The sequence below is a fragment of the Sus scrofa genome, chromosome 1 (assembly GCF_000003025.6).
Source record: "Sus scrofa isolate TJ Tabasco breed Duroc chromosome 1, Sscrofa11.1, whole genome shotgun sequence".
NCBI lineage: Eukaryota > Metazoa > Chordata > Mammalia > Artiodactyla > Suidae > Sus > Sus scrofa.
This window is the reverse complement of record NC_010443.5, coordinates 55,597,648-55,741,826: the sequence shown is the minus strand read 5'-3', so window position 1 is coordinate 55,741,826 and position 144,179 is coordinate 55,597,648. Positions and strand designations below refer to the sequence as shown.

The window sequence follows — 144,179 nt, the reverse complement described above, 5'->3', positions numbered from 1 at the left end:
CTGAGGCAGGCTGCTCTCTGTGGTTGTTTTCTCATCTCTAAAATGAAGGAATTCGATCTCTTGAAATCTAATCTCATCTCCAACTGTAAAACTCTGTTTCTAAGCTATTTTTATTCCAAGAGAGAAAAGATTTCATTTTTACTTCTCCATAACTTTAATTTTAGCTGAACTCATGCCTAGAAATGCTCCATAGAAAGAAAAACACTTTCTTTTTCTCTCACATCTGTTTGCTATCTATATAGAGAATTCTGTTATCTATATTTCCTGGGTTTAGAAAAGTGATTTTTACTATGACTTTTACTTTCTGTATTCCTAAGATTAGGACCCATGAAATGAAGTTAAAATAAGCTCATTAAAGATGGATTGACTTAGGGAGTTCCTGTCGTGGGTCAGTGTTAACGAATCCTACTAGTATCCATGAGGATGCGAGTTGGATCCCTGGCCTCGCTCAGTGGGTTAAGGATCCAGCATTGCCGTGAGCTGTGGTGTAGGTTGAAGATGCGGCTTGGATCTGGCATTGCTGTGCTGTGGTAGGCTAACAGCTGTAGCTCCCATTCAACCCCCAGCTTGGGAACTTCCATATGCCGTGGGTGGGGCCCTAAAAAGACAAAAAAAAAAAAAAAATGGATTGACTTAAACTGTTCTTAGTCTATTGGTTCCCCCCACCTCCCATAGATAGCTTTTGACAAATAACCTTGGGAAATCATTTAAAGAGATGAAACACTCTCTCATTGTCCCAGCTTCTTTGTGTGGATGATGACAAGGTTTTGGAAAAACCTTGTGTGTACTTGAGTGGCTTTGAATTCGCTTTTCCAGTTTCAGTTCTCTTTTAACGTATACTGTAAACAGCACAGACACAAGAATTCTCATCAAAGTTATGAGCCAAAACAAATGATCAGGTTACACCTGTTTGGCTTCCACTACCCTGGAAACCGATGGACTCCATTTTCCTCAGCTTAAATCGCCTGTTCTGCTCAGGGAAATTACCTGATCAACTGGTGATTTTTTTAATTGACTGAGCAGCAGACTGGATTTTCTTCCTAATCTCCACATCTGTGTCAAGAGGTAAGTTAAGCTTATTTCTCTTATGGGAGGATTTGTTTATATTTCAAGAGAAGATGTCATTTCCTCTGACTGGGGAGCCACTACCACTTACCAAAAAAGTTTCAGTCAGAGAAGGGATCCTAATTATTATAAACCTAGACACACTGCTATTCAGTTTTGTGCTGCATCACAGATGCCTTTCCTGGATGAGCTGCTGCGAAGTAAAGTGGCCCATTTGTAATGTGAGGGTGATGGGAGGCTGTGGCCAGGTTAGGAGTCTGGCCTGAGCAGAGGGTGTGGGTGGATATAAGTCAGGGGGGTGATGGGGACATTGAGGCCCAGTGTAGGACCTCTCAGTGGCTCTTTCTGTGTGGCCCGAGGACAATCTTTGCATTGTTCCTAAGAGGAGATCCTCCAACAATGGCAACACCTTTATTCACACAGGAAATTGAAATACCAGGAAAGTGGTGTGTATGTGACGGGTTGGCCTGGGTGGGTACTGTTCTGCTTGCCATTGCTCATGGACCCTCAGTTTTGACAATTCATGTTTTCAGTATACTGTTCTTGAATGAGTATGAAACATAAAATTAGGCATAAAATAATTTTATATCTACAGGCTGATCTCTAGACTTAATGGCTTTTGTGCAACTATATTTACAAAAGAAAAACCAAACATCACAAAACCAATCAATTAAATTTAAATTAATTAAAATTTAGTGGACAAAAGATGTTGTTTTGCCAACATGAAATTGCTACTCATTGAGAGAATGAGATTTTGACTCCAGAGCCTTTGTGATGGGCCTGCCTGATGGGTCAGTCATGGCTGTTTCTTCCACCACTGGTCCCCGGTCCAGCCACCAGCATCTAGGTTCCTGCTGCACTTCCCCAGGGCTTCGCATGGCTTTCTCTTGAGCACAGCCTATCATGTGCTGTTGCTCATAGGCCTACATATTAAAGCTCTGCAACTTTGTCTCAAGATGTTTTTAAACATAATATAAATATCAGAGGTCAACAAACGTTTTCTGCAAAAAGCCTAAAAGGAAATATTTCAGGCTTTAAGAGCCATTCTACCTCTGTTGGAACTATTCAACTCTGCTGCTTTGGGCGTGAAAGCAGCCATAGGCAATAGGAAATAAATGGGCATGGCTGTGTCCCAGAAAACTTTATTTACAAAACAGGTGGTGGACTGGGTTTGGCCTGAAGGCTGTGTAGTTTGCCAAACACTGGTAAATATGAAAGCTGACATCCTCAGGCACCCCTTGCTATAAGCTGGCCATCCAGCATTGCTTTTGTTTGTATATTTAAAGATCCCAGACCAAAAGCATAACACACAGATGCTTCTCATAGACCTTTGAGAATCTAACAACTGGCCTTCAAGGGCCACAGGTCCTATGTTGAGAAACTCTCTGCTTTGGGGATTTTTTCCAAGCAGGCCATCTCTGAAAATGCCTTATATCTGAACATGGGCTTAGAGAGTTTACTCATGTCAGCAGGTTCTGGGGCCCTCAAAGGTGGAAAGAGCCCTTGAGAGCAAAGTGTTTTCTTTAGGGGCTAAATGATTTGTGTGCAAGACAGGACAGAAATCAACCCCTCAGGGAGCTGGAGACCAGTCTTGCAGAACCTGGCTTCTGCTGCTGGATTTTCTGCTGATTACTAGGAGTCATGGACAAGCTACTTCCCTCTCTGAGTTTTGGTGTCTTCGTCACTGCGTGGAGGGTCCTACCACAGACCTTGCCGACTACAGAGGAAGGGGTGGGGGTCAGGCGAGATGCTATGCAATGTTTCAGAGATGGTCAAGCATGATCTGAGGACAGGTAAATATTATTACTGAAAAGTGAAAGAAGCTGGGTATGGACTGATGGCTTTTTCAGGGCTTGTCACTGGTGGTCTATGGGGCTGTGGAAATCAGGCACCCCTGGAACACAAGTTTCAAAACAGCACTCCTTAGTAAGGACATAGCAGGTTGCCAGCTCCTGGCAGTACTAGACCTTCTTGGACAGGGTTTGTGCAGATCTGAGCCCAAGAGGGCACTTGCTGCTGGTACCTGAACCACACAAGACATGAAGCCTCCTGAGTGGGGAGAAGTTGCTGGTGTGGCAAAAGCTCATCCTGCTGTAAGAGAAGGACAGCAGGCTGGTGCTCAACCCAGAGATTCAGAAGCTCAGGTGTACAGTTAGCTCATCTGAGTGGAGTCATCTCTGAGGTACTCATTCACATTAACCAAGCCTGGGAGCCTGACTGATAAAGCACCGCTCCAGAGACTGGAACACTTGTCTTTGATCTCAGGAGAACTTTTTTGCACAGCTTAAGGAATCTTGGCAAGGGAAATGATTACTCAGAGGGTTCCTGGGTAACTTGGAGTAGTCAATTGATTGTAACAGACATTTAATCCAGGATGTAGAGACGCCAGAGGCATAGCGATCCTTGCCCTCCCACAGAGTTACTAGGACTCATTTTTTGAACCTGAGACTTGTACACATTCTCACTAGCTGACAATAGCTTAGCATGTTTGCAATAGGGGTTGGCCCAGAAAATCCAGACTCTGGTTGCAGAAAAGAGAGTGGTGTCAGCACGTATGTAGTAGAGAACTACGTGGATTCTGAGCAAGTCTGTGTCATTTCTGCTCATCTATCTTTCACGCAGAGCTCTACTCTTCTGTTAACCTTTGCTGCCATGTCATGATGCCAGTCACAGGACCACATGGTTGATTATCTTCTGTTTCTTCATTTACTACTCTCTTTGCTCAGGTATCCTCTGGTTGCTTTGATTGGAAAAAAAGTTTTCAATTGTCACTTTCACTTTGATGTTCAAAGTCTTGCATAATCTTACACTTTTATATCTACCAACGTTCTAGTATTTTTCAGGTTATTCCAGGAATACAGGACAGATGACCTCTTGGGGGTGGGTTTCTTCTACAAATAATTAATTCTCTCCCACAATGATTTTTTACTCATTTCACACTCAAAGGAGGCATTTGTCTCCAAATTCTGAGTTATTTGATTCAGCCTGACTGTGCTCTCATTCATGTTTTATGGAGGGCTGTGATTCCATTCTTAATTTCTCGATCAGTTAGTAGAACCCTCGAATAGCTGGTGGGAGGACTTGGGGTTGACTTTTTGAGGGTCTTTAAAATTATACTGGTTTGATGATGATGATATTTAATGATGTTTGTTAGGCCCCAGGTGCCATCCTGAGTGCTTCAAATGAACTTTACTCTTTACTCACAGCTGTCCTAAGGCAAGTGTCTTGTAAGAGAGTAGATCTGGACACATTTATTTCCTCCAGGTACTCATTTGGCTGTGATGCCTGGATATGTAGCACACAGGAATAGATTTTACATTTACACAATTCTTCTCCTCCAAAGTCCAAATCTGGAGGATTGGATAGGTATCTGCAGTGAATTTATTTATTTATTTATTTATTTATTTATTTATTTATTTATTTTAGGGCCACACATACAACATAGGAACATTCCCAGGCTAGGGGTCAAATTGGAGCTGCAGCTGCTGCCCATGCTATAGCCACAGCAATGCGGGATCTAAGCCATATCTGTGACATACACCACAGCTCATGGCAACACGGGATCCTTAACCCACTGAGCAAGGCCAGGGATCAAACCTGCCTCCTCATGGATGCTAGTTGGGTTCTTAATCCTCTGAGCCACACCAGGAACTCCTGGTATCTGGTGTGAAGAGGAGAGTTCCAATAATTAGTCCTTGTTACTAGAGGCTCTAACTTTCCACTTCCACAGTGCATTTCATACAGGCACCCTCACATACTCCGTTGCAAGAGGGAGAGGAGGATAGGGAGGAGGAGAGGAAGAAAGAGAAGAAGAAGGTATTGCAGTACACCAGGCAGGTGATGAGGGTGGTTTGGATTGGGGTGGTGGCAGGACAGATGAAGAGAATGCCAAGTTTGGGGGTATATTTCAAAGGTGGAAACTTTGGACTTGAATGTAGATTGGATGTGGGTTTGGAGGCAGAAAGAAGGTAGAGAATGACTTCCCAGCTTCTGGCTTCATCACTTCCGTGAATGGTGGTGTGAGAACACTAGAGGAAGAGCTGTGCTTTGAGGAGCAGTGGGCATGGAGGAAGCAGCAGCAGAAGTTGACTTTGGGACCTTGTAAGCTGATGAGATGACATCCTACTGGAAATGACAAGGATGCAGCTGGAGCTCAGAGTGAGAGGTCTGGACTGGAGATAATTTGGGAAGTCTCTGACCTGTATGTAGAGGCAAGAAAGACTAAAATAATTCACCACATGATTTTCCTACAAGGTAATCTTTCAGATGTGTATGGATAGGTGTTTTGTTTTGTTTTGTTTTTAGGGCCACACCTGTGGCATATGAAAGTTCCTGGGCTAGGGATAGAATCAGAGCTGCAGCTGCAGGCCTATGTCACAACTATAGCAATGCCAGATCCTAGCCACATCTGTGACCTACCACAGCTTGAGCTTGCAGCAATGCCAGATCTTATTTTTTCCATTTGTTGTTCATGCTTTTAATGTCAAATCTAAGAATACATTACCAAATCCAAGTTCATGAAGATTTGCCCCATGTGTTTTTCTAAGAGTTTTATGGTTTTAGCTCTTACATTTAGATCATCAATTCATTTTGAGTTAATTTTTTTTAATGATGTGAGTTTGCATAGCAAAGGAAACCATAAACAAAATGAAAAAAGACAAACCACGGAATGGGAGAAAATATTTGCAAACAAAGTGACCAACGAGAGAGTAATCTCCAAAATACACAAACAACTCATGCAGCTCCATATCAAAAAAATACCCAATCAAAAAATGGGAAGAATATCTAAACACACATTTTCCCAAAGAAGACATAAAGCAGACAAAAAATATTCAACATCACTAATTATTAGAGAAATGCAAATCTACAATGTCACCTCGCACTGGTTAGAATGGTCATCATTAACAATTCTACAAACAATCAGTTCTGAAGAGGGTGTGGGAGGAATGTAAACTGGTACAACCACTATAGAGAACAGTATGGAGGTTCCTTAAAAAATGAAAAATCTCTATATGATTGAGCAATCCCACTCCTGAGCATATATCCAAATAAAACTATGTTCAAAAAGATACATGTCGAGTTCCCGTCGTGGCTCAGTGGTTAATGAATCAGACTAGGAACCATGAGGTTGTGGGTTTCATCCCTGGCCTTGCTCAGTGGGTTGGGGATCCGGCATTGACATGAGCCATGGTGTAGGTTGCAGATGCGGTTCAGATCCGCGCTGCTGTGGCTCTGGTGAAGGCCAGCGGCTACAGCTCTGATTCAGCCTCTAGCCTGGGAACTTCCATATGCCACAGGAGCAGCCCAAGAAATGGCAAAAAAAAAAACCAAAAAGATACATGCACCCCAATGTTCACTGCAGCACTATTTATAGTAGCCAAGACATGGAAGCAATCTAAATGTCCATTGACAGAGGAATGGATAAAAATGTGGTACATATATACACAATGGAATATTGCTCAGCCATAAAAAAGGAAAACCAATGCCATTTGCAGCAACATGAATGGACACAGAGATTATCATACTGACTGAAGTCAGAGAAAAAATTATCATATGATATCGCTTCTATGTGGAATCTAAAAAAAATGATACAAATGAATTTTTTTTTACCAAACTGAAACAGACTCACAGATTTTGAAAACAAATCTATGGTTACCAAAGGGGGAAGATGGGGGTTAGGGATAAATTAGGAGTGTGTGATTAACATATTCTCACTACTATATATAAAATAGATAACTAACAAGGACCTACTCCATAGCACAGAGAATTCTACTCAGTATTCTGTAATAACCTATGTGGGAAAAGAATCTCAAAAAGAATGGATATGTGTATATGTTTAACTGAATCACTTTGCTCTACACCTGAAACTAACACAACATTGTCAATTAACTATACTCCAATATAAAAAGAAAACTAGATTTTAAAAAATGGTGTGAGAAAAGAATCCAACTTCATTCTTTTCCATGTGGAAGTCCAACTGTTCTGAGCACCTTCTTCTCACCCCCCTCTTCTGATTTCGATCAAATATTTGGGGGAAATTTTCAATTTCTAAAACTATTCCTGGAATTGGGAATACTGAATATTTCACTTCCTGAAAATATCTGAGGTTTCCAAACTAAATTCTAGTTCTAACTCCTGCTTCTTAAGAGAAGGAAAAAGTCACAGGATAATTTGTACATTAGAATTGGTAAGTGGAAATGCTTTAAAAATTGGGGGTAATCCTTGGTGATTTAAGCAAAGGGATAAATTAAAGACCCTTTTTAAAAGTAAAGAGACAATCTACATTATTAAGAGACAAAAATGTTAAGCTGATAACTTCCTAACTATTATCCAACTTCACAGGGACAGAGCTAGAGAAAATACACATATCTATCTTGCAAGTGGAAACTTCGACACCAAGAAAAGATTTTAACTGGAAAATTAAAAATTATAATGCTTACTGAGAACCTACCATGTTTTAGTCTCTGTTTTGAGCCCCATGAGATAGGGACGATTATCACCACAGATGAACTTGGACTTGAACCCAAGTGGTCCAACACTGTGCCCATTTATCCACTCTGCTAAAACACCTTTGTTAAAAGTGAACCCATCTTTGAACACTCCTCCATCCTGGGAAAATCCATTGCCTTTCCATCAGCAGAGAATTTCAAAATAGAATGGACATTTATCAGTCGAATGAAATTCATAGTCCTGGCACATTCAATGGCATCAATCTGATTCTATTCAAACACCAGTCACTTTCTTACCACTTTTCTTTTCAAAAAACAGAAAGATAATCTCTTACCCTCATCCTTTCTCCAAAATATCCAGCAGGGTACTTTTAAATGTTTCGTAACTACATAAACCTCCTCCTGGGTAATATGGACAAATGCCCAGTGACACATGTCATGGGGAAACATAATACCCTCTTTCCCCCTTTTAAATCTTTGGGGCTTTGTTTTAATAAGTCATGGAGATGTTAACCTTTCAGGTGGATTTGCAAATCCTTTTTACTTAATACAATTTTGTTTGTGTTCTGAAAACCAAGGACATTGAAGTACTTATTCCCTGCTGAATAAGGCATTGTGTACATGTGTCCTTGTTTTCTCTGAAAACACCTCTTAACCTTCATACATCTCCTCGGGGCTCTAGCATGTGAGCTTGTTACATATTGTTCCCTTTGTAAGAGATAATGTGATGTGCTAGGACAGGAATGCTCTTATAACAACATCCCCATTTTCTTAACCCCCTGGTTCCCCTCATCATCATTTCCATTATTCTCCTTCAGCTGAATCTATGGAGAAAGCAAGAAGTAATTCATCTATGTAACAAGGAAACAGGGCCTGAAATGGCAAGGTTTTCACCTGCATAATCACAGAGTATATTAGTGGCAGACTTGGAGCTCCAGCACACATCTTCGGAGTATAGTAGAGTGTGAAGAGCAATGGTTTTCAACTGGAGAGATTTTGCATCATCACCTCCATAGTGTACACTGGGAAATGTCTGGAGACATTTTTTTTTGGTTGTCACAAATGGGGTGGGAAATGGTGCTGAAGACAGCAGAAGCAAGAGGATCCAAATTACAGAAAGAGGAGGTAGAGTGGTATGGAAGACAAGGCTGAAAGAGTTTCAAAAACATGAGTGCAGGCAACAGTATCAAATGCCACAGCAAAATAAAAGATCTGAAGTGTCCAAAAGACCTGGTAGTTGGGAGGTAGTGTTAACTTTAGCATGAAATAAGCGCCATGCTGGGAGGAAAAAGTAGACTCAGATGATGGTTGCACAACTATAAATAAAATTTATTGAGTTAAAAAATTAGACTCAGTAAGTTGATGAGTAAATAATTGTAGAAATGAGGGATAAAGAAAGATTGAGGTTGTTAGAAGGATAAGCTATGAAGATTTCCCCTCCTAAAAAGGGACAGCACCTACAGCTTATATTCATATGCTGAGAGTGATGGGACAGTGGAGGGTGAAGATACAGAGCAGAGAACAGGGGAAGTGGATAGATCAAGAATGGGATGTAGAGCTGGAGTGATTGTTTTGAGGCAAGAGGAGACCTAGTCATTCCTCCATTCTGCATAAAGGAGGTTAAGTGGACAAGGGTGTGAGTAGATCTGGAGGATGAGGGAGCATGAGTTTGAGGAATTTCGTAGTGGAGAGCTTCATATTTCACTCTCAAATTGTAGGCAAGTTGCTGGGATGAGATACAGGATGTGAGTGGAGGTGGGGGTGGGGAATAACCTTTAAGGAGGGGAGAGGGGCAATGGCAAATTATGTGGAATCTAAAAAATAATACAACTGAGTTTATTTACAAAGCAGAAACAGACTCACAGACAGAGTAAACAAATTTGTGGTTACCAAAGGGGAAGAGGTGGGGGAGGAGGGATAAATTGTTTGGGATTACCAGATACGCACCACCATATACAAAATAGATAATCAGCAAGGACCTACCATATAGCACAGGGAACTCTACTCATTATCTTGTAATAACCTATAATGGGAAAGAATCTGATATATATAAAGCTGAATCACTTTGCTGAAACACACAATATATTTTTTTTTCAGTAAATCCACCAGTTACTTGGTTTATTTCATGTCATTTTGGCTGGTGATGAAACACCCAATATTGTAAATCAACTATACTTCAAATAAAAAAAGAACATTAAAAAAAAAGCTGGCATGTGAGGGATATCTCAAGGTACCAAGGTCACCTTGGGATTTATATCTAATTCTTTCTAGATCAGCCACAGAGCACAACCATCCTTAGCGAGAAGCAATAAATTAGAAGGATTTGTTTGAAAGCAGAGTAGTGTGTGTGGGATGACCAACCAAATTCCAAATTAAACTGGAAATGGGATCATTTATGTTCTGTGGGCCAGTTGTCTCATTTCTTTGTGTGGAAGTGAGACTACCTCATGGGATTCTTACAGTGCCCTCAACATCCAGGGTAGTAATGATGCAGAAAGTCATCTTCTATAATTCCATAATCTACAATGAAGACAGTAGAAAAGATCAGTGGAATGGAAGTAAACAAATCATGATGGAATTGTTTTCTTTTGCAGAATCTTGCCTTCTTTTGAACCTGAGTCATGAGCTGGATGTTCCTCAGAGACCTTCTCAGTGGAGTAAATAAATACTCCACTGGGATTGGGCGGATCTGGCTGGCGGTTGTGTTCATCTTCCGTTTGCTGGTCTACATGGTGGCAGCAGAGCACGTGTGGAAAGATGAGCAGAAAGAGTTTGAGTGCAACATTAGACAGCCTGGTTGTGAAAATGTGTGTTTTGACTACTTCTTCCCCATCTCCCAGGTCAGACTTTGGGCCTTACAACTGATCATGGTCTCCACGCCTTCACTTCTGGTGGTGCTACACGTAGCCTATCGCCAGGGCCGAGAGAAAAGGCACAGGAAGAAACTCTATGTCAGCCCAGGTACCATGGATGGGGGCCTGTGGTACACTTACCTTATCAGCCTTGTTGTTAAAACTGGTTTTGAAATTGGCTTCCTGGTTTTATTTTACAAGCTATATGGTGGCTTTAGTGTTCCCTACCTTATGAAGTGTGATTTGCAGCCTTGTCCCAACACTGTGGACTGCTTCGTCTCCAAACCTACCGAGAAAACAATTTTCATCCTCTTCTTGGTCATTACTTCATGCTTGTGCGTTGTGTTGAATTTCACTGAACTGAGCTTTCTGGTTCTCAAGTGCTTCATTAAGTGTTGTCTCCAAAAATACTCTAAAGGACTCAAGTCCTCGGTGTGTGATTGTCACAACCTCAGCTATGTTAAATGCGGTGAGGTAGGGGCCCCTGCCCTGTTCCAGAAACACCACGTAGACTCAGCCCTGAGCACACCCCAGAGAGGTGAAACACAAGAGGGTTAAACAAAGAACACTCGCATCCCTCTTAAGCAAGACCTGGGCTTCCTTGGAAAACAAAAGGGTGCCAGCCTCACTCGGGAGGAATTTTTTTTTAATGTTTAATATGTGCTCAGTTGCATATACTAGACAGAGGTCTCATTGTTTAGTTGTAGGGTTCATGTGGGTACATGAGTTGTGTTTGAATAGTTAACTGAAAATTAGTCTGAAGAAATCCAATTAACAGCATTCCTTTAAGTGCTTAGATCTGTCAACTGGAAAATATAACAAGTGACACTTCTGACAAATGTGACAGCCTCCAAGCAACAACTGAGGCACTGGTAACCTTTCCAAAGTGGCAGCCAAGACTCCACTCACTCAGGCCTACTCAGTCTTTGTAGAGAAAAGCTATGACACAGTTTGGGCAGCAGCTAACCAGCAGCACATAGGAGCCCATTCAGTAAGAAGGTCCAGCCTGGGGAAGAGACCACAGAGCCCAGGACTCTCCATAGGGCCAGCGTCCCTGGATGCATGTGGATGTGGGGAGAGGGACGTAAACCACCATTTAGGGGTCTCCAACTTAAACACAAATACTCCTTGGAGTTATCTCACTTAAGCCTGAACTAGCAGACATTTAAAATTGTCACTCTAGGGTCATGAGGGGGGGGGGCAGGTCCCACAGAAAGCAGCACATTGACAGGGTGCAGGGGAGGATCCTGAAAAAGAACATGCCCACCTGAGAATTACTGAACACTTACCTTTAATCATAGGACATTGCAATACTTTGTAAACTTCCATATTGTTGGACCTTCTTACAGTCAGGAATTCACAGTGTACTCTATGTTACAGTTTGCCTACAATTTACTAGTACATCTCCATCTAGAATAGATAATAAAATGTGTACTATGCTATTACATTGATGCAAAAAATGTAAAAAAAAAAAAGATGTGTTTATTATCACTTGCTTAGAAGACTACAGCTTTCTTTTACTTTCCTGTTTTTAAAAATGTCAGATATAGTCTCTTTGTACTTGATAGATCTAACATATGTGCCTTTTTCCAGAATAAAAATGAAGTGGTTTTGTGGTATTATTTGGCTGTCATTGATATCATTACTAGGCTGCCCTGGTTACGATTATTCTGTGAAACGTAACTTGTTCTGACAATTTCAGAATAGGATTCACAACCCTGTTTGGTAAAGATAGCTCAGAAATCATTCTTCTCTGCTGGGATTTTTTTTTTTAATGAAAAGTCAGTGCATAAAAATGTAATTTCAACTAAAACCAATTATATCATGTCCTCCATGGCCTGCCTCCCTTAACATAAAATGTCTCACTATAACTCATGCATAATGAAAATTATTTGTGTCATTATGTAGCCCACAAACCAAGCTGCCAGTAGTGGTCATAATAAGACTGTGTCATGCACAGCAGAGAGGGTGTGAGCTTTTCTTCAGTTTATACCACAGATCACTGCTGAACTCAGGCCCTTAATCCACTGTACTCACCTTGTGACTTGAAAACAGCCAGTCTTCACAAATGCAGGTAACCACTGAAGGACTTAAAGGGTATTTTTTCCCCCTAAAGTAATAGGTGGTTAAAGAGCTTTAGGATTTTGGAGGTCCTGATCATGGCATGAACCTAGAATATGGGGTTTTAGGGCACAGAACCAGAGTGGAGGTCAGGGAATTTTTCAGTCTGAGGATGAATGTGCTGCCAAAATGTTTTTGGGGACCACAGCCTCTTCACATTGGTTACAACAACAAGCTCTGCTTGAGCTAAAAGGATTCGTTGGATGTGCACATTCTTGCTTTTCCACTTTGTAGAGAGGAGACAGAAAAGTAATGGGAGCAAGGACCATGCGTGCAGTCATTTAGACAGGAAGGGGAATCATTTTTTTTCTTCAATTAAGCTTAATTTACAAAATGAGTTTCCTATAAGGACATTCTGGACGCTGTCTTGGTGTCAGTGAAGACCCAAAGCATTTGATTGAAACAAATCATCATCTTTATTGTTTCTTTTATGGGTAAGTTAATATCTATTGAGCAATGATTACTAGGAAAAAAAGACACTGTGTTATGCATCTTTAGAGATACATAATTCCTGCCTCAGGAAAACTTCCACCTTCATTTAGGAGCATGGAGGCGAAGATGGGGTAGAATATCTTACACCTGCGTCCTATATTTACATGGCCATGTCACTTAACCCCACCCCCAAGCCTTTGGTACTCAGAAAGTGGACCATAATCTTAGAGAGGAAGAAAGTGAGACCTCAAAAGATGGTTCCTTTTTTTCAGGAACATACCTTTAGTAAAAGCGAAGTTAATAATCACTATAGGTCTTCCTTATACCACTTTCTCGCCATACCAGGCTTCCCAGATCACTAAACAGCTGTCTTGTTGACCTCATGCAACCATTCCTGACTTGCAGTTATTTTGACTCCCTTTCACTTATCTCCAAAATCTTTCTAGTTACAGATGTTGCTCTTGGCCACAGAGTTTCTCCTAGTTGGAACTGGAGGAAAAAAAAAATTTAAAGTACTTGGGTAAAGAATGTCTGGGTCTACAAGTGACTATGGGTCCAGTCTTCCCAAGGAAATTAAGCCAAAATTCTTCAGACAGACAGACTGCAAGGAGTATAGGGGAGGGGCAAAAGGCAAAGACCTGAGCATGTTTGAATTCTTTAATCCTGCTTCTCTGACACTGGCTCCACCCCTACCCTTTCCACCATTTGGTTACATGGAAGATAAATTCCCCATTTTTGTTTAGGCTGGATTAAATTGGCAACTGAAAGAGTCCAAATAGAATCCCCTTCTTCATACATTTCTCCCCTGCATAAGAGAAAAAAAGAGGTAGGACTCTTCTCTTGTACTTAGTCTTTGCCTTTTAGGCTCAAGCATCCTAACCTTTACACATGTGTATGTGTAGGATGTTTGTACCAATAGGAGGAAAGATGTGGGAGGATGTCAACACTAGTTACAATAAGAAAGGGAGAGGAGAGATGAAATTTTTCTTTATAAATCTTATTGTTTCACATGTACTTTTGTTTTTTAATTTTTAATAAAGAAAATAATGAAAACCCCCAAATGCCTTCTTTTTCTAGCTCACATCCCATCATATGCATGTAACACTTTTCTTAAACACTGATCCCAATTTAGTCCTAGTTTACATTTTATTTTGTTTGTATATTTAATATGACACAGAGCACAAAAGAGAGGGCATTTCACTGCTCTGGGAAAAATTGGTGAAGAAAGAAAATAGTGGTGGAGGCAAAAAATATCAGTGTTCAACTGAATTTTTATGACAAAACCCCAAGCAAGATGTTCTGGGAGAAATGTACCAGACACCTTTCTGAATATAAAGTTGTGTCTTTTCTCAAAAGCAAATCTTCCCTCAGCTGTAAAAGACAGTGGTGATTGTGGGGAGTTCTGAGAATTTTCCACAGACTATATTGTTTCCATTGTGCCAAAGAGTCTAATAAAACCACTTTCCTATTATGAGAAGATGCTCTTTCAAATTCTATAACACACCTATATATTCTGTTTGAAAGCAAAGGGAAATGAGTTCTGGATGTTACCCAACTAAGTCAACATTCCCATCTACTTACAGGTGAAGTATCAGATCCTTCCCCAGCTATGGAGATTTAATTTTCTATTAAGAAAAAAAAAGGAAAAAAAAACTTGTTCAGACAAAAGTAATATATGTAATTTTCATTAACTTACTTCTATCTTAAGTTTTTTTCCCCAACATTAATGCCTCCTCTCAGAGTAGAGATGGGCAGAATACGTGTGGTATAGGATTGGGGATGAGTCTACTTGTTTGTGTAGAATAAGAGGGAACTGAATAAGTGGTTTCTAGTCTTATCCCTTAGGAAAAGGTCATGGTTAAAACTCTGCAGTGGATTGGGGCCAGAGGAGACACTGATTAAGCAATACAATTTCCACATTCTTGCTATAAAAATGCAATTAACTAAATTGATGATCATCAATCCCTGTCACTAAAAGTATGAATCACTAGGTTAGCCAAGTATCTCCAATTAAAAAACATTTATCTCAAAGGAGAATAAGTGCAGTAACTGGAGACTAGATTTTCCATGGAAGATTAGCAAACCTGATAAACCAATCTTCTTAGAGAAGATTGCTCCTAATCATATTAATCTGATGATGACATTAAAACTACTGACTGTGGCCAAGGTCAAGAATTATGTCTTATTCATCTCTTCACATTCCTGTTATCACCACAGCTTAGGTTCCTCGTTCTGAGGAGCACAGAGTTTCTGGGGAAAAAAATTTTATGTTCCTCTTGCCACCTCAATCTTTCATCAACCCAGTGTTTATTCCTCAGAAGTCATATTTTGTTGATGGTGGTAATGTGCCCAGTTTTTGTTTTGTTTTCTTTTTGTTTGTTTTTTTGTCTTTTTAGGGCTGCTACCTGCAGCATATGGAGGTTCTAGGGCTAGGGGTCAAATAGGAGCTGTAGCTGCTGGCCTACACCACAGCCACAGCAATGCAGGAACCGAGCCTCGTCTATGACCCACACCACAGCTCACAGCAATGCCAGATCCTTAGTCCACTGAGTGAGGCCAGGGATGGAACCCGCATCCTCATGGATCCTAGTCGGGTTTGTTAACCACTGAGTCATGACAGAAACTCCACAATGTGCCCAGCTTTAAGAAAAAGAATTCCAAGTTTCCTTTGCATGTAGAGGTGGCAGTGTGACAACCTTCTTGACAAAAAAAAGATTTTTTTTTTTTTTTTGTCTTTTTGACATTTCTTGGGCTGCTCCCACAGCATATGGAGGTTCCCAGGCCAGGGGTCGAATCGGAGCTATAGCTGCCGGCCTATGCCAGAGCCACAGCAACGTGGGATCCAAGCCACGTCTGCAACCTACACCACAGCTCACGGCAACGTCAGATCATTAACCCACTGAGCAAGGCCAGGGATCGAACCCACAACCTCATGTTTCCTAGTCAGATTTGTTAACCACTGAGCCACGATGGGAACTCCCCAAAAAAGATTTTTTAACTGATGCTTTGGGGAAAGTTAAAAGAGTGGGACTGACCTAGCTTGCATGCTTTTTGCTCCCCCACCTCCTCCTGTCTGAGACATCATTTCTGGAGCTGCAGTGAACATCATTATACCATGAGGTGACTCTGAGGATGGAAGAAGTAGCAGAAAGATAATCCCTGGGACATTGATGCCGTTATGGAGTCGCCATCATCCCTGAACTGCCTGTCTCCATATTTTTGTTATTGTTACGTGAGAGACAGCTGAACTCCTACCTGGTGGAAGTCATTGACCTGTTAGTCTCTTTTACTTATAGACAAAAACAGCTCCTGACTCCTTTCATGTTGGTGATTAGGATGAAGACACAGAAGGCATCCACTTCCACTCATGAAGACAAAAAAATGTCTGGTATATTGAATGCCAGAAAAGAAACATGATTAAAGATCCCAGTAGAATTTTGTTCAGAACAGTCAGGTGAAATGGAACAAGTAATCATTCTGCATCAAGATTTAAATTTTAATATGTGATCAGGATTGACATTGGTTTATGACATAAAGTCCTTGGAGTTTTAGCTGTCCATCACCTTAACGTGAGCAAAGTGTAGTATGAGACTAATGAAAATAAGTCCATTTAATCCTGTGTTACTAGAAGACAAACAGCTTATTTCATGTTCCAATATTTCAGAAAAGGACTAGTGGATGAACATCAAAGAGATAAGAGACTTTTAATATAGAAATGCTCTATTAATTTGAGCCACCTCACAATTAAACGATTGACTGATAACGCAGTGAGATTCCTAACACTGGAAGAGAAGGCCAAGAATATTGGCGGGGAGATCCTGCTGTATAGCACAGAGAACTATATCCAATCAATTGTGATGGAACATGATGGAGGAGAATGTGGAAAAAGAATATATATATGTTCTCTCTCTCTCTCTCTCTGGATCACTTTGTTGTACAGCAGAAATTGACAGAATATTGTCAATCAACTATAATTTTTAAAAATTAAAAAAATAAAATAAAAAGCCTTTTCCAAAGACTTCAAGAAAAAAAAAAAAGAATATTGCTGGGTTATATGGAAGGTATAGCTACATGATCTCCAGATTTCCCTCTAACTCTCCAAGATCCAAATTATGGTTCTTGTACCTAGAACATATGCTGGGTAAAGGCACAATGACTTTATATTGGCTATATAACTGTGTAAATCTAATACCACAGAAAAATCTCTGATTAACAGAGAGTCACCTTTAAAAAAAAAAATTTCACGTGCAGCAACAAGACACACATTACAACAAACAATTTAGGCAATTTCAAATAACTGGCTATAAGATTTATCTTCTTTAAAAATCATGTCATTATAGCAACAAAATAATTAACATTTTGTATGACTTCATTCTTCTGCTTGAGAACTTCTAATTTCAAGACTTGGATTAAATATTTCTACTAGAAAGCAAATTTTTGATGTAAAATGGGGGTAAATAATACCTATCTCAGAGTTCCTGTCATGGCTCAGCCGAAACAAATCTGACTAGTATCCTTGAAGACACGGGTTCTATCCGTGTTCTCACTCGGTGGGTTAAGGATCTGGTGTTGCCATGAGCTGTGGTGTGGGTCACGGATCTGATATTGCTGTGGCTGTGGTGAAGGCCTGCGGCTACAGCTCTGATTCGACCCCTAGCCTGGGAACCTCCATATGCTGCAGGTGCAGCCCTAAAAAGACAATAATAATGCCTATCTCATAGTGTAGAACAGATTGAGATGATCCATGCAAAGCACTGGCACATAGAGGTTATTTTAAAAAATGTTACAAATTGTGGAGTTCCTGTTGTGGTGCAGTGGAAATGAATCCGACTAGGAACCATGAGGTTGTGGGTTCGATCCCTGGCCTGGCTCAGTGGGTTAAGGATCTGGCATTGCCGTGAGCTGTGGTGTAGGTCACAGACGTGGCTTGTATCTGGCGTGGCTATGGCTGTGGCTGTGGCCGGCAGCTGTAGCTCCGATTCAACCCCTAGCCTGGAAACCTCCATATGCCGTGGGTGCGGCCCTAAAAAAAAAAAAAAAAAGTTACATATTGTAATTAATGCATGGCTTTATTATATCACTTCTCCCTATATGTTCTTTTTCTATCCCCCTCTGAATTATAAGCATACTGAGTGCAGGCAAGAGCCAAGGCCCTAGTCATCATAACTTAAGGGCTTAATCCACAGTAGACACTGGCTGCAATTAATGTATTCATGAAATTTACAGCATAACTATATTATATAATCTAAAAAAAATCATTGTATTCTGGAACTGGAAGAAATTTTAAAAATACTTACAAATGAGACGACTACAACTCAGAATGATAAAGTGACTTGTGTAATGCTAAATGAAATGACAGAACTAGAATTCAGGGGTTTTTTAAAACTCCAATCTAGGCTTCCAGAAACTTCCTAAGATCTTTGGAATATTGGTATTCCTTGTAATAACCAATTGCCTTGCATCCAGTTTCTTGGTTTTGTTTTACCTTACTAGGAACAAATTCTCATCTTGCTGACTCTGATTTTGTTGGGAGTGGCAATGTGCCCAGCTCAAAAGGCACATTTCCAAGTCTCCTTTGCAGATATAGGTAGCACTGACTAACAAAAATAACATTTTTTGACTACTGCTTTGGAAAAAGTTAAAAATTCATGTAAGGTGATTCTAGTCTTTTTCCATTGTAAACAGTATCTATTCATCTTAAAATGAATCAACAGCTAATATGCAAATAGTCATCTCCCAATTATAAATGACCACCACCTATTAGCCCATGTCCTTAATAAAGTATAAAAAACAAAAAACAAAAAAAACAATGAAAAGGTAATTGCTGGACCTTAGCTACATACACTTTTCCAGCATTAGCTTGCCATCTTGTGGCCTCTTGCTCCTGTGCAACTTAGCGTCTGACCACCACAAATGGTATTGTCTCTGAAATCGATGAGTTTACATAAACACACACACACACTCACTGTAAATTTATATTTTATGCATGTAAATAAGCTGCACCTCAGATTTTACCTCCAGACCAACTTCATTCCAGCAAAGGCTTACAAATGCTTAAATCAGAGAGGCAGGTGCCTGCAGCTACAAGTGAAGGAAATTAAAAAATATGCACTGAGACAAGTGCACAAAAACCATCTAAATATTTAAAGACTGGAACATGCATACATGTTTGCTGAAAAAGGGTGTATATAACTTTCCTGTGAAGCCAATATGAACATGGCCACTAATAAAGATGGGAAAGCAAGGTAGTAATAGAATTTAAATACAGTTTTACCAAATCCAAATGGGGGCAAAGTCTTTCTTCCCATTCTGATAGAATTGTAAAATCTACTACAATGTCTGCTTTTTCTGCTAAAGGTACACATGCATATATGTATGTGCACATGTACAAACATACTATTATAATTGTTACACAATTTTTCCTTTAAGCAGTATTCTAGAATTGTTAATCTCCATAAGAACACAAGGGTCTCTCAGAATAGATGAGGAAGGTGGTGACACACAAGTAAAAACTCTGTTAATTACCTCCAATGCCAGCTAGTTCTTATGGTTGTGATTAAATGAGTAGACATATAAGGAGCTCAGAGTAGTGTCTGACATGATTGTAAACATTATTTATTGTCCATACAAGACAGAGCCAGACTTAAGTCCAGTTTCCCAAGCCTGCTTTCCAGGATCTTTGAGCTGAGCGCTTTATAATTGCTCTCCACTGACTGCCCGATTCAAAGTATCAAAGACTTGAAAGCTCTGCTGGAGAACATCTTCCCTTTGTTTCAGTCTTGTACTTCTGAGAAAAGCTGCCTGCACATGTTACAGCTTAGTCAGTGAAAAGGAAAAGAAAAAACAAAACAAAACAAAACAAAAACCAACCACCAGCCAGGGAACAGGAATGCTGGGTTTTCACCTATAGTTTTATTTATTAATTTTTTAGTGCCGAACTTTCGGCATATGGAGGTTCCCAGGAAAGGGGTCAAATCAGAGGTACAGCCGCCGGCCTACACCAGAGCCACAGCAACGCAGAATCTGAGCCATGTCTGTGACCTACACCACAGCTCACAGCAATGCAGGATCCTTAACCCACGGAACGAGGCCAAGGATTGAATCTGAAACCTCATGGTTACTAGTCAGATTCGTTAACCACTGTGCCACAACAGAAACTCCCGCCCATAGTTTTAAAATTAAAATCTAGGTTTTCTGTCAGGGTTATAAATTTAGCGGGGGTGGTGATGGTGTTAGTTTACAAGTTCGGGCAATAATACAAGCTAAAACTCAATGATTATACACAACCAACCACTATTTTGTGTTGGGAAGATGCACATCATTGTCAGTACGTCATTCTAGATATTTCTGGTTGCTTCACTTCTAGCAGAGCAGCTGCTGCCTTTCATACTTCTGGTTCATCTACTCTGGCTGGGAAGATGGTGTGGGATGAAGGTTTTGTTGGAAGAAACTGTAATTGCTTCAGTTTCTCATTTTATGCTAGTAATATGTAGACTATATTTTAAAAGAAAAACTATTTTTAAAGTGTAAGAATCAACATATGCCATGCCATGTGACAGAACTTACAATTTTGCCCTATTACTAACCGAGGTATATTGCACTGCTTCTCATATTTCCAATGAGAACTTTCCGTGAATAACCCTGACACTCTCCACCTTCATCTTTCTGCTTCGAAATGGCAATGCCTTAAGACAGTAAGATAGAAAGCATTCTGAACCAGGGATCAAGAGACCTATTTTGTAGGTTTTCTGCCACAAGTTAATTTCATGATATGTAACTGTATCTATAAAACAGGGCTGCTAATTTTCCTACTTTTCTCACAGGTCAGGAGTTGTTTGAGAATTACACTTTAAACTGCAGAAATAAATTCAGACCACCACCCACCTGCTGTTATGGATTAGATATCCTTTGAGGTTAGGTATACTTGAGAAAAATAACTTTATAATACTTTTAAGTAGCTCTAAGTAGGTTTATTCCATATGCCCCCAGTGTGGCCCAAAATGGGGGGGGGGCTACTTTGTCTCGGCAAGAAGTGGGTATAACTCCCCTGGTTAGGTTGACTCCCAGGCATCCAATTCCTATGAAAAATTTCATGGTACGAGCTGCTCCTGAGTAGTTTCAAACCCATCTTGTGTCCTCAGAAGCCGTTGATGTCAACACCTCATGCTATACAGGAACCCTGGCACATGAGGGCTATTGTTACCACCCAAATATTCCATTCCTCTTCTCCAACCTCCCCTGTGGGATAAGAGTAGTTAGGGGATCTAGGGCTGGTGGCATTAGGCCTGTGCAAGTTCAGTGTGCACAGTGAACATTTTTTTGCCATGCTCATAGATATTTGGGAACACAAGAACCTGGTAGCTAAGTGGGAAGCACACAAAACCTCTGACTACAATTACAGGGCTCCCAATACACATTGCCGAGAGTGAGGAAAGAACTGGACGGGAGCCACTTAGTCCCTCCACAGCTTCTTCTCATTTCCTCCTCTCCCTTAGCTTTGGATTCTGCAGCAAAGATCTCCAGTAGGGGGCCCTTCGCACCTCTATGTGCCCTACCTTCTCAAACACAGCCTCATGGCTGTAGACTGGATTCCAGCAGTGTCTCCCCTCCTCACAAGCTTTTGAATCAATATTAAAACTATTTCAAATGTAATAAATGTAGGTCTTTAAACAAGAATATGATTTATAAATCACCTTTTTTAAAAAAGACATAGTGCAAATAGCTTTTACATTTATTTATTTTTGCTTTTGGATGTTCCCAGGCTGGCAGGTGGAATCGCAGCTACAGCTGTCAGCCTACACCACAGCTCATGGAAATGGCAGATCCACAACCCACTGAGTGAAGCCGGAGATCGAACCTGCATCCTCATGGACATGAGTTGGATTTGTTTCCACTGAGCCACAAATGGCATGCCTACAAATCATCTCTTAATACTGTTTCCTAGTCATTGGGCGGGGGAGGGGGGGAATCTCTCCACCTACCAGGACAATTTTTACAGCATCATCCCAGCTAAGGGCACTCAATAACCTGTTACCTCATGCGGCTGCCCACCTTCTCCAAATCAAGACATGCACAAACTCTGGTTATCAGTCTGCTTGGTTTCAGCTCCTAGCTCTGCCACATACTGTGTAACCCTCAGGCAAGACACTCAGCCCTTCCTCATCCTAAAATGAAGATAAGAGTACCAATCTTTTGGCGTTGGTGTAAGAATAAATGGAAATACAAGGAAAGTTCTTAGCACAATGTAATTAACATAGTAATAAATAACTCTTACTACCACTATATCTGATACACAGGAAAGTTGGAGCCCATTCCTGTACCCCTGATCATGAAGAAAGAATTCAAAGTTAATTTTTATATCCTGCAACTTTTTTTTTTTTTCCTTCTCATGGCCACCCCTGCAGCATATGGAAGCTCCCGGGTTAGGGGTTGAATTGGAGCCGCAGCTGCAGTCTACACCACAGCCATAGTCACACCAGATCTGAGCCGCATCTGCAACCTACACCATAGCTTGTGGCAACTCTAGATCCTTAACTCACTGAACAAGGCCAGGCATTGAACCCACATCCTCACAGAGACAATGATGGATCCTTAACCCGCTGAGTCACAATGGGAATGCCCTGCACCTTTATCTTAATTGAACCTGGATCTCCCTAGACTTTTGGGCCAAAGAATACCACTAAGAAGCCACTTTCCAAAACTCCTTACATGTATGTACCTGGAGGCATGTTCTCTGCTGAACCTCTTAATTTAGGACTTTAGCATGTGACTCGGTCTTCTTATACCACTTCCTACTTCTGCATCTTTGGTGTACAGTCCATCCAATAAATTACATCAAAAGATGTTTCAATCTCTCAACTCTCACAGCCTTCATCAACATCAGTAATACACTTCCATGGCCATTTGCAGACACTGCGAGCTACAATAACTCCTAAAATCTTAAATTTCAACGCTCTAGTCTTTCATACTTCATTCTTGGTTTTATTAGCACAATACCCTTTCTTTGGTACCATTAAGACCCTTCAGTCCCTTGACCACTCTGTTTCTTCTGTCCTCTTGGCTTGTCTCCTACCTTAACCAGGCTCAAGTCATTGATGCAATACCCCTACAGGGACCATGCAACCCCACCCCTCTTCCTCCTCCATTCAATGAGGATCAGTACTGAAAATATTACACAATCGTGCAGACAGTGCTACAAGATTATGCTCGCCTAATCCAGCTGGACCTTGAAAGCTGATCAGTAATCCTTTTGTATTTAGCTCCTTCTCTCATTCTCCACCTCAAACCTTAACAATTACATGTGGATTTCCTAATTGTCCATGGCTCACTGTTGGGCAGGAATGTTCTGTTTCCTTTTTTCATAGAAAGGAGCTCAACATTCCTATGTAACAGACTTACTCAAAGAAACATCCTATTTGGTCATGCCAATATACTTCTACCTATGCTCCATCTTTTCTACTTCAACTCCACCTCTTTAATAGGTACCTTCATAGAATACATAATATTCAAGCCTACCTTGAAGACCTTCAAATAAGATCACCTACCAGCAAATTTCCCTCACCATTTCCTCTTCTGCCTTCCGTAATGCTCCAAACCCTTATCTCCTTTTCTCGATCTTATCTAACCCCTCCTCCCTGTCTTTTTTGCTACTGTCTTTTCTTCGACCCTCTAAGTGCTGTAGTTCCTCAGGGTCTCTCCTTGGTGATCTTTTTCTATATGCTTGCTTCTTCCTTCAATTCCAGCAATATGTATTAAGTACTTACTATACCTCAGATTATGGGCTAAATTATGGGCACAGGAGATAGAAGACAAAGACAAGATGCTTGTCCTTAAGGGATTTAAAGTCTAGAGTTGTAGTTTTAGACTCTATAAAGAATTGATCACTATCTCTCTCTCCCTTAAAGGCCTACAAGAAACTCAAACTCAATATTAACCTTTCCTTCAACCCTATATTCCTCCTAGAGGAATACCTCTTTTATTGTTCTTTATTATGCTTCACAGATACTGCATTTTTTACAAATTGAAGGTTTGTGACAACCTTGCATCAAAGCAAGTTTATCGGTGCCATTTTTCCAACAGCATTTGCTCACTTTTTGTCTCTGTGTCACTTTTTGGTAATTCTTGGAATATTTTAAACTTATTATTTTATTTTCTATGGTGGTCTGTGATCAGTGATCTTTGACATTACTCTTGAAAAAGGTAACACTCAGATGATAGCATTTTTTCAGCAATAAAGTATATACTTTAAGACATAATATTACTGCATCCTTAAGAGACTACAGTATGGTAGTCTATTAATAGACCTAATAGACTCTAGTATAAACATAGCTTTTACATGCACTGGGAAACCAAAAAAATCATGTGACTCACTTTATTGCAATATCTGCTTTACTGCAGTGGTCTAGAACTAAAGCCAGAGTATCCCTGGGCTATACCTGTGTATTACCTTGGTAAACAGCATCATTCACAATTACTCAAGTCAGAAACTTAAGAATTGTTTAACATGCTATTTCTCACATCTTAACCCCTCTCTACCAAATCCTCCTCACTGGCAGTTGTAAAAACTAGTTGTAATCTGTAATACTCTCCAGCTGCCATTCTATCTTCTCCCTCACAACAAAACTTTCCAAAAATAGGTGTTTACACTTGCTCTCTACATTTTTCAAACTGGCTTCCCATTCAAACTATGTAATTGCCAAGGTCTCCAATCACTTTCTCACCACTAAATCCAATGACTTTTCCTATTTCTTTTAATCTATTTTTGAATACTGAGTTCGTCTGAGTTCAGCCCTGGGGTGTATACACCTTTTCTACACACTTTTCCTATTCACAAGACTATTTTACTCCTAGTCTCACCTACCCGAATAAATGGCATTTCTCTAACCAAATGAAAACTCTAGAAATCTTCTCTACGTCTATCCTCTTCCTCCTTTCCCATAACCCACAAGGAGCAAGTCCCATCAAATACCCTAGATTTCCCCAGTCCACCCACTCTTCCCCTTTAGTCTTCACTGCTACATACCAAGACAGTGCCACCTCTCCCCTGGATGACCTGGACCAGCCTTCTTAACTGGAATATTTGAATTCCCCACTGGGATGCTCCTTTACCAGAGGAAACTTTTAAAACTGCAAATTTAAGAATCTCATTCTTTTGCTTAAAACTTAAATGTGAACCCAGGATAAAGGCCAATACAATCAGGTCTTTCTAAGACACTTGTGTGATGCCTTTACCTTTCCCTGGTTCACTTCAAACTATCCTCATCAGTTTTTTACGATTTCTTCAAAGGCTATTCCTATCAGAGCTTTTCATACATTTTCCCTTAGCCTGGAGTTTTCTCTGCCCTCCCTCCTCCTAATACCTCTTTAGAGAAATCTTTCTCTTACAGACCATAATAGTACCATATTCTTGCCCTATAATATCCTTACAGTACTACTGAACTAGTAACTGTGTAGATTTTGAGCCCCGTGAGCTTCCGAACCTAGTTTTCTTCTTCATTTTAAGTATTCAATACATTTTTACCATTGCTATGGACCTATTCTCTTCAAGATACCGGACTGGCACTTGGCATAAAGTGGTAGGTGACCCAATTAGAATTCTGCCCTTATTTGCACCTGTAGTTCAGTTTGGTGGCAGTGGTGGTGGTGGTGTTTTAAGAAAGGCAGAAAAAAGGCAATTACAACTTGAGATGTATGCTGTCAAGGAAACAGAGTACTGTAACAGAGTAACTGGTCATGGGGCTAGAGACTCTAACCTGAGAAACCTATGTAGTGACTTCAGATAAAAGAGTAATGGGAGAGGAATATGTTGAAGGTGGGGTGGAGGAAAATAGGACGTGATGTGCAGGTAGGCAGTTGAACATATAAGCCTGGAACTACAAAGATTAGTCTTAGCATTTATGAGTTTAGGTGTGATAGGCACACTGATAAAATTAAACTCCACAGAATGAACCACATCATCCAAAGAGAGACTGCAGAGACACACAATAAGCCAATGGTCAGGTCTGGAAGAACTAAGATTAAAGTCAGTGATGGGGCAGCCAGAAAAGGTAAGGAGAAACTTGAGAGAAAATGCCAAAAAAAACAAGAGAGAATACCTCAAAGAGTAAGTCCCCAATCCTAATGAATGTTCCTGAGGCAGTAAATGGCAGAAAAAAAAAAAAAAAACCCAACAGATCTGACATGGAAGAGACTGGTGATCGTGATGAAAGCAATTTCAGGAAAGTTGTAGGGACACACAAAGTGGCAGTAAATGGAAAATGGAGTGTTTCTAAGTAGGCAATTCAGACTAGATATGATGGGAACCAAAAAAAGGAGGGGGGGCTCACAGCTCTCCCTCACCCCTGTCTTTCAAAAACAGTAGCTACCAAGGGAACACTATGAGCTGTAGGAATGAATCTCGTAAAAGAAAGGCTGATGAGAGTAGTTAATTCAAAGTTTCTGAGGTGAGGAGGGACTGGCTTTTAGTAAGTAGAAGAGAGTACAGATATAGATGGGTATGAAAATTTGATGAAAAGTTGAGAAAGTTTCTGCCAAATTTATGTATTTTCTCATCAAAAACTTTTAAAAGTACCAATCATTTAAGTTTGTGGAAACAAATTATTGCAATAAAACTGCAGAAAAATTGCTAGGCAGATTTGAGCCTATTTGAGATTATAAACCTGCCTGTCGTAGAAATACTTTTTAGTGGCGATACCTCAAGTAGGTCGGATGGAAAAAATTTGCAGTTGGAGAAAAGGAATCTGAATTCCAGATTTGGAAGTGATATGGGTTTTGATTATGTCAAAGTGTAGGGTTCTCAATTATTGGGAGATCACAGAAATCAGACGTACCTCTAATAAGCAATGTCATTAAGAAATAAAATGTAGAAGTTCCCATCATGGCTCAGTGGTTAACGAGTCCAACTAGGAACCATGAGGTTGCAGGTTCAATCCCTGGCCTTGCTCAGCGGGTTAAGGATCTGGCATTGCCATGAGCTGTGGTGAAGGTTGCAGACGCGGTTCGGGTCCCGAGTTGCTGTGGTTCTGGCGTAGGCTGGTGGCTACAGCTCCGATTAGACTCCTAGCCTGGGAACCTCCATATGCCATGGGAGTAGCCCTAGAAAAGGCAAAAAGACAAATAAATAAATAAATAAATAATTTAAAACACTGGTATAGAGAATGAACATATGAAAATGAAACTTCATTATGCAGTGATCTGAGTGTCTCTCGTGAGGGAGCATTTAAGGTGAGCTATATATACATACAGAGGAATAAGCATTCCGGACAGAATAGAAAATATGTGAAAAGGCCTTGAGATGGTAGTGGGGAAGCTCAGCATGTGTTCAAGGAGATGGAAGCATCAGGAAAATGGGAAGTAGGATAAGAGCGTTTGGAGAGGTTGACAGAGACTTGAGTAAGGAAACTGGATTTTAATCAAAGTGCACTTAATTAATATTCAATAAATAGTTTTTGGATATAGAGTGATGAAACATTAACAACCAGTACAGCAGGGGAATCACTGGAATGGATCAGAATAACCACCACTTGTAAACAGCTGATGCAGGTACTCTGCTGAACACATGCTGACAGCCCTGGCTGCAGGAATGCCATCTTAGATGACTGTTTCCCAAAGCATGTTCCTTAGGGATATACCCAAGAGTCAACATTAAAAAAATTTTTTTGTTGTTGTTGTTTTTTTTGTTTTTGTTTTTGTCTTTTTGCTATTTCTTGGGCTGCTCCTGCGGCATATCAAGGTTCCCAGGCTAGGGGTCGAATTGGAGCTGTAGCTGCCAGCCTACGCCAGAGCCACAGCAACTCGGGACCCGAGCCGCGTCTGCAACCTACACCACAGCTCACGGCAACCCACTGAGCAAGGGCAGGGACCGAACCTGCAACCTCATGGTTCCTAGTTGGATTCGTTAACCACTGCGCCACGATGGGAACTCCGTGATATGATTTTTCTGATTGGCTGTTGAGCATTATGTTGTAATATTTTAAATATGCACTGTGGATTTGTTAACCACTGTGCCACGATGGGAACTCCTTTAATACCTCTTAATCAGTCCATCAGTCTCTTTCTTGAATCTACTAATATTCTTTTTTCTGGCAACCACCATTTTTGCCCTATTATTTCCAACCCATCCTCAATACAGTGCCAATTATTTTTCCAAAATTGGTACCAGATCAAATTGTTCAACTGAAATGCATTCAGTAACCACTTAAAAACCAAAAACAAAACACAATAAAGACTACGGCATAGAAGGGCCTTTCATGACCTGGCCCATCTGTCTCTTCAGCTTCAGCTTCTCTAGCCCTTATCTTTCCACACAGACCACCTGTAATAATGCAATGCCCTATCCTGCTCCATACCTCCTGCCTAAAATGCCCCTTTCCCTCTGACCATCCAATGACCACTTTATCTTTTTATCTTTCAATACTCATCTTTTATGCAACACTCATAACCACCTACCTCTTTGTTTCCATGAAAATAGAGCATTCCCTCCTTGATGTCTCTAGCTATATTATTTGTGTACTTTTATCTTAATAGCTATAGCAACTGTATTTTCTTACCTGATGATCAAAATTTGTTGAAATTCTGTCAAGCTATTTATAATTATGCTGAATTTAACATTGTTGAAAATTCTGTTACATTTCAGTTAACACAATGGTGTATTTTTGAGTAACATGTTCTGAACTGTAAGATTTGAATTCTTTGGGTTTAGGAGAGGGGAAAAAACCCATTTCTCAAATGACGAAACCTTAATTTATACTACAGGAAGAAATTATCTCAAAGACAATAGAGGAAAAGTATACCATGAAAAATACATACTTTTTGATTCTTTTTTAATACTTAAGCATTACATTCCGTACCAAATTTTACCAACATGCTATTCTATAAATTCATTATTTATTTTATACCATAATTTGATTTTTCTGTTCCATGCTAAAAAGCCCACTATTTCATATTTACTTTTAGCATACAGTACCTGGAATATAAAAAAACTAACTCAATGTTGGCAAACCTTTTCCCATGATATGCAGAAGAACAATTACAGAAATATCTAGTGGTTAATTTTCTTAAGCTAAAGAGCAAAAGCCCCAATACATTGGCATTTTCAATTGTTAGGCTCATCATTACATTCATCAGAAACAAAACTACTTGCTGCTGCATCATATAGGGCAGTTTGCCAAATGCCTACCTTTAAGAGCTAGGTCAATTTCTAAGAAAACTGTACGGAAACATTCAGTCGTTAACAAAAATTTAATATTAAAATTACTCAAAGTTATTATTAACTTAGAAAAAAAACATGTATTAATCACCCATAAGAACAACTTTTATTTTAATAAATAACAGTGGGCTTATCAAAGGGCAGGGATTTTAATGTGTCAAGTTTTATGCATATTGGTAAGAAACCTTAAGGAGGTGAAACCAACTACTCAATATAACCCATTCGGCCCTAAAAATAAAACTATAATACTTTAATAATAAAACTTAAAAAAATATTTTCCAAAAGAAGATAATTCACTCCTTGATCATGCTTATTTATTCAGCGTACCAGCAATTTCAGTTAATGGTAAGTGCTTCATTCTTCCTGCAAGCCTGATGTCGCAACAGGGAATATACACATTTTCATATCACAATATCATCAATATCTCAGGCTAATAATATTGTGAATGCAACCGGTTTACAACAAATAAAAAAATCAACACTACTATTTGTGGCAAACAGAAACAAAAGTAAACTTGAAAGGGTGTTTTCTTTTGTTTCCAGTACTGATTTTAGTTGGACTTCAGATGAAGGTCATAAACTTTTCTTGAAATAACCTCTATCTCTGGTCATAAATCCACAGTATAAATATGGAGAATAAAGCTAAACTCTAAGAGCTAACCATATACTGAATAACCAAAATAATCAATTATAACAACTAATACTGCTCTGCAAGACCAATCTAATGAAAAAAGTATCATTAGATATGGTGGGAAAATACAGACAAATCTGTACAATCTAACATCTATAAACAGTAAAATCAAAACATCCAACTTCCTTATAGAAAGTGTTTCATCTATGTAATTATAAATGTTTAAGGACTCTTGCATTTTATAAACACAAGATGGGCTCACTTTGATGATACCAATTTTAAGATTTATAAAAGTGTTTAAAAAAATCTTTCCACAAAAGTTTATACAGTTTAAAGCTATACACCAATCTATAAATCTCAGAAAATGGAAAAAAAAAACCTTTATAAGATCACATGTATAAAACAAGAAATGAAATGTGGTTTTATTTAAGGCAATACTGGGCTACTTCACAAATCACCACCTCAAGTATGTACACTGCTCCACGCTACTAGTTTCTATCACATTCACAAAGGATTTTTTTTAAATACCAAATGTTTAAAATCTTTGATGTAGTAAATTCTTTATTCACATTTCCATTATGTTTCATGGAATCATAGTAACTATACCCAATTAGATAGAAGCATTGGGAAAAAAAAAACCAAAAACTGTAGCTATTGGAAATTGCTAAAGAATCTGCTTTAATTTCACACGACTACCACCCCCAAAATCCTGGAGGGTGAATTTACAAAGCAGAGAAGGTGTTGGTATAATGTGCCTACTTTGTGAAAAGTATTTCTTTTTTAGATCATGTAAATAGATGCTTTATGTAAAAATCAATGAACTATGTATGGCAGAGTTTCTAGCTTCGGTTCAAAAAATTCTTAATTTAAAACAATAAAAGAAGTTTTAAAAACTTGATCACTTAGTTAAAAATTAAAATTCCAAATATAAATGTGTCATTTAATAGTTTAGACTTACACACTGCTGGTGGCAGCAAATGATTTACAGTAATAAATATATACAAAAAAGGTATCTACAAACAAAGAGTACTGTTATACATGAGCAGTGACCTGGTGAAACATATCAATCACACAGATAATTCAGTTTAGTTCATGGAAAGGGCAACTGGTTGATAGAAATCTGAGGTTTAGGTCAACTATTTACAGTAACTGAAGCGCTGATTATGTTCCTCAAGTCCCATAGGGATAAAAAAAAAAGTTTTACATGACAAACGTCATGCTTTTTTTTTCCTTTTTTTTTTGGCCAGGTTAATTCATGTCAGCAACAACAAAAAATAATGAAAAAACTTCACAATTCTAGCATGCTTGATGGCTTCCTAGTTAAAATAAAACTGTAAATAATGCATTTATAGTACATTAGTTATCAGTACTGCCCTCGCCCTGTGGCTTTACCCATACTGATTTCTTTCATAACAGACAAATCTGGATCATTTGAATGTACTTCAAGTTTTTTCAGACTGACGGTAGGTTTCATTTCCTGAAGTTGCTTTAAGACAAGCTCAGTGCAATCTTTAAGAGTCTTGTCTAAAACAATTTTTACATTATCACTGCACTGCAACTGTGATGGATTGGCAAACTGTACAAATGTTTCACTTTCTTTACAAGAACATATATGATTTCCACTGGTCACAGCAGTCTTGTCAACATTTTTTCTTGAATTTGAATGGGATCCTTTTTTATTCCCACTATTTGGATGGTCTTTGTCAGTATTTTTCTTCTGCTTCACTGCAGACTCCTCAAGAAACTTCAGAAATGATACTTCAAACCCCATTGGTTTAAACGAGCTCCAGTCAAAAGATGCAGGATGCTCCTCCGTGGTTTGAATGGCAACAGCAGTTTCCTCTTCCTTATGCACACTACTTAATTCAGCTGCTGATGCTGGTTCAGTTTTTTCAACTTTCCTCTTTTTACTTTGGGAGACATTTTTTTCTTTATTAACTCTCTTCAAATTACTCACTTTTTGTTTTTCTGATTGGCAGGGGTTATTTTCTGCCAAATCATTACTTACATTTGAAGAGGTCTGAGCTTGGGTCTCCACACTTGTGTTGTCTTCATTGATTAATTTGGTAATAAATAATTCTGTTAGTTCGTCCATTTCATCCTTTTCATTTTTTTCAACTCCTTTCTGTGGAACTGTAGTTGTTCTTGAGTTATCATTGTTCTCTGATAAACCTGTGTCAGAATCTTTCGCATCACTCTTTTCAACTTCTTGCTCAGAAGCTTCCTTTAGCTGTGAGTTGCAACACCGTTTGAAAACAATGAGAAGGTTGCGGTGTTGCGATGTAAATGCCTTAGATAATTTGTGGCATTTATAATGTCTAATTATATTGCTTTCACTTGTAACAACCGACGTACATCCCTTTATCATGCAGGGATACTGGGTTACAAATCTGCTTGTACACTCAGATAAGGCATCGTTTCTAGCCTTTATAGAATATACATGCTTTCCACGTTTCAGAGAATAAGGCTTATTTTCTTCAATCTGCACAATCTTTGCAGTCTTGTTTTCCAAGTTATTTTTTTTCTTTCGTTTAGTCTTAGGCATTTTGATTCCTTCCCTTCCAGCTCTGTATTTTGTCCCCCGGTGTTTAGATTTTGCCTTGTCTTGGTTTGCCTTGCTTGATATATTTTCCTGACCAGGTGTTAATCTTCTTGGCCGAATCAGGTGAGCTTTATGTTTGTCATTATGCTTATTAAAAATGTGTCGAAGGAGATTAGAACGAGTTGCATATATTCGGTCACAACCTTCACAGTCACACTTGAATATGCCATCTTCTTCAGTTTTACTTCCTCTTATCCCAATGCCATGGTCTGCCTCAAGGTGAACAACATAGTTCAAATACGTGGTAAATGAAGATTTACACTCTGACTGATCACATGGGAACTTCCCAACATCCACAGAAGCAGTCATACTTTCAATTTCCTCAGGGGACATCTCATGAAGTTTCATGTAGTGTTGTATTAGGCCAGTAATTGCCTGGAAAATTCGAGAACAGTCACTCACCTGACATCGGAATTCTTTCACAGTTTGTTTAGTTTCAATTTCTTCACTTTCTTTACCAGCTTCACATTCCTCTTCAACCTCTGCAGTAAATGCAGGTAGATCTGATTTGTGTACTGCCTGGTAATGCAGAATTAAGTTCTGCTGTATTGTAAAGGCAGCAAAACAACCCTGATGAACACATCGGTAAGGTCTGTAGGGACTATATCTTGTTGGAAACTCAGGAGATTGAGAAACCGGCTTCTTGCGTTTTCTCTCTTCCTTTTCTTTTTTATGTCTCCTAATTTTGCGTGCTTTGGTTTGCACATTTTCAAGAGAATTTGTATTACACTGTTCTGAAGTAACTGCAATCACCTGTGAAGAACTTTCTGTTTTTTCAGGACTTTTTTTTTCTATAAGTTGTTTTCCTGGGATCACTGCTATATTACTGAGGGTATTTTCCTTCATTGCTCCCAGTTCTAAAGCAGGCTGGAATTCTCTTTTATTTTCCTCCGTCATAGCTAGCTGTCTTTTTACTTGTGTAATTCGCGAAGCTGAAGAATTCTCACTCTGAGATTTTCTTCCATAAGGCCTTTTTATTTTTAACTTTACCATTTCTTCTGTTGTAAAATGATGTACCAACTGACAGTGTGCTCGGAGGTTAGAATTTCTTGTAAATGTTTTCGTACATGTAGGTACTACACATTTAAATGGAGCAAATTTCAACTGATTCTTCTTAATTTCAAGAATCATCTCTGGAGTATACTGATGAATTTTACCATAGTGCTTAAATAGTGCATCTTTTGTCATAGCACTATAATTACAGCCTTGGTTTTGACACACAAAGGGTTTATTAACTTTGTCACTAAACTGAATGTTGCTTATCATTTCAGAAACTGGCTGAACAACTGTGACGTTTGGAATTGATTTAACAGGAGTGGGAGTCAGTGTCACTGACGTATTTATCAGTACACACTGGGGTGCTGGAGTGGATAGGTCATTTTCTAATTTTAGTTTCTGTAAGCCTTCTAAAATCTCCTGTATCTGATCCTCCTTATGTAATACTTCAGACTGAGGAATGTTACTTTTTGTTGGCATAACACCTATGAAGGAGGAAAACTGAGAAGAATCAGGTAATTTGTTATTCTGCACAGTGTTAACTGAAGGAAGCTGAATGTTATAATTTATTTGAGCATTCTGTGATGTTTCACCAACACCCTGAGATCCACTTTTTACCTCAAGTATTTGAGAATTCATAGCACTTTTAATAATTTCAAGAGTCTTTTCAAAGTTTTGTATAACATTGTCTTCAGAAATCTGCAAATCAGAATTTATTGAAGTTGTGCATGAATTCAAAGCCATCATCTGGGAATCACCATTTTCAGTTTTTAATGTTAAGGGAGCTAACACTGTATGGGATTCAAGATTGGTTTTAAAGTTTTCTTTCACATCAGTCATGAACAACTGATTGTCAACATTATTTAATTTCTGTGTTAGATTTTCCACCAAACCCTGAGGTTCACAACTGGGAATTACATTTGAATGAAGGTTAGTAGTTGATATCTCAATACTCTTTGCTATAAGTCCCACTGCTGTTAAGTCACTTGTCACCAAGTTTTGGGAAGCATTAGGGGCAATTAGTGGAGGAGCAACTTTCTTTCTTCTCTTAGAAGCACTGTTTCCCTTTTTATTTAAATGACTAGACCTTGTGTTCTGAGGACCACTTATAACTGAAACACGTGGACTGTTACTTGTAAAATTTTGTGATGGCCCACTAGAATTAGGGAACGAACTAGAGCACAAACCATTTTCCACAGTCTTCAGCAGTAAGTCATTTGTTGGAAAAACAGGCAAACTGCTGCACTCCTCAATGGAGGAAGTTTTGGAGTTTGGCGTCCTATTCTGGTCTGTCAGCAGGGGGTTTGGGTGGCACACAGTTGGTAGCAGGGGTGGCACAGGTGGATTTGACATGACTGTGGCATTTACTTGTGCTGGATCTGAGACACAACCTGTCGCAACATGAGAGAGCATGTCGGCACCCTCAAATGTACTGGGAATGCCTGCAGTTTCCAAAGCCTGTTTAATAATTTCACTTCCTTCTTGACTAACACTTGTATTAAAGTTGGTCACACCAGTCCGAGGAAATGCATTTGGTAAAAATGTTGAGCGATTTTCAGCAGCAAGAAGTTGTAGGAATGATGGGTCTTTAAAACATGCTTCTGGACTGAAGGCAGACTGCGGAGGCTGCTGCAAATTCACTGCATTTGTGGAGAGAATCATGCTGGCAAGAAGAGAAGGCTGCCCATTATTCTGTAAAAGTTCTTGAGCAATTTCTGCTCCATCCAGTGGTTTACAGTAAGATCGCTTAGATAAGTGTCCACCCAGAGATCTGGGGTTAGTAAAAGCCCTGTAACACCTGCTACAGATAAATTTCCCATCTCTGATAATTGCCGGCCATTTAGCTCTTTTGTTGTGCTTGGGTTTTCTTTCTTTCCCATTTGGGCCCCGTCCACGGTCTTTTTTGACTTTTTCGGGTGCAGGCTGTTGGGCACTGGTGCTACTGAAGTCATTTGCAACACTGACTTGTGAAGGAAAAACGGCATTCTCACCATTACCTCCCTTTAGAAAGGAGGAATTTGTGTTCCCTTCGATCTGGGAGGGAAAATGATTTGTATTATTTTCCAGTTGGGAAAAAACAGAATTAGTCCCACTATCTGCTGGTGAAGGGAAGAGAGACATTGAACTACTCTCTGCAGGTAACGGAAGGAAAGGATCTGAGCCGCTGTCAATATTCAAAGGCAAAACTGTTTTGGTTAAGTCTTCCATTTGTGCTGGCAAGGTAGTACTAGATAAATTTTCCATTTGGGAACATAACATACTACTACCTTGTTCATTTTTATCCTGAGAAGGTATATTTGGATTTATGACACTTTCCACTGAGGGCAACAGTGGAGTTGACACATTTGCTAAATGAGCTGGAAAAATGGAAGGTGAGACATGCTGCAACTGATTAGAACAAGTAGGGTTCCCATTGGCTTTGGTTTGTGGTGTAAAAAATGCATTAGAGGTGCTCACTTGTGATGGCAAAAAATAAACAAACTTTCCATTATTTGGTGTATTTAAGTTGTTGGATTTCTGACCCTTTTTGCTTTTGCGCTGCATTTTAAATGCTGCATACTGGTCAGGGTGTGCTGTCTTCATGTGTTTCCCAATACTCTGTGAAGAATTATAGGTTCGAGTACATCCCTCAACCTGGCAACTGAACTTCTGAACTGGCGCTTTTGGAGGCACTGATGGAGTTCCTAAAGAATTACTTAGGTTAGGCTGTGTTGGAACAAATGTGATACTTTCTAATGTCTTCAGAGGTAAATTATACAGATTGGATGATGTTTTAACATTACCTCCACATTCAAACTTGGAAGTTGGCAAACTGTCTTGAAATCCTGACTGATTTTGCACAGAAAAGGTCATCAGGTTGTTCACTTGTCTTTCTAAGTTTTGTGGAGTAAGGTCACCTATTTTGAGGGTTTCTGAATCTACTAAAGAATTCTGAGTAATCTGGGCTTCACTAAAACAATCCTGTTCTTTCCTTTCTTGGAAACCTGTATGACACAAATCATTACAGGTGTCTTCAACTGGTGTATGTAAGTTTGTGACCAGTGATTCACCAGTGCCTTCCACAGTTGAGTTTTCTTGCTTTCCAAAGTTATCCTCAATCCCCTGATTGAGGGACACCTTAATAGACACAGCTACTTCACTGGCCTGGAGCAGAGGAGTAGGAGCAGGGTTTTCCAAACCATTTGGCAATGGTCCATCAGCTTGTCTGAGCTCCGAAGCAGAAATCGGATCTTGTTTGGTTGCAGGTGATTCTGCCTTGCTTTTATCCCAAGCATCACTTCTATCTGCTGGTAAGGTGTTTTCAATGTTATTTTCTGAAGGAAGCACAGGTCTGTCTTTCTCAGTGTTCCCTTCTGTGCTCTGATTCACTCTGGAAGGCTGAACAGAATCTCCAGATGAGTTCAGCTGTTCTTCAGGAGGCAGCACTTTTTCAGGAGTACTGTGATCATCCAGATGCTTTTCTAGCTCACTCTGAGAACGATAAACCTTACCACAACCTGTGAACTTACAAGTGTAGGTATTATAATGCTGTGCTTCATGATCATAGAGTAAATAAGCTTCTGAAAAAATTCTGCCACATTTAGGAAACATGCACTTTGCTCTAAAGACTTGATGTTCCTTTCGGTGGGTTAAGAGCTCTGCATAACTATTAAAACCAGCCTTACATTTCATTTGTATACAGATATAAGGTTTACTTCCACAGTGCATTTGTAAGTGATCATTGAGATGAGTAACACTTACAAAATGCCGTCTACAGTACTGGCAAATCACTTTTTTGCTTTGCATTTCAAGAAAGCGCTTGGCATCTTCATTATCCTTATGTCCCTTTACATGAGCAATTAAGTTTTTAAAGTACTTAAAGCCCTTTTTACAAAAAGTTACAGGGCAATTGAATTCATTAACAGGTACCGGTTTCTGGACTGGGATCACCTCTGGCTCATAAGATTTATCTTTGTCGTCATTTTCATCATCTGAACCGTCATTGTCATTAAACACTATAAAGTCTGTTGAGTAGAGACTATTCTTTTTGATAGGCCGCTGTTCCTGCTTGGCCACAGCATTTGTCTTCTGATTCTCGTTGGTAGTTGTGATCTTAGGAGGCCTTCCCAACCTTCTTAATGGTTTCATGGCTGCTAGTCTCTCTTTACTAGATTGTTTCACATGCAATGTGACATGAGGGACAAAAGTTTCTTTAGAATTAAAGTTCTTTGCACATATGGGGCAACTGTAAATCCCATCTTTGTAATGTTTTTGAGCATGCCGTACTATTCGATGACCAAGGAATTCTTTGTCACACAGCACACAATACTGCATGTAGGCTTGCCAATTCCTGAACCTAGCAGATATAAATCCTCTCTCTCTTAATTGTTTTATCTCTCTTTTCTTCTGCTTTTCATCACAAATGTCTCTAAGAAGGCCAGAATTAGCACCCATTCCACCAGAAAGTCCATTCATAGAAGTTTCTTTACTCTCTTCCTGGTAATCTACTACTTTCTCATAAACTTCACTGTCATTTAGCTCATCTATTGAGGACACAATAGATGCTTCTTCACCCATTAATGCAAGACACTGGCGTTTTAAGGTTTTCCAATCCCAGAATTCTGGATCAAAGGGCCACTGAGTTTTCAATACAAGTAAGAGCTCACAGCGTAGAGAATTTGGTATTGGAAGATTCTCTTCATCGTATTTCTGGTCTGGCTGGTTATACAACATTTCCACGGCATAATATGCATCTACTGTAGGCTCAATAAGAAATTCACTCAGTTGACAAGCACGTTTAACTTCCAGATCATCAGGCAACAAGCATGAAATAGTCTTGCAAATAGATATTTTCACTTCAGTATTTTCTGTAGATTCCAAGCGAAGAGCTTTTACACACAGTTCTATACAGGTGGCAAGTCCAGCCCCTTCAGTCTGTGAAAAAGCAGGTAAGAAATGTTACTTTAATTCATACTACTCAAAACAGATTTGTGAATTTAGTAATTTTAAAACTGAAGTTTGCTGTTCTCGAATTATGCAATAGCCAGTATATGAAGATACCCCTTCTAAAGCACCACAGGTGTGTGTGTAAAATGAACTGTACAGAATAGCAGAAAAAGCATAAGCATTGGGAGCTAAGACACGAGTAGAAAATCATCTAATAGCTAGCTGCGTGTAATTTAACTTCTCTAACTTTTCATATTCCAAAGTAAAATAGATCAAAATGACAAACGTCATAAAACTACTGTGAGCATTAATGGAGATCATGTATCTAAAGTAGCTGGTATAGTTTAGTATCATGTCTGGCACATAGTAAGTGATCAATAAAGGCCATTCACTTTATCACAAAGTTCATTTCTTCAGTTTGTATTTGCAATCCTTTTGAAAGAAAACTCTTAGCCCAGTTACAAAACTGATAATGTCTTCATGTTTCCTAACTCTAGAAATAAAAGGAAATTTTCACATTTAAAAGAATAAAGTTATTTTATCCTTAATATTGGGGATTCTTGTTCTATCATAAACTTGAATGTCAAACCACCTACCTTATGGCGGATCGTCTTAAGAACTAGGAGTAGCAGGAGACACAATATACTTTTTTCCTTTTGAATTAGCATCTTGAACTATTACTTTAAGACAGCAATAATAAAGGCAAGAGTCATTTGAAAGATACATAATGATAAAATGATAAAAATAGGTTTTAAAAGACTAAAAAGGAATAAATATATGAGAAATAAGCCAGTCACAAGATGAGGTCACATTAATGGGAATGGAATATGTGTGATGTTAAGAACAAAGGGCAAGAAAGAAAAGAAGTCCAAAAAAAAAAATTTGATAGGATCTGTATTTTCACAGGTTAAGAATAAAATATTTTACTACAAGAGAAGCCTGGATTCACGGGCCAAAAGAAGAGTGAGAGAGAGGCTGAGGTACCAAACTTTCCTTGATTTTCTGAAAAGCAAAGGCACAAAGACCAAGAAAGAAAATGGACAAGAAGAATTGATATCTGACCTATTTAAAAGTGACAGTGAAGAAAAGACAACCGAGAAAGAGGTTATTTCTAGCTTTCATATAGACTTTCAGAGGAGTTCCTGCCATGGAACTCCTGCAGTGGAAACAAATCTGACTAGGAACCATGAGGTTGCGGGTTCAATCCCTGGCCTTGCTCAGTGGGTTAGGGATCTGGCGTTGCTGTGGCTGTGGTGCAGGCTGGCAGCTACAGCTCCGATTAGACCGCTAGCCTGGGATCAGACCCATATGCCACAAGTGTGGCCCTAAAACGACAAAAAATAAATAAATAAACTTGCATAGTTATTTTGAGATAAATCTGAGCCAGAGAACTAAAGTAAAATGTGTGCATCTCTGTTATATGCTTTAGGGGCTACTAATAATAGTGGACAATTAGGCTGCTTCTCTGTTATCATTTGTATGAAAAAGATGCGTGAACAGGAAAACTGCCTATTACAGAGAGGAGTGTTTGAAGAAAGAAATCTTGGAGGAATCAAAGGCCAAGTCAACCATAAAATGATCTAAAGTGATAATTGAAGGCATACATCAGAAGTACTGTTAAGTATGTAGAAGTCAAGAATTCTGGAAAATGATGTAATGAGAAAACTTAGGAAATGAGGAAGAAATGACTAAGAAGGGAGTCAGGGAACGAAGGACTTATGGATGAAGCTTATCTGCTTTGAGGAAGGAAACCATTTATTGTCATATGAATGTCAAGCCCTTACTTAAGAAATGACAAAAGCTGATTCAAAAATTCTACCTATTGCTTAGAAAATGCAACTAAAATAATCTGAGAGGAACTCAACTGACATTTCTATCTACTAGATTCAAGAATTCATTTCAACTCATTAAGGGCAAAGAGCTCTGAATCAGTTGCTTTAAAACACCTTCACGTTGTAAACAAATCTGAAACCTTAACAAAAAAGCCAACAAAACAAACTATATCAAAATTTTTCTTTTTCTGAGTTTTAGCTTTCTGTGTGTGTGTGTAAGTGATTAAAAATTAATAGGTAATACTAAAATCATAATCTGGTTAAATAACAAGTGTTTTTTGGAGCTGAATTTAAATTTGCAATTTCCCATAAATACAATGTGATTAAACAAGAAATTAACCCGTAAAAGTCTATTTAATAACATCAGTTAATAAAAGTACTGATGGCAGCTTGAATTTGAGCCTCGGAGAATTCTAAGTGAGATACATTCAGAGGAGGAGTAGATTCATCCTCCTTTCTAGCACTGGTACAGCAGCAGGGAAGCTTATGAAAAACATAAGGATTTATCTCTGGTACCCTGCTCTTCTGATCCTTTCCTCTCGATGCCCAGCATCCTTGACCCAAAGCTCCCCAAGTCTTACATGCTGATATCAACTCTCCATAAACATCTCATTCAGCCCTGCCTTATCCGCCCACAGCATCATGGTTCACCCTGTTTTAAAATTCTTATATGGTTACCTGTGTCTTTTGGAATTGAATATAAACTTAGTGGGGAATAAAAAAGGGCTGTCACAAACTGACCTATCCCTCATCCAGTCTAGCCTCATCTCTTATCTTTTCCCTATCCAAATAGCCTATATTCCAGGCAACTGTAGTTCCCCAATTATGCCATTCTCTCATTTGTCTAGATACCACTATAATATACTGATAAGACATACATATTTTTTGGTCTTCCTCCCACATAGCTCCTAAAACTTTTGTAATTTCCTAAGTGATAACAGCTATAGGACCATCTCTGTTCCCAGTTTTGTTTTTTCTTTTTAGGGCTGCACTCGCAGCATATGTAAGTTCCCAGGCTAGGGGTCGAATCAAAGTTACAGCTGCCAGCCTACACCACAGCCACAGCAACGCGGGATCCAAGATGCAGCCTACACCACAGCTCACGGCAACGCCAGATCCCCAACCCACTGAACAAGGCCAGGGATCGAACCCACATCCTCATGGATACTAGTCAGGTTCGTTATGGTGGGAACCCGTAACAAGGGGGAACTCCTGTTCCCAGCTTTTGAAATAGCTCCAGCCTTAAAGATGAAATGACTGTTTTTTGGTGATTCATATAAGGCCCTTTCAATGAGGTGATTTTTGGAAAGCCCCTAGATAACCACAGGAAGGTGGCTTGCCATCAGAGGAACCAACCTGTGATTAGAGTGTCGGAACTTTCAGTCTTCCCTCCCCTGCCTCCGAGGAGGAGAGAGAGGATGGAGGTTGAATCTATCCTCAATGGCCAATGAAGTCTCCACACAACCCAGAAAGAACCATGCTCAGGGAGCTTCTGGGTTTGTGAACAAGTGGAGGTTGGGGAGGGTAACCTACCCTCTCCCCCATAACTTGCCCTATGTATTTCTTCCACCTGACTCTTCCCGAGTTGTATTCTTTTATAACAAACCAATAATCTAGTAGGTAAATTGTTTTCCTGAGTTCTGTGAGCCACTCTAGTAAATTATTCTGAAGATAAAGTTGTGGAAATCTATGATTTATAGCCAGTTGGTCAGAAACACAGGTGACAACCTGGACTTGAGACTGGCAGCTGAAGTTGGGGGCAGGAGAGATGCCCTTATAAGACTGGTCCCTTAACCTGTGGATTCTGTGCTATCTAACTTGTAGATAGTGTCAGAACTGTGAGACACTCAGCAGGTTTCTGGAGAATCTACACACTTGATGACCAGAGTATTCAGTGAGTAGTGAAGAACAGAGGAGAAAATGAATTTTTCTTTACACTGGAACTGAGCAAAATCCAGCAGGCTTCCTCCATCCCTCCAAGTACAAAGGTTTCTCCATGTCTCCTGCCTTTTTTATGGACCATGCCCACAGGCCTCCTGCCTCTTGTAGCTTTTCTCTTTTAGAAAAGCTTAAAGTCTCGCAGGCCTTCCAGAGACACAAAAGAGCAGGTTCAAGCAGCTAAAGTTTAGGACAATAGAGTCACAAACTCAGTGTCTGATGCATATTCCTGAGTCATTTTACAGACAATGTAGCTGCCACTCTAACTGCATGCATGATGACCAGACTGCAGCCATGGCATAAACTGCTCCATTTGGAGCAGTACTGAATCTATGGCAGCACAATTCCACAAAGTGGCCTTAAGAGAATGAGATTAACACTACTGCTCATAATAATCTATATCTTTGTGGGCATCGAAATAATTGTAGCAAAAACAAACAAACAAAAAGGAGTTCCCGTTGTGGCTTGGCAGAAACGAATCTGACTAGCATCCATGAGGAAGAGGTTCGATCCCTGGCCTTGCTCAGTGGATTAAGGATCTGGTGTTACTGAGAGCTGTGGTTTAGGTTACAGATGAAGTTCCGATCCCAAGTTGCTGTGGCTGTGGCGTAAGCTGGCGGCTACAGCTCCAAGTGGACCCCTAGCCTGGGAACCTCCATATGCCAAAGGAGCGGCCCTAAAAACACAAAAGACCAAAAAAAAAAAAAAAAATTGTAGCTTGCTCTGCCCATACATGTAAACAGGCAACTCCAATGGTCAGCAAAGAGATGCTAATAAGTCGTCATGTTATACTGCCAGAATACAGCTCCTTAGGTCAGCATGAGACTGTAGAAGACTGATCTTCGTCCATAATCCCATAAAAATGGAATGCTGTTCTGACAAGGGAGGATTCGTAAGCTCTTTGCAGGAAACTGCCCTCAGCAGGCAGCCCCTTTCCTGCCACTTTAGCAAAGCTATATAGTAACTATTAAACCAGGCACCCCCATGCTCTACTCATCTCCAGTGCAAGCACTCCTTTCAAATCTTTTAATCATACAATGCCTTGCCTAACTTGTTTCTTTCCATAGATTAAAGTAGAAATGAAGAATAACTAACAGATGACCAGATCTCTTCCCCAGCTTCCCCTTCAGTAATCTCCCCAAAAAAACCTGTGTGAACAAGACAGCATCTAAGGAGAAATCACAAGGAGTCAACAAACCTGCCCTTAGTGGGGGACAGCATCTCAATGATTAATTGAGATTACTTTCCTTTTTCCTTAAAACTTTTATGACAAGCATAATCTTGAGAGGTGGTTTTGGGGTCACTACCATCTCCCCAGATTTCCAGCAATCTAATTAAAAACACCTTTCCTGGAAATTCTCTGGTGGCCTAGAGGTTAAAGGATCCAGCGTTGTCACTGTTGAGGCACGGTTCAATCCTGGCCTGGGAACTTAAGCATGCTGTAGGTGTGGACAAAAAACAAAAACAGAAAACACCTTTCTTTTCTATCAACATCTTTCTCTCTAGAGTATTGATTTTTCAAGTGGTGAGCAGCTGGACATGATTTGGTACTTTCTCATGCTTTTTCTGTTATTAGGAAACACTCTCCCTGCCATCACAATCTGAGAGTCTCACAGGGAAGTGGGTTATGTGGCCCTCTTTTACTCATTTGGCACCTACTTTATGCCAGGAACTGTGCTAAGCAATGTGCTCTCCCTCTCAGGAGTCCTGATAGTCCACTATAAAAGGAAGATCCATATTACACTGTAACTGTTAGTGTGTCTCCATCAACAGATTATGAAATCCTTAAGGGCAGGACTCTTTTTTTTTTTTTCAGGGGTCTAGGAAAAAGCATAAATAAAAAGATGAACCAAGCTATCTGCTCTGTCTCCTTTGTAGATCTCAAATAGAATTTGCAGAAACTCTAAGAAAGAAACAATTATTTTAATACGTTAAGTAGCTGGCTGATAATTTTCAGCAACTCCTGGAGTTTTGGAAAAAAAGGGGTGGAGGGGCACCAGTTAACCCTCATTAACCTTGAGGCTAATTTCATCATGTAAAAGATGAGTTACACTAGAACACAGTCACTACAACATAATTTTAAGGTCTCTTTCAGTCCTAAAGCTATAATCTCTTATTCTAGTTTTAAGATAAAACCTCTGATCAGATTTCAGAAAGTAAAAAACAAAGGGAAAAATTGTATGCAATGGGAAACAAGATTTTGAGGGCAATTACCATGTTGTACATTATCTTTGTCAGCAAGTCTGCGCCCCTGGCCAATTCCCCTCAGCTATTCATGTTTTAAGTGCTTTTCTTCTGAGCCCAAAGTCTCTCTAGAAAAGTGCTACTCAACAGAACTGTCTCCAACAATGGAAATGTTCATTATCTGTGCTATTCAATATGGTAGTCACTAGCCACAAGGAGCTACTGAGCACTTACGATGCAGCCACTCAAACTGAAGAACAGAATTTTATACTTTACTTAAATTAAATAATTTAACTTAAATAATGGCTACCAGGACGAACAGTGTAGCTCTTGTTCAGGATTTTTCCCCATCTCCAACAAGATCTCCTTGTGAGTGGGGTATAAAGTTGAGGGAAGAAAGTCCCTTTTACCTAACCTTCTCGACTCACTTGAATAACAAATGAAATCCAAAGTGGTTAAGGTTACCAGGTGGTCAACAGCAAAACCCAGTTGGTCTGGCTTCTAGTTTCAAGTCCTATTTTGCTATGCTGCTTTTTAAAGTCAGATATAAAGTAGTAGCACAACCTACACTTTAAAATTACATAGTAATGTTCTAAGAAACATTTTGTCAAGTTTATCTTTTTAACTACAACATAGAAAATGAAAAAGCAGGCTGAGTCAACAAGGTCAACAGAGAAAACCTGAAAATCAGAAGGATTCATATTCATTCCTGTTCTTTACTCCTGAAAATGAAGAAAAATTATTTCAGGAGGGAAAAAAACCCAAAGATACATATAAGATTTAGTGACCAACTAAAGAACTTAAAAGATACTTTTTCAAAAAAGCATAAAGTATTTTTAGTGCCTCCTTTAAAAAAAATACACATTAATTAAAAAATACTCCTTGTCATGTAACATCCTGGTTTTCAAGGATTTCTAAAACCTGCCTGACATCCATTTCCATGTGCAATGGTAGCATTTTCTGTGGCTTCCATGTACACAAAGTGGAAACCTGGAGTTCCCTTGTGGAGCGGTGGGTTAAGGCTCTGGTGGCACTGCAGCTGCTCGGGTCACTGCTGTGGCGTTGGTTCAATACCTGGCCCAGGAACATGCCACAGGTGCGGCCAAAAAACAAAAACTTAAAAGAGCAGAAACCAAATGGATTCCTACAAGGATTATTATAAGAATATAAATTAAATTTTGTAAAATTTGGATTCTGACTTTTGCCAGTAAATAAAAAGAAACACACATGCAATCTCTGCTCATCACTTTCCTTTGTGTCTAATCTACTGTTTAATCCATCTATTAAGTGTTTTCATTTCTATGACTATGATTTTGTAGTTCTAAGTTAGTTATCTTGACTCTTTTTAAAATCTGCTTGATCATTTTTATAAAACCTTTCTCATACCTTAATTCCTTATTTTATATATTTAAATATATGTATTTTATATATTTATTTGTAAGCATTATTTAAAATATTAGACAAGTAATTCTACCACTGTCTAGTGAAATTCATGTTAGACTGTTTCATGTTTAATAAATCTTGATTAATTTATATCTTTAAATATATATAACTTAGTTATTCTTGCACGTCTAACTTGTTCTCTCTGCTAAAATTCTCTCATGTCAAATTGTCCCAGATTTTGTAAATTTTGATGGTGAACTCATGTTAAGAAGGTTTTTACTGAGAATCCTGTATTGAAGGTATGTCCCTCCAAAGCAGTTCTGCATTTGCTTCTGCCAAGAACCCTAGGCATTACCAGCCCAGGACACCCTTACCGTCTTAAATATTACTTACGTAGGGAAGCAAAATTTGCTGCCACAAAATGTGTCTCCTGACATGAGGATTATATTAGGCTGATTATTTTTAAGAAACAGAAGACTAAGGAAGTTTTTCTTAAGTTCCCCCCCCCCGACAAATCCCCCCTGCCTGAAAGAATTTAAATTAAGGGCCTGCTCCTATAATAGAGCTATTACCAGATATATACGCCAAGAATATGGGCTAGGTTGGTGGGGGAAACACTGCAGTGTCTGGAGGTCAGAGTCTACTGTATCTCACTGTGTCTGCATGGTCCAACAAACATTTGCTTTCCTATCTCCATGTGAATTGCTTTCCCCTCTTTGAAGTCCCAAACCACTATCCCCAATAGCCTTTTTTTGTCTTTAATGGAAGATGTTATTTAAAGTGAGCCATTTAGTAAAGATGACATTTAAACTCAGCCATTTTGGTGAGTTTTCTCCCATGTATACAGGTTATTAAATTTTTGTTTGATTTTACCTATGTTACAGAGTAATATTTTTCTAGTCTACTTCTCAGTGAAACTACAGTACTTCACAAGTTGGTAGAGGGAAGGAGGGGGACACAGAACTCAGTTCTAACTCTCCAACTTGACAAGATCTTATCTGATATTCCCAGAGTAGATATAAGAACTCAAATCCCTTAGTTACTACAAGTAGTAACATACCCCAATCCCCCCCAGGTTAGGAGAACCTCAGTACTAGCTCAAGGTTTCTGCTCCAGTTATTGGTTTCCTCTTCTTTTTGAGCCTAGGAATTTCCCCAATATTCTTGCAATTTCAGCTGCTATACATTAAAACAATGTTTGCTTTATTTTGTCAAGTATTTCTGGGTGTTACATAGAAGAAGGATTTTTAGATAATGTAATCTGCCAGACTACTGGCAAAAGAAGCTATCTCTATTTCTTTTTATACTTTCTAAATTTCTATAGAGCCCAATTATCAAAATAATATAATACACCTAGAAGTAAAAATTATAGACAGATAAAATATAAGTAATAGGTATATTACTTTTCTTCAGGCTAAAAGCAAGCCCTTGGCTCTTATTTGAATTTCTAAGTTTCTTGTAATCGAGGATCTTCAAGGACTAGTAAGAAAATCAATGTTCAAAGTAATAAATGAAATAAACAAAAATCACTGGAAGAGGTGCCAAAAAATAGTCTTTTATTAAAGATAATTTATATATTTGAAATTAAGATACCTTGATCATTCTTACCTCTGAATTAATAACTTTAATCAGGAAGAAAATGTGATATACCGTCTTGGTTAACAAAGAAAGCTGACGACATCTTTCTAGGTACACTTGTATAGACGGTTCTACTCTTTGCTGTAACTTACTCCAAAAAAGAGTGAGTTCCCTAAAAAATAAGTACAAAAGTAAGTTGGAGCCATAATGTAAAATCATGGACTATTTCAGTCTAATTATTACATTTGAAATTAACACTGGTTTTGGATTCCAATTCTATATGTGAAATTAGGCTTAAAAGAAAAAAAAAAAAATCTTCCATTTTCTAAAGACTTATGAAATAAAATCAAAATACGACAACATTTTATTAAGAATTTTCAGGAGTTTCCGTATGACTCAGTGGTTAATGACTCCAACTAGGAACCATGAGGGTGCGGGTTCAATCCCTGGCCTTGCTCAGTGGGTTAATGACCTGGCGTTGCTGTGGCTGTGGTGTAGCCTGGAAGCTACAGTTTTGATTAGACCCTTAGCCTGGGAACCTCCATATGCCACAGGAGCAGCCCTAGAAAAGGCAAAAAGACAAAAAAAAAAAAAAAAAAGAATTTTCAATCTCAGATGGAGAAGTACTACCTTTTTCTAAAAAGTACCTAACATTTAAACAAGTTATACAAATGGTAACTTTGAGCCACATGTGAATTTTAAAGTAATTAAGCAAGTACAAAATGGTAGTTCCCTGGTAGCCTAGTGCTTGAAGATTCAGCACTATCACTGCTATGGCTTGTTGTCACTGCTGTGGGGGCTTGGGTTCCATCCCTGGCCCAGCAATTTCCGCATGCCATGTGGGTGGCCAAAAAATACAAAATGTGTGTGTATATATAAAATGCATCAATAGCATAATGATTTTTTAAAAAGCATTTAATTTTTATCTTCTAACTTAAATTTAAAATTTATTATTAGATAAGAGTCAAGGATGACAGAGAACCCAGAAGAAAACAACTAAACTGCCACAGCAGTGAAAAAAATAAAAGGAACTTTGAAAAATAAGCTTTGAAATTCATTTCAAATGCAATAATACTATGTTTTCCATAGAAAATAACCCTACTGAACTGATGAATTTGCCTCCCTTTTACCTACTGTCTATTTCTCTGACCTCCACAGTTAACTTTAACAAAAATCTTCCTTGCTTCAACTTTCCCCCCAAATATTTCCCACCATACAGGCCTTTCCTATTCCTCAGTTTCCACTCCTAGAAACTCTGCCCTTTCCACCATTTACTTGAATAACTCGTTCTTTTGCTGGACTATAACCTATTGAGGACTTCAAAATCTTTCTCCAGTTTTCATCACTTTCACCTTTCTAGTTTTTTATGACTTTCCCATTTTGATCTCTTCTGAAACCTGAAACTTAATATATGAAAAAGATAACATTCTTTGCAGTTCACCATCTTTCTAATTTAATTCATCATTATCACTGACCCAATCAGCCTTTGTTTTTTACTCTCCTCAAAGCTGTTATATTCAACCTTTCTTTCATTCCACCCCACATACACAGGAAACCTTCATGACCTTCCGGCTGGACTGTTTACTGGCTTTCTAGCTGATTTTCCTACTTCAACTCCGCTCCCTATACTGCCATTTCCTACTCCTAACTCCCCTTCACTGTTCAGGCCCCAATCTTTTCTCAACTGCTTGTCTTAAACAGTGTTTCTTAAACATAAACTTCTATTTTTCCCTAAGGTCTTACAATAGACTGCTTTTGCTTTTCATATAAAACCTAGACTTTTATGCCTTTTTAAAATCAATACAGTAACACATCTTAGTTATAGCTAGTATTTATTACACAGAAAGTCTACTTGTCCTCAATAAATCCATGTTATTTATTCTCCCCTTATAACCTTTCTATAATTATGTCAATTTATATCAATCCTATCTGTATTGCATATATAGAAGTTTTCCTTCATAACAGAGCTCAACTATTCAGAAAATCGTTTTCATTATGAACTTTAGTCTTTTTGGTTATACAACCATTTACTTAGTTTGCTTGTTCTATATTCATTTGTATGCTCTGTGTCACTTGGTAAATATTCTTAAATATCACAATGTTGTAAACTGAATTTTCTTGTTTTTCCATAATACCAATAAAACACTAAAGAATAATGCTGTCAATTGACCAGATAAATTGTCAGTTTTAGCTAACACTAATTTAAGACAGCTGATCTTAAGTTCATTGAGTTAACTAAGTCGGTACCTGTTAGCTATATCTTCCCAAAGGATTATATATAACAGGTTTGCCCACTATGAAATGTATCATATAAATAAATGTGTATTAAAGAAGTCAGTGAAGTAGAATGATCTCATTGATGGTAAATGAACTATATTTCTATACATAAATGACCAGCAGCTAGTTACACAGTAAAAAGTGCAATATGCAGAGGAAAAATATAAAATCTTAAGTATCTTTGTTGCTTACATATTTGACAAAAATTATACTGTGGCATTAGAGAAAACAGCCCTTCTTTCATCTTCCAACACATAAAATTTTCCTGGTCATTACTGGTATACTAAGGAGTTATGTGGTCCCTAATATTAAAAGTTGCTGAAGTTGTAGTATGAACTACTTGATAATCAGTTTGTACAGCATATTATATCTGAAAATAAGCTTTTTTCTTGGTAAGACGAAAAAGATTTTTAAAAACATGTTCTTAAGCTATCTGCACAAGTTATCCTGTAATCTTATTTAACAAACTTTTCTTTACAAAAGAAAATCAACTCACCAAGCACAGTACATATCTCCTTGTTGAAGCTGACGTGATAAAAATGCAGTACATAAGACAAGAGCACTTTTTTCATCACCCTCAGATTCTAAGTTACAGATCATTTCTAGGGCATCTTTGCAATCTACTTCTGAAATCTACAGAGAAAGGATACAGAAATATGACATAAAATGGTTTTGTTAGAATATATAGCAAATACTTCACAATTTTTATTAGATATTTATAAATCATTTTCATCAGTAAAACCTAACTCATATACTATCAATTCATAATTGTCATTACTTGGCTGCAGTTCAAAGAAATAATCTTTCTTCAAGTTAGAGAACCAACCACCTTCAAAGACCTAAACAAGCATTCATTTATATGTAAATAACTAATGGTAATTATAAGCAACCTCTACCTATTAAAATCAGGTCTAAGATACTGAAAAAGAAAAGCTGCTGTTTGTATTTTTCCCCATTACCCAGTAATTTAAAAAGGATTAGAACCAGCAAAAATACAGAAATATCTATATCTACTGAATATAGCCTAAAAAACAAAGTTTCTATTTATCTGAGGAAAAAAGAATAATATGAAACATTATATGTGGCTATACCACTTTAAAATGAAGCTCACCTCAGTTTTCTATAAATCTCCATTATTTTTCTTTTCATATAAATTCATTCCATCTCAAAGCTTGTCAACAGTCATGCATGCATAAGTATAACCTAGATGAAGGCAACTTGCTTCATTTAATTATGCACTTACATCTATTGCTTACTTTTTTAAATTAAAATTTACTACATTACAGTGATTTACTACATAAAACAAACAGAATTTAGCTACGATCTCTACCAGTATTTGCTGTGAGGTAAGGACATGACAAACGGCATATAATCACAAATCACTGGTGTTCCACAGAACAAAAAAGGTTAATTCCTACATGGTATAACTAATAGATGGCAAAAAGAACTGAATATCAACACAGACCATCAATACCCATGTACCACAGAGGTAACTATACCCCTCTGTGTTGATCTTCTGTCTCCTCAATTTTTGAGTACAGGAAAAGTGTGTGTGTGTAAAATATAATGTGTGTAGGATTAAACGAGTATCTGCATGGGGATGAGGGTACTCTTGAGGCTGATCTTTGATAATGAGGATAAAGATTACATGGAGATAGATTCAGTGGTTCTATTTTACACATTAAATTGAGCTAGAAAACACTAAGGCAAGAGAAGATCCAACTCTGAGTCTATGTGTTTAACAACAATGATTTTTTAAAGTAAATATGAAGGTAGTGTCAGAGTTAAAACTGAAACCTAAGTCCTGGAACTCCTGGATACAGTGCTCTTTCCACTATTCCTTTGTCTCTTAGTGCCCCTATATAAGCAAACCAAAAGGGGGGGGGGCTGAATGATATATATTTATATATTTTCAAATAGCTGCAATAAGTTCAATGCACTGTCAGACATTTTACAAATATAATTATTCTTTAATCATAACTCTTCTACTAGGTAGGTATCAACACTTTACATATAAGATATCCATAATAACAATAGATGGCAGCTACTACTCATTTATTTGTGCCAGCTTCTTCAGAAGTGGCATTGCTAATCAGTACAATAGCCTGCCTGGTAGACACAACTTCTTTTTACAGATAAGGCTTGGAGAGCTTACTTGCTCAAAGTTACACGGCTTAATCAGTAGAGTCAAGATTTCAACCTAGGTCTAGCTTCAAAGTCTATGATTTTTCTAGAATTCTACATGCACAAGCATGTTGAGGGTCTTTAATTGCTAACTACTGAGTTTTGCGTGTTCAGGTTTAACAAATTCTTATATCTTGAAAGTCTGATTTTTAATCAAATCTTTTTGTTATTTTTCTAAAACCTAGGTCATTCTTGTTCAATGCACAAATGATGTAAAATTTGTACAATATATATAAGGAAAGAAATTTATTTTCCCAATGATTTTACCTACATTAGCTTACACTTAATAATTTAAAATACATATTTGTATCTATGTAAGGTAGTCTCTATTTATCCACATATATATAGCATACCAATGGAAACATCTGCTATATTCAATAATACAGAAAACATCACATTTATAAGTATACTTATAGGAAACAATTTTTACTGTGTACTTGATAGCCTTCATTTCCCTGATTTGCCACTAGATGGCCTACTCAAAAAGAAAATAGGACACCAAAGAGAAAATGAAACCATATTTAAACTAATAAATGGCTGAAATAGAAGTCAAATACAGCCATCAATGAGCAAGAATTATTTTTATAATTCAAGGCATTATAAATAGGTATTACCAATATACTACTATATATAGGGACCTATTCTGTATTACTTTTTTTTTTGGTCTTTTGAGGGTGGCGCCTGCGGCATATGGAGGTTCCCAGGCTAGGGGTCTAATCGGAGCTGTAGCCGCCGGCCTACACCAGAGCCACAGCAACGCAGGATCCGAGCAGCATCTGCAACCGACACCACAGCACATGGCAATGCCGGATCCTTAACCCACTGAGCAAGGCCAGGGATCGAACCCGCATCCTCATGGTTCCTAGTCAGATTCGTTAACCACTGCGCCATGACGGGAACTTCCTGTATTACTTTTAAAAATGAGCAAAAATTTAATACCAGAAAAATTAGAAGTATGAGTAAAATATTTAAAGCCAACAAGAATAATCTGTTTGTTGAAGACACACTATGCTAAATCCCTTTTTAAAGCAGAAAAAAAAATTCAAAATGTGAATAATGACTTTTATGTTTTAATATGGCTCTTTATATCAGGTATTCAAAAACATGGAACACTTCATCAATATTTTACATACATTTAACAAGTATACTTTTAAAATGTACTGACTGCAATCACATTTCAGGGGTAGTCTTTTGCTTATCAAAATAAAATTGCTTTCAATCTAGAAAAGGACCTGTCATACTAAAATAATTAGCAAAATCTCAGGCTAGATTTAAAAGACGAATAATCTCTGGTGTTAGGAAAAAAATTTCATACACTGTTTATGGGAATATAAACTGGCAAAACCCTTTTTTTTTTTTTTTTTTTTTTTTACTTTTGGATGGTGGTATGGCCCTATTATTAATTTAAAATGTGTAGACTCTGATTCAGCAATTCCATTTAAAGAAATTTACCCCACCCATATTCCCCCAACTCCTCACCCCCCAAAAAACACCCCTGAAAGGATGTATGTACAAGGCAACAATTTAGCAGTCCAAAGCCTTAACCAACTGGGCCACCTCATCACTTTAAGGCAACAATTTAAAAGTCTCCTAGTTTGGCTAAAGATACAAATCTATGCTATGGAATTATGCAGCCATGGGAAAGAAAGAAATTATCTATTAAGAAATAATAAAGAAAGATGTCCATACTAAGAGGTAAAAAAGCGATTAGCAGCCAGTGTATGTGTATGCATGTTTTTTGTTTTGGTTTTCTATGGTTTTTTGTCTTTTTAGGGCCGCACCCACACACACCGAGGTTCCCAGGCTAGGGGTCCAATCAGATCTGCAGCCGCCAGCCTATGCCACAGCCACAGCAATGAGGGATCCAAGCCTACACCACAGCTCATGGCAACACCAGATCCTTAACCCACTGAGCAAGGCCGGGGATCCAACCCGTGTCCTCATGGATACTAGTTGGGTTTGCTAACCACTGAGCCACAATGGGAACTCCAGTTTTCTGTGGGTTTTTTTTTATGGCTGGGGCATGTGGAAATTCCCAGGCTAGGGACTGAATCCACGCTGCAGCAGCCACCAGAGCCGTTGTGGTGACAATGTGTGATCCTTAACCACTGTGCCACAAGAGAATGCTTGTGTATGTATGTTTTAAGTGTCTATATGTGTTCATATATATATATATGTATATATGCAATATCAGAAATATAAAATTTCATTCCTAACAATTACTTGGGGGAGTAATACATGGGAAATAATGGTTAGAGAGAGACAAAATGGATTTTACTTTAACTTCTGTTTATTTTAATGACAAAACCAACAGAAATACTGGATATAAAATAAACACAGCTAACTTCACTATTATACCTATACCAAGAATTCAGGCCAAATTCCATTCCTTCCAGAGAAGTCAAATAAACACTCACCTCTCTCAGCCTCATTCCTCTGCCATCTGCCAGGGCTAGCTGCTACTTCTACCACATTGAAAGGTCCTGGAAAATAGTCAATTCCTTGTCTACTGGCTCACATGGACAAGTATTTCCTCAAGAGGACTAAGATTCAAGCCATGGTTGACTCTCTCCAGTATCTATTCTCATCTACTCTAAGGAATGGGTAGAAACCTCAAATGCTTACAAGAACCAGAGAGGTAAAGTAAATATTTGAAGCAGATCATGTGAAGGAGAGAGCAAACCTCTTCTGAAAGGGGGCAATGTCTGGATAGTTGTTCCAAAGTGACTACCTTCCCTTGGGGAAGAAGAACGTATTCCACTTGGAACAATGAAGAACAAGTTTCTCCATTTCTGGACTAGAAACATAAAAGAGTAATCAGACAATCTCTAAGCAAAAAAGGGATTTTTAAACAAGGAATGTGTAGACTTACACATATTCCATCCTATTCTGTACTATGTGATCTAGTTTTGTTTCTAGGGTGGGGAACAGAGACTTTAGTGAACTGTGACTATCTGCTTGTTATGAGAAGAAAAAAAAAATCATTTCATATGACATCAGAGCATCAGAGATATCCAAGGTCCTCAGAATTTTCCTGAGGATCTCCCAGACCAGATTGGGCTGTTGCTACTTAACTGGATAATTAAGTCAAAAGGGAAATTAGGTTTGGTATTGCAAGATCTTTTGATTATTCAAGATAGTTAGAAATAGATTTTTTTTCCTGGAGATTAAAAAATCATAGTCTTCAACTTCAAATAGGACTTTCAAAAGCTAACAGAACCTTCCTATGTTTAGTTTCCTACTACAAGACCTGCTTCTTTAGGACAGGACCTATGCCTTACTCACTTTTAACCCCCTCAGTGTTGAGACAGCCTATGTCACTTATTTATTTATTTTGTCTTTTTGCCTTTTCTAGGGCTGCACCCGAGGCATATGGAGGTTCCCAGGCTAGGGGTCTAATCGAAGCTGTAGCCATAGGCCTACACCAGAGCCACAGCAACTCGGGATCCAAGCCGAGTCTGCGACCTACACCACAGCTCACGGCAACACCAGATCCCTAACCCACTGAGCAAGGCCAGGGATCGAACCTGCAACCTCATGGTTCCTAGTCAGATTCGTTAACCACTGTGCCACAATGGGAACTCCCTATATCACTTATTTAATAAAAATCTGAAGGAAGGACGCATGGATGGACAGACTGACTTAAGGGCTGGGACTGAAGTGATAATGAAAATTTTAGTGGAGCTGAAAAAATAAGATGCAGCAGCACAATAATTTAAAGAATAAAAAAAGTCACACCTAATTCCAAGGCTTTATCTCAAGAAACTATACATCTGTCAACTGGTCTACAAAGTTATTCTCAACTAATGAGAAACTTCAATTTTCTATTTTGTTCCTGTTATACAGTGATTAAAAAGCCCCTTAGCTGAGATGAGAGAAATATTAAAGAAAAAATAGCTCATGTCCAATCTAATGCTAGCTCCTAAGCTAGAACCCTCGGCACTACTCTATTTGGCCTAGAAATTGCCTGACATTACTCTTCCCAGTATACTAATTTTTCTCAACATACACAACAGGCTTATTGCTAATCTTGTTCCAAGGCTATCGGCTTCCTTTCCATTTTCTATTCTTAAGAAAATTCACACAATCATCATTGCTGTAATTGTTACAACCTACAACCTCACATGGGCATTCAGCTTTCTGACTGTGGCTATCCTTCTTCTGGACTGTGATTACAATCTCTGGCTACTCAGGGGATCATGCATGCTCTGTTAATTGTCCTCTCTGTCTCATATCTCAGTTTTCCCCTCTGCACATCCTAAAATGTCCCATAATCCCTTTGTTCTACATTCTCCATTGCTCTGGAGTCGAAGGATACTTGCATTAGAGATTTAAGACGTATACATTAAATACTCGCACAACACTGTCCAATGTATTAGTTTTCTTCATGTAAATTCCTTATATGCATATTTTCTATTTCTTCTCTTTCTTCTTCTTTTTTTTTTTTTTTGGCTTTTAGGGCAGCACCTGCAGCATATGGAAGTTTCCAGGCTAGGGGTTGAATTGGAGCTACAGCTGCCGGCTACACCTGCCAGTCGGATTAGTTTTTGCTGAACCACAACCAGAACGCCATACTTCCTATTTCTTGATTAACAACTTTAAATTCTCCTACTCTGCCTCAAACTTCATTTTGGAATTATGAGTCCTCCAAAATGAAAAATTCCCATTTGGACTATTATTCTACTTTCAGAATTCTATACATTAAATACACAAATATATGAATACTATGCTTTATGCCAAACTTTAAGTAAAAAAACAGAATTATCTGTCTTACAAAGGAAATAAAGTTTTACAATAAATATACAAATAATTCATATATAGATATACAGAGATACAAATATATATACACACACATACATATGCAGAGAAATACATATATACACAGACACATATGCAGAGAGAGAGGGAGAAAGCATTCCTAGGGAGAAGTCATAAAATTTAAGTTACTTAAATTAGCCAGTTAAAAAAATCTGCAAGTATCTTGAAGTCAGGTAAAACTGAAATTAAGGCCCAAATACTAACAAACATAAACACAGTAACTAAATTAAGCTACTACCATCTTTCCCATAATTTAACCAAAGCACTTAAAAGAACCAACTTATTTAAAATAAAAGCCAGATGAAATTGGTTTACATATAATCTTGAAAGCCACTTAGACTCACTTAAGAGCATGCCAAAAATTTAAGATGAACAGTGGCCCCTCATTATCTAAGAGAAAAAAACGACAAAGACATTCTAATCTAATTAAAAATTACATTTTTACTTTAAAAAATAATTACTAACAAAAGAAAACATACTCACCTCTTCGATTAACTTTTCATTTGGTGATGATGTACAAAGACAGACAAGGTAAGTTTGCTTAAAACTACCTTTTGTACCAATCTCTGGATGGTCAGAACACAGCTTTGCTAGAGCAGTTGCTTGAATTAACTGATTTGTTTTGATTAGATGTTTAATTCTCATATCCAACAAGATGGGACCCTCAAAAGCTAAAAATTCATTCACTTTAAAAAACAAGACATAATAGATTATTAACATTTGGTAACAGTTTATTTGCAATACAAATAGTTACAAGGAATATTTTTTAAAAAGCACAGAAACTAAAAGTCTTTTTGTTGTTGTTGTTGCAATTTGCTATTACTCTCAGGCATTACAAAATAATTGACCTTATAAGAAAAAGGAGACTATGCCACTAACTTTTAAAGGGTACATCAAATATTTTTGCCCCTGAAGTACCATTCAGAATGAGAGAAATTAAATTCTTGATAAAAATAATTTTGCATTAAATTCTGAGTCAATGTTCTTAAAATTATATAGTAAATTCTTTTTCCACAGCAATTATTCTTGAATATCAGGAGACAGCATCTCTAGAAATTTTCAGGGCTAGGACATTATGCACTTATATGGGCAACCACAAAAGGATGTCTGGATATTCTAAAACACGAAATTCAACAAATATTGTGTTCAATACTGTTGATATAGTTTTCACTGTACAAAGGTGAAGTCTATCTTACCTTAACAGGTGTTTTAGAACAAATTTAAATATCTACAGAAAAATAAAGGGGTAGGATAGTCTGCTGAAAGTTCTGTGGGTTTGTTTTTATTAAATATCAATCAAAAAACCTCAACACTTGCTGAAGACCCACTAATGCATTAACAAATTTATCATTTTCAAATCTTTGAATTTCCTAGTGCTTGCTTGATCAACTACGAATAAGAATTTAATGTGAGTGTGTGTGTGTGTGTGTGTATGAAGGAGAATTTAAATTTTAACATATGCAAATTTAAACTTTTCCCTACGTTTTCTTTACCAGGATAAAAATCAAGTTAAAAATTTACTTGATCATGGCTAGCCTAAAACCTTTGGAAGGCTTTCAGTAATAAATTTTTAAATGTCCTATAAATAAAACACAATTTCTCTACTTGTGACAGATTGGAAGACATGTCTAGTAATTTGTGAGTTAGAAGATGGAAAATAAGAGATATTGTTTGCTTCTTTAAATATTCTTTGCCACCCACCAGTACCTTTATTTTTCAGATCTAACTACTCCACCATGAAAATAATCTTCCATAAAATAGTATGATCATGGCTCCATTAAAACCATGAGCATATAAGCAATTTAATAAAGGATCCCAAATTTCATCCTTTTCTTGAAGTCTAGACCTTTGTACCTGCTACTTTATTATTTACACATTATAAGAAAACAAAAAAGTAAAAAGACTGAACACAGATAAACAACACTATATCTGGTGCCTCTGATGATACATCTGACATATATAGGATATTACTTTTCTTTTTTTTAATATCACATTAAATTAGGACAATTAATTATATTACAAGTATCTTTTCATAGTTTAATTCAATGGCCAAAGCAAAATCTGTAAAGATCTTTAATGAAAACATTAAATAAAAGTTATTCTGGCTATAAATAAGTCATAGGCTTTTTTTTAAAAAAAGCTTGAATTTCCAGGAAACTCTAGCAATACAAATTCTGGGAATTATTTCAAATACTCCCACGAAAACTCATAATGAATAAACTCTGAAGATCATGGCAAAGAAATTATTTAAAGGTGGCAATTTTTAACAAAACTCATGACAGTCTTAACAGGAGAATTTCAAATACTCCCTAAAATCTCAAAGAGCAGCATGTAAGTTAGAATAACAAAATTATACAAAATACTTTCTGTACTAACTCAAGTATAGAATATATGTTAATACTATACATTTTAAAAATAAACGTGTGTGTTTTTAAACAATGGGAAACCACTGCCACACTTAGGGCAAAATTGATTTCAAAGAAATACAGGACAGAGCAGAAAGAATTTTATAGATCATTTTGTCCAGCTCCATCATTTGGCAGATGAGTAAACTGAGGCTCACAGGCACTCAAGGGATTCAATTCATCATGGCAAGAATCAAGTGACTTCCTAGGGTCATAAAGCCAATTAATGACAGAATCAGGACCAGAAAAATTCAGTCTTGCAATTTCCACCTTAACACAGTGGTGTGACGAGAAAAAAATATTATCATTTAACTGATGTGTCTACTTCTTAGTAGGATAGCACCTTATAGCAATAAAAAGCTGTGAAGCACCATCGGCTTTTAAAGGTACATAATTAGGTATTCTGAAGTTCGTGGTTCAAATGGATCAAAAGTAGATTAGTCTACACTCAATTCTAAACATACTGGAAACTCAATTCACTCCTGTCCCGCCCCCTTTTCTCCATTTTTACTGCTTCCCTCACCCCATTCTTCTGTATCTTTTTATTTCTCTCCAATACTGGGCATATTCTCCTTACAGAGTTATGATATCACATCAAAGACTATAAACTTAAGAAAAAAGTTTTGTGATCTTTACCCCTGAGTCACATCAAATTTCACTCCCGACCCTGCTTTACCCACTGCCATCCCAGAAAAGTAAAAATTACTTGAATTTTACTTAGGAAGTCTGTTAATCTATTTTCTCTGTATTTATGTACTTCAGTGGGGGGGGGCAGGTTTTACTACATTCAAGCCTAGAAAGAGAGCTTGGATGACATAAAACAGCAATGTAAATGAATGATATTTGGCCAGTTCAATTAGGAAATAATGACCTCTTTCCCATAAAATGCTACTTACATAATAGAAAAAAGAAAAATAAGGTAATTAACCTAGTTATTACAATATATAAGTTGAACATTTGCGATACACTTTTACACAAATATTAACTGAGCATGTACCATGCACCAAAACTTAAGAGTAGGTCCTGACTTGCCCCCAGAGTGGAGTCAACCTGCTTACTGTGTGTACATTTCCACACTCAGACTGGCACATAATTCCCTTCACAGAATCTCTGGCTAGCTGTTTCACAAGCATCTCAAACTCTGCATACAAAAATCTCTATACCACAGTATGTGTTATCTCAGCATAAAATTGTTTCCTCCTGCCTCCTTCTCATCCTAATCTACAATCCACCATATAATTCTATCACTTCTAATCCTTAAGTACTCAATCCCATTCTTTTCCTCTACCTCTACGCCTAATATTCACCTCCTCCTCTCAGCCCAATTTGTTAATCTATCAGAACACTTTGTTGCACTCTGCTAGTCTTCTGTAGCCACTATTACTATGACCAGGGTGCTTTTTTTTTTCTTCCTAAAGCACACAATTATCTTCTCTTAGTGAAAATTCCCAAAAGGTCTCCCTTTGCCTTCAAAGGGTGAATTCCAAAATTCTCATCATGGCCTATATGAATCGGAATCAACTATTCCTTTTTAAAAATTACAATTTATATTTTCTCTTAAAATTAATTCAGCATTTGGGCAAGAAATAAAAGGCACCAAAACTGGAAAGGAAGAAATAAAATCATCTGATTATATTTGGCATAATCTTATAGGTAGAAAACCCTAGAGATGCCATTAAAAAAAAAAAGCACAAAATAAAAAAACTATTAGAACTAATAAATTAATAAGCAAAGTTGCAGGATACAAAAAGCAAAAATTAATTGCATTTCTATACACTAACAATTAACAATCTGAGAAGGAAATTCAGAAAACAATTCCATTTATAATAGCAACAAAAAGAATAAAGTACTAGGAATAAACCTGAGAGTGCGAAAGTCTTATATAGTGAAACCTACAAAACATTTGCTGAAAGAAATTAAAGACAACACAAGTAAATGGAATGATCCCCATGTTCATGAATTGGGAGACTTAATATTATTAAGATGTCCAACTACCCAAAGCAATATATAGATTCAATGTTATCTCAATAGAACTGCAATGGCTATTTTGTAGGTACAGAAAAATTTATCCTAAAATTTATAAGGAATCTTAGGGGACCTCAAATAGCCAAAGCAATTTTGAAAAAGAACAAAGATAGGAGGTCTCTCACTTCCTTATTTCAAACATACTACAAAGCTACAATAACCAAAACAATCAAAACTGGCATACAGACAGGCATATAGGTGATGTAACAGAACAGAAAAAGTCCAGAAATAAACCCTTACTACTTGCAATAAGGGTGCCAAGACTACTCAACAGGAAAAGTATAGTCTTTTCAACAAATGGTGCTGGGAAAACTGGATATACACAAGCAAAAGAATGAAGCTGGGGTTAAGGATCCTGCATTGCCACAAGCTGTGGTGTAGGTTGCAAACACGGCTTGGATCTGGTGTGGCTGTGGCTGTGGCGTAGGCCAGCAGCTGTAGCTATGATTAGACCCCTAGCCTGGGACTCTCCATATACTGTGGGTGTGGCTCTAAAAAGCAAATAAATAAATACATAAATAAAATAAAGTCAAAAAAAAAAAAAAGAATGAAGCTGGACTGCATAAAAAATAAACTTGAGAGTTCCCTGGTGGTCTAGTGGTCAGGATTCAGTGCTTTCACCACCATGGCCCTGGTTTGATCCCTGCTCTGGGAACTGAAATCCCCTATCAAGCTGCTATATACTGCAGCCAAAACACACACACACAAAACAAACAAAGCCAGAAACTTGAAATGAACTAAAGACTTGAATGTAAGAGCCAAAACTATAAAACTCCTAGAAGAAAAACAATTGGGAAAAGCTTCAAGATACTGGACTTGACAATGATTTATTGGCTACAACAAGGTACAGCCAACAAAAACAAACAATAAGTCTACATCAAATTTAACTTCATTCTTCAAAGGACAGAATCAACAGAGTGAAAAGGCAACCTACAGAATGGGTGAAAATATTTGCAAATCATATATCTGATAATGGGTTAATGTCCAGAATATATAAAGAACTCCTACAATTCAACAACGACAAAAAAATCAAATAATCCAACTGAAAACTGGCAAAGAACTTGAACAGACATCTCCAAAGATGATATACAAATGGCCAAGCACATTAAAAGATATGTAAAATCACTAGTCATCAGAGAAATACAAACCAAAACCACAAGGAGATATCACCTCTCCATTAGAATGGCTATTATATTAAAAAACAAAAACAGAAACAAAAAAAACAACAGGAAGTAAGTGTTGGTGAGGATGTGGAGAAATTGGAAACTTTGTATACTGTTGATAGGAGACTATAAAATGACACAACCTCTGCGGAAAACAGTCTGGAAGTTCCTCAAAAAAAAACCTATGGTCCACCTCTGGGTATATACACAAAAGAAGTAAAAGGAAGGTTTCAAGGAGATATCTGCACTCTCACAGCAGCACTACTCACAAGGGCCAAGAGGCAGAAGCAATCCAAATGTCCATGAGTAGATGAATAGATAAACAAATGTGGTATATACATACACTGCAGTATTATTCATCTTTAAAAAAGAAGGAAATCCTGTCACATGCCACAACATGGTTGAATCTTAAGAACATTATGCCAAGTGAAACAAGCCAGTCACAAAAAGGTAAATATGTATGATTCCATTTATATGAGGTAAATAAAGTAATCGAAGTCATAGAAACAAAAAGAAAAATGCTGGCTAACTGGGGCTTGGGAGTGAAGGATAGGGAAAAGGGGAAATTGTTTAAAACAGGGTTTTAATTTTGCAAGATGAAAAAGTTTTGGAGATCTGTTTCAAAACAATATGAATACACTTAACACCACTGAACAGTACACTTAACAACGATTAAATGATATATATCATGCTGTGTGGTTTCTTACCACAATTTAAACAACACATTAAAAAAAATTAATTCTGGAGTTCCTGTTGTGGCACAGTGGTTAACGAATCCGACTAGGAACCATGAGGTTGCGGGTTTGTTTCCTGGCCTTACTCAGTGGGTTAAGGATCTGGCATTGCCGTGAGCTGTGGTGTGGGTCACAGACGCAGCCTGGATCCCGAGTTGCTGTGGCTCTGGCGTAGGCCGGTGGCTACAGCTCCAATTAGACTCCTAGCCTGGGAACATCCATATGCCTCTGGAGCGGCCCTAGAAAAGGCAAAAAAAAAAAAAAAAAAAAAAATCCAAATTCAGAAATTTAATAAAAATTTAACACTTTAAGCTCTTCATCAGTAGTTCAACTCTGGCTGTACAATTATCCTGACTTCTAAACAGTACTAATGTCTGGGGCTCATACCCAGAGACTCCAAGCTAATTGGTCTGAGGTAGACCTCCAGCATTGGTGTGTCTAAAACTCTCCTTGCGACTTAAGGGCCATTACTCTAAAAGTAACTATGTTTCAGTGTCCAAATTATCAGGGAGTATCTTTATCTTCATCCCACCTAGGGGGACTACATGATACACTTAAAAGAAAAAATTTTCACTTGTTGATTTCAGAATTTCTTAAAGAAAGACTTGGTTAAGTCTCATTAAATTTTCTCACTAGGTCTGAAAATTTATGATCATAACTAATTTGTTAATTATGATATAAAACACAATTTTTAAAAATTAAAAAAACATGGAGTTCCCTGGTGGCCTAGTGGTTAAGGATTCAGCATTGTTATTGCTATGGTGCAGGTTTAATCCCTGGCCTGGGAACTTCTATATGCTGTAGGCATAGCCAAAATATTGTAAAAACATAAAAATTTTAAAAATAAAAAATTCCATTTTATAGGCAAACCTAGTAAGTACGCAACCCTAAAATTTTTGTGTGAAATAAGATTTAATTATTGCCATTACATTTAATTAAATTCTGACATATTTACCTATGAAACATTATTATGAAATACACTCATTAGAAGAGAAATAATGAGTATTTTAGGATGTCTATAAAGCCAATTAATGTGGGTTTTAAAATCACTTTCAGTAAAAATAAAACCTTAGTGGTCATTATATTTAGTTATGTAATAACAGAATATTATTAAGGCTAACAAAATGCAAAATAAAAGCATCAGCCTGAGGAGAGAGAACACTTTTACAAGCTTACTGCAGTTAAGTTCTATCAGATAATTCTATTCAGAGTCACTGATTCTCAACAATCTAATGGTTTCCACATAAGTAAGAGTCAATCTAAATTAGCAGTGATTTTTTAAAATAAAATCTAAAATATTCCACTTACTTAAAAAGACAAGGTCAGGTAAAAGCAAAAGAGAGACAAGGCAAAAAATTTTTTTAAAAACCAAAAGGACAACAAAATAAACAATTTAGGAAATCTATATTTCTAAGAGTACTTAATTTATGGTCTATAAGGTGTTATTTTTAGTGACTTTCTATAAGAAACATCCTAACACCAACAAACCAACAAACAAAAAACCCCAAAACAAAAATGATCAAAAAACAGCCGCCAATAGATTTAAGTCTAGATCTCAGAACCTCCCCCTTTTGGTATTCTCTACGTAGACAGGTAAAGATATAAAAACACATATAAGATACAGCAAAAGTATAAAGTAAGAGAACTGGAGATTTACTATCCAAAACTAAATTCAGCTGCATGTAATCAGATCTGGTTTCACCCTATTTATCTAGAAAGTATTTGTTAATGTTTGCTCTCACCTCCCATCTCCTCTTCCCTTAAAATATTATTACATCTTAGATATGTTAATATCTGGTAAACCAGGGAGTACATTTTTCCATTTTCACTTTAAAATACCAAGTTTATTACTGAAATAAAGACTTATTTTCTCGCACAGCTCTGAATGATTTATAAGTCCTGTGGAAAAACCAAAGCTCTAGAAATTTCCTTTGAAAACCAAGGAGTTCAGAAAAAAAGAGAGAGAGAGAGAACCATAGGGCTTAGGATTTAAGAGAGAACTGGCAAGCTGAAAAAAACACAATTTATACAACTGCAAATTATTCCAAAATAGAAGGGAAAGGACTGGAGGAATTAAGTGACTGTTAATAGGAGCTCTTTCAGAGTTTAAATTTACAATAATGACATAGAACAAAGAAGAAAAAGCGGTCTCAGGACCAAGGATGCAGGCACTACACATCCTTGCAGACTGTTATTAAAGTTAAAACTCAAGATGACCACTAGTTCACCAAAAAAGTTGGGAACAATTAAAATGGTGGAGGTGGGAAACTTCCTGAGAAAGGCCTGTTCCTTGGGTTTGACTGATTATGTATTACTTACGATGACAGAGAAAAGGAGAATTTATTCTGTTTTTTTGTTTGTTTGTTTTTGTTTTTGTCTTTTTAGGGCTACACCTGTGACATATGGAGGTTCCCAGGCTAGGAGTCCAATAAGAGCTGTAGCTGCCGGCCTATACTACAGCCATAGCAACTTGGGATTCAAGCCATGTTTGCAACCTACACCACGACTCATGGCAATACTGGATCATTAACCCACGGGGCAAGGCCAGGGATCAAACCTGCGTACTCATGGATGCTAGTCAGATTCGTTTCCACTGAGCCAGAATTTCTTTATTTTTATGGTGTTCTGATAAGAGGCTTTACATTGAAAAGGGCAGAACAAACAATGGAGAAAATGGAAATAGAATGGAAAATACAATTTTCAAAATGGGGCTGAAAGTACATTTTGCAAACTGTAGACTAGAGGAATAGATATATTCCTAAAAGTCTCAAAATTAATTATAGTAAAAACATAGATTTGAGTGTTCAGGGGTAAAAGTGTGATTGTTAAGAGCCAAGACATATTCATCAAACATAAGTTAAGATTATACTTTCCAAAAATTATCTCAAAATGGATCACAGACCCAAATGTAAAATGCAAAACTATAAAACTTCTAGATGAAAGAGGAGAAAAATCTGTATGACCTTGGGTTTGGTAATATTTGTAGATAAAACACCAAAAGCACAATCCAGGAAGAAAAAAATGATATATTGGGCTTTATTAAAATTTAAAACTTAGGCTCTCTGGAAGGCATTAAAAGGAAAAGGACAAGCCAACAGAGTAAAAGACCATATTTGCGAAACTCCTAACTCCTAAAGGACTTGTAGCAAAATATACCACAGAACAGAGGCTCAACAATAAGAAAATAACCTGATTAAAAAGTAGGCAAAAAATATAAAACAGCTGCCTAATCTAAAGAGATATATAGATGGCAAATACACATGTGAAAAGATGTTTAATATCATTTGCCAGTACAGAACACAAATTAAAACAACAATGTGATATCACTACACACCTATTAGAAAATGACTGAAATCCTCCAAACAGACACTATCAATTATTGGTGAGAATCTAGCACAACATGCAGAATGGTACAGCTTTGCAGTTTCTTACAAAGCAACATAATGTTACCATATGTCTTAGCAATCTTACCCCTAGGTATTTAGCTAAATGATGTGAAAACTTAGATCCACAGAAAAACTTGTATGCAAATGATATCACAGTTTTATTCATAAATGCTATAAACTGGTAGTAAATACAATGCCCCTTAATGGGTGAATGGATAAACTATGGTACATTCATACATGGAATACTATTTGGCAATATCAAGGAATGAGCTATTAAGCTACTCAAATACATAGATGAACATTACATGAATGTTGCTAAGTGAAAAAAGCAAGACTGAAAAGCCTAAATACATATATTAACATACATAAATTTTTTTTAGGGTCACACATGTGGCATATGCAAGTTCCCAGGCTAGGGGTCGGATCAGAGCTGCAGCTGCTGGCCTACACCACAGCCACAACAATGCAGGATATGAGCTGGGTCTGCAACCTACACCATGCTCACAGCAACACCGGATACTTATTAACCCACTGAGCGACGTCAGGGATCAAACCTGCAACCTCATGGATACTAGTCAGGTTTGTTACCACTGAGCCACGACAGGAACTTCAAAAGTCTATAATTATATGACAATCTCCAAAAGGCAATATCATAGGCATGGTAAACGCGTCAATAGTTGTCAGGTGTTCAGAAGAGGACTGAACAGATGAAGCACAGTTAATTTTCTGAGGGCAGTAAAACTATTCTATACACTGTAATGATGGATATATGTCAAAACCTATAGAAATTTACAACACAAAGAAGAAAACTTAAGGTATGTAAATATCATATATATTTATACACACACACACATATATATGAATGAGGCTGGGAACCCCAGGATAGAATGCAGAATATGACAAAAGCATCTGTCTTACAAATGTGACAAAAGAACTTCACTGAAAGAGGTGGGAGAATAGGATGCTCACCTAACTAACTTTGGGTGGAATCGGTAAGAATGGAAAAAGGACCTGTACTTCAATAAAGTTGTTTTCCATAGGGGTACAGGTTATCAATTCTGAAACTACTATACACGTATACTAGGACTGATTAAGTATATGGATGGTCAATGGTAGAAGCAGCAAATCTGAAGACCACATACTGTATATTCCAATTTTATGACATTCCAATGAAGTGAGAAGTTACAGATAAGCAAAAAGAGAAAGCTAAAATGATCCATGTAATATAGATTAGAATTGAAGACATCAGTATAAACGCTCATATTTAGTTTAATATAGATAGAGCTGGTTACATATAGAAACATTAACAGATATGTGTACATACACAGATTAGTCATATGCATTTTCTTGCTTTGTCTGCTGAGAGATCCCAGAAGCAACAACACCCCAGTAGCAGTGAACACACTCAACTACCAGGTCTTGGTTTCTAATGCTATTCTCCAATAAAAGCAATCAGGGATTCCTTGGAGAAGTAGCTGATTCTAGGATTAGAGCAGGAAATATGCACAATAAGCCTGGGGCATCCTATAGTGCCAGAAAGCAAGGAAGTACTAAAACAAAAAAACATAACCTACAATGACGGAGATATATCAAAGGAACACAAAAGTTAACTCAAAGAGTTCCCAATGGCCCCAACTGGAACAATTTGAGCAACAAATAAACTAATATTGGATTATGACCAAAGTGTAAATATCCATGAGTCCATACTGATATAAACACATACATAAATAAGTGGGAAATAAAAGACAAATTTCCTGTGAACTCCAAATAATCTGTGTAGATACTGCCTCCTCAAGGAGGTAGAGATTAATTCTTCACTTCTTAAGTATGGGCTGCAAGTGGTAACTTCTTTCTAAAGAGCACAGCATGGAAAGGCAGAAAAAAAGTAATTTTATAATAGAGAAACCTGACAAACACACTACTTTGTCAGGTGATTAAGGTTAACATCAACAGTGAGAAGTCATGTTGATAATATGTACCTCTGGTATGATGTGATGACAATGGGCTTTACCTCTGCGATCTTCCTCCCCAAAACCCCTAAGCCCAGTTGTGATCATGAGAGCAACATTAGGCAAATCCCAACCGGGGGATATTCTACAAAATACCTGACCAGTATTCCTCAAAACTGTCAAGCTTATAAACAAACAAGGAAAGTCTGAAAAACTGTCACAACCAAGAGGAGCCTAAGGAGATGATGACTAAATGTTATGTGGTATTCTGGATGGGATCCTGGAACAGAAAAAGGACATCAGGTAAAAAACTAAGGAAATCTGAATAAGGCATGGATTTTAGTTAATAACAAAGTATCGATACTTGTTTATTAATTGTGGCAAATGTACCACATTTATGTAAGATACTAACAGTCGGGAAAACTGGTTGTGGAGTTTTGGAAACTCTTCACAACTTTTCTGTAAATCTAAAAATATTTGGCATTCCCATTGTGGCTTGGTGGTTAACAAATTCGACCTAGGAACCATGAGGTTGCAGGTTTGATCCCTGGCCTTGCTCAGTGGGTTAAGGATCCGGTGTTGCCGTGAGCTGTGATGTGGGTCACAGACACGTCTTGGATCCCGAGCTGCTGTGGCTCTGGTGTAGGCTGGTGGCTACAGCTCCAATTAGACCCCTATCCTGGGAACCTCCATATGCCATTGGAGCAGCCCTCGAAAAGGCAAAAAGACAAAATAAACAAACAAATGAAATACTCTAAAAAGTTAATTTAAAATTAATTAGGTCAGACTAACCTCAATATTAAACAATCTTACATAATTCAACTCTAGCCAAAGACTTCTTGTGGTCTTTCATCAAATCTTTATGGACGAGACATAAAGAAAGACATATTTGATGAAACAACCATAATCAAAAGGTATTGATTAACTGAAAGCAAGCAAGACGATTTCCAAAGTTATCCCAGGGGTTAGGTTTCTGAATATAACCTTTTTAATGGTTATTATTAGAAACCTGGATGCTAACAGACTGCAAACTAGTAAGATCTGCTTAAACTGGGAAGGACAAAAACCCTGAATTAACAAAATCAAGATTTAAAAAGATACTGACAAGTTGCACAGAAAATGAACCTAAGACAGTGAAATTTATTTAAATTAAAAAAAAAAAACTTGGTGTGCTAAAATACAACATATAAAAATGTAAACAAAAGTTCTCCTCTGGCACCAAGGTTAAGGATCCAGCATCGTCACTGCAGTGGCTCAGGTTGCTGCTGTGGTGTGAGTTCCATCCCTGGACCAGGAATGTCCCACATGCCATGGGTGACGCCAAAAAAAAAAGTAAATACTTTAAGAGATGCATATATTTAAAAAAATTATTTTGGTGTGATTTTAGTAATCTTACTGAGTTGTGAGAATAAGGCTGTCACAAAAGGTAATGTCAACTTAAGTCACAATAGGATGAAGGTGGAGAGAGTACCAATGACCTCAGAGCTGGCAAGATCTACCCATGAAAGAGAACAAACAAAATGCACTAAAGAGTCTGGAACCATGACTGCACATATAAAATCATGCTGCACCAGGACAGCTTTTAGTCTTTAGAATAAAAGATGACAAAGTGTAAACATGATGGTGACCTTAACTATCTCAATTGTTATAGCATGAAAGAGGGATTTATACTGTTAGGTATGCTTTAGGAAAGCACTAGATCCAAAAGATGAAAACTCTAAGAATGTAGTTTTCACAATCTAAACAACAAAGCAGGCTACAAATGACTGAATTACACAGTTTCCATTCTCAAGAAGTGTTGGAGCAAAGGCCTATTTATTAGTGAGGAAGTTAAAACTGGGTAAAAAATAAATGAGCATTCAGTGCCTTTCCAATCCTGAGATTATAACTAAAGAAAGGTACAAATAATGTTTTCCTATGATATTCAAAGGACATCTACTTGAATTTTGCTGGTTTAGTTATTAGGGTTACTTTATCCCAGAGATGCTAAAACCTTAAAGTGAAACCAGCATTTTTAACTGAGTCCCATGTACTCTCAAATCCCTCACTCAAACAGCATGTCTTGATTTAGCTGGGTTTCAGTAGTTCCAAAAGTAGTCAACAAAAATTATTTAAAACAAATCAGGATTAAGTGGATTACCTACTTTTCAAATACTACATCGAACCTTCAAAGGCTTAGCTATAAACACTAATGAGCACAGCCTAATATAGAATACTGATTATTGTCTGAGTTGTAGCTCTTCTTGTCAAACTTACTATAGGCCAGCATGGGTTAAACTAAGGGGCTGGCTGGATATACTGTATAAAAGACTAGAAGTTCCCTGGTGGCTCAGTGGGTTAAGGATCCAGCATCGTCACTGCTATGGCTCAGGTTGCTGCTGTGACGCAGGTACCATCCCTGGCCCTGGAACTTCTGCATGCCCAAGTATAGCGCCCCCCCCACCCTCCAAAAAACTAAAAATTCCACATGCTATAGAGCTATCAAATTTGAAAATGTAAATAAATTAGCATGTATATGTAAAATGTTAATTCCTTTGAGTTTTACAAAGGAGGAAATAAGTCTGTGTGAGTATCCATAAAATAACTCTCATCAAAAACTTATTTTAACAGAGGATCAAGTAAAGACTGCAGCTGCAAAGTCTCTCAGTCATGTAACATCTCTCTGGTTGCCTCATGAGTTGTATTAAATCTGGCTACCTACAATCCATCTGCTACTACAGAACTCTTGCCTGCATAGTCCAAATTATTCCAGTAGCTATGCCAGGTAAAAATCAAGAAATAAGCAGCATAGAGTTGGGTGAGGACACTTGTTAACAGAAACAATGTTAGGCACATTTGAACAAGTAAAGAAATTGAGCACATATTATTTTAAAATAAATTTTAAATCCCTGCTAAGATAAAGGTTCCATTTTCCTGCATTAGGATAATGTGTGAGTTGGGCAAAGATGCTCTTCAGAAACTGCCAACAGAAAAAAGGAGTTAATCCTTTATTTCAGTTCAGTGTAAGTTTATTAGGCTGGGTGCAGCATGGCATAATATAAAAAGGAGAGAGGTTGGGGACCTCACTTTAATTCCTGGCTCTACCTCACATCACTGGCATGTGACGTAAAAAACAATCTTTCTGAGCCTCCATCTTCTCACCTGCAAAATAGGGACAATAGACACTACTTTTTTCACAGGATCATTGTGAAAGTTAAATGAAACCATGCATATAAAAGCACATTTCAAACTTTTAGGAATTATGCAATGTAATTTGATATTATTATTAATATATTACATCTAATATTCCCAAAGCTGAGAAGACTAGAAAGTGTAACTGGTTATAGAAATAAAAAACAAGCTGGTATTACTATATTGGGGAAAAAAGCTAATATGCCAATGGCAAAAAAAAAAAAAAAATACCCTTAAACTAAAATTCTCAACTTTTAGATGTTCTTCTTCTTCTTATTTTAAATAATGAGGCTCCATTTCTCCAAGGTCTGAGAACACTGTAGCTAATCTGAGGATATACTCAAAGGATGGGAGATAATTAAAAAAAAAAAAAACTTTTGGTGAAAACTAAGAAACAGACAACCTTACTAAAACTAGCCAAAAGACATGGAGAAATATGATAATGTGAGAAAAAAGAATGTATATATGTGTGACTGGGTCACCTTGCTGTACAATAGAAAACTGACAGAACACTGTAAACCAGCTATAAAGGGGGAAAAAAAAAGATAAGGAGAAATATGTTAAAAGTGGAATCAGGAACAACTAGCTTGAAGGAAATTTGGAGACTAGCTGGAAAGCATTTTGGTAAATATCCAAGTACCAGAAGAGTTAGCAAAAATGAGCTTATACTACTCTGTTATCACACAGCAAAATACCTACAGTTTGCTATCATTCAGCAAGAAAAGCATAAATAAACAATGGAAAAAGCTTACTTACTTCTCTAGTTAAATGCCTTGGGAAAGCTTAGGGTGAAATGCATGCACTTTCCTAAACAATTTCAAGTAAGTACCAAAGACAATAACTCTGCTCTTTTTTGTGGCATATATATATTTTTTGAACTCTGGGTTAGCCATCAACTTCTAATAGGATACCTGCCAGTTTAAGTTTAACTGGGATCTTTATTGCCTAAGCCCACAAGATAACAACGAAGCAGGATAAAGTGAGTCTGAGCTGTTTGAGAAAGAGTACTAATCATAGAGACAGAAGACTTGAGAGTTCCAGTATTAATTTTTTATTCTATTTTGAAGAAAATCATTTCACTATTCTATTTCTGCTTCTCCATCTGTCAAATAAGTTAGTTATCAAATACAAGCTAGATTGCCACCTGTCAGGATGCTGCAGAGGGAATTCCTCTGAAGAAATGATGCTGAGAAAAAATTTGAGTTTTTCTGTTACTCTAAGATTGTATAATCCTATAAATACATCTTCCCCCAGTAAAATAAAGTGAAGGGCCTCAAGTACCTCTTATAAAATTTAAACGGTCCTTCTTAGAATATCTTGAGATGAATTATATCAAAACAATTTTTAGTACTTATTTTTTCTAGTCCAATTATTCTTTCTTTTTTTTTTTTTTTTTTTCTCTCTCTCTCTCTCTAGAAAATTTACCTTTATCCTTATCCAATGGTTCCTGGGAAAGAATAGTGCACAGTACCGGGTTTTTCCACACCCCAGTTTCTTGAGCTAGAGTAGCTAAAAAATGCAATTCACAGCTGCCATTCTCCATCAGCTTTTCATGAGCTACCTATAAATATTAAATAAACATCCAAAGAATTACAACAGATTTTTAAAAGCAAGCTTATCAGGCTTTAAATATAATACTAAACTTTTGAAAAATAAGACTTTTATTTTAAAATTTTCATGTCACATTACAAAGTGCTGAATCCTTCTAATTTTTAAAGATGATTCTCAAGGATAAGAATTATATTAATTATAAATTTTAAATAAATACAATGTATTTCTAGAAATAAGTCTATGTTATTTTTTCCACAAAAAAAGTAAACCAAGAGCAAAGTTATTTCTCAAGGAAGCTATCAGAGTATCCATAGCATGGAATACCTTACACATTTCTTATCCTCTGTGTTAGTGAAAAAAAAAAAAAAAAAAAAAAGTTCCAAAAAACTTTCTACCATTAATAAATAACAAATCTGCATCAAGGCCTAAGTGACAACTTGTATACACACATTTCAATAAAAGGGACTTACCAAAAGAAAACAACTACATGTATGATTTTTTTCATTTATTCATTATATAACCTTGGTAATAACCCGTTAAAGCTGAGACTGAACCTTGCTTACGTGTTTCCAAGAGTTCAAGCAACTGACCTATTCTTCAGGCCACAAAAGATCAACAGTTTTAATTCAATTCAGAAAATGTTTATTGAGAATTTCAATGGGTAAAGTACTAGGGAGGAGAGCAATTAATCCCTGAATTTATTGGGCTTATCCTCTAGTGGAGTAAAGAAATGTTTAAACAGTTAAAACACAGGCAAAATAAAACAAATGTTGTTAAGCAGGTATAAAATAAGCCCAAGTAAGCTCTGAAATGAAAGCAAAGTGTCACAGAAATTCTTAAAGCTGCAAGTTATGTTTATATAAAAAGTCTGTTACTCAAAACCATAAAAATTTTCTCACTGCAACAAGTTCAACTGCTTTACAAAATTTTCTTTGAGCAACTACTGAGAGCTACCATACTGGGGTTTAAAGAGTTATTTCCCTCTCATTAACTCATATGAAAAAACTATCAACTAATGTTATTGTTTCGAAAAGGAGAGTTTAAAAGTTTACCTTATGTTGACAAACAAAATAAGTAGTATAAGGAATTCAGTATTTGCATATAAACAATAATTAATTCTGTGGCAGATTGTATCTGAATGCCAAATAATTTAAGAAGTCCTGAAATAATCGTTTACCTAAAAATAAACACTTGCTAGGAAAAAAACCTGATACAAGTTACTAATATGCTGAAGTAGAAGCTGCATAATTAAAAAGTTAGTTGCAATGTGACAAACAGGACAAGACACTTTCATTTCAACAGTTATTAAGTATTTACTATGTATAAAACACTATGTAGAACCTTACTGTATAAAGATGTGAATCCTACCTTCAAGAATTTTGCATTTGATACAGATTTAATGATTAATATTAAAACAGGAAAGTTAATTTCTATGCCTAACTATAGTTTATTTCACATGCTTCTAAAATTTGAGACTAATCCTCTTTTTTATTATATCTTCTACAGAAAAACATAAAGCCAAAAGATATTTTAGGAACTCTGGCTAGAGAAGTAGAGAAACAACTATACATTTTGAGACTAGCTAGTAGGAATATTCTTTTTAAGTCACCATTTATTCAAAACTTACTTGAAGTTATATCCAGCACAATCTAGTGCTTAAACAAAATTTAACATTCTTAAAAATACTAAAAACAACTAAGTGCTAAACTATGTACTTTTATAAGTGGAATAATAGCACTAAATAAAAGAGATAAAGCATGTGTTTTCAGATATAGGAGAAAAATTATGGGCTATGGAATAAAGAACCTTGGTTCAAATAACTGCTTTGTTATATTAGCTGTATAAGTTTGGGCAGATAAATATTTTAGAGTTGAGCCTCAGTTTCCTCACCTTTAAAATGGGAAAAATATACCTACCCCCACAGTTTTCGTAAAGATTAAATGAGACATCTTATATTTTTATAAAGCATACTGCAATTTTCATCAACAGTTTACTGTTTCTAAATACAAATGAGGTTATTTCCTTTTGTATTCCCTTACTGCTCTGGCAAAGCTCTAATTATCTGATCTTAAAGAACAATGCAATATTCACCCATCTATTTAAATTGTACATATACACTTAGCAAACATTTATTGATCATCTACTGTAGGCAGGACACTAAGGTTAATAAGAACACAATTAATGTTTGTCATTACTTAGATCTTTTAAAGTTTAACCAAATATTATATTAAGAATAGAGAAAACCAGTATAAAATATACCTAAATTAAATCTAGTAGGTAAAAATTCTCACCTGCACTAGTGTCTGAAATTGTTCCCACTGTTTATCAGATAATTCAACAGGCAGACACAGTAAAAGTTCAACACAGCTTCTAAAAAACAAAAGTTGGTAAAAATACAAAACACTATTAAAATTCAAAGTAAGATAAGATGAATAATTTTAATACCATCAGTAGATGCTCCATAACTAAACTATTTAAAATTAAACTGTCATAAGACCTGAGATATAGAATAAAAACAAAAAAGCTAAGTCTAATTTTTTATTTACTCAAAAGGTCTACTCACAATGCCAAGCGTTCCAGAACCAATGCTACATTTTCACATTCAGAGGTAAGATAAGGTCGGGCTTTAACATAACTTTGGATAGCCACTGTGTATACCTCCAATAAAGGTAAAGGATCTTCTGAAGTTTTCCATTTCTCTGCATATTCAAGGAGTGTCTGTTTTGGAAGGAATAACAAAAAGTATTCAATATAAAAAAAATACGTATTGACTAATAAACTTTCTCTTTCCTCCTGGAGAAATTTTGAAAAATAACTTTTATTTATAAAAAGTAGTTTATCCTGATTAAAATATTAAAAGTAATAAAACCATAATCTTATTTCCAGAAGCTCTTTGTAGGAAAAAAGATTAGTGTTAATTCATCTAATAATAGCATCATTTCATGAAGTCTGGATATTTATTTATTTTTCACTCATTCATTTTTATGGCTGCATCTACGGCATATGGAAGTTCCTGTGCCAGGGACTGATTCCAAGCCACAGCTGCAATCTACACCACAGCTGCAGCAACACTGGATTCTTTAACCCACTGAGCTGGGCTAGGGAACAAACCCATGCCTCTGCAGCAACCCAAAACACTGCAGTCAGATTCTTAACCCTCTGCACCACAAGAGGGAACTCCAAGGCTGGTTTTAAACAGTGCGTGCATTATCTCCTCTCTTTCCTATTCAAAATGTCACCTTTCATTCCCAAATTTCTAGGATCTAAAAGTTATTTTAAAAAGACACCTGGGCAAGTAGTACTTGATCAGGCATGCAGCAAAGAATTTCAAATATTTATGTTTTCTATTTTTGATGTAAGTAACATAATTCAACATCCAATAATAAATGAATTGCATATGGTCAGAAAAGACATAATTTTTTGGTTAATAAAAAACAATGGTATATAGCATATTACTGGTTTTTATGACAAGCTTTATCATTAAAAAGTCATCTAAAGATATTTAACAGATAAAATCACTATTAAAGATATTTAAAGAATTACTATAAGGTAAATTTTTGTAATAAAGAAAGTCCTTGCTTTTTTCTTTTTTTTTCTTTTTTTTTGGCTTTTTAGGGCAGCACCCACAGAATATCCAGGTTCCTAGGCTAGGGGTCAAATCAGAGCTTTAGCCACTTGGCCTATGCCATAGCCACAGCCACACCAGATCCGAGCTGTGTCTACGACCTACACCATAGCTCGTGACAGATCCTTAACCCACAGAGCGAGGCCAGGGATTGAACCTGTGTCCTTGTGGATACCAGTCAGATTCGTTTCCACTGAGCTATTACGGGAACTCCATAAAGTGCTTGCTTTTTAAAATAAAAAGCACTCCTCCATCCCTTAAATGAAGCGAGTACTTCAAATATTTCACCTTATCAGAATTACTAAAAGCAAAAACAAAATGCTGTTTATCCTACAGAATGAAGAGATGGAAGAAACTGGTGACAATAATTAAAGACACCCACATATTCTCTAATTACTAAAATCACGAGTTTCTAAAAACTAAAAGATTCTACAATTACGCTAAATGAAGTAGAACTCTAATTAAATGTTTTTATGATATAGAAGACTTCCACAATTAATCTTCTCATACTTCAGGGTTTAAGACTCATCAAAACATGGCAATTCAGGTGTTATTTCCTAGAAAAGAAGATATATCTTGAAGGAAAAGTCCATGAGGTCTTATATCCTCTGGCATAAAGATACAGCTTCTTAAAAATGTGCAGGGAGGGAGGGAGGAAAGAAGGAAGGAATTTTATTCTACTATCACACACTCAAAAGAAACACTTATTACCTTGTTCTCTCTAAGAACCTTTAGATACTAGTAGTAGTAAGTGAACAGAGAGAGTAAGGAAAAAAAGGAAGAACTGAAGGGTAATCTGGGGAATTAAAGAGCAACATAATAACAACATACTTTCTGAATAGTCAAATATTCATAGACCCTGACCCTCTCCAAGTTGGACAAAAGTGCAGGTAACCTGAAGGTCCAGTACTTGCAACTGGCAGCTGAAGTTAAGGGCAATCTCGTGGGACTGAGCCCTTTAACACATGGAATCTGATGTTAATTCACCTGAACTGTAGGGCACCCATACCTATTTGGTACTGGAGAGTCTGAGAAGTGGTACTGGAAAAGACACCATATATTTGATGTCAGCGGTACAAGAATCTCTCAACGGGACTTAAAAAAAATCTAAACCAAGTGCACCAACTGAATCGAAAAAAAAAAAACAAACTGCATTCTGGAATTCTTTTGTGATTATCTCTTTGCTTCAAGGAATAAAACTGAGTATGTTCTGTGTCTAAGATATGCTATGGGTGCAAATGTTGGCATGGTTGGTTTTAGTGTTATAACCAAGGAAGGTTATTTTATGGTGATATGGTGGAGAATGACCTTATTCATATTTTCAAGATTTCCAGAATACCAACTCTGCATATTAACTCTTTAGCTAGATTCTGTCTTTCTACATAGTTATTAAATAATAATTTTCTTTTTCTGTTAAAAGAAGTTTAAATGTCTAGGGAATTTCATGCCTGGCAAACACACCCAATCTAAAATGGATTCAATTGAACACTTAGGTTTCCCCTATTAGTCCTCCTGCACTAATGAATCAATTTCTCGTAGTAGTTTTAATTTTTCCTGGACAAGAAAATATATCATATTGACTTCCCAAAAGCTCTGAAATTACAAGCTTCTTCCTTGTCTCCCAACTCTCAAAAAAAAAATAAATAAATAAACAAACAAACAAAAAAAAAAACCCTAAAAAAATCACACATATTTACATTTTGCCCAAGCCCTGTATTTTTTAATATTTCTAGCTCCGCAAAAGGTACTTATACAGTACTTCTTTGTGTGTGTGTGTGTGTGTGTGTGTGTGTGTGTGTGTGTGTGTGTGTGTTTTGTCTTTTTAGGGCTGCACTCACAGCATATGGAGGTTCCCAGGCTAGGGGTCAAATTGGAGCTGTAGCCGCCAGCCTGTGCCACTGCCACAGCAACGTGGGATCCGAGCCAAGTCTGCGACCTACACCACAGCTCACGGCAATGCTGGATCCTTAACCCTCTGAGTGGGGCCAGGGATCCAACTCACATCCTCATGGATACTAGTCGGGTTGGTTAACCACTGAGCCATGACGGGAACGCCTACATTACTTCTTTCCTTTATATAATTCTGTCCTCAGTGGAAAAATAAAAGTTTTTAAACTTTATAATCAAAGATGAGTTCTTTGGAGTATAACAGAGTCTGAATTGATGAGAAAAGTAACTGACACATCACAGAATGCTAGAACCATACAGCTCATTAAAAATTATAATCTTTTGCCTCATTTTACAGAAGAGGAAAGAGGGAGAGGAATCAGATTCTGGTGAAAGGCAGACCTTTTAAGTGGCTTTTTAATAGTCTGGGAATAGTGTAATAGGGAAAGGAGAGATGAAAAGGATCACAGTAGATTACTAGAGACAAGTATGAAAACAAAAACTAATGACATGCTCATACTGATTACATATAGGAGAATAAGTTTAAAAGTTGGGTTAAAAAGCAATTATTTATTTGTATAAAACTATGAATTGATATTAATAACCAGTAACTTATTCTGTACTGATAGCAGAGCTTCCCTTGTTTCAAGATACCAAGATCAATAGAATCACTGTGAAAGTGGAAACATCACTGACATGACTGGTTAATAAATTATACTTTCTTCAATTAAAAACTTAACGATTTATATCTACTACCTTAGTCTACACAAGGGCTTTCTGGCCAGAATTCCAGAATAATCACACTCACATTCTTTATACAGACTCAGAAGAGACCTTTAAGATCACTTAACTTCTGTTTTTACAAAATTAAAGAGTCCAGTGACCAACAATTTGAATATTAGTTGAATCAGTAATTAGCAAAGCCAGGGCAGCCTCAGTCTTTGTGAAACATTCTATCCACTACAAACAAATACTGTTTGTGGTAATGTCACAGAACTATAAACTGGTAATTACTTTACTACTTCAGTTATTCCTCCTAACTCTGGAAGGTTACATACAATTTATCAAATTTTCTAGGCACAGCAGAATTAGATAATTTGACTTCTTTATTGATTAAGGTTATTTTAGCTAAAAGTAAGAAAATACAACTCAAAGCTGCAAAAACAATAAGAAAGGTTTCTTATACACTAACAAATTAAGAGGAAAGGTAGGTTCCAAAATTGGCCAGTTTAGTAGCTCAACAATGTCTTCAAGGACCCACCTCTGTCTTGTCTTCATCCTGCCATCCTCTGGTGAGAGCCCTACCCCAATACCCAGGTGTCAGCAATAACCAGAAGAAAAGATGCAACCACCACTTCATGTGCATCTTTTTTAAGAACAAGGAAATCTTTTCCGGAAACCCCAAACCCAATTTCTATCAGTAAATTTCTCCTTGGGTCTCAATGGCCAGAATTTCATCATACATGTATGTCAAAAATCATGTAGCCATAAAGGAACTTCATGGTTGACTTTTAAACCACTCAAATCCCACTCTTCAATGTTTCTCTGAAGCACTAAGCCATATGGAGGAAGGAAAATGTGTGAATAGAATCAGGATTCTATTAGGAAGGTGGGGAAGGGACCTAAGTCTCACATTTTGGTTGCCTCTCCAATGGTTTTTATTCCCATGTGTGTTCAAGAACAAGTGTGTGTGTGTGTGTGTGTGTGTGTATTTATAGTCATATACAGATACAAATATGAACAGACAAAAGTCACTGTGATGTGGTTTGGAAAGGGGTATGGGAGGGAATGGTATAGAGGATATGAGGGAAAGAAACCTAGAAATCTTCCTATAAGGCACCAGATTGTTTCCATTAATGAGTAAACTAAGTATGTTAAGAATATTTAAAACTGTGGGAGTTCCCATTGTGGCTCAGTGGGTTAAAGACCTGACATAGCATTGGTGAAGATGCAGGTTCAATCCCTGGCCTCGCTCAGTGGGTTACGGATCTGGCATTGCTACAAGCTGTGGCGCAGATCACAGATGTGGCTCAGATCTGGCATTGCTGGAGCTGTGGCACAGGACTGCAGCTGCAGCTCTGATTCAACCCCTAGCCTGGGAACTTCCATATGCCACAGGTGCGTACATAAAAAGAAAAACAACAACCCCTCCCAAAAAAATGTGTTCTAAGAAGAATGATTGCTGGAACTAAGGACAGGATCCTTAATCTAGACAATAAATAATATTTACTGAATATTTACTGTACTCTAGGCACTGTTCTGCAAACTTTACATGTACTACCTATTAGCAATTAGATAAATTACAGTAATATGCTTCTATCAAAATGGACACATTAAGGCATAAAACAGTTAAAGCAACAAATAAGCCCCAATTAGAGGCAGGGAGGAGTCAAACCTATTAAATAGTCTGACTTCAGAGCCTGAGTTCCTAACTACCATCTATACTCTACATTTCTAGGGAAACAAAACTTTGATTCACAGCAAATTAACAAATCTGAAGACTTTTCACATAAAAGTCTTATTCTGTGTGGTTTCACAGGACAAAACTGCACCACTAGATCAAAGTTTTAAGGAGATGCATTTCTGCTTCCTGTGAGATTGCCAATCAAACAATTAAAGTTAACCAAAAATAGTACTGGGGGGCCATCACAGAAGTTACTCAAGCAGAAGTCATATTTGGGAGATAACTTTTCATAACACCAGAAGAGACTACACTCAAGAGGGAGGGAGGGAGAGAGAGAGAGAGAGAGAGAGAGTACGTTTGTGTGTCCTCATCCTCTCCTAGCTGTCTCCCTCTTTAAGGGACCTACTGAATTCCTACAAGGTATCTGTCATCACTGCTTCTATTTTATAGGGTGTGTTACGAAGCAAGCCTGGAATCAGAGAAGAAATACAAACAAAAGAAAGGTTAAATAAGTATGTTTCCAGCAGGATCTCTAAAACAGTTTTTCTCAATCTATTTTTTATTCTTATCCCCTCCTCAGGAATCTTTTGAATTTTTCCCCTAACTGCACCAAACTGTAATGAAATTTTAACATCACAGACATACTGTGTATCTGTTTACAGGCCACAAACTACTGTAGTATCCAAGATGGGTTTTTTTATTGTTGTTTTTGGCTCCCTAAAAGCCAATTTTTACCCCCTTGGGAACAAAAATGCACATTTAATATTCTGGCTGTTAAGTTGATTTCTCATTATCTAAATCAGCAGAAACTAGAACATATATACTCTAGGTAGAAGGAGAGTATAGATTAATCTCCAGCAGCTTCCTTTAGTTCCTCTAAGGATTATTAGAAGAGAAGACGAAAGAGTAAAACCACAGGGGTGTTAAATTTAATGAGCACAAGGATTATATTACATTATTGTCCTATGTCAAGATAAGACCAGTGGATGTTGGATATGTTTATGCTGTTAAATTCATGCTCCAGTTCCAATTTATAACTAGGATTCCCTAGGAAAGAAGTTTTTTCAAAAATTTTGATCTAATGACCCTTTATGTCTTAAAATTTCTGAGAATCCCGAAGCATTTGTTTATGGGGGTTCTAACTATTGATACTCACCACATCAGATTTGGAAAACTGGGATGTTTAATTATATACTTATAAATGGATTTAAAGTAACAAAAAACTCATTACATGTTACTGTAAATGTTATTCTAATGGAAAAAAAACTTCTCAAAAATTAGTGAGAAGAATGGCATTTTTTATATTTTTCAAATCTCTTCAATGTTTGGCTTAATAGAAAAGAGCAGGATTTTCTTATCTCTGCACTTAATCTGCTGCAGTATCACATCACATAAACTCTGGAAAAACGCTACAGTTTAGGAGTGAAAGAAGGCAAATAACACAATTTTGATCCTTTGTATCCACTGAGCATTTGGTGAATTTGTAATAATACTCTTTCATAACTTCAAGGTTACTAAAAAATTATTTTTAAGGTTTTGCATGAAAATGGTGGATTGGACACTTTTTGCATCTTGCTCTTGCCAAATCTCACTAAAACAACAATTTTTTTTTTTTTAAAGCCACAAGGACTAAGAAAATAAGAATAGAGAAAAAAGAAACAAAAGTTTAAACACAGGAAAACATACGGAAGATTGGCATTCTAGGAAAAAAAATCACTCTGAAGAAGGCTTTAGGAAAAGACCTAATTATGCACAATCACCAAAGGGCTCAAGAACTGGAAGCACTAAGAGTAGCACTATTCACTATCACCAAGACATGGATGCAACCTAAATGTCCATCAACAGAGGAATGGATGAAGATGTGGTACATATATACAATGGAATATAACTCTGCCATAGAAAAGAATAAAATAATGCCACTTGCAACAATATGAATGGACCTAGGGATTAATATTAAGTGAAGTTAAGTAAGAAAGAGAAAGACAAATATCATATGATATCACATACATGAAATCTAAAATATGAGACAAATCAACACATTTATGAAAGAGACATATGGAGAACAAACGTGTGGTTGCCAAGGGGGAGAGAGGTAGAGGAGGAAAAGACTGGAAGTTTAGGATTAGTAGAGGCAAACTATTACATATAGATTGGATAAACACAGTCCTGTTATATATAGCACAAGGAACTATATTCTGATACCAGGCCTTTCCCAAGAAAAGAAAACAGGTCCCCTTATGGTGAAGACTACAACAAATTCCACTCACGGGTTTGGAACTCTCAATCAGTTTTTCAGTAGTTTACCTTTAAATATGGACAGCCAAGGACCACGTGAGAGGTCAGAAAAAATTAGTTTAAAAAAAAAAAAAAAAAAAAAGGAAACCTGGAGCAAGCAGAGATTATAAAAGGAGAAGACAAATGCCAAGAAACTACCAAAAATATTCTAGAAGTGAGAGAATACATTAGAACTATGAATAAAAATACCGTATCATAAAGAAATAGTTATAGAAAAAATATTTAAATTAAAAATATAATAGCAGAAACGAAAACTTCAAGAGTTGGAAGATAAATTGAGGAAATTTCCCCATAAAGTAAATGGGACAGGAAGAGAAAAGATTAGAATATTTGTTTGCAGAGCAATACCAGAATTAACAACAGAAAAGTGAGAACAGAGAAATGGAAGGGAAGAAATCAAAGAACTAATTCAAGTTAATTTCCTAGAATCTAAGGACATAAATTTTAAGACTGGAAAGACCAACTGAGTGTCCAGCACAATTACTCAAATTAGACCTCCACCAAGTTATTCTGTCATAAAATTTCAGTGCTCAAGGAAAAAGAGAGGATCAAAATAAGCTTGGGGGGTAGAGGGGTAGCAGATTTCTCAAAGACAACATTGTAGCCAAAGGAAAATGAAGCACTGCATTAAAAACTGGGGAGATTATTTCCATCCAATTATCATAAGAATTAAAACAGAAAAGTCATTTTCAGACATGCAAGTTCTCAAAAATTTCAACCTCTAGGCATATTTTCTCAGGATGCTCAAAAGGGGAAATTTGACCAAAATTAGGGAATAAATCAGGTAAGGAGTGAAAATATCTAGGGAAAAAAAAGGAATCTAACACAAGAGAAAAGGTGATGAGGATCCCAAGGAGACAGCTATGTAACAGGCCTGAAGAATAACTAAAACATATCAGATGGCTCTAGGACAAATTTGTTCAAGATGAACTTGACAGACATGTGCCTGAATAAACTGAGAAGAGATTTATACAACTGGATTGAATTAGTGATATATACTAGAAAATTCAGCTAAGGAAATAAGATAATTTAAGTCTATGTTAAGCTGTGCTCAACAATTGAGAGAATGTACATTCTCTGAAAACAAAACACTTACAACTGACTACAAACTAAGCCACATAGTTACAAGTAACAAAGAATATCATACATTTCACACTCTCTGAACACAAGTAATAAAGTTAGAAACTATTAATAATAGAATGCACCTATAAAGAAAACTACAAACTTGAAAAAAAAATTTTAATGTATTTCTAAATCACGGGTGGAAAAATTATAAAAGAAATCAGAGAATACTTAGACATGTACTACAGCAAAAGCACAATATATCAAAATTTGTAGGATGCAGCTAGAGCAATCTTAAGAGGGAAATTTACAAATACAAATGTTTATATAAGTTCTGCTATAGCTTTAAAAAATAGTGTTAAATTTGTTACCACACAATATGAGCAGAACAATTTCCCATTTGCTTACATGTGCTTTTTTCAGTGAGAAACATTACATTAAAGCAGAAAATTATACCCAGTTTAACTAAAGCTTCATAGGAATACACAAAATGCACACAACTCAAACATAGATCAGCTATGTCAATTCACCAGATGTGTGATGAGCCACACCAACCCTCACATGTTGTTACACAACTTTGCACAATTTCAGAGAACTCTCTTTCCGCCACCTCACAATAATTTCCTTCTGACACCTACTCCTACAAACAAATTACAGGTCTTTTTCAAGGTAAAGCACTACATTTCTTTTAGTACCTATGTATGCCTTAACCATTAAATGGGTATAAAATTGTACTACTGTTTTTATTAAGGTTCTATGTGTGACACTGATTTAGTTTTTGAGTGATGTACCTCTACCCTATTTTCTCCATAAGTCTTATGATTTTTGCTGTGGGATTCTGCATAGCAAAGTGATTGCTAGGAATACATGTGATAAAGCAAAAGTGGCTGTATTAGAAAAAGACAAAATGAAACACAGTATTGAGAATATTATTGGGACACATAGAGAAATCATGTAAACATATACTATAATTAGATAATATTATTGTGTCAATGTTGAATTTCCTGAGTGTGATGACTGCATTTTGGATTTAGGAGATAAATATAAGAGGGGCAATGTCGTGATGCCTAATTCTAAAGGATTCAGGAAAAAAAAAAAAAAAAAAAAAAGAGAGAGAAGAGAATTAAAGCGTGAGACAAAGCAAATATAGCAAAATGTTAACAATGGGTGAATTTGGAAAAGGTGTATGAGTATTCAGTGTACTATTCTTGTATTTTTTTCCATAATAAAAATTTTGGAAAAGCAAAATTACTGGGGGTGACCAGTGTGGTAGACTGAATTCCAGGCCCCTTTTTCACATGACTTTGGAATATTTCTCATAAATGCTAAAGAATACTTTCCTATCCCATGTGCCTTATTTTGACCAAAAGGAGGAGATATGTTCAGATTAGCCTGCTATTCCCAAGAAGAAGTAGATGTCATATCCCTGTTGCTCAACTGAGGCCACCCTCTATCGGTCAACAGCCGTCAACCTCAAACCTGTGTATGACTCCAGCCAAGACCAGCAGATTGCTGAGCCAACCATGCCCCAACCTCAGAGGAATACATGCTTACTATTATATGTCACTAAAGTTTTTGTAGTTATTATGCAGAATTTTGTGAAAATACTGAATTAATTAGCTACCTTAAGTTAGAAAAGATAATAAATTCAAAGAAAGTATAAAAATTTTAAAGTAGTAAAAATAAAAACAGATATAATTAGAAATAGAAACTAAAGATACAACAGAGAGAATCAACAAAAGCAAACACTGATGATTTGAAAGGACTACTTACTGTACAGCACAGGGAACTATATATATCCAATGTCTTGGGACAGACCATGATAGAAGATAATATAAGAAAAGGAACGTATATATATGTATGACTGGGTCACTTTGCTGTACAGCAGAAATTGGCACAACATTGTAAACCAACTATACTTTAATTAAAAAATGTTTTCAAAAGACTAAAAAAACCCTTTGGCAAAAATGATCAAGAAAAAAAGAGAAGGTACCAACAAATAGAAGAATGAGAAAAGGACAACTACATAACAATATAGATTTTTTAAAAAATCTTAAGACAATATGTGAATAACCTTATTCTTTATTTGAAATAGCCTTAAATTATTTTTAACTATTTACTTGTTTTTAATGAAATAGCTTAAAAATCTGAATGAAATGGGAAGTGTTTTAGAAAAAAATTACTAAAACTATATCAAGAATAGGAAAAAACCGTCGTTTTTCCACTAAAGAAACTAAATCCCACATTTTTTTAAAAAAAGAAACAAATCTAGCAAACTATCCTCTTGGAAACAGATCACTTTATATAGAAATTTTGGAAGAAAGGAAGGGAAAAAGGAAGAGAGGGAAAAGCTGCCTCAATTCATTGTTTGAGGCTACTAGAAACTTGAAAACTGGGTGTGTTACAGGCCAATCTCACTTAATAAGCAGATTTAAAAATCCCAAGTATTAGCAAACCAAATCCTTCATTACATTAAAAAATTTTTTTTAAATATTTGGAAACAATCGAAAAGTTACAGAAAGTTGAAAATATCGTCCAGTGTTGCCATGAGCTGTGGTGTAGGTCACATACGCGGCTTGGATCTGGCACTGCTGTACCTGTGGCATAAGCCAGCAGCTGTAGCTCCAATTCAACCCCTAGCTAGGAACTTCCATATGCCACGGGTGCGGCCCTTAAAAAACAAACAAACAAACAAACAAAACCTTTGGAGTTCCCATAGTGGCTCGGTGGTTAACAAATATGACTCATGTCCATGGGGACCAAGGTTTGACCCGACCTTGCTCAGTGGGTTAAGGATCAGGCACTGCTGTAGTTGTGGAGTAGGCAGCAGACACAGTTTAGATCCTGCGTTGCTGTGGCTGTGGCACTGGCTGGTGGCTGCAGCTTCAATTCAACCCCTAGCCTGGGAACCTCCATATGCTGAGGGTGTGGCCCTAAAAAGACAACCCCTCCCCGCCAAAAAAAGAAAAGAACGTATCGTACAGAGAAATTTTTTTCCTGAACCACTTGGGAGTTACCGCCAACTTAGTGCTCTACTACATTCCATTATTTTAATGTTTTATTTCCTACAAACAAGGACCTCCTACATAATCAGAGTATGACCACAGAATCAAGAAATAATTTTGTTTGTTTTTTGCTTTTTAGGGCTGCACCTCTTCCATATGGAGATTCCCAGGCTAGGGGTTGAAATGCAGCTACAGCTGCCGCTTGGCCTATACCACAGCCACAGGAATGAAGATCAGAGTCAAGTCTGTGACGTACACCACAGCAACACCAGATCCTTAACCCACTGAGTGAGGCCATGGATCAAACCCGTATCCCCATGGATCCTAGTTGGGATCATTAACCACTGAGCCAGGAAGGGAACTCCAAGAAATAAATATTGGTATACTACTACCCTTCAAGTGTGTGCCAGATATCCCAATGATGTCTCTCACAGAAAGGATACAGTTCAGAACCACGCCTTGCATTTAGCTGTCATGTTCCTTTGGTCTCTAAACCCTAAGTGAAACCTGAAGACTCATTTAGGACACTTACACTATCAAAGATTACAGGCCAGTTATTTTGCAGAAAGTCCCTTAATCTGGGTTTGGTGTTTTCTCACCAAATTATAATTATAATGCATAATTATATCCACATTATACATTTAGGCAGGAATACCGCGGAAGCAATGATGACTTCTACTCACTGTATCCTATCAAGTGGTACATGACTTCAATTTGTCCCATTATGGATGATGATCATTTTGGTCACTTAAGTTAGGCTCTGCCCTCCTCACTCTGCTTGGAGGAACTGCATGCACTCTGCATGCTGGAACTGGCTATCTCTAGGTAGGTCCCTCTTTTCCCTCTGCTTAGGTCCTGACATTCTCTGCCAGGTTGCCCCTCTGTGCAAAAGCCCTCTTGACCCTTCTCCAGCCTTGAAGCCCCACACCCACACTGTTCTCTCCACCCACCACCCCCTCACCCTGTACCATGGATGACTTACTTATCTCACTTGGGCTCTAAATCCCCACCTACAGCCACCCCTGCTAACTCCCTAAGGAACCCTCCCCACCATAATTGGGCTCTGACTCCTACCACACAGAGCTGCTACCTACCCAATCAGGGCTTTGACATTCACTCTGGACCAATGCAACACCCCTGCTCCCACCCCCAGACACCTGCTTTGCTCCCCACTACATAATAAAGGACTAGTATACATGTATGTGTATCTGGGTCACCATGCTGCAGACAGCAGACAAATGACAGAACACTGTAAACCAGCTATAATGGAAAAAAATAAAAATCACTATGTTAAAAAAATTTTTTTAATAAAATATATAAATAAAGGACTGAATTGTTCCAGAAGGAAAGAGGAAAGGCAGCGATGTATTTTTACAATGTATTTTGGACCCGGGAAGATTTATCCGAGCAATATGAAGATAGTTAAGTAGATTTCTCTAAATTTAAACTAATTTATCATACTAACAGATTTCAAAGGGGAAGGTATATGATTTACCTCAATAATTACCCAAAAAAAGACAAAACAAAAACACAACCCATTCGAGATAAAAAAACTAAAATCTTTCTGCAACAGTGAATAGAAGGAAAGTTCCTTAACTTGACAAAATGTATTCAGTACAACCCATGGCAAACCTCATACCTAAGGGTAAAATGTTAACAGCATTTCCCTTTAAAGTCAGAAGCAAAGCAAAAATGTCTGTTATCATTGCCTCTGTATAACACTGTAGGCCTAATAAGCACAAAGAGAAAACACACACATACACACAAAAGGCTGGAAAGACAAAATAAAATTGTTACTACTGTAGAAAACGCATACATAAGTCCAAGAGAATTGAGACTAGCTGCAGGATATGAAACCAATACCAAAAAAAAAAAAAAAAAAAAAAAAAAATCAATTCTACCCCCAAGCAAACAAGTAGAAAATGTAATTGTTAAAAAGATACTATTCACAATAACTAGACCTATGAAGTACCTGGGAATAAATCTAATAAAATATTTATAAGACTTTCAGAAAAAAAATTAGGAAACTTAAAGACATACAAGGACTACATAAATGGGGATACTGCATTCATGGATGCTGGAAGACAAAATTTTAAAATAGCACTATGACCTAAATTTAACATATAAGGTCAAAGAAATGCCAGGGAAACTGCCCATAGGATTTTTCATATAACTTGACAAGTTGACTTTAAAATTCACATGCAAAGCCAAACCATTTCTGAAAGGGCCAGGTGGAAGAAGGGCCCTAATCAGATAACAAGACTTATCTTAAAGAGATGGAAGTTAAGAGATCATGATATTGGAGTTCCCACTGTGGCTCAGCAGGTTAGAGACCTGACACAGTCCCCATGAGGACGCAGGTTTGATCCCTGGCCTGATCTTTGTTAAAGATCCGGCATTGTCAGAAGCTGTGACACAGGTTGCAGATGCAGCTTGGATCTGGTGTTGAAGTAGCTGTAGTGGAGGCCTGCAGCTGCAAGTCCAATTTGATCCCTAGCCCTAGTAACTTCCACATGCCATCCGTGGGTGCGGCTCTAAAAAGAAAAAAAGAAAGAGGGAGAGAACATGATACTGGTTCAGGCATAGATGACAGAGAAGAATTAGGGCTTTAAAACAGAACTAGGTATGTATGGTAACTTGGGCCTATAACAGATGTGCTGGTAGTAATCAGTGAGAAAAGCAGAGCCCTCATCATAAACAATGCTGAAACAACAGCTCTTTAGGAGAAAAATATTACAATTATGCCCAACCTACAATAAAATTATATTCCATATGGATTACATATCTAAATGTGAAAAGCATACTTTAGAACACAGGACAAGACTCTTTCAAGATCTTGAGACTATTTCGAGGGAAAATGAAGGATTTCTTAATCATGACACAAAACATACAACCATGGAAGACAATGACAACTATGGCTACATTAGAATTTAATAACTGGTTCACAAAACCCCCACATAAAATCACATGAAAAGCTACAAACTGGGAAGTATTTGCAACCCATATTCCAAAGAATACATACTCATAATAAAGAGTTTCTCTATCTAGAACTGGTACAAGAGGTTATTCCCAAATACCAAGCTTGTCAGAAGACTGATTTCAAAGAACTAATGTTCATCTGCATCACTTCCACCTCCCAAGTCTGAGGTTCGAGCCTGTGCTTTTCTGTATTTTCTTCTGGGATTGCTACTTTCATATCATCTTTCTCCGAAACAGTGAGAATTCATGAGTTGCTCTGACTGGTGATGAAATCCAAGAGTATTTCACAATCTTACTTCCACATTATTCAGGTCCAGATACTTATTTACCCACACTTTAGTCTACTGTCCTTGGCAAATGGCCCACTGTTATTTCAGTAGCACTTTAGCATTTCCAAGGAAAATCATTTATGATTTTGACATAGTTCACACGTCCATACACTGATTTTAGAATGTGAAGTAATCATTCAGAAACTGAGCTTCTGGTAGCTTTAAATCCTAAATAATCTACACTATGGATGCTACAAACACTCACTCTCAGAATTTCTCAGACTCCAAGGCCGACTTTCTTTGCAGCATTTTGGTGGCATGAACATCATAACCCTAACATTTCCTACTCCCTAACTTGACATGGTGTGGACCGTTTACAAAAGCAACCAGATCAGTTTCTCGGTGTAGAGGGTCTCAATCTTGGACTAATAAGAACATGACTGACACTAATCTACTCAAAATGTCCACAAGTGACTCTAATTTCCTAAGAAACCTGATATAATAGAGATTAAAAAAAACAATGTCTAGTACATAACCTAGCGAGGTAGTGTTTTTAGATCCCATCCATTCAACTAATTCTCATAATATTGTATAACTATTTCCACATAAAAGACCCACTAAAAATGACAGTTTTTTATCTTTGACAATTTTGACTTCAGTTTGGTCTTCACTATATTTCTAGCTTTGTACTTATTCTCCAAGAACCATGACAGTGTATTTCTAGTTGATTTGTAACTTTACATTGTGACTCCAATAGTGAAGCAGTAATAGTGAAGTTAAACACATGGCTCAAATCTAGCGTGAGGGAGTTCCCTGGTGGCATAGCAGGTTAATGATCTGGCACTGTCACTGCTGTGGCTTGGACTGCTGCTATGGCATGGGTTCGATCTCTGGCCCAGGAACTTTTGCATACATGGACATAGCCCAAAAAAAAGAGTCTAGAGTGATAATTTTACTACAGCATACAGCTAAATACCACACGGGAGGCCTAAAACCCTGGAGAGGAAAACCTCTATACACAATGTAACATTAATATCTCCAGGAAGCCACAAGCACAGCATATGCACATAATCATACTCAAAGAAGCATAGTCCAGCTGCCAGAAATAATAGTATGAATCTCAATCTCAACTTGCTAGGGCACAGCCAGAAAGGGTATCACAGCTTACTGGGGTATGTCTATCATGGGCCAATCGCCACATATAGAACATTCCTACTGCTATAGACTAAATATATTTCCCCTCAAAATTCATATGTAGAAATAATAACCCCCAAATTGATGGTATTAGAAAGTAGAGCCTTTGAGAAGTGATTAGTTCATGAAGGCAGATCCTTCATAAATGGGATTAGTGCCCTTATACAAGAGGCCCAAGAAAGCTCCTTTGCTTCTTCCATCATGCGACACACAGCAAAAAAACTATGAGCCAGAAATTAGGCTCTCACCAAACAAAATTCTGCTGTGCCTTAATCTTGGACACCCCAGCCTCCAGAACTGTGAGAAATGAATTTTTTTCATTTTTTTTTATTTTTGAGAAATGAATTTCTATTGTTCATAAGCCACCTAGTTTACATTATTTTTGTTACAACAGCCCAAACAGGTAATACACCTACTTTAGAACATGAAATACAAAGCAGGAAGCCCAGATTAAAATGTGACCAATTCCTTTCATTTCTGTAACTTACAGTAACTATCCTGAATGGTAATAAAATTCAACAGAAACTAGTTTTTCTTTGGTCACTTATATGCACTGATCACAAAGAACTCTGATTAAAAGCAATGAAAAAATTACTTCCTTTCCTAGGAAAAATGTTAATATAGGCTGAACTGAGGGGATGAGGGGATGTGACCATACTCAATATCCAGTATTGGGACAACTAGATAGATACCCATATGCATAAAAATGAAATAAGACATTTATCTTACATAACGTGCAAAAAATAACTCAAAATGGACCATACTTTTAAAAGGCACTAAATCTATAAAGCTTCTAGGAAAAAACATGGGAAGAAATCTTACTGACACTGGGTTAGGGAAAGCATTCTTAGATATAACATAAAAATTTATCACAATTAGGAGTTCCCTTCATGGCTCAGTGGTTAACGAACCCAACTAGTATCCATAAGGATGTGGGTTCTATTCCTGGCCTTGCTCAGTGGGTTAAGGATCCTGTGTTGCTGTGAGCTGTGTGTAGATTGCAGACACAGCTCAGATTCCGAGTTGCTGCAGCTGTGGTGTAGGACGGGAGCTACATCTCTGATTTGACCCCTAGCCTGGGAACCTTCATATGCTGTGAGTGCAGCCCTAAAAAGACCAAAAAAAAAAAATCACAAAAAATTTTGTACTTCAAAATACTTCATTTAGAAAATGAAAAGATACAAATTCAATAAAGTTGCAAGACACAAAACCAATGTACAAAAAAAATCTGTTGCGTTTTTATTTACTAACAAACTAAACCATGCTGTAAGAGAAATTTAGAAACTGTGAGAGAACTATGTGTCTATAAAGAGAACAAACTGTAAGAGGATCAAGAAAACAATTCCATTTACAAACATCAAAAACTTTTAAAAAATAGGAGTAAATTTAACCAAGGACATGCAGACTTGTATACCAAAAATTAACACAAATAAAGATATTTCATGTTCATGGATTGGAAAAATTAATACTGTTAAAACATCCATAACTACCTAAAGCAATCTAAAGATTCAATGCAATGCCTATAAAAATTCTAATGGCATTTTTCACAGAAACTTAAAAATTTGTACAAAACCATGAAAGACCCTAGTAGCCAAAACAATCTTGAGAAAGAACAAAGCTGCATTTCTGATTCCAAACTATATTACAAAACTACAGTAATTGAAACAGAATAGTATTGGCATAAAAACAGACATTTAGACCAATGGGACATAATAGAAAGCCCAGAAATAAAACTCATACGTATATGGTTAACTAATTTCTAACAATGGCGCCAAGAACACACAATGGGAAAAACAGCATTTTCAATAACACTGGGAAAACTGGATATCCACATGCAAAAGAATGAAACTAAACTCCTATCTTAAATCACTCACAAAAATTAACTCAAAATAAACTGAAGTTTAAATGAAAGGAAGACCTGAAACCATAAAAATCCTAGAAGAAAACATAGGAAAAAAGCTCCATGACAATGCTCTTGGCAATTATTTTTTTGGCTATGACACCAAAAGCACAGACAACAAAAGTAAAAAAAGACCAGTAGGACTATATCAAACTAAAAAGCTCCTGTACAGCAAAGAAAACAACAAAATAAAAAAGCAGCCTATGAAATGGGCCAAAACTTTTGCAAACCATCTATATAAGAGGTTAATATCCGAAATACATAATAAACTCAATACAGCTGGATAGAAAAAAAATTTTAATGGGCAAAGGACCCGGACAGACAACATATAAATGACAAATAGGTATAAGAAAGAGCACTCACCATCACTAATCATCAGGCAAATGCAAATCAAACCATAATAACATATCATCTCAGACCTCTAAAATACCTATTACCAAAAAAGTCAAGTAAGTGTTGGTGAGGGTGTGGAGAAAGAGGACCCCTTGTGCACCAATGGTAGGAATGTAAAGTGTACAGCCATTCTGTAAAACAGTACGAAGGATCCTTAAAAAGTTAAAAACAGAACTACTATATGATCCAGCAATTCTACTTCTAGATATATATACAAAGGAAATGAAATATGTATCTCGAAGTTATCTGTACCCCCATGTTCATGCAGCATTTTTCACAACACTCAAGACACGGCTACAACCCAATTTTCCATTAAAAAACTGAATGGATAATGAAAATTATACATATATGCACAATCAATTATTATTCAGCTATAAAGAAGAAAAAAATCCTATCTGCTATAACTTGGGTGAAACTGGAGGACATCATGATAAATGAAGTAAGGCAGATAAAGACACCGCACAAACTCACTTTTACACACAATCTTTAAAAACAAAACAAAAAGTCAAACTCAAAGAAAAAGAGCAGAATGATGGTTGGGGGGGGGGGATTGAGAAATGCTGGCCAAACTTTCAGTTTTAAGATAAATAGGTTCTAGGGACCTCTATAGTAGATCCCTAGAACCTATACATCTGTATTATATATTTCTCTATATTGTTAATACTGTATTGTATATTTCAAATTCACTAAGAGTACATTAAAGAGTTCTTACCACACACACAGAGTAACTATGTGAGGTGATGGATATGTTAAACTAACTTGACTGTAAACATTTCAAAATGTCTATCAAATCACCACCTTGCACACCTTAAATATATACAATTTTATGTGTCAATTACACTTAGATCTGGAAAAAATAAGCCTTCTTAAAAAAAAAGGTAAGAAAATCAGGGAGTTCCCTGATGGTCTAGTGGTTAGACTCCCATACTTGCACCACTGCAGCAGTCTGGGAACTGAGATCCCATATCAAGCCACTGCACGCTGTGGTAGGGTATGGTGGGGTGGGAAAAGGGAAAGGAAAGGAAAGGGAAAGAAGAGGGGGGGTGAAAAGACAGGCTTCAGATGAGAGAAAATGTTTGCAAATAATATGTCTGATAAAGGACTTGTATCCAGAATACATAAAGATACTACAACTCTGTAATAAAAAGACAGGAATTACCCTTGCGGTGCAGCAGGTTAAGGATCAGGCATTGCAGCAGCTGTGGGGAAAGCCGAAACTGTGGCGTGGGTTCAGTTCCTGGCCCAGGAACCCCCACATGCTGTGGGTGCAGCCAAAACAAAAAACAAAAACCAAAAAAAAACCAAAAAAAAAGCCACACCCCCACTCCCTGGCAAATGGGCAAAAGTTTTATATGAACACTTCACCAAAGATAACAAAAGGTCAAAAAAAAAAAAAAAAAAAAAGGCACATGAAAAGATGCTCATTACCATCAGGGAAATGCAAATTAAACCACAAATACCACTACACATCCACTAGAATGGCTATAAATTAAAAAGACAGACAACACCAAGTTTTGGTGGGAACACAGACACACTGGGAAGAGATAAAATGGTACATACAGCCATTGGAAAAATAATCTGATAGTTTCATGAAATGTTAAAAATATTCTGATAGTTTCATGAAATGTTAAAAATATTCTGATAGTTTCATGAAATGTTAAAAATATTCACTATCCAAATCAGCAATTTAACTAGCAAAGCACCCCAAATGAATATAAGCATTTTGACAAAAAGAAATGTATATGAATGTTCATAGCAATATTAACCAGGAACAAGAAAATGGAGTAGATGGATAAATAAAATATATTATATCCATGTGGTTGAATATTATCCAATAAAAATAAAAAGAATGAAATACTTTATAGCTTTTATTCCATTTAGTGAGAATATTCATATAACTTGCCTATGTGTCTATGGGATGCAACTCAAAGCCCCTCTGAAGGTATTGTGTAAAATAGAATATATATATCATATTACTTTTCTGAAAGCCATAAAATTATGAATTCTGAATTCTAGCTGGCCTCAATGGTTTCAAATAAGGATTATGGAATTCACAGAGAATAACTTTCCCAAGCCCTTTTAATACATTTAAGTATTTTGCATCTTAAAATAATCTATATGAAGCATCATCTACTTCCCAACTACAAATCCGATGTTTTAATATTTTTTATTTTTATTTTTTTGCTTTTTAGGGCCACACCCACAGCATACTGAAGATCCCAGCTACTGGCTGAATCAGAGCTGTAGCCGCTGTCTACGCCATGGCCATAGCAATGCAGGATCCAAGCTGTGTCTGAGACCTACACTACAACTCATGGCAACGCCAGATCCTTAATCCACCGAGTAAGGCCAGGGATCAAACCCACATCCTCATGGATCCTAGTCAGGTTCATTAATGCTAAGCCACATTGGGAACTCCCTGTTTTAATATTGTTTAAATGACTGAACATGAAGCAGTTAATATGTACTATGTAACAGTGACCTGGTTACTAAATTTTAAGCAAATTACTGTCATTTAAGACACAGATGTCCAGCTGTCTGAATTTCCTGATTTAACTCATCAAATTTATAGAAACAAATTGAAACTAATGAAAAGAAAATATCAATCAATATATGTTAAATATTGCTTAGAACATTAATGGTTCAAAATCATATTACTTTTTCCAGAAAACATTAACTACAATTCAGAGATACCTTATATAAAGTTTTAAAAATACTCCTAAAATAGAAACTATCTGAAAATCACTTTAACTATAGCACCTTCATAACCCAGAATTAGAGAGAAAACAAAAACTTCTAAAAGGAATATGACAACTATGTGTAATGGAGTATTCTGGATGGGATCCTAGAACAGAAAAAAACATTAAAATAAAAACCTAAGGGGAGTTCCCATTGTGGCTCAGCAGAAACGAATCCGACTAGGATCCATGAGGATGCAGGTTCAATCCCTGGCCAAGCTCAGTGGGTTAAGGATCCCACACTGCCGTGAGCTGTGGTGTAGGCCAGCAGCTGCAGCTCCAATTTGACTCCTAGCCTGGGAACTTCCATATGCTACAGATGTGCCCCTAAAAAGCAAAACAAACAAACAAAAAACAAAACTCTAAGGAAATCTGAATCAAGTATGGACTTTAGTTAATAATATTGTATCAATATAGGTTCATAATACTGTATCAATATAGGTTCATTAACTGTGACAAATTTACCAAAAGAATGCAAGATGTGACTAAAGTAATTGTCAATTCAAACTGTTTCCAATTTGAATTCTACCAAGTTTTCTTAATTAGTTTCTAACAAGGTTTGCTTCATTAATGGAGTTTTTATTATTGTTGTAATTAAAAATAATTATGGAATATGTGCACACTCCTCAAAAAAAAAAAAAAGATGTGACTAAAGTGAGAAACTGCCCATGGGGTATATACTGTTCTGTCTTCACAATGTTACTGTAAATCTAAAACTATTCTAATAAAAATTTTACTTTACAAAGATTTTTGTTCAAATCTTTTATTATTATGCTCATTTTCAAACTTGATATATTGCTATTTTTACTTGAAAGATAACAAGTGAACTAAAATAATCAAAAGATAATACAGCTGGCCACGTATTAATCTAAACTTGAGAATTTTTCTTAGATAATGCAAAAAATTAAGAATACTGACATTCTAAAACCTATTTTAACATAAGTATATTGTTAACTCTTTAATCACCAAAGTTTCAAGTTAACATGGTTGCAAGATAGTATCTCTTGATTTGTTCTACTTGGATATATACAATGCTTGCACAGTTCTGTTCACTTAAAATACTGGTCAGAAATCTGTCAGCCTCAGGGAAAATTAAACAATGCATAGAGTCCTACATCAGAAATAAAAGATCAGGAGACTGGTAAAAGATTTCTCAGGTATCTGCCAATAGGAATCTACCTCAAACAGCTCTCTATTCTAAAGAAGGTACCAAGGCAACCTGAATTGTTTCCCTCCTCTTATCACATTGACCATTTGTATATATACCTCTTTCCAGATGCATTCAGAAGACTACAATTTCTAGAGATGCACATGAAGAGGGGAAACACACAGACAGTGATAAAATAATTGAATCTCACTTTGGGGGAAGAGTTTTTTCCATGCACTGTTTCTGGCAAACTAGAGACGGCTCAAAATATCCAGGAATAAATTTAAACTCTCAAGACATGTTTTGTTTGGCTCACACAGTGTTTTGGGGTTTTTTCCCCCAGACATTTTGAATTTGATGCCAACATTTCAAAATTAGGACACTGCACATAAAAATCTAGATTTCTAGCTTCTCTTGGAAAAAACCCAAAAGATTTAGCAATACCAGGTCAAGAAGCCCAAACAGCAGTAATAACAAGGTAGCTCTTGGGGAATTAGGGAGGAACTCTTTAATTCTTCCCTGCTCTTTCTCTACCCAAGTGATTCAGTTACCTTATATTCCTGGAGTTTATAAGCATTCAGTGTTGACACTGTTAGCATTAGACAAGCAGTTAAAGTAGTGAAAGCAGTTTTTAACCCAGGAGCACCACATTACATTAGGTCATCATAAAAAATCAAATATGTGCCCACAAAACAGGTTCATCCAATAGCCCTTCAGTTAAGATCTGGTTAGGGACATGAATGTTTTCCAGTACTAAGTGGCCAAGCCTTGGGCGGAGGGGCCCGCACCCATGGAATATGGAAATTCTTGGGCCAGATACACTAGAGCTACGACCTATGTCACAGCTGCAAAAACACTGGATCCTTAACCTACTGTGCTGGGCCATGGATCAAGCCAGCACCACCACAGAGACAAGCCAGATCATTAACCCACTGTGCCACAGCAGAAACTCCAAGGTGATTTTTTTTTAAACTTCAGTGGTATTTAACATGATTTATATGTATATTTTATATATTTAAGTCTGAAAACTTGTTATATTTCTGTACTTAATTCTTAACATTTGGACTATTATTTGTATCAGGATTAGAAATTCAATACAATGTCACTTAAGTGGAAAAAAAGGAAATTTATTTGCTCACATAGTAACTAGAAAAGAGTAAAGTGATGATGACACAACTGGAACCCTGAATTTACAAAACCACACATATCAAAGGCTCCAGTCTTACCCTCTTCATCTACCCAATGAAACTCGCTGTAATGAAATGGAAGTAGTTAAGGAAAAGTTTTAAGCTCAAGTCTTCAGTGAAACTATGAGTTCAGGAGTACAGAAAGAAGGAAGGAAGGAAGGAAGGAAGGAAAGGAGGGAAGAAAGAAGGACGGAAGACTGAACTCAGGTAACAACAAAAGGGTCACTTGTCTTTCCTTTTTCCTCCCCCCCCCCTTCTTTTCTTTTATGGCCCCACCTGCAGCATACGGAAGTTCCTGGGCTAAGAGTCAAATTGGACCTACAGCTTAGGCCTAAGCCACAGCAACAGCAACACTAGATCTGAGCTGCGTCTGTGACCTACTCCGCAGCTTGTGGCAACGCTGGATCCTTAGCCCAATGAGCAAGGCCAGGAATCAAACCCACATCTTCACAGAGATTGTGTTGGGTCCTTAACCCACTGAGCCATAACAGGAACTCCTCTACTCAAAATCTTATCTACTTACGATATATCCACACATTATCATAAATTATAGATGTTCCTTAACAGTGAGTAGAATTCTCCAGTAGTGATGAAAAGGGGCTTTGAGTAAGGATGCAAAGTGGGGCTCACAGAAATATGAGTATAGTGGCTAGCTGGGAAAGAGGGGAGGGGAAAGAAGAAATGAAATCAAGTGTTAAGGACCATTCCCGCGGCAAAAGCACCCACAACTATTATTTCTAAATTGGACAGTAAGCTTGCCTAATACTCAGAAAAATAGTATGAAATCCTTCTTTCATTCATGGCATCCTGTTCCTAGAATACAAAATAACATTAAAGCATACTCGGTGACTAAAAAGACCTCTGTGATTAGCCTGGAAATTTACCTTCATTAATAACACAGAAAAGTATGCTTAAAGTTCTAAAAGAATACCAAAGAGAAGTTCTCTGGTGACCTAGCAGTTTAAGAATTAAGAATATGGTATTGTTACTGCTGTGGCTCAGGTCCCTGCTGTGGTGTGGGTTTGATCCCTGGCCACCCTGCATGACCCAGGCATGGTCAAATAAATAAATAAAAGAATACAAAGAAAACACCAACAAAATTAAAATTATTACTGTGTTAATTAAATTGCCATACTGTGTCATCTGAAGGGGGCCTTTCCTAAAAGTAATTTGTTAGCAAGTTGTAGTATATATGATATACCTGAATTTTATTTTAGTAAGATACAATATATATCACACACACTTCAATTTCATGTTATATTTTCTCACAGGAGCCAGCCACCAAGAAAAATATATGTCTAATAACAATACATACTATAAATTATTTTCCTTATTACTTTCATGAAGAATTATGTTTTCCTTTAAGATGATTAGATTCATCTCTTTGTAATTATACTCTTTCTCAGTACATTACACCTTTGCTGAACCTCATATATCAAAGGCTTAAATAAAGTACCACTCTTTCCATTGCAGGGGGGAAAATTCCTATTTGTAGCTTTATTTTAAAAGCACATTTTGGAAGCTCCCTTGTGGCCTAGTAGTTAAGGATTTGGTATTGTCACTGCTGTGGCTCAGATTTGATCCTTGGCCCAGGAACTTCCACATGCTGAGGGCACAGCCAAAATAAACAAATGCAATGGGAGCCACTGGGCAGTTTAAAAACACACACACACACACAATTTTTTCCTTTTCAAAAACACTCACTGTGTACATAGTAAGTAAAAGCTAAGGTTTTTTAAAAATTGGCTCCTCTACAAGAAACATCATTTGCTTTTAAAATTTTACTTAAAATACTAACTGGATAAATGGTCAAAATGGTCCTTTGGGAAGATCATCATCGACAGAGTCAGTTTTATCTTCAATGATGTTACCCCCTCAAAAAGGATTCTGATGTCCTATTATTTTTATTAATTTATTTAAAATAAAAGAAGAGTGCCTGGGCTTTCTGAGATGCTCTTCCTGGGTTATAATCCTAAGAACTGGCTCAAATAAAATTTTCCAATTCTTAAAAAAATTATATATGTGTATGAATTTAATACAATATACAGATTCATTACTTCCATGCCAGTGTAAAGGCTAATGGATATAGCAAAAGTATTTGCTATAGAATCAATAATTTGATCACTAATTTACTTGTATTTTCTCTTTCAATTTCTGGAAACATTATTATCACCCATTTTAAACATATGCCACAGCTTCAAACAAAAAGCTAAAGCTAGGCTTCACAAAAGCCAAAGTGAAAGTCAGAAATCTAGTAACCAGAGTTCCTATTGTGGTTCAATGGTTAACGAATCTGACTAGGAACCATGAGATTGAGAGTTCAATCCCTGGCCTCGCTCAGTGGGTTAAGGAGCTATGGTGTAGGTCGCAGACGTGGCTCAGGTCCCATGCTGCTGTGGCTGTGGTGTAGGCCAGCAGCTACAGTTTAGATTAGACCCCTAGCCTGGGAACTTCCATATGCCACAGGGGCAGCCCTAGAAAAGATCAAAAAAAAAAAAAAAAAAAAAGAAATCCAGTAACCAACGAACTGAGAAAAATTCCTGGGAATGAATGTAGTATTAATAGTAAACACTTTAGTAAACTGTATAGAAATAACTGCAGATATGCAGTAAATGTTATGAAAGATGATATGAATCTTAAAATTAGCAAAGTTACTGATTTTAAACATCCATGAGAAAACTCAAATATGAAAACAGTAAACAGAATTAAATTATATGGGAGGACTTCCCATTGTGGTGCACTGGAAATGAATCTGACTAGGAACCATGAGGTTGCAGGTTTGATCCCTGGCCTCACTCAGTGGGTTAAGTGGCATTTCCGTGAGCTGTGCTGTAGGCTGCAGACACAGCTCGGATCCTGAATGGCTGTGACCGTGGCTGTAGCCAGCAGCCATAGCTCTGACTGGACCCCTAAGCGGGAACCTCCATATGCTGTGGGCACCGTGCCGGCCCTAAAAAGCAAAAAAAAAAAAAAAAAAGAAAGAAAGGAAAGAATTAAATGTGTATGTCTAACTTATACCCATTCTCCTTAAACTTTTCCAAAAGGTTGAAAAAGGAATATTCCCAAAGGCATTCTATGATGACACCATCACCCTAATACCAAACCAGACAAAGATACCATCAAAAAAGAAAACTATAGGCCAATTATCTTTGATGAATTTAGACGCAAAAATTCTCAGCAAAATTTTAGCCAACCAAATCCAACAACGTATCAAGAAGATTATACACCACAACCAAATGGGATTCAACCCAGGTTCACAAGGATGGTTCACCATAAGCAAATCAATGTCATATACCACAATAACAAAAGAAAAGTCAAAAACCACATGATCATCTCAACAGATGCAGAAAAAGCATTTGACAAAGTCCAACATCCATTCATGATCAAAACTCTTACCAAACTGGGTACAGAGGGAACATACCTTAACATAATAAAAGCCATTTATGACAAACCCACAGCAAATATAATACTCAATGGAGAAAACCTGAAAGCCTTCCCACTAAAATCTGGAACAAGACAAGGATGCCCACTCTCACCACTGTTATTCAACATAGTATTGGAAGTCCTAGCCACAGCAATCAGACAAACAAAAGAAATAAAAGGTATCCAAACCGGAAGAGAAGAGGTAAAACTGTCACTGTATGGAGATGACATGATACTATATACAGAAAACGCTAAAGATTCAACCCAAGAACTACTCAAACTGATCAACAAATTCAGCAAGTAGCAGGATATAAGATTAACCTTCAGAAATCAGTCACATTTCTGTATACTAACAACGAAATATTAGAAAAGGAATACAAAAAGACAATACCTTTTAAAATTGCACCCCAAAAAATCAAATACCTGGGGATAAACCTGACCAAGGAGGTAGAAAGAAGACTTATATGCTGAGAACTATAAAACATTCATCAAAGAAATTAAAGAGGATTCAAAGAAATGGAAAGATATTCCACGTTCCTGGGTTGGAAAAATTAATACTGTAAAAACGGCCATACTACCCAAAGCAATCTACAGATTCAGTGCAATTCCTATCACATTACCTATGACATTCTTCACAGAACTAAACAAACAATTCAAAAATTTATATGGAACCACAAAAGACCCAGAATTACCAAAGCAATCCTGAGGAACAAAAACCAAGCAGGAGGCATAACTCTCCCAGACTTGAGGCATTATTACAAAGCCACAATCATCAAGACAGTGTGGTATTGCTACCAAAATAGACATACAGACCAGCTGAACAGAATACAGAACTCAGAAATAAACCCAGACACCTATGGTCAATTAATCTTCAACAAAGGAGGCAAGAATATAAAATGGGGAAAAGACAGGCTTTTCAGCATGTGGTGCTGGGAAAACTGGACAGCCACACATAAATCAATGAAACTGGAACACACCCTTACACCATGCACAAAAATAAACTCAAAATGGCTTAAAGACTTAAACATAAGATAAGACACTATCAAACTCCTAAAAGAGAACAAAGGCAAAACATTCTCTGATATCAACCTTACAAATATTTTCTCAGGTCAGTCTCCCAAAGTAACAGAAATAAAAGCAAAAATAAACCAATGGGACCTGATCACACTGACAAGCTTTTGCACAGCAAAGGAAATCATAAAAAACAAACAAACAAACAAACAAACAAAAAGACAACTTACAGAATAGGAGAAAATAGTTTCAAAGGATGCAACTGACAAGATCTTAATCTCTAAAATATACAAACAACTTACACAACTCAACAGCAAAAAAGCCAACAACCCAATGGAAAAATGGGCCAAAGACCTGAATAGACATTTCTCCAAAGAAGACATACAGATGGCCAACAAGCACATGAAAAAATGCTCAACATTCCTGATTATTAGAGAAATGCAAATCAAAACCACTATGAGGTACCAGCTCACACCAGTCAGAATGGTCATCATTAATAAGTCCACAAATAACAAATGCTGGAGGGGGTGTGGAGAAAAAGGAACCCTCCTGCACTGTTGGTGGGAATGTAAATTGGTACAACCACTATGGAAAACAATATGAAGTATATTAAAAAACTATACATAGAACTACCATATGACCCAGCAGTCCCACTCTTGGGCTTATGTCCAGGCAGAACTTTTCTTGAAAAAGACACATGCTCCGGCATGTTCACTGCAGCACTATTCACAATAGCCAAGACATGGAAACAACCCAAATGTCCATCAACAGATGAGTGGATTAAGAGAATGTGGTATATATACACTATGGAATACTTCTCAGCCATAAAAAGAACAGAATAATGCCATTTGCAACAACATGGATGGAACTAGAGACTCTCATACTAAGTGAAGTCAGAAAGAGAAAGACAAATACGATATGATATCACTTATATCTGGAATCTAATTTATGACACAAATGAACCTTTCCACAGAAAAGAAAATCATGGACATGGAGAACAGACTTGTGGTTGCAAAGGAGGAGGGGGAAGCAAAGGGATGGACTGGGAGTTTGGGGTTAATAGATGCACACTATTGCTTTTGGAATGGATAAGCAATGAGATCCTGCTGTATAGCACCGGGAACTATATTTAGTCACTTATGATGGAACATGATAATGTGAGAAAAAAGAATGTATACATGTATGTGTAACTGGGTCACCTTGCTGTACAGTAGAAAATTGACAGAACACTGTAAACCAGCTATAATGGAAAAAATAAAAATCATAAAAATTACATTTTTAAGTACATTAGAGAAACGCTAACACATGTTTGCAATGATAGGTATACAAAAAATTAATTATAACATTATATAGCAGGAAAAAATTAGAGACAACCTAAATGTTCATCAATAGGAGAATGAAAGTACATTTTAGCATAGTCATATCACTAAATACTACACAGTAATTAAAATTAAGTAGGGCTATCAGTATTAGCAGATAAATATCCTATCAAAGTATTAGAGTGGGGGGAGCAAGTTGAACACAAATTATGGCATAATATAAAGTGTGAGATAATATAAAACAATATATGATCTATGTGGAAACATCCATATGTTCCTATGTATATAAATTCATGGGAATTCCAAACACTAAATGTAGGATAGTAGTCTGTCTAGGGATATGTTAGAGAAATAGAATCAGTAGACATTTGAAGACATTTTAATCGTATCTGTAATATTTTAATAAATTATGAGGAGCAAGTATGGCAAAATTTTCAGGATCAGATAAAAGTTAATGTTGAGTTTGCAACCATTTATTACATTTTTGTCCCATTCTATAAAACTGATGTCACGCTAATTTTTTAGGGTTAAAGCAAACATAAAAGTACTTTCATGCCTAATTTAAACCCTATGACTCTTATTAAAATCATCTTGTTTAAATAAAAATTATGAAATGTAAAAATAAATAAATAAATTTGTCTAAAACCATTTAACTAGTTAACACTACAAATAAATCAGTGAAAACAGCACTTCATTCTCTCCTTGCTTCACCAGCCCCAGGTCCTCTGAGTGCGTGGGTGTGCTTTTCTTTTAACCCAACCTCCTATTTGGAGAATTTTTTTAAAAAGATAACTTATACGTGTTATTTATTAAGCAGTAAGTATGTTTAATAGGATTGAAAAGTTCTCATTTAATATTTCCAGACTGTTTTACATATGACATATTTCACCATGAAAACACACAACTGTTCTATTCCCTCAACAATTTTGGGGATCAGAGACTTTTAAGGACCACTCCTGCATAATTAAAATCCCACTAGAATGAAAAACTGAGTTTATAACCACGGTACTTTTTCTTTTAATACCAAAACTTGTTTCCAAGGGCTAGCAGGTAACCCAAATATGCAACAATGTGTATGAGGCAGAAAGTATTGGTATTATTCTATACACAGTTTTTATGCATTAGTATGTAATTTACCTAATTTTAACCCACTGCATCAGACAGGATCAAACCAAAAATCTGGGGACCACACAATAATTTGAACAGAGAAAGTTTCACATAAAGAATTATTAATTATATCAGGGGAGTAACGTATAAACACATAAAGAGCACTCTGAAGAATACAGACAGCTGAGAGTACTGAAGGAAGAAACAAACCTGGAAGAGGGCCTTTCCCCAAAGCTAGGGCTTGGACCCTGTTAGAGCCCAATGATTACACTTCACTAGATGGCAAAGAAGTTTAGGTCCAGGATTGCCTGGGCCTAAGTAACTGGTAGGTGAGCCCTAAAAGGGAGCTGAAACACTAAGAACCTGCTTCCCGGCAGTTCCTGCATAGGGAGGGCCACAGGTAACAACCTTCTATGGTGCAAGCAGGAGTGTAGAGAAAGAGAGAATGTTGGCTGCCGGGGTGTGCAATGTCTGTATCAGAACTGTGGTGAGGTGGTTATAAAGTTGGGGCTGGGGCTGTGAGCTCACCTAAGAAGTCTGTCCACTGGGCACTCACTTGGGGAGAAGATCCCTGGATGTCCCCACATCCATGCCATTATCAGTCATGCAGTAGAAGCAAGAAACAAACACAGAAGCCCCTTCTTTGCATAAGATCCCTTCAGCATCCTTTACAGATAAAGCTTAACATCCATCCAGTGGAAAAATGCTTATAGGGTCAAGCTCCAATATTGCCAAGCAAGTAACAGAATTGACTCAGAGCTGACAGCAAATATGAAAACAGGCACACTCAAAACTCAGGATCTTCATAATGGATAAGGAATGACAGAAACAATAAAGTGGAAATACACATATTAAATTTGACTAAAAGACAGTATGAAAAAAATTCTGATTGGGTCACAACTGTCATTTCTCCAGCACACTACCAAAATGCAAAAAAACAAAAACAAAACAAAAAACAAAAACTAGCTCTTATTTAATAACAAATCCTAGAAACTTGAGCTACTCATAGCACTCTAAACCAATGGTTTCTAAACAGTATAAAATAGAAAAAAAACTACTTCTATGAAATCTACCTCAAACATAAACTATATTATTTAATAAAGACTCTATTAAGGAGTTCCCGTCGTGGCGCAATGGTTAACGAATCCGACTGGGGACCATGAGGTTGCAGGTTCGGTCCCTGCCCTTGCTCAGTGGGTTGACGATCCGGCGTTGCCGTGAGCTGTGGTGTGGGTTGCAGGCGCGGCTCGGATCCCATGTTGCTCTGGCTCTGGGGTAGGCTGGCAGCTACAGCTCCGATTCGACCCCTAGCCTGGGAACCTCCATGTGCCGTGGGAGCAGCCCAAAAAATAGCAAAAAGACAAAAAAAAAAAAAAAAAAAAGACTCAATTAACTATATAAGCTGAAGTAATATGTGTGTGTTTACACCTGTGATTTAAAACTACACATTTCTTCGAGTTCCCTGATGATCTAGTGGTTAGGATTCAGTGCTTTCACCACTGTGGCCTGGCATTCAATCCCTGGTCTGGGAACTGAGATCCCACATCAAACCTCTGCACACTGTGGCCATAAGTAAGGGAATAAATAAAATTACACATTCCGATACTGAGGTGTCACACTGAAATGTTTACTGGCAGGATATGCAATTACAAGCAGCTTAAAGACCACTGATGACCTACTTTTCCCCAAGGGTTTTAGGTACTTCTTTGCACCATATAGAGACCAAACACAATACAAATGAAGTTTTTCCTTAATCTAATAAAGAATTGATCTTAGTTATATTTGGAGATTAGATCCTCAATGAGTTGTTCTCATTGTAGTTTATAAACATGTACTGATTACCCTTAAAGGATTCATACATTACTCAAAGAAATTAAAAATAAAATTCCCACTACTGCTAAACAAAGAACTTTACTCAACATGTTCTTAAATAAGATATTACTCAAACTCCACTACAATAACTACTTATATTCCTTGCTCTGATTTCCTGAAGTTTAGTTTCAAATGAGTAAAGTTTATGAATTTACATTTAAATTTATAAGTTCTCTTTGTACCCTAAAGCAAAGTTCAACAAACAACACCTACATATTCCTCCCAAAAAGGAAAAAAAAGTTTTACTTAGTTTGCATTTTACTCTTTCTTAAAATAAACTTTATTGGGGTATAGCTGACTTATAAAGTTGCGTTAGTTTCAGATGTAAAGTAAACCATCCATAAATACATATATCCATTCCTTTTCAGAGTCTTTTCTCATGTATGTTATTACACAGAATCAAGCAGGTTACCTGGTGCTATACAGGTCCTTGTTATCTATTTTTTTTCTTTTTAGGGCTGCACCTGCAGCATGTGGAAATTCCCAGGCTAGTGGTCAACTCAGAACTGCAGCTGCCGGCCTATACCACAGCTGGAGCAATGCGAGATCCAAACTGAATCTGTGACCTATAGAACAGCCCATGGCAACACCAGACCCTTACCCCATGGAGAAAGGCCAGGGATCGAAACTGCATCCTCATGGACTCTGTGTTGGGTTCTTAACCCACTGAGCCACAATGGGAACTGCACCTATGTATTTTAAATATAGTATGTATATGTCAATCCCAGATCCTTAATTTATCCTTCCCACCCTGGCTCTTCCTGGTTTTTGTTGTTGTTGCTGCTGTTGCTGTTAATTAAATCTGAGTTACTTGATTTTGGCAAGTTACTTTACTTCTCTGTGTTTCAGCAGTCCCATATATAGACAGTAACCACCTACTTTAGAGGATTGTTGAGGATTACAATGAGTTCATCTCTCTCAATCTCCCTCCCTCCTAAATACACACACACATATACAAAATTTAATAGTTCCTGGCACACAAACAGCATTTAATAAATGTAAGCTATTAAGAGGGTTACTTCTTACCATACACTCATGTTTGCTTTATAAAAACTATACATATTTAACCCTTGCCCTGAGCACAGAGAACCCAAAGTCAGAACTGAGATGAAACAAAGAGTGGTCAGAAGAAACCTAATTCCAGTTAAGTAATGGCCTGTTACAAGCAAAAATTCACATCACAATTAAAATCAGCCTATTCAAGCAAAAACAGAGGCAATCATTTTAACAAGATTTAATCACTTATGATTCAGTAAAATAAGACATGGCCCCTGATTTTAAGGGGCTCCAAACTGGGGAGAGGATGAGAAGATAAACATAATCTTAATACAAAAAAACCATGATAAAAGCCAGAAAAACATACACAGTCCAATAAAAAGGATGGGTAATAAATACATTATTAAATCCATACAGGAATATGGGAAAGCCTCATGAAAAAATTAACAATATCTAATAATCTTTTCACAGACTGAAGTAATGAAATATGGAAAGATGGTGTTAATAAAGGAGTTGAAAGAGGTTATATAAACTGTAGTTTAAGAACAGACTACAGATCCCTAAGATTTTATATAGAAAAGAAACAAGAGATATGCTGCCAATCAGCCAGGCCAGCATGCTAGGTGCCAGGTCATGAAAGTCCCTGAATGTAAGGCTAGTGAGCTTAAATTTTATTTTTCATGGAATAGCATTTTATGTGGTGTTTACTAAGGTGATGGGTGCTGTGCTGATGCCTCATTTATCTCACATTTTTAACAGGTTAAGAAACTGATCCCATAGCTAGTAAATGGTAGAGCTGGGACTTCAACTCATGGTGTCAAAACGCTTCCACATTGTGTTGCCTTTTAAAAGTCTTTAAGAATATCACATCCATGCTCTGAAAAGATAATAGAATCTTTTTTTTTTTGTCTTTTTGCTATTTCTTTGGGCCGCTCCCACAGCATATGGAGGTTCCCAGGCTAGGGGTCGAATCAGAGCTGTAGCCGCTGGCCTACGCCAGAGCCACAGCAACGCGGGATCCGAGCCGCATATGTAACCTACACCACCGCTCACGGCAACGCCGGATTGTTAACCCACTGAGCAAGGGCAGGGACCGAACCTGCAACCTCATGGTTCCTAGTCATATTCATTAACCACTGCACCACGACGGGAACTCCAGATAATAGAATCTTAGTGACAACATAGAAGAAGACAGGTTAGAGAAAAGAATGGAGAAAAAAATACCCTTGTGAAAAAAAATCTTCGGTGGAATTTTTGCTGCAAGAAATTAAGTGGCCACTAATAGTATACTAGAGACAAACAGAGAAGAACAGAAGAAACAGTGCATGAATAAAATTGACAGAACTTGGTGACTGGGGCCAGAGAGGTTAAAGGAGGAGCTAAGAATGACTCACGGTTTCAAAACCTAAATTTGAGGGGGAGGGGAAGAATGTCACCAATACCAACAGGCTTTCTTATTGGTAGGAGATAGAGGAGTGGAAAGGAGAGTGGGTGGGTTCAATTTCAGACCTGTTTAATTACAAGTACCTATTGAACTCGATGAGGAAGAGTTTCACAGGTGGGTGGAAACGGGAGAAAAAGGCCAAGAAGAGTGATAAGTTCTAAGAGAATGGACACTTGGAAATCTTATCCAGAGTGAGTAACAGGGGATGCTTGCAGAGTGGATGCCTGCTGTATGTAAAACATGGATTTTCAACAGGTCCCTTGAGCAGCTTTATGATTTGAGACCTGTCTCAGAAACGATGATGAGATGAGGAAAATGTCTGTGGGTCACTAACAAAGAGTGAAAGGATAAAAAGAACACTGAGGAAATGCCACACGCAAAAAATTCAGAGATGTTGGATCTAGTCCTCTAAAATACATTAATACTATCTAATAATTACCAGGCATTTCCAGCAATGAAAGGAAGATGCCTAAGGAGCAGTCACAAAGGCAGGCGAATCAGGAGAGTAGTATAAATAAACACAAGGGAGAGGAACTTAAGATACAGTCACAAACATTTAAAAATGTCGAGAGGGACTGAGCAGGGAGCCACTTCAGCCTGTAGCCATGAACAAGTTCAACAGTGCCAGATCTTCTGATTTTCCAGGAGAGGCCAAACATCCTCTTTTCAACATGAAACCTTATGATTTTTTAAATGCTGACAATTCAATTTTCTTAAAAAGAATGTTCAGGCATGTGAAATAGTCTGGGCTGCTGGATTACTAGCTGAGTCTAAAGTTAATTAAAAATATTCCAAGCAGGAGTTCCCATTGTGGTGCAGGGTAAACAAATCCAACTAGTATCCATGAGGATGCGGGTGTGATTCCTGGTCTCACTCAGTGGGTCAGGGATCTGGTGTTGCCATGAGCTGTGCAGGGGTCACACAGTCAGTTTGGATCCCACGTTGCTGTGGTGCAGGTCAGCAGCTGTAGCCCCAATCTGACTCCTAGCCTGGGAATTTCCATACACTGTAGGTGCAGCCCTAAAAAAGCCAAGAGAAAAAACAAAAAAAACCAAAAAACGAACTCGGAGTTCCTGTCATGGCTCAGCGGAAACAAATGACTAGTATCCATGAGGACGCAGATTCCATCCCTGGCCTTGCTTAGTGGGTTAAGGACCTAGCATTGCTGTGGTGTAGGTCAAGGATGCAGCTTGGATCTGGTGATGCTGTGGCTATGGTGTAGCCTGGAAACTACAGCTCCAATTCGACTCCTAGCATGGGAACCTCCAAGATGCCCTGATGGCCATAAAAAGACACAAACAAACTACATATAAATGCCAAGCAAGTTACCTTCAAAAGAGCATTTCCTTGGTGAGGAATGAATCCAAACTACAACAGTAAGTAAAAAAAATGAAGGCAACATATAGTGTACTTTTCTTTTTGTTTTGTTTTGTTTTTGCCTTTTTGCCATTTCTTGGGCCGCTCCTGCAGCATATGGACGTTCCCAGGCTAGGGGTCCAATCGGAGCCGTAGCCACCGGCCTATACCACAGCCACAGCAACGTGGGATCTGAGCCGTGTCTGTGACCTACACCACAGCTCACAGCAATGCCAGATTCTTAACCCAATGAGCAAGGCCATGGATTGAACCCAACCTCATGGTTCCTAGTTGGATTCGTTAACCACTGAGCCACGACGAGACCTCCTAGATTAATGTTCTTTTATAAGCGAAAATTTCAGATCTAGTCCTTGTATTAACAGTTAACATTTACTGTGTACCTTCACCATGATAAGGCAAAGCACTCAACAAATACTATACCTTAATCACAAGAGCTTTAAGGCAGGTATTATTATTACCTCCAGTCTAGAGATGAAGACACAAACAGAAAACAAAGACTGAAGTCCCACAGAAGTAAAGGAGCTGGAATTCAAATTGTAGTTCAAAATCTATACTTTCAGTTCCTATGTAAAACTAGCTTCTCTCATCCCATACTCTCAAATCCCAGGTTTAAAATTTTAGACAAAGATTTTAACTGAAAAGCCAATAAACTCCTGGCACACACAGTGAGTAATCTGCCCCACCTCCCCTAAGACAGAAAGATTTTTCATAAATTATTATAAAATCTAATCCTGCCCTCTCTGAAATGTAGGCTTCAACGTTGATAAATCAGTAATCCAATGCTACCTTCAAAATGACAATAGATGACTTGAAAATGATATATTAATGTAGTAAAATGATATTAGGTCATTATCATATATGAAACATCAAAGGTGTTTCCAAAGTATTCTCTAAGTATAAACATATGACAAAAATCATTTTAAATAATTTTGATCAACTGATCAAATTTTGATCAATTCTCACACAAGCAAAGGTCTATAATATCCCCATTTCAAGGATAAAGAAACAGAAAAGTCCTAAGTAGCATGTCAAGAGTCACAATAAACAATTTTGTGAAAATTAAAACCAGTGTCCTTAGAATTTCAGTATTTTAAATTCACAGTGTCTAATGGGCTCTCAAGCAAAGTATATATGAAAGAATCTAGAGAGTAGGTTTGTTCGAGTAAAACAAGATCTATAAAAGATGATTCTTGGGAGTTCTCGATGTGGCTCAGCAGTTAACGAACCCAACTACTATTCATGAGTACGTGGGTTCGATTCCTGGCCTCAATCAGTGGGTTAAAGATCAGGTGTTGCTGTGAGCTGTGGTGTAGGTCGCAGATGTGGCTCGGATCCCACGTTACTGTGGCTGTGGTGTAGGCAGGCAGCTACAGCTCTGATTCGATCCCTAGCCTGGGAACATCCATATGCTGCAGGTATGGCCCTAAAAAGACAAAAAAAAAAAATTCTAGAGGAGGGGGATAAAACACCACAAATATTTTCATTCAACACAAGCTAATCCTCAAAGGTCTTTTTCAAAGGTCTTTATCATGCTAAAAATAATTTCTCTTTAGGTAGGATTTGCAACATTAGGTTGCCTTTTCAGAAACACAAAATAAGTCATAATATTAAATATACCAGGTCTGACTCATTTCTTGCCAACATATTCAGTTTTACATAGAAGCTGTAGTTATGATACAAGCATTAAGAAATGCTTCCTATAAAATATTTTCAAGCTAATGATGAATTTCTTGATCAGTCTGAGGACATAAATTTTATTCACAATGTTTGTTATGTGCAATATCCCATTTAGGCAGGCAATCTTTTAAAATTATTCCTAATAGATGTTTAAAATAAAATTATACAAATACGGATTGGGTAAGTCAAGTAAATCACAGATTCAAACTATTTAAGCATCAATTTTAATAGGTATTTTATTAAAGTTTGTTTTATTCTTCTGAAATAGAATCTCATGAAAGTTTTGTACAGAAAATTAAAACTTATTTTTCAGAATATAAATTAATAAAAACGGGAGTTCCCATCGTGGTGCAGCAGAAACGAATCCAACTAGAAACCATGAGGTTTCAGATTTGATCCCTGGCCTCGCTCAGTGGGTTAATGATCCCTTGTTGCCATGAGCTGTGTGGTGTGGGTCACAGACAAGGCTCAGATCTGGCGTTGCTGCTGTGGCTGTGGCATAGGCCGGCAACTATAGCTCTGATTCAACCCCTAGCCTGAGAACCTCCACATGCTGCGGGTGTGGCCCTAAAAAGCATATAATAATAATAATAATAATGATAATGTTCATACTTTTAAATTAAAATGTATAATGATGTTTCAAGTTTTTTATGTTGACTGAGATTTATATTTGCAAAAATCAGGAAAAGATCAAGAATATGTATATTTATCTAAAAATATAAAATGTAAGCTATTTATTTTGTATAAATAAAATCTAGGAGTTCCCATCATGACACAGCAGAAAGGAATCCGACTAGGACCCATGAGGTTGCAGGTTCGATCCCTGGCCTCACTCACTGGGTTAAGGATCCGATGTTGCTCTGAGCTGTGGTATAGGTCGAAGACTCAGCTTGGTTCTGGCATTGCTGTGGCTGTGGGGTAGGGCCAGCAGCAACAGCTCCGATTAGACCCCTAGCCTGGGAACTTCCATATGCCGCGGATGCGGTCCTATAAAAACAGACAAAAAAAAAAAAATTCTAAATGTCTCCCTTTGATAATAATGGCTCATCTAAAAGAAGAAACAAAATAATCCGGATTTACTGGAAATAAATTTCTCTCAAAATCAAATGTCTGCTTCAATTAACTTTGGTAAGTCAAAATTACTATAGGACTTAATTTAAAATTTGTTATGATAGCTTTCAAATATCTCTATACAACTGACTAGAATGAGAATAAGTCAATCATTAATTAATACTTTTAAATTTAGCTTCTCTCTTTCTAAATGTAAAACTTGTACTAGGGGTGCCAAACTTAAATCAATAACACTGCCTATATGTCAGGAATCAATAAGGATGCCAAATGATCCATGTGAATACATCATCCACATATTCAAAATTCATTTTTTTAAAGAACTGCTTCATTTTAGGCCATTTAACCTCAGTCTTCCTAAACAAATGCTTAATAAAACAATATTTTCTGATAAGTCAGCGTTATACTCATCAAGTATTACATAGCAATGATGAGGTCCTAAGAGGCAATTTGGGTAAACAGACATTTAAACAGACTACATTGTTTTTAATCCTATGATCTCACAGGTCTTCAGATTAAACAATTCATTATTAGGAAAGCAGCTAACAGTGCCTTTTTTGAACATCATCTCTCTTTCTCTTCAATCTGGTCTAGTCTCTAACTCCAAGCTTCACCCTCACCTCAGACAAAGAAAGCAAGAGCTAAAATCTTGTCCAGATTGTAAAGGCACTCCTGTTTGAGCTCAAAGCCACTGGACTTTTCTCTGTGTTACACCGCTCCTCTGAACAAAGTCACAAAGGCAGTAAAATGAGGAATGAACAATTTAGACGGAGCAAAAAGTTCCCGTTGAACAGTGAAAATATGAAAAAAGTAAACAAAGCAGGAAGAGCTCTGGGCTCAAGTTTAAATGTGGATCTGATCCGATGAACCAGTTATTTCTCAACTAGACTAGAAGGCCACCTTCTGACAGGACTATCTGTGTTTGGGCTTATTACTAAATTAGCCCAGTGATTCCCCATAAGCAGTGTTTTGCAGTGTGTTGTTTGTGACCTATTAGTGAACCATAAAATCAAGAGCAACTTTTAAAAGATAATAATAAAAGAAAACAGAATGCATCACATACATAGTAAAGATAAGCACTGTTTTGTGATAATGTTGTTTCAGGGGGACAACTAAATGGTGAAGTAAAGTTCCATCATACTCTGAGCTGGGGTCAAAAGCCTGTAACTAAAATTTACTAAAGAGTCTAAATGCAGACTCTCTCTTTGGTTTCTGCAAACTCAAATTTGAAAAACACAATTATGAGTTCTGGACTGCCAATGAAGTAGAAGGATAAAAGCAGGATGTTGGGGAATTTCACAAATTGAAAGTTAAAGCAAGTTCATCAGTTAAGAGAAAAGTTCGAATATCATGACAAGAACTGGGATGCTATTATTAAATTGTACAAGGTAGAGACAACATAAAACACCAAATTCTGAGCAGATTTAATAATATTAAGGTAAAGAACAATGGCACATAAGAAGTTGTTCCACAAATCTCCCAAAGTTACAGCGATGGAGTGGAACGCCCTTCTTCTATTTGGAGACTGAGATTAGAAGAGAGAAAATAGAAATACCTTCTGCCAACCTAAGAGAAAAGGGGCACTTGGATGTGCTTTGATGATACAATATGGGTGACAAGAAAGCAGAGGTGGGGCTGAGATGAAAAATTAAAATTTGACCCATAAAATCACCTGAAATTGCAGTGGAGAGTAAGAGAAATGGGATGTGGCGGACTGTTATAAAATTGGTCCCTGAAGAATTACATACTCCTGTACCCACAAAGATGCTGTGTTTGATTACTTGTTGAGCCAATGGAACAAGGCAAACCTGACAAAAGCAGAGGCCTGAAAAGCAGTTCTGGAGGTCTCTTGTGCCACAGCGGGCTAAGGATCCAGCATTGTCACTGCAGTGGCTTTGGTTGCTGCCATGGCACAGGTTCAATTCCTGGCCTGGGATCTTTCACATGCCATGCGCATGGCCAAAAAAAAGAGAAAAGAAATGAAATGAAAAGCAGCTGTGCTGTAGAAACTGGCTTTCATGCTGCAAAGTAAAGAAACCGAGGCTATCTTAGTAGAGGGAAAGAATGGCGCAGAGATGAACAAACTGAACTGAGGCTCCTCAACCAACCCACCAAACCAAAAGACACATGAGTGAGACCATTTGGGATCATTCAGCCCCTGATAACCTACTAGTGGACTGCAGAATTATCCAATAGATGCAAAGACTTGAGAACAGTAATAAAAACAGCTGTTCTTTTTAAAGCTACTGTGTTTTCAAGTAGTTTGTTACAAGGCAATTACCAATACAGAATACTTCAAGAAAAACCAACAGCTGTAACATGCTGAACTTTTTTTTTAAATTTCAATGCCTCCTTGAAAAGGTAAGTCTTTAGGAAATGTAACCATATATTATCTACACTTAAAACAATTAAAATTCATTGGTTTGGATTCTAAATCCTTAGCCTGGTTCTAATCTACTTTTTCTATCCTATTTTTCATCCCAGCTCCTCACATTTTTCTTCAAGAGGCCAGTTTGAACAGTTGTTCCATTTCTCTGAGGTTTACTGCCATCCTTCCCACTTTGGTTATCCACACAAATTCAAGACCCAATGTAAATAATGTCTCCTTTCCTGTTTAATTTTTAGCTATGTTATTTCAAAATGGTCTAATTTTCTTAATTCATACTCCACCTATTGTATTTATCACTAGTTACTTTACTAATAGTATAAGTTGCTTAACTATTAATACACGTGCCAGATTTTGTAAGCTCTAGCCAAGCCATAAAGCTGCACAACTCCTTAGTGCTCTCACATTAAGAGGAATTTAAATATCTGTTTAAAATAAATTAAGAAAAAGGGGAAAAGATAACATTTTTTCTATGAGGTTCACTGTACAACTTTAAATGCCAAAGGAGAAACAACGAATCAAGAGGATCTCCTGAAAAAAATAATAAACAGTTATAAGTTAAACAGGGTATGTGACAAACACATTCATAAAAAGTAAACTTTCCATTGTATAAGCAAGGCTATTCATATATTGATTGGTTAATTTTATGAACTGAATTTATGTGTGGGAGTTGGGAAAATAAGGTAATTTCTCAACCCTGACAGAACCTCAAGGAAAATAACTACAGCAGCAGTTTCATTTAGTTAAAACCATGCATTTTCAAAAATCCTTGGTTTTACAGGCCAGTCATATATAACAACATGAATGGTATACACGATATACTATCTTCTCTTCCCCCATTTTTATTTAGGACCAAGAAGTGTCAAGAAGGAAACAAGCAAAATTTGGTAAATTTTCCCTTTGCTAAAATTGGTATAAGTATATTCTGGGAAGTAGAATATCTCTAGCATGCAATCATACTAATTATGAACACTTAAAAAATTATTTCCCCTGAGCATTACCTAAACTTTTAAAGTTTAAATGACTTATTACTCCCTGAATACCTAAAGTAATTATCACTAATTAACAAGCAAGCCATTCTTTCTTCTGATTTGAAGTGTCCTATAAATTAAGATATCCTCTAATAATCATTTTGAAAGTTTAGATTCTTAAGGAAAATGTTTAAGCATTTTCAAAATTTTTACCACTATAATTAAAGCTAAGCAAAACATGGAGATAAAAGAATCAAATGGATGTAACAAAAATATACAAAGATATACTATAACTGTACTTATACTCTGTACCTCTCAACAGTTCTCATTTTTCTTATACAAAAAAAGGCACTAAACACAGTTAATAAATGTATTAAGGTCTAGTAAAGCCTTCTGTCTGATACCCCACCCTGAAGTGCTTACTACCTACCCTAAACTCTATATAAATTACTATACATAAAATTAACTTATTCCTCTAAATAACAACCAACAATTAAGTGGTTAATTAGACACAGCCATGGACTAGAATTATTATACAGTCTAAAACAGAAAGCCATAGATTTACATGAGCAGCTATAAAATAATCTCAAAGATACCTTTCATGGTGAAAAAACATGCAGTTTTCAGTATGTACACATTTTAATTTTTTTTTTTTTTAAAGAGTAAACAGTATTTCTGGAAAGATGTATAAAATGCTATTGGGGGACTGTCTTTGTGGAAGGTGACTGGAGGTCTGGAGTGGGAAGGAGATCAAGTTTTTAGTGTATGCCCTTTCTCGGTGTTTGACTTTTTAAAACCTATTTCAATGTACAGTTTCAATTTTTTTTTTTTTTTTTTTTTGTCTTTTTGCTATTACTTTGGGCCGCTCCCGCGGCATATGGAGGTTCCCAGGCTAGGGGTCCAATCGGAGCCGTAGCCACCGGCCTATGCCAGAGCCACAGCAACGCGGGATCCAAGCCGCATCTGCAACCTACACCACAGCTCACGGCAACGCCGGATCGTTAACCCACTGAGCAAGGGCAGGGACTGAACCCGCAACCTCATGGTTCCTAGTCGGATTCGTTAACCACTGCGCCATAACGGGAACTCCCCAGTTTCAATTTTTAAAAAAGAATAAAAAATAAAGCAAATGTGTTAATGATACACAGCCTTATGACATCTCTTCAACTGTCATCTTAAAGTGATATTTAAGTCTTATTTAGTTTACATCCTACTAGATAGAGTCTCCTGTATCTTATATCCCCTAACATTTAAATCCAGTCCTTGAATTAAATGCTTTCTTAAAAGCACAGAATTTCAATTATATCAAAAGGTCAAATCTCGGCTTTAATCAGGACAACTAAGTGTGCTGAATTTGCTACCCCTTTAATCTAGTATAAGTGAATTGTTTTAGTAATTGTTTAAGTAATTGCTTGTAATTTCTGCTAAGAAAGTAGAAAATTTCAAGTTCAATGTGCATTCAAGCTTAGTGTGGCACTGACCTGGATCTGTTCCAGATTAACTGCATTTCTTAATATAACTGTATTAATATGAAGAAGTATAGTGACCAAAAAATCTTAATATATTCTTTTTCTTCCTCTTCAGTGTTTCTCAAAAGGGCACTGTGGGTATTTAGGCAGAGGGATAAATTTCAGTGGGGTGGGACTGTCCTGGTCACTTCAGAAAACGTAGCATCCATGGCCCATGAGCACTAAATGCCAGTTATCCATCCCCAGTCACTGCAATGACCAAACAACTGACCCCACATATTTCAAATGCCCTTGAAGAGAGAAGTGCAGTGGGAAGAAGTACTATGCCCAGTTGAGAAGCACTGCTCACATAAATTAAGGTATGAACTAAGGTACAATATGTGTGTAAGACAACAAACATCATGCTCCAACAAATTATTCGACTATTCCAATGGCTTTACTTTTTTTTTGGGGGGGGGAGGGCATGGACGAGGCAGGGGTCTGGCTAGGGGTTGAATAGGAGCTACAGGTGGCAGCCCACACCACATCCAAGCCTCACCCGTGACCTACATCACAGCTCACAGCAATGCCAGATCCCGGACCCACTGAACGAGGCCAGGGATTGAACCTGCATCCTCATGAATCTTAGTCACAATCATCTCTGCTGCACCACAACAGGGAACTCCCTCAATAGCTTAACTTTTTAAATGAATAATCATTTTTAAATCTTTTGGAATTCTCCTGTTGAAATGCTTCCATTTAAAATCCCGGATAAATAATCGTCCAATGTCCTACACTCATCTCAGGAAAAAAAAGATATAAATCACAGTTTACTGTAATTACTTGTCTACCTTCCACCAGAAACTGTAAGCTCTTTGTAGCCAGGGGTCATGCTCATGGTTGCCTGGCCCACAGTGTGCATATTCAATAACACCTCAGAATGAGTGAGCAAATACTAGCCTAGTCTAAGACAATTGAAGGTCCAGAAGTTCCAACTACAAGCAGTTTTTATATATAGTAATGATAATGAAACAAATTCAAGAAATTATTTCTGGCTATACTATATTCTTATTTATTCTAAATTGATTTTAAGACTATTAATACATCGACTACACTATCCAAATTTCAGCTGGCTTGTAAAGATATAAGGAAATCTAAGATTTGTTGAAAGACATTCCCATATGCCCATCCTGTACCACCTTCCCCTCCTCCTACTCTCAAGCTTTAAGCAAATGTTCATGTAAAAGTGGGGCGTGCTTCCAGGAAGCAAACCAATATAAAGAGCAAAACAATGCTGCTAACAGTAAAAAAAAAAAAAAAGAAAAGAAAAGAAAAAAAACTAATGTTTCTCATTTCTACTTCTCAGAACTCAAGAAATCTCTTACCATCTACCTTATTTTAAAAAAAATCTATAAACTGGAAAGAGTAAGCAACTTTATTTCTGTAGGTTTCACACTATTCTCCAGAAAGTCACCTTTTGTTGAAATTAAAAATTAGGAATATAAACTAATTCCTGTTTAAAAATAAATACAACGGTGAGGTTTACACAAGCACTAAGCATCAACACTTAAAGAACTCTGAAGCCCACTAACTCTGACAAATACTTCTTCATCTTCACCTTCTTGAAGCATATGAATATCCCAGTTTTACTGGAAAAGCTTAGATAGAAAAAGTTAAATGATAATCTCTAGGTAGAAACAAAGATATAATTTCTACCTCCTAGCATCTCTAGCACTGTTTTTAAACTGCTGGAATAAATTCTTTTATTGTTAACTACTGCTTTGCTCAACTAGTATCAAAATGTTAATAATGCCAATGATACAATTTTAAAGAAACAGCTGTTTCAAGTTACCTCTCATCTGGCAACACCAAATAGGTAACTTTAAGCATATATGTAGATACACATAGAAAAAGTCCTATAGAAGTTCTCAAACATCAGATACACTCTACTATTCAAGTAATGGAAACCGCTTTTAAATGCATTTACATTATCATGGGATTTTAGTGCATGAAATATATTATTTTTTGAAACCCACAAACCTAGCATTTGTTTTATTACTGTTTCATGTCAATGACAACAATTTACACGTTTTAAGTCTAATCACTTAAAACTAATACAGGTAATTACTTTCAGACTGACAAAAAAGAATGCTGTTTCATACATTAAAAATTATTTTAGTGATAAAATTCTGATGTTGCACACCTTCAAAATCAAGTTCAATTTGTAGGAATAATCAAGTTCGATTATTAATCCTGCTTATAAATATTGCTGGTCAAGAGTATTTACAGTAATTAGCTTTAAATCCATCAGTGGAAACTGTTATCTGAAAGAATACTTTTCATGACTAAAAAGCTAACTTCACTTAGAAATATGAAAGGATTCCTTTTATGAGCATCTTACTAAAGTTTTTTTTTTCATACCTAAAATAAATCTTTTAACCTAAAAGACCAATTAAGAATGAGTAGGTATGCCAGTACAATGAAACTGGTAAATTTCAACAATTCTTTAAAACTATGATTCAAACCAATGACAGAATCTCAAATTCTTCCATAGGCATTCAACAGATCTATACCACCTTAAGTGGAGGGCTTTCACACTGCACATATTCCCAGACAAGTCACCACGCAATCTCACAAAGAATTTTTTTTTAAGATAATGAACAATCATCAAATAATCTGTGACAATAAGGTGTACACAGCAATGGAATTTTTTTGGTATGAGATCAAGTATCCCTGATTTTATTAAAAAAAAAAATTCTCAACTTGTAGGCTAGAAATCAAGTGAAAATGGGGCCTATTTTGAAATGCTAAAATGGTCCACCATTGTTCGATTTTAAGTTCAGTATCGTTTCAAAACAACTTTTCTATAATGATACGTTCACAAGCTAACTTTAAATGCGACCCGTATAAATTCTTTTCCCTCCTCAAGAAGATAATCTAACCAAAATCTTCACCACAGCCAGCAGCAGCACCTTGAAATTTTAAACGTAACTGGAGGGTATGTAATCAAGTCCAAATGTAGGCTCAAACTCTCCTTTCAATCAAACAAACAGTGCTGTTAACATTCCAAATCCTTGTTAGAACGCTGTTACTGGAAAGCAGTGTCCTTGTTCAAGAAAACGAAGGAAAAGGCCTGAAACTGACGTGAGTACGGGTCCACAAGAACCTCAGTCTTCTCGATTTCACCTGGAGGCCAAACAGGGAAGACTCAGAGTAATAGGGGCGTGAGGAGACGCGGGAGGAAGGGCAGAGAAGAAACCATACTCCTCCAAGGGTGAAAGCCAAAGGGAAGCGGTCTCTGGAAAAGCCACTCCACAGGGACATTCGACCCTAGTATACACAAACAGGGGCAGATTCTGTCCACCGAGGAGAGCAACCTTTACCGTGGAAGCGATGCTGCTCCGAGCAAGTAAAGGCAGGAGGGGACAACCTCCGCGCCCCCTACTCCCGAACGTCTCGCCCAGCTAGAAAGGGTCCGCGGGGACTGCTCCTCGGAACATCAACAAAGGCCCCTTCAGTCCTAAGGCGAAACTCGAACAACAAAGACGCGGAGACGGCGAGAACGGGGCCGGGGGCGGGACGGATGAAAGCAGGGGAAGGCAAAGGAATCAAACCGGTGGGGGCGGAGGCCCGTCGGAGTAGGAAACAGGGGTGCAGAGGCGGGGGGCGCGGTAATCCCCAGCGCACAATAAGAGAAGGAGAAAGGGAACCTACCCTCCAGACCACCCCTTAGCCTCTCCTGCTGCGGAGAGAGCTCCAGTCTTCGCCGTCTCCATCTCTCGGCCTCGGGGACCGCGCACTCCCGAGTTCAGGGAAGGAGAGGGGAGGGGGGATTTTCCGCCCTGACCACAACTCCCTTCCCCCAGCCGAGAGCTGCCGACAACAACCTCCACAACGGCAGCCACACAAAGGCGCCTTCCTCGTACTCCCCGCTCCCGCCCGGGCGGCGGCGCCGACGATGCCAAGGCAGCGACGACCACCGCTCGGCCGCCAAGCGCTCGCTCGCCCTCTTCCCCCTCTAGCTGGGGGAAAGGGGGAGGGGACTCCAGGCGCCCTCACCTGGCACAGCTGCTGACAGTACTCCGTGGCCGCCTCCACGGCCGGCACCCGGCTCTCCCGCAGCTGCCGCTCCAGCTCCTGGAGCCGCTCGCTCAGGCGCTGCAGCTCCGCGGCGCAGCCGCCTCTGCTGCGACTCAACCTCTCCTGCTCGGCCTCTTCGTCCGCCATCTTCACACCCCACTCCGTCGCGTACGCACCTGGGTCACGTGATAACACAATGCCACGTTCGGCGGGGTCACGTGCCGGGCGCGCTCGCACGCCGCCGAGCACGTACAAAGGGCCCGGTGGGGAGGATGGGGGGCGGGGAGAGTGGCGCGAGGGAACCCAAGGGAGGTGAAGGGAAGGGGAAAAGAGGAGGGCGGGGTTGGGCGGTGCGGAAAACCGCGGTTTGCTTACCCCGAGCGGGAAGTGGGCAGCAGCGGTCGAAAGGGGCGGGCCGGTGGAGGCCTGTTTTCGGTCACGTGAGCGCCGCGACGCGGGGGAAAAACCTGGGGAGGGGCTGTCCTCCGGAGCGTCCAGATCCTGGCTTGGCTTTCCCTAGTCCCCGAAGTCTTCTACGGACACATGCCCCAGTTTCCCAAGAGGACGAGCGAGGGAGAGCTCTGGGTGGGCTGGGGCAGTGGCTGCATTTGCCGTTGGCCTGAAGACAGACCAGCAGCGACGGCGGAAGTGGGAGCAAGTAGAACCCACCCATGGACCACAAGCGTGAGAGCCAAAGCGGGACTACGAACTGTCAAAATTGTCGCTTACTTCTCACCCGGGGAGGGAGGAGGATCTAGTGCCTGAGGTAGCAGATCTTGTCTCACTCCCCTCCTCTTCAGCCCCAAGAACGCCTCTCCCTTGGAAACACAATCTCTAGGGGGTGGAGGCAACAAAGAAAAATAACAATTGGATCAGAGCGGAATGAGTCCAATCCTCAGGATGAAGAACGGAGCAAACTCATGAAAAGCATAGTTTAAAAGATTTCAGATTATGAAATTGTGAACGTTGGAACCAGGTGATTTTTAAACCTCGAGAACATTTCTGGAATAAGTGAGAGCCGACTAATCTGTTTCGCCGTGATTTGACTCTCCTACACACTACAGTAATCGCCACCACTGAAAACAGTAAATATGCGAAAGCCCTTGAAAAGAAAGTAGGTCAAGGGAGAAAAAAAGACGGTCATAAGGACTCCATTAAAAATCACAACGGGAAAAAAAATCACAACGGAGGGTAAATCGCTAAAATAAAAGCAAGGTTATCGAGAGTTATGAATTCAACATTGTTTTTCCTGATGCTGTGAATGGAGATGATAGTCTGAACAGTATTTTATTTGCAACCTGGAAAGAATGAATACTTAGCTCTTGAACGAAACAATAGAAGTAGTACCAAAATTTACTTGCTTAAGCCTAAAGTTCAAAATAATTTTTTTTTTTCTTTTCAGGGCCACACCCCCAGCATATGGAAGTTCCCAGGCTAGGGCTCCAGTTGGAGCTGTGGCTACCAGCCTATGCCAGAGCCACAGCAACACAGGATCCGAGCCACCTCTGCAACCTACACCTCAGCTACACCTCTTGGGCAACACCAGATCCTTAACCTACTGAGCGACGCCAGGGATCAAACCTGCATCCTCATGGATGCTAGTCAGATTGGTTTCTGCTGAGCCACGATGGGAACTCCCAGAATAAAATATTTTGTTGTAGTGGAAAATTAGACCAAAAGCTTTTCTTTCTTACAACTGGTCTACAGGAAATGAAAAACATTCAAAGAGGCATCTAGTCTTTTCACTGTCATATTCGAAGTGAAGATTCTAGTAAAAGCATTTAAGATAATTCCTATTATATGTATCATCTTCTTCAGGGGATCTCTAGCATTAATAGAAAATTTCCAGAATATGAATGTCAGTGATGGTGTTAAGTGCCATTGTATGAGGTGAGTGACCACAAATGAACCCCTTATGAAAACAGGATCAGCTAAAATAATAGTACAGCATATATGTGCTGATAGACATATTAACTATACAGGTTCTTAAATTCTTATGGAAGAAACTAGGGAGAACATTCAAAGGCTAAGGAACAAAGGTATAAAAGTGTCACTGAGAGCTGAAAAAGCAACAATTAAAGCAGCTAATGGATTTTCACATTTGTAGCTCATTTTCCCAAGTGAAGTATATTGGATATCCAAACCAGGTTTCTCCAGTTTGTGTTATCTTAGGATGCCAGTGAAAACATAAGAAGTGAGATATATGAGATTAGCCACATATACCAGTGTATCCAAGGACATCAAATCCAAGGTTATCAAAGCTAACAAGGCACATTTTCAAAAAAAAAAAAAAATGTTTTCACCTCAAGCTTATACCACACCTAATCTATAGAAAGAAAAAGGGGGTAGGAGAGAAAGGTATATCCAAAGAGAAATTTATCTACTTAATTTTTTTAAAAAAAACCCTGAGAATATTGGTCACTTCCACTTTCTGTCCATGACAGCCCTAAAATCAAAAAAGATTTGACTAGCAAATTGATTTTAAGCATTATTACTTCCTTGCAAATGTTCTTCAGTTGGATGATCAAATCATCCACTTTTATTTTGCATCTTTTATCCTCACCCCTTCCTCCATTCCTCTGTTTTAGAGCTTACTGGAAACTAAGGACTAGGAGTGATTGGGGGTAATTATTAATCATTTATTGAGTACTTATGCGGAAGCACTACTTAAACTGGAAAAAATCAAAGGTGGATGAAAACTGTCCCTGCCTTCAGGAAGCTTACAGTTTTGTGGAAGAGAAACCTGCAATGAACAAGTGTTCTTTTATGATAATGCATGTACATTCAATTCAGAACACCAAAGTCATCTAAGGCACTAACTGGAATGTCCACGGAATCTCTACAGAAGTTCACGATTTTTAATTAAATGAGGACTGGAAATACTATCCCTTGACAAGTCGACCTTATCCTGGAGATCTCAGAAATTTCATTTTCATCCGTTAAAAAGGTGTATCCAGTACAGAAGACTTCTTTTACTGAAGTCCGTTTGTTCTTTAAATATCACACTGTCAGTTCATGGGAATCATTGCACACAAACGCACACACACCCCTACTTACTGAGACGTTCCTGGGGGAATTCGGAGGCCCAGTTCCATCCAGAAAATATGCATAAGCCTCAAGGCCCTGAGGGCGCGATGAGCCTCCATGCCCATTTTGGACACAGCGCGACTGTTACGGACTTGGTATAATCATATGGACCTTCACTTCCAAGCGACTCGATTTCAGAGTAAATCCGGGAATCAGAAATCCCTCCCTACCCCATCCCTGCGATCAATAAAGCTGGGGAGACCCTTAGAGAACAGATGTCTACATCCAGGCCGCGCCTGCCAGTCTGCTTCACGAGCTCCCCAGGCCTTCACCTCTCCCGTGCACATTTCCCCCCCCCCCGCCCCCTTTTAAATTCTTGAAATAACAGGGCCTGGGGGGCAGGAAGGGAACAGGGTAGTGCCTACTAACAGCCAGAGGATTGTGCCAGGGATAAAGCGGGCCCGGCGGGTGGCTCAGGGCCGAGGTGGGGCAGGTCCTCCCGACCCTGGGCGCAGAGCAAACCCCAGCACGCGGGGAGACAGCGCGGGCCTCAAGGGCGGAGAGAGCGCCGCCCTCCCGCAGCTCTGTCTCTTTCCCTGGCTCTTTCCCGGGGCCCTGGCGACCAGGAAGGTGCGCGGGACTGGAGCCGGGCAGAGGCTGGCTGCGTGCGATCTGCTCGGCTAACCCTGTCTTCAGATCCCCACTCGGCCGAGGCGGGACTGGGCTCCCCGGCGCGGCCCGGGCGCTCGCTCGCCTGGCAGCCGCGCGAGTGCGCCTGTCCTCCATCCTGGAGCCGGAGCTCCGCAACCGCATCCCCGGCATCTGCCGCCGCGGCTCTTCCACCCAGCGCTGTGGATCGAGGCCTCAGAGCGACTGTGACTCCTGGCTCGGAAGCTGTGGCCGCCCGGGGCCTCCAGGCCGAGGGATGCTGGAGCCTCTCCACTGCGCAGCGGGGTTACTGGGGCTCCGGAAACCGACAAGGCGGGGATGCTAGTTTGTCCTTCGGAGGCCGCGGCGCGGGCACAGCTGCTGGGTCTTTGGCAGATTCTACCTCCTCTCTTTCAAGGGGTTGAGCCGCCAGGCCCCAGACAGGCCGCCTCCTGAATCTCAGAGGTGAGACCCAGAGTCTGTCTGGGGATGGGTCCAGCAGAAAGTCCCCCTAGAGTCTGGGAACCACTCCCGTGTCGCAGACACAAAGCGGGAGCATGGTTGGAATCGGCTAAAAACACACCACACTTTCCCGAGGAAAACATTTTTCATGAGATGAATGGCGAAGAGAGTCCAATCAATGTTGAAAACATGAGACAGGTGCTGTGCCACACATTGAAATGATTCCAAAGGCACCGAAAACCCTGGGCCTGCATTTAAAAGGATTGATTCTGGTCCTTGAATTCTTCCCAGAATGTAGACAGCATATGTATTTAAATGAACAGGTAATTAAATGAAGCAGGATATTTGTATTGCCTATTTGGATTGTTTTACTTTCCATGAGGAAAAGCCAAGTGCAAATTAGAGTAATAGCATTCTAAGGAAAATGCTTTTAATAGAGCCTCCATCATACAAATGTAAATTATCCAAGTTGAAAATAATCGCGAAATAAAGCAAAATAAAATCTTGGAAGCATGCATGTGGTGTACACTGTCTCTGTAAAGAATCCTTGAATTCATTCACACTATTTCTCCCAAAAAGCAAAGAGAAACATAGAAAGTGTCTTTTCCTTTTATTTCTAAACTTTAATCAATCACTGTATCCCATTTACCTCATTGGGAATCCATCAGAGAATATCACTTTTGTGGTATCCAAATTTTTAAAAATAGGACTGTCAAATTATGATGAACTTGGAAAACTGTTTTCCCATTTTAAGACCTCATCTTAAGAACTTTGCTTATTTCTGTGAATTTTGTTTGTTTGTTTGTTTGTTTTTTACTGCACCCAGGTCATGCAGAAGTTCACCAGCCAGGGATCAAACTTGTGCCACAGCAATGACCCAAGCCTTGCCACAGCAGCATTCACAAATGCCAGATCCTTAACCTGATGAGGCACCAAGGAACTCCCTGATTTCTGTGCTTCTTACAGACGTATTCTTCAGTATAACAACAGTAATTCAATTAGTATCAATTCAGGAATTTAGTGTTCTATTCTTACACTGGACCTGATCTGGATCAGTCCCACCAAGCAGTTACCCTCTATTGCACCTTTACAAAAATGTTTGCTTACTATTCCTCTCCCCACATCCTCACCCTCTTTATTTCCTCTCCAAGCAGGGCTCCATTGTGAGTCTTCCTTTGTCTTGGTGGTGAAGTCTGGCTACAAAATCGGTTACCAGAGTAGATTTGTCTCATGTGTCCTACTTTCCCTTGGCCCCTTCCCATTTCCCGTTTGGAAATAACCATCCTTTACAACCTCTGTAGCTTTAGTCTACTACTTACTGCATTTTATTTTGAAATCTGTCAAATCAAATCTTGTCTTTTATTACAGTCAGTCTATAGATGAGCCTGGCTCATGAGCCTGTAAGTCCTTTGAGGGTAGAGACTATGTCATATTTAGGCTCCTTCTCTGATATCCCTTCACATTTCAGTAAAAATATGTAGTCAGTAAATGTGCACTGAACTAAATTCAATTCAGTTCATTTTTGGCAGTCATAGATATGAATTTGCCCTTATTCTCATTATTATCTAAAATATCCTAGAATCTACAGGGACATCAATAGTGTTCTCTAAACTTTAGAAGCTTGGAGTCCTCATCGTGGCTCAGCATGTTAAAAACCCAACATAACGTCTGTGAGGAAGCAGGTTCAATCCCTGGCCTCAGTCAGTGGCTTTAAGGATCCAGCACTGCCACAAGTTGTGGTATGGGTAGCAGATGTGGCTCAGATCTGGCATTGCTATGTCTGTGACTGATTTGACCCCTAGCCTGGGAACATCTGTGTGCAGAAGGAGTTTAACTTTAAAAAATTAAAAAAAAAAAAAAAAACTTTGCAAGCTTATTTCCAGCTGTCTTTCAAACATTCAGGGGAATCTATATTTTATCAACAGAATCATCTACAATCAAAAGTTAGAGCAAACAGAATCAAAAGACAAGATATATGCTCAGTCATTACCCTGTATCAGATGAACTACAAAAATGTCTGCCCTAGCTTTCTCTTTCACAAACTTAATCTGTGCTTTAGATCTAATTTAATTTTATCTTTGCTCTTACATTTTGTCACAGTATTGATTTTTTTTACCATCTTCTCAAGTGAATCTAAATTTCCAATCCAATTGTTTTCTTAACATAACCGAATCTTTTCTCAATTTCTTCTCCTTGAGTTTACCCACTAACATCTGCTATACCACTTAATATGGAACCTTACTATCTTCCTGGAAATCTAAGAAGAAAATAAATGTAAGGAGATTACCTCTGACTCCAGGTAGGGCCTAATCCTCAGAATCTGAGTTATCTTATGGCAGAACCTCTAAAACTTTAGTGTGCCAAAGATAGCTTGGATAATTTGACTTAAATGCAGATTCTCAGGCCACACCTCTAGAAATTCTGATTAAGTACACTAGAATTGGTCCCTAGAAACCTACTTTTTTGACCACACCCATGACATGCAGAAGTTTCTGAGCCAGGGATCAAACCAGAGCCACAACAGTAACCTGAGCCACCATGTCAAGTTTTTAACTTCTAGGCCACCAGGAAACTCTAAAACCTGTGTTTCTAACCATCACTTCAGGATCCTACAGATTATACTGTTCTGTTCTAGATCTGTAGTTGTCTAATTTCTGCCTTCCTAACCTTCCTTCCAACTCATGGCCCCATACTGATTTTGTAAAAACAAAAACAAAAACAAAAACAAAAAACCTCATTCCTGCTCCACCTATCAGTGGGCACAAACCAATTTTTGAAAAGAAAAATTATAACCAATTCTTCATGATATTCTCTAATCACTGTGGCTCAGCAGAAACGAATCTGATTTAGTATCCATGACGTTGCAGGTTTGATTCCTGGCTTTGCTAGGTGGGTCAGGGATCTGGCATTGCTGTGAGCTGTGGTATAGGTCTCAGATGTGGGTCTGATTCTGTGTTGCTGTGGCTGTGGTGTAGGCTGACAGCTGTAGCTCTGATTCGACTCCTAGCCTGGGAACTTACATATGCCAAGGGTGTGGCCCTAAATAAGCAAAAAAAAAAAAAAAAAAAAAAAAAAATTTTTTTTGTTCTAATCATCCTAATTATCCAAAGTGTTTTGTGAATCACTTGACTCCTAAGCCACACATAGGTATTTCTTAATAAGCACGGATTTTTTTAACCTCCTTCTCATGCACTTTTTACCAAGACCACTTGTTGAGAAGAACATGATTACTTCTCTCTCTTTCTTAGCCGCACCAGCAGCATAAGGAAGCTCCTAGGCTAGGGGTCAAATCGGAGCTACAGCTGCAGGCCTACACCACAGCCACAGCAACACCAGATCCAAACTGTATCTGTGACCTACACTGGCAGCTTGCAGCAACGCCAGATCCTTTACCCACTGAGTGAGGCCAGGGATTGAACCTGTATCCTCTTGGACACTGGCTGCTGAGCCCCAACAGGATCTCTGTGAACATGATTACTTCCTAACAACACTATCAGAAGGCATGTGAAAAAATAAGAGAGGACAGGTCAAAAATTTCCCTGTATTTATCAGTCTTAATAAAATGCAATTTTATATGTAAAAGGGTAAGTGGAGAGGGAAGAAATAGAATATAAAATTTGATTTGTGAATTCCAAATATCCACAGTTCTGAGTCTTCCCAAATTGCTAATTAGGTGCCATATATTTTTTTTTTCAGTCATACTTGAAGCATATGGAAGTTCCCAGGCTAGGGGTTGAATCCCAGCTGCAGCTGCTAGCCTACACCACATCCATGGCAACACTGGATCCCAGTCGCATCTGCAACCTGAACTGCAGCTTGCAGCAGCACCAGATCCTTTACTCACTGAGCACAGTGGGAACTCCCTATATGCCATTAATTTTAAAATTATAAGCATAATTTATGTTTGGGTAAACTTTTCAAGCTGTGAAGGAAAACATAAAATAAAAATAAAATCTTCCTCCATTCCTCACTTCAAAGATCAAGTTCTACCCTATCACTTGACTCAGTGGCAGTTTATTATTATTATTTTTTTTTTTTGTCTTTGCCTGTGGCATGTAGAAGTTCCTGGGCCAAGAATCAAATCCTGGACACAACAGCAACCCAAGCCACTGCAGCAACAATGCCAGATCCTTAACCCACTGCACCACAGGGGAACTCCAAGTTTATTTATTCTTAAGAATTTTCTTCTGCATGTATAAGCACTTGTGTGCATATCACCACTCTACTTTCTTAACAAATCTACTCCTACCCCTCAGTTGGGCAGTTTTCCTCTTCTCCCAGTAATTCATTTACAAAATGTCCGTATCATCATTCTTTTTTTTTGTGGCTGTGGTGTAGGCCTGCAGCTGCAGCTCCAATTCGACCTCCAGCCTGGGAACTTCTATATGTTGCAGCTGCAATCCTAAAAAAGGCAAAAAAAAAAAAAAAAAGAATTATTAACTTATGTGTTAAAATATACCCTTAAGGGGAAAACTTGTTCTCTTACATCAAGGTTGAGCTAATGTTTCTTTATTTTATATTTCTGCCAATAGAATGACTTTCTGGTAGATTTTTTCCCCTTATATATTAATGTCAAGAGGTAAAATGGCTTGATTTCTAGTAGTAATTACTTACTTCGTATGAAATATTCAATGAACCAAGGAGGCAGATCTTTCACCTTTGCTTCAAGATGCCTGAGTCTTGCTGTCATTTCCATTCCATTCTAGGATTTCCTTCTTTGGTGTTCTGCCCTATTTCCAGTGTAGAAATTTTCAGAACACTTAAGAAGCACTCAACTGTCTGCAGCTTTGGTGCATCATTTAGAAAGTAAGAATCATTTCTCACTGAGCGCTGACTGGCACAACACAGCAGGAGAGTAAAGCTGAAAAGAGAAACCATGAGAAATTTATGTTTTCTCTTTGCTAGGGTTTCCTGTCAAATGTGTAAAAGCAGGACTTAAAAATGAATCAAATGTGCTTCAAATAAACTTTCAAGATTAAAGTCAAAACATTGTTTTTTAACTTCCAAATGATCAATATCTATTACTCCTTGCAGAATTATTAGAAACTACTCTGTACATATTTATTTGAGGCTGTAATGTGGTAACCATGAAAACTAGATTTATGACAAATAAGACTTCAAGGTATTTTTGTATTTTTCATGTACTCAAACTATATATATGGGATGCAAAACTCTACTTTTAAAAGGGTAACTGGGCTCAGTGGATTAGGGATCCAGCATTGTCACTGCAGTGGCTTGGGTCACAGCTGTGGTTTAGGCTCAATCCCTGGCCCAGGAACTTCTGCATGCTCTGGGTGTGGCCGAAAAGAAAAACAAAAAACAATGAAAGAGTAACCAATCACCATTACTTTCCTGTATACCAATTTTGCACTAAGAATTTTCACAGTTACTCCAAATAATTTCCCTTCAAAACACAGTAAAACTAAAGTCCCTTGTTCTGTTAATGACTGCAGGTTAACACAGGATGTACAGAATATCTGCAGAGATGATCTTCAGGAATTGAAACCTAACTGAAGCCTCTTTATTTTCACCTCTGATCTCATAAAGCCATTTTGTGTACAATTATTTTTAAAAATAACTTCAACACAATTGTTACTGTTAAGTTTCTATTGGGGTGGGTGTTTTCTAAGATCCTTAAGATCCTTAAGCAACCAAGTCTTAGTTGCCCTTGATACTGAGTGATTAATTACTTTCTTTGTTCTGCCTCCAGTGACATAATGTAGGTCTATTATATTGGATTTTTTTATCTTTCTAGAAACTCCTTCAGGCTGCTAAGTATTTTTCTAAGTTACCGGCTTCTCATTATATCCTCTACTTTGGCAATCTCATCCATTTCATGGCATTAATTTTTATTTTTATGAGCATGACTCCCAAATCAATATCTCCAATCCAAACTTTTCCCTAAGTCTTAGCTTCAGACATCCACCTGCCCGGCGGACTGTGTCACCCAGATATTTGGCTAGCATCTTGGTCCCAGAATGAACTTGTCAAGGTCCACTCTCACCCTTGCTCTCACCCAGACTAGTTTTCTCTTGCTTTCCTATTTCTGTTCGTGGTATTACATCCCTTCAAAGTTTTTGTTTTGTTTTTTTGTTGTTGTTGGGTTTTTTTGTTTGTTTGTTTTTGTCTTTTTGCCATTTCTTGGGCTGCTCCTGCGGCATATGGATGTTCCCAGGCTAGGGGTCCAATCGGAGCTGCAGCCGCTAGCCTACGCCAGAGCCACAGCAACTCGGGATCCGAGCCACATCTGCGACCTACACCACAGCTCACGGCAACGCCGGCTCCTTAACCCACTGAGCAAGGCCAGGGGTTGAACCCGCAACCTCATGGTTCCTAGTCGGATTCGTTAATCACTGCGCCTCGAAGGGAACTCCCCTTCAAAGTTTTAGGTGTCAGATCTTGAGTTCGGCTTTGACTTTTTGCTTCCCCTTTCCTTTATGTGCCAACAGCTGTTCAGACTTGCCAAAGAAATCTTTGTATCACGTCTCTTCTCTTATCCCAAAGTCATTCACCAGTGGCTTTCATAAATCTCTCCTAGGAAATAATTTCTTTTCTTTTCTTTTTCATCCACACCTGTGGCACTTGGAAATTCCCAGGCCAGGAATCAAATTTGAGCCACAGCTGTACCCTCTGCCACAGCAGCAGCAACACCAGATCCTTAACCCACTGCACCAGGCCAGGGATGGAACCAGCAATGCCACAGAGATAAACTGGATCATTAACCCACTGCAACACAGTGGGAACACCTCTCCTAGGGAAAGATTTCTTAAATAGCCTCTCTATTCATCTTCTATGTTGTGCTAAGGATTTCCAGCTAGAGCTCCCCTTCTAAAGGACAACCCTGACTTTAAGGCAACACAGTCTGGAAGAGTTGAGCCCCCAAATCTGGAGTGCGCTAAGGGTGGAAGACTGGTTAAGCCACTTTATCTTTCATTCTCTATTTCTTATTTGTATTGTGGATGATGATGATGATGATACTAATCTATAATTGCTGCAACTGCACGAAAATATGCACATAAAACACTTACCCCTGGCACTTTATTAGCATTCAATAGATGGGGTTTTGTTTGTTTGTTTGTTTGTTTTGGCTGTACTAGCGGCATGTGGAAGTTATTGGACCAGGGATCAAACCCGGGCCATAGCAGTGACCCAAGCCACAGCAGTTACAATGTTCGATCCTTAACCAGGCCACCAGGGAACTCTGATAATGTTTGTAATTATCACGTCACTTTGCAGCTTGAAACTGACAAAGGTGCCATAATCTCCACCAAATTGTGCAGCTCTAACTAATCTTTCTAGTGCTGAATCCCACACACTGACCTTCACAAACTCTTTTGAATTGTGCCTGCCGAACTGTTCTCCATACCTTTCATTTACCTAAGATGTTTCTTACTTTCTCATTTGTCTTATAGCTAGTTATTTAATTAATTTCCCCTTTCTGAGTCAACATTCTGTTAATTACAGCTGGCCTATACTCTTTTCACAATAAAGTAATAAAATGGAGGATACTTTTTAACCCACATGTGTGGGCCAGCTGGGGACTACAAGGCTGTCAGGCATCATGGAAATCGCTACCTTGGTTACTCCCATTTTGAGACCACATGGACTTCACCTCTTTCTACACATCACCTTTATTTCCTGCCCCTCAAATTGGCTTTCTCTGCTTCTCCTTATACCCCACAGCAACACACCTCGCAGATGCATGCCTCGTTATTTCCATCCACTTAATTCCACACACATATCAAATGACCCTGCATTCCAATTCCAGATTTCTGGAACAGAGAGTCAGGCCAGTGTTCATTCCAATCCAGTCAGTTGCAGCAGCAAGAAGGGTCACCTCAGACAAACCTGGCTGCCAGGGCCCACCCTGTGTGCGCTGGGCACTTCTCAGAGCAAGTCCATTCAGGGTAAGATGCTCCAAACATGGTTAACATCTCAGAAAAGGAGATCATTAGAGCATGAGTGGTGACTTCTTCTTCTTCTTCTTCTTCTTCTTCTTCTTCTTCTTCTTCTTCTTCTTCTTCTTCTCCTTCTCCTTCTCCTTCTCCTCCTCCTCCTCCTCCTCCTCCTTCTCCTTCTTCTTCTTCTTCTGCTTTTCCTTCTCCTTCTCCTTCTTCTTCTCCTTCTTCTTCCTCTTCTGCTTTTCCTTCTCCTTCTCCTTCTCCTTCTTCTTCTTTCTTCTTCTGCCAGCCTACACCACAGCCACAGCAATGCAGGATCCTTAACCCACTGAGTGAGACCAGGGATCGAACCTGAATCCCTGAATCCTCATGGATACTGGTTGGGTTCGTAACCTGCTGAGGCACAACTCAGTGACTTCGCATTTTTGTATTTGCTTATCACTCTTGCAATTTGTGACTTGCACAGACCTCTTCAATAAATATTTAAGGAAAGGTCTGAAAGTTTCTATTGTAGTTTTGCTAAAAGCAATCCCAATGTTAAGAGTGAAGTTTAAATTTGAAATTTACTTAATCTGCAGAGAAGGATATAGACTATACTGAAAAGTCCAAGACCTCACTATGTAACAGAAATTTTTGCCAAAAAGTGAAGCAAATACTTGAGTATACCCAAACAAGGGAACTTTGAAAAATGCAAGATATCATCTCAACTCATCTCTGGTAAAACTCCATTTTGTGTAAATCTTTGTATACTTTGGGGTCCTTGAGGAGAAAGATGCTGATAGACTAGAGAAACTATCCATTCAGGGTCAATGAAGGGAAGAAGAAAGAGAGTATGTATTTGTTTCTTGAAGTTGCTGAAACAAAGTAGCACAAACTGCAGGGCTTAACACAAGAGAAATTCAGCGTCTTACAGTTTTGGAGGATAGAGGTCCAAAATGAGATACAGACAGGGCTATATTCATTCCAAAACCTGTAAGGGAGAATCCTTCCTTGCCTCTTCCTAGGTTCTGGTGGTGGCTGTCTGTCCTTGACATTCCCTGGTTTGCAGCCACATCAATCTCTACCTCTGTCATCATATGGCATGTCTACATGGAGATTTGTCTATGAGTCTATGTGTCACATGGAATTTTTCTCCTCTTTTAAGAACACCAATCAAATTGGACTAGTGTCTACACTAATGACTTCATTTTAACTGGATTCCATCTTCAAAGACTCTATTTCCAAATTGGATCACGTTCCCAGGTACCAAAGGTTAGAACTAAATACATCTCTTTGAGAGAAATGTTCCAACCCATAACCCATAACAGAGTATGACCTGCAAAGATCTTTCAAAGTTAAAATATATTTTAGTCTAAAAACGAGTCTGTGATGATATGATAAATTATGATTAATATTGGAGTGCTGTCTTGGTTGTAACTGAGCAGGGCCCTATGGGGTCTGCCAGGAACAAATCCCCCCTGCCCCATGTCCTCTGCCTGTCTCTTGTTTGTAGAGAAACTTTTGCCTCTAGGCCTTCCCTGAGTTCCAAAGAGTAAATTTAATCAGAGAAATGAGAAAATGCACAAAGAAAGGAAAACACTCAAGCAGGATAAAATAATAATACTTTAGCCATTATACAATGTCAAGGACCTTTAGTTCCTCCTCAAGGGCTGTAGATGATATTCTGAGCCCTCCTTTGAGGTGTTTTTCAGATACTGAAACCCTTATCAGGTGGAAGAAGTTAATTGCATGCTGACCACAAGATGGTAGACTCCAGAACGGTTGGAACCAGAAGGCTGATGATGTTGACTCCCAATTACCTCTCCACCAACCAGTCAGAAAAATGTCTAAAGCTGATCATATAACCCACAACCCTCTCTCTCACCCCACCTTTAAAAACCTTTCCCTGAAAACCACTGGGGAGTTTTGAGTCTTTTAGAGCATTAGCTGCTCATACTCCTTGTTTGGCACCTGCAATAAATGCAACCCTTTTCTTCACCACAACTCAGGGTCGATAGATTTGCTTTAGTGCATGTGGGAGAATGGATGAAATTTTGTTCCATACATTAGTCAGAGTTGTGTTTCTTGCCCACTCCCCCATAGATGTCTGTCTTAATCCCCAGAAACTATGACTATGTTGAGTTATATGGCAAGGGAGAATTAGGCTTGCAAAGGGAATTACAGTTGCTAATCTGAATTTAAGGTAAAGTGATTATTCTCAGAGAGGGTTCAGTGTGATCACAAGTATCATATCCTCTACATGTGGAAGATTGAGGCAGAAGAGAAGGTCAAAATGATTTGATCTAAGACTTGACCTGTCATTGCTGGCTTTGAAGATGAAAGCAAGCTACCAGCCAAGGAATGCAGAGGCCTCTGGAAACTGGAAAAGTCAAGAAGAAAATATGTTCTCTTCTTGAGGCTTCAGAAGGAATGCAGTCCTGCCAAAACTTTGATTTTAGCACAGTAAGACCCTTTAGGACTTATGACCTCTTGAAATGTAAAATAATAAATTTGTATTGTTCTGAGATACTAAGTTTGTGATAATTTATTAGTCATAGCTAATGCAAGTGCTAATGTCATAAAAGGAATAAAGATAGTCTTTAAAAAAATTTTTTTTTGGTCTTTTTAGGGCCACACACGCAGCACATGGAGGTCCTTAGGCTAGGGGTCCAATCAGAGCTGTAGCCACCTGCCAGTGCCAGAGACACAGCAACTTGGGATCCGAGCTATGTCTGCAACCTACACCATGCCTCATGGCAATGCCTGATCCTTAATCCACTGAGCGAGGCCAGGGATCGAACCCTCATCCTCATGGATGCAAGTCGGGTTCGTTATCTGCTGAGCCACGATGAGAACTGCCTTATTTTTTTTTTGTCTTTTTAGTTATTTTCTTTTCTTTTTAGAATAACTAACAAATTTTGAATGGGCCTTATCTCTTTTTGTTTATTGGTCCTTTACAACAAAATACCCCTGAAGCTAATTTATAAAAACATTATATATATTTTAAAAAAAAGACAAAAAACAAAACAAAAAAAAAGCCTTTGCCTGGAGTTCCCTTATGGCTTAGTGGGTTAAGGATCCAGCATTGTTACTGCTGTGGCATGAGTTTGATCCCTGGCCTGGGAACTTCCACGTGTTGCAGATATGGCAAACAAGCAAACAAAACATTCCCTGAGAAGTTTTCTTTATAACCATATACATGCATTAATATGCAGCATTGCCATTTCAAACAATAATGAGTTTAATTTAATGAGGACGTTGTGTACAAATAATTGCTGAAAGTTTCTTGAAGTGGCAGGAGAGAGCTTCTAGCACTGTTGATGCTGTGCTGTGTTTATATAAATGATACTTATTCTTTGGTAAACACTCAGCGATACAACTCCTCTTAGCAGGTGGAACCTGCAGGCGAGTTCCAGGACCCAAAGGTGTACTGCAGTTTGGACAGTGATGGGCTATCATAAAGGACAAGTAACCAGATCATGGAGGATTGATCATACGAGGAAGCTGATGTATGACGAGTTTGAGGTCCTGGCATGACAGCTCATCTCTGTCATCTCTGTATCTTGATTCCCGGAGTTGCCTGGCTTTTGGTATCAGGGCTCCTCATTGCCAGCTAGATTACCGATAGCCATATTTTCAACTTTCCTTAATTTTAGCTCCATATTTTCCCTTCCACTCCTAATAGTAATTAGCACCATATTCTAATTCTAAAGTGCTACAATCGCTGTAATAATGCGACCTTTAAGTTTTTGACTTGTCTCTTTATAGTTTCTTTCTTTCTCTCTCTCTTTCTCTCTCTTTCCTTCTTTCTTTCTTTCTTCTTTCTTTCTTTCTTTTGTCTTTCTTTCTGTCCTTCTTTCTTTCTTTTTTGGCCACACCCTCAAATGTGGAAGTTCCTCGACCAGGGACTGAACCCACTGCCACAGCAGCAACCCAAGCTTGCTGCAGTGAATATGTTGGATCCTTAACCTGACACAGCAGTGGTAACACCAGCTCTGTAACCGCTAGATCACCAGGGAACTCCCACTTCATTTTTTTTCTAATGCAGCTTTTCCTAAAAATATAAGTTCAGTTTTGACCTCCTTGAAGGCGAATATTCTATCTCCACTCTCCTTTTATTTTTTTTTTTACTCAATGAATGTATTACATTTATAGTTGTACAATGATCATCACAATCCAATTTCACAGGATTTCCATCCCACAATCCCAGCACATCCCCCCACCCCCGAACGGTCTCCTTTGGAAACTATACATTTTTCAAAATCTGTGAGTCAGTATCTGTTCTTCAAAGAAGTTCTTTCTGTCCTTTTTTCATATTCCACATGTCAGTGAAAACATTTGATGTTGGTGTCTCATTGTAAGACTGACTTAACTTAGCATGATAATTTCTAGGTCCATCCATGTTGCTAAAAATGCCGGTATTTCGTTCCTTTTAATGGCTGAGTCATATTCCATTGTGTATATGTACCACATCTTCTTGATCCACTCCTCTGTCGATGGACATTCAAGTTGTTTCCGTTTCTTGGCTATTGCAAATAGTGCTGCAGTGAACATTGGAGTACATGTGTCTTTTCCAGTCATGGTTTTCTCTGGATAGATGTCCTGGAGTGGGATTGCTGGATCAAATGGTAGTTCTATTTTTAGTTTTCTGAGGAATCTCCATATGGTTTTCCACAGTGGTTGCACCAATTTACAATCCCACCAACAGTGTGATAGGGTTCTTTTTTCTCCACACCCTCTCTAGCACTTAGTGTTTGTAGACTTTTGGATGATGGCCATTCTGGCTGGTGGAAGGTGGTACCTCATAGTGGTTTTTTTTTTTTTTGGTATTTTTTTTTTGCTATTTCTTGGGCCACTCCCACGGCATATGGAGGTTCTCAGGCTAGGGGTCCAATCGGAGCTGTAGCCACCAGCCTACGCCAGAGCCACAGCAACTCGGGATCTGAGCCGCGTCTGCAACCTACACCACAGCTCACGGCAATGCCGGATCGTTAACCCACGGAGCAAGGGCAGGGACCGAATCCGCAACCTCATGGTTCCTAGTCGGATTCGTTAACCACTGCGCCATGACGGGAACTCCTCATAGTGGTTTTGATGTGCATTTCTCTAATGATGAGTGATGTTGAACATCTTTTCATGTGTTTTTTGGCCATCTGTATGTCTTCTTCAGAGAACTGTCTGTTGAGATCTTCTGCCCATTTTTTGATGGGGTTGTTTGTTTTTTTGGTATTGAGCTCCAGAAAGTGTTTATAAATTTTGGAGATTACTCCCTTGTCAGTTGATTCATTTGCAAGATTTTCTCCCACTCTGGGTTGTCTTTTCATTTTGTTTAGGGTTTCCTTTGCTGTGCAGAAACTTTTAAGTTTAATTAAGTCTAATTTCCTTATTTTTGTTTTTACTCTCATTACTCTAAGAGGTGGATCTGAGAAGATGTTGCTGTTGTTTATGTCAGAGAGGGTTTGGCCTATGTTTTCCTCCAAGAGTTTGATAGTGTCTGGTCTTATATCTAGGTCTTTAATCCATGTTGAGTTTATTTTTGTGTATGGTGTTAGGGAGTGTTCTAATTTCATTCTTTTCCATGTGGCTGTCCAGTTTTCCCAGCACCACTTATTGAACAAGCTGTCCTTTCTCCATTGTATATTCCTGCCTCCTTTGTCATAGATGAGTTGGCTGTAGGTGCGTGGGTTGAATTCTGGGCTTTCTATCCTGTTCCACTGATCTATATTTCTGTCTCTGTGCCATGCGGTTTCGATGATTGTTGCTTTGTAGTATAGTCTGAAGTCCGGGAGCTTGATTCCTCCAGCTCCATTTTTCTTTTTCAGGATGTCTTTGGCTATTCTGGGTCTTTTGTGCTTCCTAACAAACTTTGAAATATTTTGTTCAAGTTCTGTGAAAAATGTCCTTGGTAATTTGATAGGGATTGCATTGAATCTGTAGATTGCCTTAGGTAGTATAGTCATTTTGATAATATTAACTCTTCCAATCCAAGAGCATGGTATGTCTTTCCATCTATTTGTATCATCTTTGATGTCTTTCATCAGTGTCTTTTAGTTTTCAGAGTACAGATCTTTTTTCTCTTTAGGTAGGTTTACTCCTAGGTATTTTATTCTTTTGGATGCGATGGTAAACGGAATTGCTTCCCTAATTTCTCTTTCTGATCTTTCATTGTTAGTATATAGAAATGCTGTCAATTTCTTTGTATTAATTTTGTATCCTGTGATTTTGCCAAATTCATTGATGAGCTCTAACAGTTTTCTGGTAGGGTCTTTAGGATTCTCTAGGTATAGTGTCATGTCATTTGCAAATAGTGATAGTTTTACTTCTTCCTTTCCAATTTGGATTCCTTTTATTTCTTTTACTTCTCTGATTGCTGTGGCTAAGACTTCCAAAACTATGTTGAAGAGTAGTGGTGACAGCAGACATCCTTGTCTTGTTCCTGATCTCAGCGGGAATTCTTTCAGCTTTTCACCATTGAGAATGATGTTAGCTGTGGGTTTGTCATATATGGCCTTTATAATGTTGAGGTAGGTTCCCGTTATGCCCACTTTCTGAAGGGTTTTTATCAGACGTGGTGTTGGATTTTGTCAATCCACTCTCCTTTTAAGTGAAGGTTTTTTGTGTAAAATTTATATAAAAAACAAAGGAGTCTCAAAATAACGTGCCCTACTGTACTACCAAGGCAGAATGAGTGTGGAAGAAAAGGGTTCCAAATTTTCATGTTCCACCTATGTGCAGTAAATGATTTTTTTTCTGAATTATATTTCCTTAAATCTCTTGCAAATTATTATTGAGAATCGCATCATTTTCTCAGTGGAATAAACCAGAACCTCTAAAAGAGGCTTCAGAAAATACAATAGCAAGCAAGGATGAATTCAAACTCAGTTTTAGTAAGTGCTGTTAGGTCCTTGGGGTTTTTGATTGATGATAAACCTATGTATAGTACTTGTTAAATGTCTATTGATTTCAGCCTCATGGTAAAAAATCATTGCTTAGTGGAAAAACAGTAGCGGTGAGATAAAATGAAAAACAAAATAATATTTATTTTTTAAAAGTGTAATGGGGATACAAAGAATGTAATAAATTCCTCTTGTAACATAGTTGAACAGCAGTACTAAGAATGTAGAAAATATTGGGAGAAGAATGTAATATTTACCAATTATTAATAAAAAGCTTTGTAACGTATAGCTTCAGCAGCTAGATTTACTTTCCTGTAGCTCTTTGTATATAATTTTCACCCCATACAAAGCTGTACATTATTTACAATTAATCCAGAGTATTATGGTGATATAGAATTTAGCAAGAAAATATTAACTTTCCTCTCTAAATTTCCCCCGAGATCAACAACCTGCAAATAGGTTCTTTGTTAAGGATGCACAGTCTCCATTTTTTAACACCAAGATAACAGCGACTCACACAGCTATTCTCCTCCTTGATTGGGGGCGAAATGTCACCTTTGCTGAAAGCAAACCACAAACCACTGCTTTTTACAGCAATCAAATGATCAAAATTGCACTTTGCAGAAATAAATTGTTAATGGATTTCCATAGGAAAAAATGTTTTGATAGGGTAAATTATTGCCTGAGCTAAGAAGTGAAGAAACCTGAAGGAAACTAAGACAAACACAATTTTTTGGTTTTTTGCTTACTTAGGGCCACTCACTCGGCATATGGAAGTTCCCAGGCTAGGGGTTGAATCAGAGCTATAGCTGCCGGCCTATGACACAGCCACAGGAACTTGGGATCCCTGCAGAGTCTGTGACCTATATCACAGCTCACGGCAACGTCGGATCCCCAACTCACTGAGCGAGGCCGGGGATTGAAACTGCATCCTCGTGTACTCTAGTCTGGTTTGTTTCCGTTGTGCCACAGCAGGAAATCCCAACACAATTTAAAAAAAAATTTTTTTTTTTTCTCTTTATTGCTGCACCTGCAGCATATGGAAGTTCTCAAGTTAGGGGTTGAATTGGAGCTGCATCTGCAGGCCTACATCACAGCTTGTAGCAATGCTGGATCCTTAACCCACTGAGGGAGGCCAGGGATCAAACCTGCATACTTACTGACACTATGTCATGTTCTTAACTCACTGAGCCACACCTGGAACTCCAGGACAAACATAATTTTATTCATCTAAAATAATTATTTAAATTTATTACTAAATCTTGCTTCTCAAAAGTATTATTTTAGTAAGTCCTTCAGTACTTATTGGATTACATTTGATATTAAACAAATCACCATAATCTGCACCTGAATGATGTTTCAAAACTGTAATGGATGTGGTTTTCTCTGTTTTCCTTTGTGCCCCTAACCCTTCCCTAGCAGTGCCATGGGGTGGAGGTTGGGCCACTATCACCTCAAGGACAATGGAACCAAAGAACCAAGGCAGCAACTTCTTTTTTTCATTTGTTTGCTTGCTTTGGCTTTTTTATTTTTTGGCTGCCTCTCAGTATATGGGGTTCCTGGGCCAGCGATCAGATCTGAGCCACAGTTGTGACCTATACTATAGCTGTATCAATGACAGATCCTTAACCCACTGTGCTGGGCTGGGGATCAAACCTGTGTTCCAGTGCTGCAGACCCTGGTGGGCCACAGAGTCCTCTTTGCTTGCTTTTAAAGTTCTAATCTCCAGGACCAAGTATAAGGCAGAAAGATTGGAAATACTTGAGAAGTGAGTTCCACTCTGCCCTCACCTCTCTTCATTCCTGCTTGAGAGCAAATTGAAAAAAAAAATTTTTTTCCCATCCTTCACTGGTAGAGGACAAATACAATGGAAAGAAAATAAGAATTAAATGTTGGCGAGTAGTTCTCTGAAAGGAGGCCTAGCTTCTCCAAACAAAATCTGGGATGGGAGAGGGACGATGTTGATGGACTCTCCAGATTAATTTGGGCATCCAAGAGCTATGTCTGTCATCCTGCTTTCTGCCAGTTGGCCCTAGGGATCAGACAAGATCATTTGAATGGCATAAAATAATGAAGAGGTTTCCAAGAAGAAGCTCAGTAGCATACAACTCGCTCTCTCTTTTTAATAACTATGTAATAAGGAGT

General features: G+C 37.9%; 2 protein-coding genes across 6 annotated transcripts; one reads left to right on the top strand and one right to left on the bottom strand.

Annotated features, from left to right (window-relative positions):
• Positions 618–11,985, top strand: GJB7 (gap junction protein beta 7). The gene is made up of 2 exons (XM_003121288.4): positions 618–1,065; positions 10,109–11,985. Exon 2 carries the CDS (start codon positions 10,136–10,138, stop codon positions 10,922–10,924), a length of 789 nt encoding a protein of 262 aa, XP_003121336.1. The 5' UTR covers positions 618–1,065; positions 10,109–10,135; the 3' UTR covers positions 10,925–11,985.
• Positions 28,724–126,577, bottom strand: ZNF292 (zinc finger protein 292). Of its 5 annotated transcripts, none has more exons than XM_003121280.5 (9): positions 123,497–126,577; positions 123,101–123,297; positions 75,421–75,575; positions 75,149–75,227; positions 72,732–72,867; positions 56,957–57,159; positions 49,968–50,104; positions 47,225–47,366; positions 28,724–38,268 (listed from the first exon to the last, which is right to left on the bottom strand). In XM_003121280.5, exons 2-9 carry the CDS (start codon positions 123,266–123,268, stop codon positions 31,120–31,122), a joined length of 8,169 nt encoding a protein of 2,722 aa, XP_003121328.1. In that variant the 5' UTR covers positions 123,269–123,297; positions 123,497–126,577; the 3' UTR covers positions 28,724–31,119. The 5 variants fall into 5 exon arrangements, with proteins under 5 accessions (XP_003121328.1, XP_020945396.1, XP_020945390.1 ...); XM_021089737.1 differs by lacking the exon at positions 123,497–126,577 and adding an exon at positions 50,583–50,674 and having other exon boundaries at positions 123,101–123,283; XM_021089731.1 differs by lacking the exons at positions 123,101–123,297; positions 123,497–126,577 and adding an exon at positions 122,756–123,067.

What these genes read in the sequence shown, in the direction of transcription:
- GJB7 (XM_003121288.4), top strand. Translation starts at nt 10,136, where the DNA reads ATGAGCTGGATGTTCCTCAGAGACCTTCTCAGTGGAGTAAATAAATAC.
- ZNF292 (XM_003121280.5), bottom strand. Translation starts at nt 123,268, where the DNA reads ATGGCGGACGAAGAGGCCGAGCAGGAGAGGTTGAGTCGCAGCAGAGGC. An exon ending in ATGAAAAGTTAATCGAAGAG is followed by an intron (nt 50,105 to 56,956) that starts GTGAGTATGTTT and finishes CTTTCTCTGTAG; the next exon opens with ATTTCAGAAGTAGATTGCAA. An exon ending in GGAGATATGTACTGTGCTTG is followed by an intron (nt 47,367 to 49,967) that starts GTGAGTTGATTT and finishes CTTATTTTTTAG; the next exon opens with GGAACTCACTCTTTTTTGGA.